General features: G+C 42.4%; 1 protein-coding gene across 1 annotated transcript; it reads right to left on the bottom strand.

Annotated features, from left to right (window-relative positions):
• Window positions 1-47,919: 47,919 nt before the first annotated feature.
• Window positions 47,920-121,026, bottom strand: LOC147459945 (5'-AMP-activated protein kinase-like protein). Its single transcript, XM_086511105.1, has 10 exons — window positions 120,687-121,026; window positions 119,984-120,112; window positions 119,402-119,790; window positions 119,157-119,313; window positions 118,930-119,047; window positions 118,797-118,850; window positions 50,316-50,435; window positions 50,032-50,156; window positions 48,499-48,550; window positions 47,920-48,375 (listed from the first exon to the last, which is right to left on the bottom strand). Exons 1-10 carry the CDS (start codon window positions 120,872-120,874, stop codon window positions 48,277-48,279), a joined length of 1,431 nt encoding a protein of 476 aa, XP_086367231.1. The 5' UTR covers window positions 120,875-121,026; the 3' UTR covers window positions 47,920-48,276.
• Window positions 121,027-144,179: the final 23,153 nt, after the last annotated feature.

Below are 144,179 nucleotides of genomic sequence, written 5' to 3'. Positions count from 1 at the left end.
GCTTCATTGTTAGTATCCACATCCTCCGAATCATAGGCTTTTGAGAAGATCACCTTGCCGTGCGGATTGTGTATCACCACACCTCCACCTGCTTTCTGTACCATCCTCCTATACACACCATCAAACCACATGGTAAAAGCTCCCACAAAGTCTGGCTCTTCTCTAGCTTCATCTCATACCACTCTTGGATAAATTTGCAAATCTACGGCCTTGCTAACCAAAATATCCACCAAATGGTATCGACTCGTATGGTCAATTTTGAATTCAAACTCAAATGCATATAGCTCTATCACCCACTTCATGATCCGCTTCCATGGCTTCAAGTGTAGCACTACCTCCGGAAATAAATTGTTGGCCGTCAACACATAAAACTTTTGCATTATGAGATACACCTTGAACTTCTTGCAGGAAAAACCTAAGGCCATGACCCACTACTCGACTTTGATGTAGGTCGCCTCTCCAAAACTTATCACCCTACTTCCAAAATAAATAGGTTTACAGCTCCTTCCACCTTCTGCAATAGTACTGCCCCAATAGCCATTGTGCCTACTGTCATAGAAACATAAAATCCATCTTCTCAGATGGACACACCGTAGGCAGTTGACACAAGATTTCCTTCACCCTATCAAAATATTCTTGAGCTTCTTCATCCTACTCAAAGCCATGCACCTGCTAGCCTTCTTTTGAAGGGGGTATACATACATACTGCAACATCATCCAAAAGAAATGCAACAAATACTTTAGCTTATATACAAAGGAGGCCAAGCCTTGTGCACTAGAGGGAGGATCCACCAAGACTAGTGCCTTGACCTTCTCCGAATCTACCTTAATTATGCTTTGTGACACCACATGCCCTAGAAACTGCGCTTGAGGTTGTGCTAGCTTGCACTTCTTAGGGTTCAATTGATCTCCTTCTTTGTCAAGTCTTTAAAAACATAGCCGCAGCTTTGGCAGATGATCTACCCTTCAATTATAGCACCCAATGTCATCCACAAAAACCCTAATGAACCTGTCCAAGTAGGGACCAAACACCCCATTCATCCAGTCTTGGAAGGTGACATAGGCATTTACCAAACCAAATGTCATCCTGTGATAGGTAAATCATCCCCATGGAGCGATAAATAGCATCTTCAATTGGTCTTTAAGAGCAATACCTATCTGAAAGTACCCTAAAAATCCATCCATAATAGAGTACCTCTCATGACCTACCACTTGATTTAAGATTTCATCTTGAAACGGCAATGGGTAGTGGTTTCTCTTGGTTGCCTCATCCAATGGCTTGTAGTCGACATACACCTGTCATTTCCCAATCTTCTTGGGGTGATAACCACCAGAGAAACCCACTCCGACTCCTTCGCGGGGTATGTGATACCTACATCTAAAAATTGGTTAATCTCCTTCCAAAAATCCTCCTTTGAATCTCCCCTAACCTCCTTAGCTTCTGTGCCTTTGGTTTGCACCCTTCTTTGAAGAATATCTTGCACTTTGCACCCTTTGCTCCTCGTAGATCCTCGTACTTTGTTGCAAATAGATTTGGAAAAGAGGAACACAGCTCAACATAGCCTTCTCTCTCTTGCTTGGTCAAATCTTTGCTTATCATAGTGGCTACCGCCTCTGCACCTATTCCTTGAACCTGTGGTTGCACCTCTCCTTTTTGCATGGGAGCCTTTAACAATGATGCCAAAAAAATCGGCATCTATCTTTAACATGTCATCCTTGCTTCCCTCTTCCTCCATATCCAGGTAGCCCTCATCATAGGCTGTCTTGGTCTCGTACTCATAGCTTGTCGTATCATCTTCATCTTTTGCCTCCACAGGGTGGAAATGGATCTCTTTGGTATTCAAATCAAGAACGGCCTGTCTCCCTCTCTCTTTGTCAGGCAAGGTGAACACCTTGCTCTCCCAATCCTGCTTAGCACCTATTTCAAGCAACCATGGCTTACCTAAGATGATTGGATAAGCATTATCACCTACTTTCATCACGAAGAAATTGATTAGGCACTCAATGCCCATCACCTTCACTCTTATGTCTTGAGCCAGGCCCAAACACCTGGCTTTGGCATGGTTAGCCATTCTCATGCATACATTTTATTTAGCTACTACTTTGACACATTTTTCCTTCATAGCAACCTCCATCATGATGCAAACCGGTGTTCCACTGTCTATATAGGCCTGAACTTGCATCCTCTTTTCAATGACCGCATCATCTAGAGGAAGGACATCCGCTGGACTACCCACTCTCAATGCCATGTTTTGCAATGTATGCACATTTCTCTTAGCCTTTGGCAGACTCATGCTAACGCTCGTAGACCATTGTCTTTACAGCTTGGGATTCAAAGCCAACAACTGACCAAAGGTAATGTTAGCCTTTTAATTTTGAACATCACTTACCAGGTCGTATTTGGGGTAGTTGCACCCTAGCTGAAAGTATGCTTGCTTGATTTTGCAACGCCTCCTCTTCTTGCTAGTTTTCGGTTGCTCCTTGCCTTCGTACACTTTCTCTTTACCTTTGCGGCCCTAGTTCCTGCTCAATTTCTATCTCCCTTTCCATCCTTGCTCTTTTGTTGGTCAAAAGCTCAACATCCTGCTTATCCACTCCAATGATGTTCACCCTAGGGAATTCCACCATCCGGAGGATCCAGATGTACTTGATTCTCAACTATGTGCTCTCTCGGTCCATTGAATTGTTCTTGGTCTCTACCTCTACGAAACAATGGATAAATACCACCTCTTTCTCTTGGTGGATGAGGGAAATCCGGTGCATAGTATCCTTCTTCACCGTAATTGTAACACCGGCTAGGTAGTGGCCTTACCCTGCCCCTTTCTCCTCTTGATTGTCCTCTATCCATCACACTTAGCCGCAATTCTTGAATTTGTTCATACAAATTGTGAACGGTTTGCAGCCTATTTTGTGGCACAACAGCTACACCTTGGTTTGCATGTTCTCCTCATGAACATCATCCCTCAGACTCTGAGGTTGAATATGCACTATCGCTTCATAGCCCAACATGCCCTATTCAATCTTTTTTTTTATCTTCTTGATCTTCTCTTTTGCAATGGCCATTGCACCATTGTAGGCTTTTGGGCTTTCAAAATCCACTTTATTCCTCACTTTAGGATGTAGGCATGCCATGAATTTATCTTATGTGAAGTAGGCACCATTGGCCAATTGCATGGCACCCGCTAACTCTGTCCAACACACTTCAAAACAATCCAAAAACAAACTAAATTCTTCACTTACATCCTATTTGAACGCCTTTAGCTTGGAGTCCATCTCGACTGGGGACGTCTCTTTGCAGAAATTATGTAGGAAATGTGCCCTTAGAGCCGGCCAAGCATGCCTCGGCTCACCTTCCAAAGATTCGTACCTTACCTTTGCTTTACCATGCATCACTAAAGGAAATTTTTGCATCTTGCTATCATTGTTTGGCATACGCAATGAAATCATATACAGCTCAAAGTCTGCAATCCACTCGCCGGGATTCTCTTCACCTGTAAAAATCGGTCCATAGATTTGAGACGCCATGCCGGCCAGTACCAAAAATTGCTTCTCTGCACCTAACTAGGAGCAATCAGTGTGGTCCTCCGTGGGAGCACCGGATGATGGACAAAGGGAATGGGGAACACACCCAACACACAAACAACTACCCCTATATAGCTCAAGGTATTCACAACACCCATGTCCTCTCAAAAACACCTTCAAAAAAAAACAATTTGCACTAGCAGGGCCTTGCCTGCACTCCAGCCAATGCACCTACCGCTAACAACATCACCCACCCACATGCACTCACCACTGCAATTGATCTCAACCCTCTCAACACACATGACTCCTCTTACTCACTCTCTCTACACTCACACAAACGTCGCCGGTTTGGGGGCATATGTCCTCACTATCGACATCGGATGACATGAACCAGATCAAGAGAAAGAGAAAAGGGGAAGGGAAAATCAACACTTGATAGGGGAAAAGTGGGCTTGACCTTGCTTCAAAAGATTGATTAAGACCTTCGAAACACCATGGCCATGACTACCCCAAAGGAAAAGAACATGGTTCCACTCCACAGGCACAATCCTCTGTGTAGGGAGCTCCCAAAAAAACGTCACTACTAGACAAACACTTCCCTCAATTCAAAACCACCAACCGAGTATTATACTACCATCATCCTTCGCCACTCACCCCTACAATGAAGCACCTTGGAAAATCTTTCCAACTCTTTTACTTCCAAGCCGCTACATAGCTCTCCACCATCTGGTGCAACTTTGGCAACTTCCCTCATGCAACTTCGACCACCAACTACATAAATCTCTTCTTGTTCTTTTCCTCCTCCCCAAGCCAAAAGGGAAAAAAACCCTCGTTCAAAGATAGTGACCCCTTTTTTCCTTTTTGAGATAGATCTATAAGCACATGTCTATATCCTAACCCTTGTTCCCGTTTATTCTCCCACATTAAATGATCAATTTAATATGAGAAAATATTTTGGGTTGGTTAGATCTTAGATTTTATGATAGTGGTTGAAGCCACACAAGGGAAGTCGTCGGAGTTGCACCCGATGGTGGAGAGCTGCGCAACAGCTTGGAAGTGAAATAGATGGAAAGGTTTTCCAAGGTGCTTACTTGCAAGGGCGAGTGCAGAAGGATGATGGTAGTCGAAGAGTCGGTTGGTGGTTCTAGATTGAGGGAAGTGTTTGTTCAATAGTGACGTTTTTTTTGGGAGCTCCCTACACAGAGGATTGCACCTGTGGAGTGGAACCATGTTTTTCTATTTTGGGTAGTCATGGCCATGGTGTTTCAAAGGTTGTAATCAATATTTTGAATCAAGATCAAGCCCACTTTTCCCCTATCGAGTTTTAATTTCTCCTTCCCCTTTTCTCTTTCTCTCGCTATGGTTCATGAAGTGCGGTGTCGGTAGTGAGGAAGTATGCACCCCCGAATTGAGACGTCTGTGTGAGTGCAAAGAGAGTGATTAAGAGTATTTGTGTGTGTTGAGAGGTTCGAGATCACCCACAGTGGTGTGTGCATGTGGGTGGGTGATCTTGTTAGCGGTAGGTGCATTGGGTGGAGTGCAGGCGAGGTCTTGCTAGTGCAAACTATTTTTTTTAAAGGTGTTTTTGAGAGGAGGGGGGTGTTGTGAATACCCTGAGCTATATAGGGATTTTTTTTTGTGTGTTTGGTGTGTCCCCCATTCCCCCTCTCCAATGGCACAAGATCCTGAGCCTAAGTATAAGGAAAGATTTGTTGCTAAAGGCTTCAAGCATAAGAAAGGCATAGATTTGACGAGTTTTTTTCTCTAGGAGTCAAGATGACTACACTATAATATTGTGTGCTTTGATTTAGTAGCCATTGAGGACATGGAATTGGTCCAAATGGACGTGAAGATGGGGCTTCTTCACGGGGATCCTGAAGAAGATGTCTACATGAAGCAGCCAGAAGGTTTGAGACCAAGCCTAAAAAGCAACAAGGGCAACATTGGTGTGTAGGCTAAAGAAATATCCGTATGGTCTAAAGCAAGGTTCAAGACAGTGGTACATCAAGTTTGACAAGTACATTCAATCCAAGGTTTAAGGAGCCAAGAGGATCACTACTTGTACACAAGGAGGTTAAATGATGGTTCCCTTATCATTTTGATCTTGTACGTGGATGATATGCTAATAGTTGGGAAATCCAAAGATGAGATTGCACTTTCAAGGAATGCCTTCAGCAAGCAGTTTTCCATGACGGATTTGGGTTGATGCACATCATTTTCTTGGTATGTGTATCAAGAGAGATCATAAGCAATGAATTCTTGAACTGACATAGGAAGAGTATATTCACAAAGTCTTGCCATGTTTTTAACATTCAAGGGGGGAAAGCATTGAGTACCCCAATGACTGCATATTTAAAACTTAGCAAGAATGGTTGCCCCAAATTGGATGCTGAAAAGGCAAAGATGGCAAAAGGTGTCATATCTTTTGGCAGTTGGCATTCTTATGTTCGCCATGGTTAGCACACGACCAGATACAGCATATGCAGTGCGAATGGTCAGCATCACGTATATGGAAAAATCTAGGAAGAAATAATTAGGAAGTAGTGAAACATATCTTGAGATACATCAAGGATTCGGCCAACAAGTGCTTGCACTTTGGAAACAGTGATGCACCCATGGTTGGATACACTGATTCGGATTATGCGGGTTGTGTGGACACTAGGAGATCCACATCTAGCTACATTTTCTTGTTTGTTGGAATGACAGTCTCTTGGAGGTCATGTCTCCAAAATTTCCCTTCTAAGTATGTTGCAGTTTCTAATGCTAGCAAGGAAGCTGTATGGTTATCTCGTCTAGTGGGAGACCTTGGTATACACCAGATTCCAGTGTTACATTGTGATAGCCAAAGTGTGATTATGTTAGCAAAGAACCTTGTGTTTCATTCCAAGTCAAAACACATCAAGGTCAGGTATCATGTGATACGGGATATTTTGGCTAGCAAGCGCATTGACTTAGCCAAAGTTCACACGGATGACAACCCTACAGATGCTCTTATGAATTAGGGTTGCAATAAAATACACACACAACTTGGAGAAGACAAAGGAACCTCAAGGCACACAACAGAGAGTGTATTACTTAGTGTGCAATGGAAAGATATATAACCCTAGAGTAATGGGTGTATATACAATGCATGGGGGGAACATCCTAGTGAGGCAAAAATGCCTCGGCGGTCCTAAGTGTGTTCACACACATCACTACCACATGTATATGGTAACAAACCCTCGTTGGGAGTGATGCAGTGAACGAGAGCTAGCACATAGAGTATAGGGAAGTGTCATGCCCTGAGGACATGATCAGTCCACAAAGGGGAGTAAGCCCAAAGATTTGCAAAAAGCTTTGATCTTCTCACAAGACAATGCCTTTGTGAAAATATTTGCAAGGTTGTCCTGTGTTGGCACATAAGCCAAGCTTATCTCTCCTATTGAGAGCCTCTCCCTAGCATAGTGGTAATGCACCTCAATGTGCTTTGTGCGAGCATGAAAAACTAGGTTCCTTTCAATTGCAATGCGCTCTGACTATCAGTATATAGTGTTGGCAGTGCCTTTTCCAACACCAAAATCAAACATAAGGCATTTGAGCCATACACACTCAATTGTAGTTGTGAAGATTGCCTTGTACTCAATCTCACAACTAGAACTGGCCACAGTAGATTGCTTCTTGCTCAACCATGAGATACATGAACTATCAAGCATGAAACAAAAACCAATGGTGGACACTCGCGTGTCAAAACAACTAGCCCAATCTAAGTCTAAAAAAGCATGTAAATCTAGCGAAAATGATCCCCCCTTGCTTTCAGCACTAACCAACAAAAGTACATTTGACAGCCTTATCATCCAATTTTCTGCGTTGCGTTTGTGGAACCAAAGCATATTCCAAATAGCCAAAAACATGCGTGTGCTCAATAGCAGGCTTTCTATCATGCCATGTTTCATATGGATTCATAGACTGCAAAGATTTTGTAGGACACCTATTAAGTACATAAGCGGCATATATGATGGTCTCAAGCCAAAACAAATGCGGCAAAGCTTGACTTTGGACCATACATTGTGCCATTTCCGTAAGTGACCTATTTTTCCTCTCAGCAACACCATTTTTTTGAGGTGTATACAACACTCTACATTGGCGTTTTATCCCACAACCATCCAAAAATTCATTAAATTCATGAGACATATAATCCCCACCTCGATCGGAACGGAGGTTGCCCATAGCACATTTTGAGACATTTTCAGTCATAGCCAAAAAATTTCTTGAAGCACAAATAAACACTTTGTACTTCTCTTTAAGCGGATAAACCCATTCATGTCTGGAGTAATCATCATGAAATTCACCAAGTAAATGTAATTGCCCAAGGGCGGGGTTTGCATGGGCCACAAACATCACTATGCACAAGTCTCAACCTGCATATAGCCCTAATTGAACCATCCTTGGAAACTTTGAATGTTGCATCTTACCAACATACAACCTTCTAAAACATATTTGATAGGTTCTTCAAGAGGCAGCAAAGAAGAAACCATATCAGATTTTTGCAAACATAGAAAACTGGCAAAATTTAGATGCCAAAACGTGCATGCCAAAGTTTTGCATCTGAAATAGCCTTCGATCCACAACATCGTTTGAAAAATTATGGCCAAACTTGTCATACAGAGTGAGCTTATACAGCCCACAGCATAAAATGCCAAATGTACTACCAATTTCATTACCAAAACTGAGATCATGTATTGTACATCTGTCATGCACAAATTTGACTACAAGACCAAGTCTAGCAAGTGCAGATACAGACAAAGGATTCTTCTTGATCCCAAGTACATACAATGCATCAAGAAGTGTAAAAGAACTTCAATTTGCAGTATTAAGCACAATATTTTCAACTCCCTTAACCAGATAAGAGGCATTGTTGCCACAAGTGACTAGATTTCCATGAGGGACATCCTTAAGAGAGGTAAGCAAGTTACGATGAGAGGTAATGTGATTTGTAGCACCACCGTCAAAGTACCACATATGAGCATCTGCAGCAATTGGCATACATGCATCATGGACACAAGGATCATAAGTGCATTGAAGACCCATTCCGCATCAACATCAGCATCACAATCTCCTCTCACAAAATACTCAACAATAGCTACAAATGTAGGGAACTAGCCTCTTTCTTCTTTGCCTCTTTTGCCTTCATTTGGGACACTGCTTGATCAAGTAATCAATTAGTTGTACAATAATGGCAATGCATCTTCTTTTTTCCCTTTTCATCAAAATTTCCAGAAGATTTGTTGCCAGCAGACGCATTAGGAATAGGTGATTTACCACTCGTAGAAGAACCATGAGAAGTGGCTACATTGCTTTTACCACCTTTTCTTTGAGAGGCAATAAAGGCATGTTCAAATGCACATTGTTTATCCCTGTTTCTTCTAAAAAGTAACTCTTGCAACAACAATGTGCATAATGCATCAAACTTGACAACTTCTAGATTTCTTTGGGTCATAAGTCTCCACGTACTGGCAAAAGTCTGATAAGAATCTAGCAAAGCATCAAGAACAATCTGCACAATGAGCAATGAAATTTTAGCCTCATTGCCACTTGCATAAAGACCAATCAGAATATCCCAAGCCTATTTTTCACATTTTGTTGAAACGAACATGAGTAATAGTGTGCTTCACAGACAACGCAATCAAAGCATGAGCTTGTTCGTCTTTTACATCCTAATGAGCTTGCTCAATCGTAGTCAAAATAGCTCTAGCATCAGCAATCTTGCCACCAAAACCTGCAACGTCCTCAACATCACCTACATCCTCAGAACCAGGACATACATCAATGCCCTACATAATATTTGAAACGCCCTTTGACACAAGGAGATCTATCCTCAACAGAGCAAACATCTTGAACACATGTGTGTTGTTGTCAGCCATGGAAAATGTTGCACCTGATGTGAAAAACTACACAAAAAGAGGACAAACAAAGAGGGAACAACACGTGCTATATAACAAAAACTGTAAAAAAATTTAAGGGACCTGTTATGCAAAAACTGACACTCACAAAAATTTTGCACAAAAGGACAAAATAACCTGCGTAGTACTATTTGTAGTAGAAAATGGAGGCGAAACGAGCCCGAATCAAAAATCTGCGCAAACCAAGCATGAAATTCGTATGTTGTGCCATGTCAAGACATGTGAATGTGTTTCATGAAAGTCCATACAATCTACCATGTCAACATGCCAGCGCGTTTTTTGATTGTTCGTACAATAATGCTCCACAGAGAGCTAGCATAAAGAAAGAAATAGACTCATTTTAGGGCCTTTTAGCTTTGGTGAGAGAATGCTGCTTAGCGTAAAGGAAGAAGGCTAATGTTACGTAGAAAAGCCTTTTTTCTCATTTTTGAAAATATCCATGAAAACCATTTTACTGAAATTTTCATTGTCACCAGAAAAGTAAGGCGCTTGATAGTGACATCTTGCACAAGCGTCGAGTGCCCTTTTATGACCCGTTGTTGCCATCTCGCACAAACATCAATCACCTTTTTATGAGATACTCGCAATTCAAATTTGAATGGGTCGTACTTGATAGCGATTGATAGGTACTATTTAAGACTATGAAAGGGGTCAGAACTAAGCAAATAGAGACCTCTAAGGGGTCTCTGAGGCCTCTATTTACTTGGTTCTAACATCATGAGACCCTAGGCTTCAAAAGATTGTATCTTGAGCTAGAGACATCAAATTTCAGTGTTTTAAAGTGATATCCTAATGTTTTTGGACACTTTGGATGCATCCATGGTGTTCTTTTTTTATTTTGAAACATCTCTTATGTGTTTTCTTTCATCGCACATCACATCACTCATTAAGATTCGTGGACATGGATTTTTGTGCATACTTAAGTTGGGCTCTCAAAAAGATTCTGTACGAACATGCATTAAGTTATCAAGCAATCTTTTACGTATGTACTATGAGAAATAGAATTTCAAAAAATTACTTTTGTATTTTTCAGGATTACCTTTGTCTATGATGAGTAGGAATTTCTTACATACCAAAATTGAGTCCAAGTTTCACCTAATGTGATACTTCTAAGAGAGCAGAGTCCAACAGCTAGGCAGTAGGGAAATCTACACGTGTATCTCATGCCCCTGAATGTTTTCAGCTAGGGTTAGACTGTTTGTTGGTCACTTACTACGGAACCTACCTGCTCTACCAAGAGGCTATTGAGATGGAAGACAGTGTGAAGTGGAACCAGGTATCACTCAATTACGGCAAATGAAACCTGGGAACTGACACTGTTTCTAGAGGGAAAATGGGTGTACAAGAAGAAGTACACGGAATAAGATCTCGAGCCTAAGTATAAGGCTAGATTGGTTGCTAAGGGTTTCGAGCAAAAGAAAGGCATGGACTCCGATGAGATTTTTTCTCCACTGGTTAAGATGACTATATTGCGTCTTGTGCTTGGGCTAGTAACCACTGAGGAGATGGAACTTGTCCAAATGGACGTGAAGATGACTTTCCTTCATGAGGACCTTGATGAGGATGTCTACATGCAACGGCTAGAGGGTTTTGAAGTCAAACATGAAAAGCCTAGAAGGATAGAATTGGTATGTGAATTGTGTAAGGCATTGTCCCGGGGGATTCACTCTATATGAAAAATAGGATGCCATCTGCGAGTGGACAACTTTGATAAAAACCCCTATATACTACAAATATTAGGAAATATGGTCCCCCTTTCTACGCTTATATGACAATCAATGAAAAAAACTATCATACCCCTATCTTACATACAAAATATACGTCTCACATGATCTAACTGAGTAATTATTGTATAGCATAGTGATTGGCAATGTACTAAGAAACCACTTTTGTTGATAACTAGATGTACGCTCAATGTGTCTTAGTTTGACTTTTTGCCTAATCAATCTGCACTTTGGATACTCATCCAAATTTGACCTTTCTAAATCTGGTGTAAATCAAACCTTGACCTGCTCCAAATTAGCCCTTATCCATGACCGGCTTGATACAAAATTTGATGTGTGACCTGAAAAAAACTTCCCCTAAATTCATCGAGTTCTATTGCACACTGGTGACCAATCGTTATATGTAATCGACCGGGTTAGGTTCCCCTCCCCCCACCCCCCCCCCCCCCCCCCCCCCCCCCCCCCCCCCTTTTTAATCTTTGGAGATAATTTATCGGGGGCCTGTCCCTAACTTATACGCTTATGTAACTTGTAAAAAACCCCCCCTCCCCTGCACTTACATGGTGCGATAAGTTTCCATGGTGAATCCCTTGAGGGCATTGTATGGCCTAAAACAAGGCTTCAGGTAGCGGTACCGGATGTTTGACAAGTACATGCACTCCGATGGTTATGAAGGGATCCTAGAAGATCACTGCTTCTATACCAAGAAGTTGAATGATGGTTCACTTATCATCTTGATAATCTATGTTGATGATAGGCTCATTGCTGATGAGATTTCCATCTTGAAGAAGTCACTTAGCAACGTAATTTTTTATGAAGTATTTCGAAGATGCAAGCCACTTTCTTGGTATGCGTATCAAGAGGGATAGAAAACGTAGAATAGAGGCGAGGCATAGATTTTTCACTTCATGGGAGGCTGGTTTGCATGGATTAAAGTTAACTATTTGGGGACATGAGCTTTTGGATTTTGAGTTTTTTTTTGATGACTCAACCATGTTTCTAGAGGTCTGGGATGCCAATTTTCATAGGTGTGAAGGGGATTCGGGGAGCACACCACAGACGGGGAGTGAGAGAGAGAAGGAGACAAACACGATGTGGGTGGGGAGACTCAAAGAGTGAGCAGCCCCCTATACACTTATGCTATGTATAAGGTATACAAGTCAGTGGGCGCCCAGACTCTGGACGGTCGGGCAGGGCACAGACGCCTATACCCCAACAACCTCCCACTTAAAGGCGACTGTGCCTTTAAGCAAGGGAACCTAGTCTAAAGACTACAAAAGGCGAGAGAGAAAACCGCTCTCAACCGATACCACTGGCTGGCTATGATCGTGTGCATCCGGCTGTCTGCTCCCGTGTAAGTCCATACACCACCAGACATACCGCACACGTACTGCAAGCATGTACGCAATACCTGCATATCTCCCTCGTGCACTATGCCATCATCAGTCAACAAATGACTGACAACCCCAACTGCAAATGCTCCCACTACAACTGCGATATCCGGTCTCAAGATCAGCATCTCATACATGATACCACCGAATGCCGATGCAATGCTAGCGGGCCCTGCTAGCTCTACGGAGCATGCATCAACATATATATCCCTGGCAATAGGCATCTCTGATTGACATGGCGTGTCAGCCACATGCATCTCCTGACTGTCCACAAAAGACGCATCAACCTGTCGTGCAACCTCATAGCACACCAGCTGCTCTAGGTGTCTGCTGGAAGACATATCCTGCACAACTATATCCCCATGCTCACTGTCGAGCATAGAAAGGAATGACTGCATAATCGTTGACATCTCAGCCTCCTCTACAATCATCCACTGTAAACATGACCACTCAATCTGCTGTGACTCACTAGAGCTCTCATGCTCTAACTCCGTATGCATAGACTCTTGCACAACGTCCTCCTGTCGTGACTCACTAGAGCAAGACCGCTCTACCTGTCTATCCTGCATAGAAGTATCTTGCACAACTGACCCTCTGCTTTGCTCAGTCACTAGCAAAGCATGCATGTCCGACTCTATCACCTCTCTGTGTGACTGCTCAAGTCGTGCCCCAACTGTGTGCACAACGAGCTCACTACTCTGCACTCCATGCAAAGTACCATGCAACCCACAAGCAAAAGAGACTCGCCTGCTCTCTCGCTCTCTACCTGGCTGCGTGATCACAGAGACAACACCGTCTCTCGCGTGATCCACATGCAATGGGTAACCTGTACCACTCCTGGCACCTCTCGCAATCACTAGCGAACCCAAATGCATCACAAAATCTCGCTCTCGTAGCAAAATCTGACATCCACTATCCCGTAACTGTCTGACCGAGATCAAATCCCGTCTCAGATCTGGCACATAACGCACATGACGTAGGGTAAATCTCATACCACTGGGCAAGGACAAACATATGTCTCCTGCACCCTCAATGTCATACACAAAACCATCATCCATGTGCACACAACCAAGTCTCCCACTAGAAAACATGCTAAATCACTCACGATGCGACGTGACATGGAAAGTAGCATCTGAATCTAGTAACCAATGTGAAGACAATGTGCAATCTGATATGCAATCCGTAGACATAAGATCGTCTGAAGACAAGCTAGATGTAAATGTGACATCGCCGTCACAAGCCTATACCCCAACAAGGTGTGTATAGGCTCTTGAGGTATTCTATTGTGAATTGGGAGCATTGATTAAGTAGTAGAAGATAGTGGAATTCTATGCTTGATTGGTCACTTGGAGAGGGCTTTAGGTGGAACCCCCAAGGACACCGGTTTGATAATTGGGCTGTCAAATTGGTTAGGATTTGTCACCAAAGTAGCAAATTTCTCCTCTCCTTCTATCCATCCAGAAGAATCTGCTCCATTAGAGTTCAACATGGATTTACTTGTAGAAAAGGTTGTAACTAGGTGCTTTTTGCTATTATGTGGTACATCATCATGTTTTTCTAGATTCTCTTGAGCTCTTGTAGCAGATAGTTGAGAGCTTGATTGTGGGATGCATAGATTTCTTGAGCCAAAGTTTCCTAGCATTCCATTACCTTACCTTCCTCTCATAGAGGGTTGGGATCAGCCCAACATGGCACCATAGAGCTTTCTTTGGGAAGCTCATTGTCAAAGGTCTTGTTTTAGGGGAGGAGCTCTAGAAGAGTTTTTGCTTCACCAAATTCATTCTCGAGTTCCATCGACTAGAGGCCCATGCAGCCCTTTGACTCACTCAATTATTGAAGAGATGCGTAGAGTAGAGTGGCTTGAGTAGGAGATGGAAGGACCATTTTTCTTTGACCTTGCTTTAGTCTTGGGAGTATCTGTGGAGTGGCCTTGAGAAGCACCAACTCACATGCATTGAGGAGAAATTGAGAAAGCTACTTACATGGAACCCTTCCGTCATCACACACGGAGGTCACATGGTTTGTAGTTGACCTCATGTCTCTTGGTGTTCCATGGTAGAGGCTCTAGTCTGTACTTTTGGGGACATACTATAGTTTACATCACTTCTTGAGGAGGTTTTGGTCCATCAATTATAAGACATAAGGGGGATGCAAAGCATGTGTTGGGAAATTGTAAAGGCTATATCATCATTGTGGTATACCCTTCTTGAGCTGGAGGTTCCCTGTTGGAGGGGGTTTTCACTCAACTAGAGGTACTCATTATAGTGAGGGCTCCCCATATCTAGGTTTCTTCGTGTTGTTTGAAGTTTAGAGAGAGGGATACCTCCATAGATTCAACACTAAGGCACCAAAGGGTGTTGAGTGCTTCTTTCACTCGACTAGAGGTACTCATTGCAATTTGGGCTTGGTCAGATGTAGGGCTCTTCATTTTCTTTGAGGTTTAGAGAGAGGGCTACCTCCACAAAGTCAGTACTAAGGCACCAGAGGTGGCCATGTGCTACTTTTAGTAGATTTAAATTGTGGGCATCAGTGGGAGGACTTGTGTGATAACCGCCAGCTCTTGAGTCAGGACACTGACGACTATGGGTGTTGGGAAATTGCCCCTTGATGCAAGTGCAATAGGACTCAAGAGAGTGGTTTTGGTGGGATTCTTTTACTCTAGCCTATCACACAAGGACTCCTTTTTTCTAGTATATAGAATGGCTAGGATCACATATTGGTAGTGTGGAGACGCATTCATCCTGCTGCAATGGACCATTGACAAGAGGAGGGTCTCATGACTAACTACTTGTGAAATTTTTGGGGGTGCGTGTGGGATAGTAAACAATTGAGGAGAGTCACTATGTTCCAATGGCTAGTTTTCCTTTAGGCTACTATAGTTGGGAGTTGTTCGGTGCATAGCAATCACTCTACTAAATGTATCGCATGTGACCATACACTTGAGACACAGTGCCACTGTCTATGGGATTGCCCCATAGCATAGCACATTTGGCTTTTCATACTTCAATTGATGCATGCACTTTCATACGCAGAACACTTTATTTTTCAAGGTGGCTTCATTTAAGGATGATTGTGATTTAGGAGGGTCGGCCTGGACTCCAACCGCTAGCTGATACACTCACACGCCCAACACTTTGCTTTTCAAGGTGGCTTCATTTAAGGATGATTGTGATTTAGGAGGGTCGGCCTAGACTCCAACCTGCCATAGAGCTTGTACCTGAAGACTGGAGGAGACATAGAGAGTGTTGTTGGGAGCTCATCTAGAGCCTAACACTTTGGTTCATCTAGAGATCCTGATGCTTCCGCATCTTTGAGGCTCGACCCATCCCACCGCAGAGGCTATACAAGACATCACACTCAGGGATAGTTTGAGAGGCTTCAAGGCAACTCTGACCGCATGCAAGAGTGCCATGAGGCTTTCTTGTGCGACTTTGGTGACAAGGGCCTTTTTTCACCATAGCTCATGGGGCACCTAGATGGATGGCACTATTGCCCACCAATGTGGTTTTTTTCTCGTCTCATATCTTGATTTAGCCATCATTGTACATATCTTGTTTTTCATTAGAGTCTCCCCACCTTTTGATGTTGTCCTCTTTAGTATAATATGAATTCTGTTGGGCAATTTTTTTCACTAATGAAAGGATCTTTATATTGCCAAAAAAAAAATGTTGATGGGGGATCTATGCTATTGATTTAAGGCCAACCCTCAGGTTTTTAGTTTCCCCAAAATTCCAAAACCACCAAGAGATCAACTAGTAGATGAAGCATGGATGGTCAAGTGAGAGTTCCAAAGTTTTTTGTGCAAATGTTTTTCTAATTCTTAAAGGTGATGCAAATGCTAATAGCTAGCTTTGATGATGTCAAGCATTAGGAAAAATATGAACCCTCTAGGGGCCCTTTGGGATTAAGGTTAATTAGAGGCTAGCCAATAGGAAGAGGATGGTGGACACACTCTATACCCTCAAAAAATAGGGAGACAAGGTAACCTTACACCTCTTTATGGCATCTTACCTAGTGAGAAGGTAAGGGAGGTGGCTAGGGGAAGGCGGCGGGGGGGGGGGGGGGGGGGACCACTTTGACCTTTTTTCCCCCACTTTTTGGTCCGGATATAAAAATACACTAAAAAATTCAAATTTTCAAAAAAATTCAAATTTCAAGTTTTCTCTCTTTAAAAGGTCCCCAAAACTTATTTCATGGTAAAAAAAGTATTTTTGACCTCGAAAAGTCAAAAACGTGCACTAAAAAATACGAAAAATTTATTTTTTTCAAAAAAGTTCAAAACATCATTTTCCACTCTCCAAAGTCTTTCCAAACCTATTCTATAGCTAAAAAGTGATTTTCTCTCTCTACAAACTCTTTTTTAAGCTCTCCATTGCTGCAACAACCACATGCACCCCCTATAGTCTAACACTATCTCTCTGCTTTCTCCCATCTCCATTGTAGCACCAAGCAAGCTCCTCCCCCATCTCTTCCCTTGGCCACCACATAGTTTCACACCAAGGTAGCTCCTCTTCCTTCTCTCACCTCCATTAGACCATGAAACAAGATTCTACTCGTTCTAATTTTATTCACTCACAATACATGGAAACCTCTACTCTCGAAGATGGAAAAAATATGAGCTCACATGACTTGAATACCACAACAATAGGAGGTGTGAATAGTGTGTGGGCTTTGCAAGGGTTCATCTCCAACATAAAGATAAAATGGTAAGAAAACTACCCTTGTAGCTTGTATTCAGAGCTTAACATCATCTCCATCTTTAAGTTTATCATGCTGGATAGAATAAACCTCTTTATGGCTTTCAATGTTTAGGCTTCATACCTCATAACACTGAGTGGTGCTATTTTGTTGATGGTTTTGGTGCGCCATCTATAGTTGTGTAGCATGTGATTGAGTCTCACAATGCAAGTAAGTTGTGTTATCTATGGAGAGTCATCAAAGATTTTTCTTATAATTTATTCTTTGTATAGTTGTCATTAGATTATCATTTTCTACTTTATAACTTTGTGCTCACATAATCTGTTGTTTACTTACAGAGTCAACTTCTTTTTAGAGGACATGAGCAAGCAACCATGTGCAAAGATGGAAATTACTCTATTTTTGTTCCATGAGGAACCTTTCACTATGATGTTAAAGGATTTTGATAAGAATAGTAGAATTTTTTTATAGAATCTTGAACCAATAGGTACTCTCTAGGAGCTCTTAGAAAATCCATCCATATAGTACTACTATCTTCCCTAGTGTCATAGACACACAAATACTCAAGTGTATATGAATCTCTAGATGAGGAAGACAAATACTTGTAAGAGAAGCCTAATAACAACAACATTGTCTCCGTTTGTAATTATTTTCATGAGGCTCTATAAATGCAATAAAAATGTGTTTTTTTGTTAAATGGTGTCGCATTGAGTGAGAGTATTTAATTTAGATTACTAGAGTTTCATACAGATTTGAGAATTATTGTTGAACTTTTTGTTTTTTTTTATTTGCCTGTAAGATGTTTCAAGTCTCAAGTCTTAATCAAAAATTCAAGCAATATTTTGATTTGAGTTTAATCATTAATGGTTATTCTTATTAAAGTGGATCATAACCTTTGTCAAGATGTCCTCATTTGGGGATGTTGAATATATATCATTAACAACGTTTCATAAGTTGAGAAAGCTAAATTCTTGCTTTCCAACATGTTTTGTTTCCATACTATGCCTATGCCAAGCTTGACTTAGAGAAATGACAACTTGAGATGAAGGTGTCGATGTATAAGGGTCACTTATTATTGACTCATGTTTCATCATACATATATTGTAAAGCCTTTGAGTTTCTACCTTTTTGAGTAGTATTGACAAGTTTTTGGTATCAAATCTTCTTAAATATCCCTATTCATGAGCTATTGGTAGCTATTTCTTTGGTATTGCTAAAGATGATACCAATAGCTATTACCTTGTGAACTTAACTGTTAAATTGTGGATTTGATTTTTATTATGTAGCTCATTTGGATAGAGAAAGTGTAACATAAATTATAGATACATGCATTGTTAATATAGAAGATATGTACCAATCGAGCCTATGTAAACTGCTAATCAAGAAACCTTTGGTTGGATACGATAACAATAGGGGTCACATGTGGTTTCAAATACCAAAGAAATGGCTTAACCAAAACATTCCTAAGAACACGAGGTGGACACGAGGAAGTAAAAATTGGCTCCTTGTTTGGTCAATTTCTAGTGTGAATGCTTAGTGCATAGGATTTGTGAGGCCTTTGACCTGGGGAGTTCACTAAAGTATATGTAACATAGCACACGTGTTCAACATAAGGGATTTTGTATTCTTGTAAAGTTACAGAAACATGTGTAGATAAGGTCTATAAGGGGTACTTTTAATCCATTCTGGTGAACGCACATGATATAGGAAAATTTTACATAGTGAATGTTCCAGACCTTTGAACACATAAAAAAAGGGACCAGGGGGGGTGCTCTGATTATATCAAACGCTACACCTCTATCTCATGGCCATGCACTAAAAAAGCCCCTATTTGCATTATAAGACCCCAAGGGGGGAGCTTTGCTCTACGTACATCTAGCTTACATCCTTTTCTCATACTTATACACAATCGTGTTACAAAATTTTCCATCTAAAGGCTCCCAGTGCTCTCAACAAGAGTGGCCACAAGGGCGCGCAAAATGGCCATCCAAAAGTCCCGGATGGCCATTTCGCGCGTCCTTGCGGCCACTTTTTTTTTTTTTTTTTTTTTGAACTTGTAGACTTTGATGCAAAAAATATATATATCTTACTCGGATTCTCCAGAAAACAACATGCAAGTTGGCAATCTCTTAAAAAATAATGTAAAACAAAAATTTCTTACTTTTTCCTTAATCTGCGGGCTCCAACGAGCGTTAAAACCATGGAATCTGAAAATACTCAAAGAACCAATGTTTTTTATTGTGTTAAGGACTGTATTTCCTCCATACAAAACTTTCCCAAAATCTTGCTCTAACACCTTCAAAATCTTGCTCTAACACCTTCAAAAGCCCAAGGGGTGAGCTCTTGCTCTCTGTACATCTAACTTACAGTCTTATCTCATACTTATACACAATAATTTTGCAAATTTTTGCCATGTAAAAGCTTCCAGGGCCCTCAACAAGAGTGGCCACAAGGGTGCACAAAATGGCCATCCAAAAGTCCTGGATGGCCATTTCGCGTGCCCTTGTGGCCACACTTCTTTTTTTTTTTTTAATTAGTGTTGAACTTGTAGACTTTGATGCAAAAAAAAACATATCTTGCTCAGATTCTCCAAAAAACAACATGCAAGTTGGCAATCTTTAAAAAATAATGTAAAACAGACATTTCTTACTTTTTCCTTAATCTATGGCTCCAACGAGCATTAAAACCATGGAATCTGAAAATACTCAAAGAACCAATGTTTTTATTGTGTTAAGGACAGTATTTCCTACGTACAAAACTTTCCTAAAATCCCATCCTAACACCTTCAAAAGTGGCTTCCAAGGAGTGCCCTCGGTCAAAATTTGAAACTAAAGGAAAATAATCAGAATGAACTCCTAAACTATGTACAAACTTTAAAATAACCAAAATTTCTTTCAAAAAAAGTTATTACTAAAAATTTGAAAATAGACTTCCCACGACGATAGAAATCAAAGGGTTTAAGGAGAGATGTGGCATCGAGGGTTATTCCGTCAAGATCTCTTCTACTTATCATGTCTTCTCATGTACAATCTTACCAAACAAAAACAAATTTACACTTTAAATGACTACAAATCTTATTTAACTTATCAAACAATCTAAAATATGGTAGACCTAGAGTGCTCTTACACATTAACAAACAAAAAAGTCCAAATTTTTTCTCATTAACTTTGATAAACATACATTGTGAACAACTTCCAAGGAGTAGTGCGGTCATAGTTCTTACATCCATTCCATGATATGGCATGGTATGGGGTGACCTATCACATAAAAATATCTTTGATAGGAGTGCCCTCATGTTAGGAAAGGGTGTGTTGCTGCTGATGAAAAGATGTTGCATTATCCTACTAGGGATCTCTCCATGTTAGCATAATGATTTTTGGTGTAGTGGGAGCCACATTGTCGTTGAGGAGAGCTTTGTGCCACCGTAAAAGCTTCATGTTATGCCAATTCCTTGAGCCATTCTTGCAAACAACACCACTCGACTAGCATAGTAAGAGGTCACCTTTTAACAAAAACATGTATGAATTCAACATTTGCAAGCTGTATAATAAAGACACTTGTTAAGTATAAGTTGTACAAATTTGTAAGTATTTCCATCCAACTGGGAATAAACAATCCTAAAATATACATTATGATGAGATTACCCACCTCAAATAAACATGGATTTGAAGCACCTACCTGCAAAATGTAATAAAGAAGACTGTTTTAGAGGAAAAGTGGTGACACTTGGTCTCTCTAACCTGCAACCTTTCACTATTTGTGCACAAAAGCAACCTTTGTGCCAAGCACTACAAAACAAGTAGAGGCAACACCTTATACTTCAAAGTTTATGATAAGAAGAACAACACCAAAAGAAAGAAGTATATTGTTACCTTGCACAAAGGAGTGTTTTATTCAAATATGTGATGGTATTGGCAAGATATTGAAGAACCGTCAACATTCATCTCACCGACGGTACGACGTTCTTGGAATGACCTCTGCTCACCCTCAAGTGGTGCCTTTGGTGCAGATGACACGGACAAGAAACATGTATGCATACAATCTCTGATGTCTATGAGCACCATGGCAGTTGTTGCGTGAGGAAGCAAAAGATGAAAAGAGAGACGGGGGAGGGAGAGGGAGAAACATGGTCCAGGAGAGAAGGAGGCAGTGGGGGAGAGGGAGAGAGAGGGGAGGAGAAGGAGAGAAGGGGACAGGGAGGGAGAGGGAGGAGAGAAGGGGGCAGTGGGGGAGAGGGGAGAGAGAGGGGAGGAGAAGGGGAGAAGGGAGCAGGGAGGGAGAAAGGAGGGAGGAGGAAGAGAGAACAAAGGTTTTTTTTTTGGCTTTTTTTTTTTGGAAAAATTGGACTTTTAGTGCTTGTAGGTTTTAAAAAAGGTCAAAAAATGATTTTTTGATATGTATATATGTTGGGGGAAGTTTTAAGTAAAAAAGAAGTAAAATAATTTTTTTGAAAAAAAGTCAAATTTTGGCTTTTAGTGACCCACGTTTTTGCTGATGTGGCCACACCTCTTTACTCCCTTCACTTTCAAAAATCTAGAGAGAGAAGGTGACCTCTTAAGTCCACATCCTATATGTGTCTTAAAAAAAGGCTAGAAAAGCCTACTCAAAACTAGCTTCTTGAATGCCCTTGTCCCCTTAACCCTACACAACATTAGCCTTAATCCTTAAAAATTAGGATTCCTTACAAAGCCCATGCAAGGTCCATATTTTTCCTAATGGATATGCCACTTTTTACTACACAGGCTCAATTAGGGCAATTTAGGCAGTGGATGGGATATTGATGAATGTTGGATGATAGAGTCTTGCATGGTTACTTTGCAAGATGTATGTACATACTAGTATGCTATCTAGAAGCACTTGAGGAGACAGTTGAAACAAGACTTATAATTATGTTAGGAGTGGTATACGCTTCTAGACGTACTATTCTAATACAAAAGTACATTGAGTTTTGGCGGCTAACAGAAGCCGCCCAATTTTATAGAGCATGGTACACAAGAACTAACTACAAGAACAAAGAAACCCAATGTTCCATTTCTAACTCTCATGAGGACACGCTTGAAGAGGTTCAAGCTTTGGACTAAGCAATGAAGGAGTAAAAAGAGCAAGTCTCAAGCATGCAGCAAGACAAAGTTTGCTAGTTTGCAAATATTGGATGGATAAGCAGACTACTTTGATCTCCTTAGGTACCATATCAATGAGTACATTAAAAAGGAAGAGTGGGAGTTGTGGCTTACAATGTATAGGTGCTATTTATGGCCTTTTACAATGTGCTTTTTTGCACAACATTCCCTATCAAATGCATGTGCATGCTCCCTATCAAATGCATGTGTGTGCATGAGTGTGTGTGTTGTGTGTGTGTGTGTGTGTGTGTGTGTGTGTGTGTGTGTGTGTGTGTGTGTGTGTTAGTTCTCTACATATATTACCCACAGACGAACATACATATGTTCAAAGACCAAGGTACCCAGATAAATACAAGGTTTATTATACAAAACAAACTTTAGACATCATGATTTTGTATAAATGAATATAATCAGGTTGGTACAAGTCACTATCCAAATGTAGAAATTCTTTTACAAACTGTAAACCAGCAGCCATTCCTCCAAACCATAAAGCAACCAAAAAGCTAAACCAAAGAGAGTAGCCCTCACCTGCACCCATAGAACAACATAACATTCTGTTAGCATTGGCTCTGTATGCAAGTGATGTATGGGCATCCTAGTTGTTATCCATGTCACAAAATTTCAACTTTTCTTTGCAAATAAACTTTATCATCAAAAAATGAATTTTAACAAGACTTTGGTATTCAGTTACAACTTCATAACGAGCTTCATCAGTTTACAAACTGCCAATGATTTTCTTTTAAGTATCTTTATAATTTATCTCCTTATTCTTGCAGATTTGATTCAATATGCTCTATGGCTCGACCATGCCTTGTTCTTTGCCGCAAATGATGCTATATATTCATCCCTAGTTGCCTTAAGCTTTTTTGAGATTTATGCTCTCTTGATCGGATCAACTATAGTACTCATCCGACCAGTCATCCTATATTTTGGTAAAACCTGATAACAGTAGATAAATTACTTTATAAGACTAACACACTTTTGCAAATTTGTTTTTTATATATGAAACCCTGACACCCTGACAATTTTTGCCATAATTTTGAGCGACCTCCTACGACCTCCCACAATTTTTTAGATATGAAACCCTGACAATTTTTGCCATAATTTTGAGCGACCTCCTACGCCCTCAAGTGGTTGGGTGGACTTCATAAACACCAAAGTACAGCTACCATGATTAAACCTGAAGTAATATGTACATGGTATTGTAACATGTTGGGTCAAAAAGTTTAACAAAAACCTATTTAATGAGATTCTATTTTCCACTAGCTGGTCTAGCTCCTATCCATGTCCCAGACATGATGTTATGTAGAAAAAACCAAAAACTATGAAAGCCCTAGGAGTGTTAGTAATCGAAAACAGGAAGAAGTCCAGCAAAGAAGTCCAGTCAAGAGACTATCAGCATCAACAAGACAGTATTCCAATTCATGTGGTAATCAAACATCAACAACCATGATGCTCTGATGCTCAGCTATAACTGCTAAACCCAAGACATTTCTACTAATTTCCAAGTAATACCGAACAGTAGCCCCATATCCACAACTTTACCAGTTTCGGTCTAGTAACTAGGCACGATAGCTTTTAAATCTATCTTAAGGGGTATAGTAAGACTAGTCTATCAGAGTCTGTTTATGAAAGGCCAAGAGTTTTATCCTTGAGAAGGGCCGGAGGTCGAGCTTATGTAAAGCTTAAAATGAATCCCAAAAAGGCCAGTACCAAAAATTGTCCAGCATGCAAACAGCAACAACCAAGAATGTAATATCTTGAGCTAGATCTGGTTATTAATTCACCTCACATTGTAATCCTATTTCAGTACATAACAAGCAACGGTTTAGAAAGCCAGGTACAGTTAACCTTTTAGGCCTAGTCCAATGATCCGAATGAAACCGCCTGTTTAGTAAGAAGTCTAGACTACAGAGTCTACTAAAATTTGCATTAGTATGAAGCAAACAAGAATAAATCCATTATCCATGCTATATCAATTTGCATTAGTATGAAGCAAACAAGAATAAACCCATTATCCATGCTATATCAATGAACATCCCTTGAGTTTGATATCCAAAGTTGAGCTGATATAAACCCTAAATTCAGCAATGAGCCTGCACACACATATATAACCATCAAGTACATCTCTCCTTATCTGTAACCCTATTTCAGTACCATAACAAGCTATGGTCTAGAAAGCTAGGTTTAGTAACCTTTCAGACCTAGTCCAATGAGCCAAATGAAACTGCCTGGTTAGTAATAAGTTTAGACTATGGAGTCTATTGAAACCTACACTAGTATGAATTAACACAAAAATATCCATAATCCATGCTTAATGAGCATCCCATCCAAAGTCAAGCTAATATACACTCTAAAACTCAACAATGAGCCTGCACAAACATTACCAGTAAGTAAATCTCTCCTTATCTCAATTTCTCACCCAGCACATACCTGGTTATACTTAAGTCGGCAAAGGCTAGTATAATGTCACGACATTAGTACTAAATGAGTATAGAGTAAACCAATGTCATCAGTTGGACTGGACTAGCTTCCAAAGTAAACCAGCAAATGAAAGCTATCAAAGCAACCGGTCAGCATAGCAAGTATACCATAACAGCCTGGATTGTTAATCAACATATATACTACCACTTTCAAGATTGCATACCTTCGGATATAACTCAATTAATCTACCCAAGGACGGCCTCTATCCGTGGTCGAGAATTCTACAGCCTCAATTCACGTCAATGAAAAAGTAAGGTCAGGGGTTACACAGTTATGAGGGCTTATCACTTCCCGCTTAAGATGAATAACCAATCTCCGACACCAACTACCAAGTCAGTTTTCTCATGTTTTCCAAATACAGTACACTAATTAGGACGACATGCATAACGACCAGGTTATACTGAATGCTTATGCAATATGCATCTTTAGCATGTTGTCATCATTCTATTTTTACTGGTTATTGTCAACCAGCTATATTCAATAGCAGTGAAAATAGTTCTTCTCATTACCATACAAGTTTAGAGGGATACCACATGCATACCATTTCCTTTTCCTATTACATACATAGCAACTTGAAAATGGGTTTCATAGTACCAAGATTTTTTCCACTCATTATTAATCAAGCAAAGGAATTCCACCTGAGAAGAAGCTACACACAAAGAATACAAAGGTATATACAAGCCAGCTAAGTGAGGAGACCCTCACCTTTATAGTGTTGTTGTAGAGCCGTCCAAATTTACATAGGCCAAACTTAGCTTCCAGCCGATCATCCACATCCTTGCATTCGGGGGAGGTGGATTGCCATGAATGGCCATGTGCCTTGCTAGCTTCTCTCTTCCACAGATGCACAGATTCCCAATTTTGTCGGCTGAGTAGGCGCACTACAGAGCTCCACCTAAACCCCTTTATTTGATCTCAGTTTTCCTCATTTAGTAATGCACACTAAGTGAAAATTACTTTAAAAGGATTTTTTAATCTTAGTTACACACGAAGCAGGAAATATTCCCAGCCAAGGAAAATTAATTTCCCTATTTTAAGTCATTTGTGTGTGTGTGTGTGTGTGTGTGTGTGTGTGTGTGTGTGAGAGAGAGAGAGAGAGAGAGAGAGAGAGAGAGAGAGGAGTACATATCCGCATGCATATAAGAAGAACAACAACAACAATGATGATGATAGCAACAAGGAGGAGGAGGAGGTTAGCATAGGAGGAGCAATCACAAGAGACGTCATAGATCTATCGATCATGTCTTAGAGGGGGGGGGGGGGGGGGGGGGGGTATAAAAGAATTGAGGAGGAGGAGGTTAAAATAGGAGGAGCAATCACAAGAGACTTCAGAGATCTATTGATCATGTCTTGGAAGAGAGAAAGGGGGGGGGGGGGGGGGCATAAAAGAATTTGGTATGTTTGATTGAAGTGTTCAACAATTTATGAACGAGGGTTAGGATATAGACATGTGCTTATATATCTATCTCAATATGGGGCCAATGGTAAAGGGGCCCAAATCAGAGATGGTCTGTCAAAGAGCAAGGCTAACCAATGGACCATAAATACCTTAGGTTTAGCTTCATTGAAGACCTCCAATAACTAGTGTTAAAAGTACTTTGACCTTAGGTAAGCTAGCGATGTACTTAAGGTGGTAACCCAGCCCAAGCTTGAGGTGCTTGTCATGCCTGATGACTGAGATGCTTGAGATGCTTGAAGTGCTTGATGATTGAGATTCTTGAGGTGCTTGCCATGCTTGAGATGCTAGGGTTGTACTTGAGACAGGAACCAAGCTCAAGCTTGAGTGGATTAAAGTCTCTGCTTGTGGTGAGAATTGGGCCCAAGGTTGAGGGGCTTGAGGTGGCACAAAAGTCAAAGAAAATCCCTGGAGGGGGTGAGCCATGCAAGAAGGGGGGTGGTTGCTTGACCACTCTCTCTCTCCCAAGGGCACCCTTGCCCAAGAGGCAAGTAGGACACATGTCAAGCCTCTAGCTAGGTTACCCTCATGGTGTGCCTCAAGCCTATTGGTTGGCCTTCCAAGGGGTCCAATGATAATTTAGTGGATTTAATTAATTGTTTTAGCATTTATCAAGACCTCTCTATCAAAGAGTAAACGAGGACACTTGTCCCAAGTGAACCTTGTTGCTTGGTATGGCTCTTGCTTTTGATTGGCTAGGCCTAGAGGGGTCCACTGAGATCTAGCATGAGCTACAAGGGGGGGTCGGCCAAAGCATGCTAGGGGGTTTCTTGAGGGGTATACTGTCCCACAGTTACCACACACACACACACACACACACACACACTCACATTGTGTATTGTGAAAAGTTGTAAGTAGAGAGGTTGAGAGCCTACACCAACACTCTTGGCTTTGGAATGCAAATCCAACCAAGAGCTATGCTTCAATGCTTAAGTTTGCCATCTTCTCCATCTTCATTACTATGCTATTATGTATGCTACCAAGAAGAGTGATGATAACTAAGGAACTAGTTGTTTCTCCTATGAAATGTTTCTTCTTCCTCTTCCCTACCCTCATTTGCTGCTAGCTCTCTCCACCTTTGAAGGTGTTTGAGGTCTTGGGACTAAGGCTTGGGATAGTTAATGCTTTCCACAAATTTGATGATATGCTCATGATGCATGAATCTTTCCATCTTCATTGCATCACCTAGGTCACAAGGAACACAAAGATTGTATTGTAACAAGTCTCCCTTGATGGGAGAAACTATAATACAAATGCCTATTGGAGGGGGGACCAGCTCAACATAAATCTGGTCCTCAATTGTTGCCATGTTCTCTAAACTCTCTCTCTTGCAAAAGTATTTTTCATGCCAAGTTAACTACATGCTATGTTTAAGTTGCTACTTCACCCGCTATGCTCTCAAAGTAATTCCATAAAAGTACTTCTCTAATTTTCACTACTCTCAAAGTTAATAGGCCAATTCCATTACATTGGTATCAGAGAATTTGGTTTTAGAGAGGTCCTTAAGTAGCCTATAAATGGTTGATTTTGTTAATTATACTAGGGTAAGTGGAACTGGGATCTATTATCGATTTTGTTGAGCCCACTATGTGGGATATGGTGCACACCTTGGGAGCTTTGGACTTAATAATGGGGTCTTTTTAGACTTGCCTACGCCTTTACCATTATTGAGCCATAAGAAATCCAAAAGGAGTTATCCCTCGGCAACTCTTCAATATTATACCCACTCCACTACTCTCTATAATTAACCACTTCGAGCCGTGAGTGTAGATACTTAAGTGCCGACTTTCAAAGGCAATAAAAGGGCAAGAAAGAGGTCACCCTCTTCTCCTTCTTCTTCACCTTCCTCCTCTTTCGACGAAAGCTATGGCTATTCTCCCAGAGAATACAAGAGGGAGGACATCGCAAAACATACCTGCATGGTGAAGGTCACAAAAGCTCAAGAAGTTCAAAGCTAGAAGAGTATCTCTTTTCTCTCCTATGATGGCACCTTTGGTACCCACCGACAAAGTATTGACCTTCATCTAGCAATTTGATGCGGACTTTGGAGATGAGAGCTTCACAGAGTCCTCCAAGCTACACCATGTAGCTATGCATTTCCAAAAATCGGCTCGTCAATGGTGGGCTAGCCTTCATGGCAATGGAGAATCCCCAAAGACATGGAAAACTCTACGAGTTTCCATCACGAAGCAATTCCTTACAAGTGATGCAAAGGACAAAGTGCTCATTGAATGGCGCAGCTTGAAGCTTCTCTCTCATGATTTTATCCACAAACATGTAGACAAGTTTTGGGATTTACATCTCAAGGCTACTGTCTTTCAAACGATAGACTTCGCCGAGCAAAACCAACATTTCTGTGCGGGATTACGTGAAGAGATGGCCGAATAGTAATCCATCACACCATGGTTGCTTCACTGCATCAATTTCCAACAAGGGTCTATGGAATGTCAAACCCTTGGAAAACAAAGACAAAAATGATTCAAAGGAGAAAACCAATGCCCAAAATTCTTCCCAAGGAACTTCTTGTCAAAAAGACTATTAAGTCACACCAAATGGAAACTCTCTTCATATCTTAGATTTTGAAACACCATGGATTACCAACATCCATCGTGTCAGAGATCCTAGAATGACCATTTTTTTTGGAAAATTCTCTTTGAAAATCTAAGAATAAGATTGAATTTCTCTTCAGCCTATCACACACAAACAGATGGCCAAAGTGAGATAGCCAATCTTACAATACTTGATCTACTAAAGACTTATGTTATAGAAGTAGATTGACACTCACAATGGGAAAAGTACTTACCTCTTGTATAGTATGCCTACAATAATATTATACATACTTCTACAGAAAAGCACCTTTTGAAATCATTGAGGGAAGACCTAAAAGTCCGTTGCTACTTAAAGTACATGGGAAGATCTTTGTTTCCGATGAGTATAACAGTGAGCTACAAGAATCCTTTCAAAATATTAAGGAGGCTATATCCATCTCTCAACAAAGGCAAAAAGTTGCTACTGACAAGCACAGAAAAGCCTTAACATTCAAAGAAAACAATTTGGCCTTACTCAAGTTTCCCACGGCTCGATTGAGGCAAAGTACAGGGAAAAATCCCACGGGCCATCAAAAGTATTATGCTAAGCGAGCAAAAAAATACTATGGTCCTTTCCAAATCTTCAAGCCCATTAATGATATGTCTTATCAACTTAAGTTGCCCAATAATTGTCTCATACACAATGCTTTTCATGAGAGCCTACTTAAGCCCTACAAAGGAGAGCCACCAAGTGAACCAATTATTGAAGACCCTCCCAAAGGTGAAGACCAAGAAGAGGTGCTACAACCCAAAGCTATCCTTCAGCATGAAGACAAGGTACTACAACATGGTGAGATTATCCCACGGTATCTTATTAAGTTCAAAAATTATCCTTTTGAAGATGCTAGATGGATACAAGGAATATAGCTTAAGGATAGTATGAACCTTGTCAATGCTTACAATGCTACATTAGAATTAAAATGCAAATGTACAAATTTCTTTTAAATGACCAATGTTTTTGTCTTATAAGACTAATTCTCTTTTTGTGGTGCACAAATTTAAATAGTATGCATACTTAGAATCATGTTTGCGATGACGACGTCTTTCAAACACCAAGTAGAATTTATCACTCTACTTTGGGAGAAAAAAATGGACTAAGGAGTAGGCATGCTTGCGACAGCTATGTCTCCCAAGCACCAAATAGATTAGTCATCCATCTTGGAAAGATGTTGTAGTGTAAAAAGGGATCCTCTACACACTATGTAAGATTGACTAATGACTAAGGCTTTATCTCTTTTACCTCATAGTCGAGGACGACTATGATTTCAAGAGAGAAGTAATGTCATAAAAGCTAATGTCTAACCAACCCCAAATTATTTTTTCATATTAAATTGATCATTTAATGTGGGAGAATAAACACGAACAAGGGTTAGGATATAGACATGTGCTAATAGATCTGTCTCAATATGGGCCAATGGTAAAGGGGCCCAAATTAGATATGGTCTATCAAAGAGACAGGTTAACCAATGGAGCATAAATACCTTAGGGTTATCTTCATTGACGACCTCCAATAATTAGTGTTAAAAGGCCTTTGACCTTAGGTAAGCTAGGGTTGTGCTTGAGGTGGTAACCCAGCCCAAGATTAAGGTGCTTGTCATGCGCCTGATGACTGAGATGCTTGAGATGCTTGAAGTGCTTAATGATTGAGATGCTTGAGGTGCTTGCCATGCTTGATATGCTAGGGTTGTACTTGAGGCGGGAAACAAGCTCAAGCTTAAGGGGCTTAAAGTCTGTGCTTGTGGTGAGAATTGGGCCCAATGTTGAGGGGCTTGAGGTGGCACAAAAGTCAAAGAAGATACCTACAAGGAGGGGGCGAGCCATGCAAGAAGGGGTGGTGGTTTCTTGACCACTCTCTCTCCCAAAGGGCACCCCTTGTCCAAGAGGCAAGTAGGACACATGTCAAGCCCCTAGCTAGGTTACCCTCATGGTGTGCCTAAAGCCTATTGGTTGGCCTTCCAAGGGGTCCAATGATAATTTAGTGGATTTAATTCATTTTTTTAGCATTTATCAAGCCCTCTCTATCAAAGGGGAAAGGGGGACACTTGTCCCAAGGCTACCCTTGTTGCTTGGTATGACTCTTTCTTTTGATTGGCTAGGCCTGGAGGGGTCCAATGAGCTTCAAGCATGAGCTACAAGGGGGGGTTGACCAAAGCATGCTAGGGGATTTCTTGAATGGTATACTCTCCCACACTTACCACACACACACACTCATTGTGTATTGTGAAAAGTGCAAGAGCTCCCTCTCCTTCTCCAAGCAAGTAGAGAAGTTAAGAGCCTACACCAACACTCTTGGCTATGGAATGCAAATCCAACCAAGAGCTATGCTTCAATGCTTAAGCTTGTCATCTTCTCCATATGCATTACTATGCTATCATGTATTCTAGCAAGAAGAGTGATTATAAGTGAGGACTTGTTCTTTCTCCTATGAAATGTTTCTTCTTTCTCTTCCCTACCCTCATTCCATGCTAGCTCTCTCCACCTTCGAAGGTGTTTGAGGTGTTGGGACTGCGGCTTGGGATAGTTAATTCTTTACACAAATTTTATGTTATACTCATGATACATGAATCTTTTCATCTTCACTGCATCACCTAGGTCACAAGGAACACAAAGATTGTATTGTAACAAGTCTCTTTTGAGGGGAGAAACTATAATACAAATGCCTATTGGAGGGGGGACTGGCTCCACATAAATCTGGTCCTAAACTCTCTCTCTTGCAAAGGTATTTTTCATGCCAAGTTAACTAAATGCTATGTTTAAGTTGCTACCATCAAATAAGTTCACCCGCTATGCTCTCAAAGTAATTCCATAAAAGTAATTCTCTAATTTCCGCTACTCTCAAAGTTAATAGGCCAATTCCATTACATTGGTATCAGAGTATTTGGTTTCTCTTTTCTTGCTTAAGAAGAGAGGTCCTTAAGTAGCCTATAAATGGTTGATTTTTTTAATTATATTAGGGTAAGTGGGAGTAGGATCTATTATCATTTTTGTTGAGTTCACTATGTGGGATATGGTGCACACCTCAGGAGCTTTGGACTTAATAATGGGGTCTTTTCATACTTGCCTACACCTTTACCATTGTTGAGCCATAAGAAGTCCAAAAGGAGCTAGCCCTCAGCAACTCTACAATAATAGACCCACTCCACTACTCTCTGATTAACCACTTTGAGCTGTGGGTGCAGATACTTAAGTTCTGACTTTCAAAGGCTAAGAGGAGTGGCAACTAATGTTTTGAATTTCCAAAGCATACACTGAGTAAGTATACAAATTTTGTTAACATGACTGACAATAAGCAAGAGAGTAGAATGAACATTGATAGCTTTGATTTTGCACATGAAGGTGCTAATGATGATGCCCCCATGTTTGTCAATTATCTTGTTACTAGGTTGGAGCAAGCTATGGGCAACCCTAGTTTGCAAGCCAAAGTTACTCAACAGCTTTGCGCTTATGGGATTTTTCTTCCTGTCCAAGAGGACAGAGAGCTTATGAGGCCTCTTGAAGAGACCCCCAAAAGAATACTCTCTCCCATACAAAAGGATGAATCCAAAGAGCAAGAAAGCAATGAAACTTTAAGTTCCTCTAAAGATATTGCTCCACATAGACGGAGGTCTAAACGATTTCCAATTCCTCCCAAGAGGAAAAGATCAACACACGTCCTTCTCCTTGTCACTCCAAAAGGTAAGAGAGGAAACAAAGAAAGAAAAGGGCAAGAAAGTGGTCACCCTCTTCTCCTTATTTTTCACCTTCCTCCTCTTCCGATGAAATCTTTGGCTATTCTCCTAGAGAATACAAGAGGGGAGGACATCACAAAACATACCCTACATGGCGAAGGTCACAAAAGCTCAAGAAGTTCAAAGAGGGAGGAAAGAGTATCTCTTTTCTCACCTATGATGGCACCTTTGGTGCCACCGACAAAGTATTGGCCTTCATCCAGCAATTTGATGCGGCCTTTAGAGACAAGAGCTTCACAGAGTCCCCCAAGCTACACCATGTAGCTATGCATTTCCAAAAATCAGCTCGTCAATGGTGGGCTAGCCTTCGTGGCAATTGAGAATCCCCAAAGACATGGAAAACTCTACGAGTTTCCATCACGAAGCAATTCCTTACAAGTGATGCAAAGGACAAAGTGCTGACCGAATGGGGCAGCTTGAAGCTTCTCCCTCATGATTCTATCCACAAATATGTAGACAAGTTTTGGGATTTATATCTCAAGGCCATTGTCTTTCAAAAGATAGACTTCGCCGAGCAAAACCAACAATCTTGTGTGGGATTACGTGAAGAGATGGCCGAATACGTCAACTCTCAACGGCCTTGTTTGTTCTATCACCAAAGTAATCCATCACACCATGGTTTCTTCATATATCAATTTCCAACAAGGGGCTAGACAGTATGTCAAACCCTTGGAAAACAAAGACAAAAATGATGCAAAGGAGAAAACCAATGCCCAAAATTATTCCCAAGGCACTTTCAACAACAACAACAACAATAGGTCCAAGGAGAAGGGAGTTTACAAAGGCAAAAATACACTCTCTCCTAAAGAGCTTGAAGATTTTTGCAAAGACCATAAGTGTTTTAAGTGTGGGGAGCAAGGACATGGCTATCATTCTTGCCCCAAGAAAAACGCTCACAATGGGACTCCTAGGGCTTCCACCATCGAAGCTCCAAAAGAGGATGCTCATTGCAAAGGATCATCTCTCTCCTATGCTTGGGGAAAGGTAAGGTAGCATGATTCCTTCATCTTGTTTGACCCTCGCTCTACTCACAACTTCATATCAACAGATTTGGCCACAAGGGATATCAAGCCTCCGTTACTCCCTTGACTGGGAAGTTGAGGCTTTTTCATATATCCTCTCCAACATGAGGATGCTATCCTAGGGGTGCCATGGTTTGATTGCATGGCTGCCAATATGAAGTTTCTTGAAAGGAGAATCTACTTCACCTCTACATGGGAAAGAACGTGTATATAGAGGCTAATGAGTGTGGTTGTACTATACCACTTGTAAATCCTCCTGCTTTTGATAAATCAATGAAGATCTTTGTTTCTGCGTACATGATTTTTTTCAAAGAGTTTCTAAAAGATCCTAATCTTTCTTCAAATGTAAATGGTAGGAATCAAGAAGATTTACGCTTGTCTAATTTTCTGAAAGGATTCCAAGATGTGTTTATCGATGATATCCCTATGGACTTACCTCCAAAACAAGGAGATGATGACCATCACATTGAGCTCCTTCCAGGAAGCTCACCACCTAACAAGCCTCCTTATCAAGTTTCTCAAGCTCAACAAGAGGATATCATGAGGCAAGTACAAGGATTGGTTGACAAAGGGATGGTGAGACCTAGATCCTCTCCCCTTTGTTCTCCAGTCCTCTTAGTGCAAAAGAAAGATGGTACATACCGTATGTATGTGGACTATCGAGCACTAAACTCTATCACTATCAAAAGCAAATTTCCCGTGCCTCAGGTAGAAGATCTATTTGATAAGCTACAAGGCTCCACCTAGTTCAGTAGGATTGACCTTAAAAGTGGCTATCATCAAATAAGGATAGCGGATGAAGATATCTTAAAGACAACGTTTCGCACAACGTCTGGTTTTTATGAATATCTAGTCATGCCTTTTGGCTTGATCAATGCACTTTCCATGTTCAATCGATAAATGGAGAAAATATTTAGACCCTATCGCAAATTCACTGGAGTGTTCTTTGATGATATCATCATCATCCACTCCAAGTCCTTGGAGGAACATAAGCAACATCTCCAAGTGTCTTTTCAAGCATTGAGGGAGAACAAGCTTTTTCTCAACCAAAAGAAAAGCCAATTTTTCCTCTAAGAGATTCAATACTTAGGTCATATTATCTCATGGTATCCGTATGGATCCATCAAAGTTAGAGGTAATAAAAGCATGGTCTAATCCAAGGAATCTACATGAGCTAAGAAGCTTTATTGGTATGTGTGCATACTATAGACACTTCATAGCAAAATTCTCTCAAATAGCAGGACCATTACATGACTAAACAAAGAAGAACGTTAAGTATTTATGGACTGCTAAGGAGCAAAATGCTTTTGAAAAAGAGCAGCTTACCTCCCAACCAATCATCATGCTTCGGGATCTCTTAAAGCCATTTGAGGTCCAATGTGATGCTTGTGGTGAAAGCCTTGGAGCAGTTTTGCTTCAAGAAGGGCATGCCATATCATATGAGAGCCGAAGGCTCAATACCAATGAATGTGTCTTAGACATTTATGAGAAACAGCTTCAAGTTGTTCTACATGTCCTAGACACATGGAAGCATTATTTATTGGGGACTCCATTTATGTTACAAACCGCCCACCAAAGTCTCAAGTACTTCATGACGCAAACCAAGATTTCCAACAAACAAATGAGGTGGGCAAAAAATATTTGGCAATTTAATTTCCATATTTCTCACATTGCTAGTAAGTACTATCAAGTGGCCGATGCACTTTCACAACGACCAAAAGTTAATGCGGTGTCTATAGCTACTCACAATGATCTATCATCAACAATGATAGATGAGTATGCTACTGACCCTGACTTTAGAGACATAATGTCAGCCCTTGATTTGGGAAAAAAAGAGAAACCATTCACCTTGCAGGATGGTTCTTTTCTCCATGGAAATACGCTATGTGTTACCCACTCCCTTCCTAAGAAAGTCATGTATGAATCCCATGCTCCTGGCTATGCGGGGCATAGAGGCATTCAACCTACTCTTAGGGAGTAGAAACGTCCTTCTATTGGCCTACCATGAAAGTGGACATACAAGAGTATGTTTCAAAATGTGTAGTATGCCAAAAGACCTAATATGATAGAGGGAAGCAACCTGGATTACTCCAGCCATTGTCTATCCCAAATATACCATGGGAGAGTATATCCATGGATTTTATCTTTGGATTACCCAAGTCTATCCATGGGAGTACGCGAATATGGACAATAGTCAACAAGTTTAGCAAGCAAGAACACTTTATTCATGTCAAAAAGACTATTAAGCCACACCAAATGGCAACTCTCTTCATATCACAGATTTTTAAACACCATGGATTACCAACATCCATTGTGTCAGATAGAGATCCTAGAATGACCAGAATTTTTGGAAAGGTCTCTTTGACAATCTAAGAACAAGATTGAATTTCTCTTTGGCCTATCACCCACAAACGGATGGCCAAAGTGAGATAGCCAATCTTACGATACTCGATCTACTAAAGACTTATGTTACAGAAGTAGATCAATGCTCACAATGGGAAAAGTAACCAAGTGAACCAATTTTTGAAGACCCTCCCAAAGGTGAAGACCAAGAAGAGGTGCTACAATCCAAAGCTATCCTTCGGCATGAAGACAAGGTACTACAACATGGTGAGATTATCCCACGGTATCTTATTAAGTTCAAAAATTATCCTTTTGAAGATGCTAGATGGATGCAAGGAATACATCTTAAGGATATTATGAACCTTATCAATGCTTACAATGCTACATTAGAGTAAGAAAATGTACAAATTTCTCTTAAATGACCAATGTTTTTGTCTTATAAGACTAATTCTCTTTTTGTTGTGCACAAATTTAAATAGTATGCATGCTTAGAATCATGTTTGTGATGATGATGTCTCTCAAACACCAAGTAGAATTTGTTACTCTACTTTGGGAGAATGAAATGGACTAAGGAGTAGACATGCTTGCGGCAGCTGTGTCTCCCAAGCACCAAATAGATTAGTCATCCATCTTGGAAAGATGTCGTAGGGTAAAAAGGGATCCTCTACCCGCTATGTAAGATTGATTAATGACTAAGGCTTTATCTCTTCTACCTCATAGTCGAGGACGACTATGATTTCAAGAGAGAGGTAATGTCATAAAAGCTAATATCTAACCAACCCAGATGATTTTCTCATATTAAATTGATCATTTAATGTGGGAGAATAAATGTGAACAAGGGTTAGGATATAGACATGTGCTAATAGATCTATCTCAATACGGGGCCAATGGTAAAAGGTCCCAAATGAGAGATGGTCTATCAAAGACAAAGGCTAACCAATGGAGCCGAAATACCTTAGGGTTAGCTTCATTGAAGACCTCCAATAGTTAGAGTTAAAATTCCTTTGACCTTCGGTAATAAGCTAGGGTTGTGCTAGAGGTGGGAACCCCGTCCCAAGCTTGAGGTGCTTGTCATGCCTGATGACTGAGATGCTTGAGATGATTGAAGTGCTTGATGATTGAGATGCTTGAGGTGCTTCCTATGCTTGAGATGCTAGGGTTGTACTTGAGGTGGGAACCAAGCTCAAGCTTGAGGGGATTAAAGTATGTACTTGTGGTGAGAATTGGGCCCAAGGTTGAGGGGCTTGAGGTGGCACAAAAGTCAAAACAAATCCCTACAAGGAACGGGCGAGCCATGCAAGAAGGGGGGGTGGTTTCTTGACCACTCTCTCCCCCAAAGGGCACCCCTTGCCCAAGAGGTAAGTAGGACACATGTCAAGCCCCTAGCTAGGTTACCCTCATGGTGTGCCTAAAGCCTATTGGCTGGCCTTCCAAGGGGTCCAATGATAATTTAGTGGATTTAATTGATTTTTTTAGCATTTATCAAGCCTTATCTATCGAAGGGGGAAGGGGGACACTTGTCCCAAGGCTGCCCTTGCTGCTTGGTATGACTCTTGCTTTTGATTGGCTAGGCTTGGAGGGGTCCAATGAGCCTCAAGCATGAGCTACAAGGGGGGGTTGACCAAAGAATGCTAGGGGGTTGCTTGAGGGGTAAACTCTCCCACACTTACCACACACACTCTCATTGTGTATTGTGCAAAGTGCAAGAGATCCCTCTCCTTCTCCAAGCAAGTAGAGAAGTTAAGAGCCTACGCCAACACTCTTGGTTATGGAATGCAAATCCAACCAAGAGCTATGCTTCAATTCTTAAGCTTGCCGTCTTCTCCATCTTCATTACTATGCTATTATGTATGCTATCAGGAAGAGTGATGATAAGTGAGGAACTAGTTCTTTCCCCTATGAAATGTTTCTTCTTCCTCTTCCCTACCCTCATTCGCTACTAGCTCTCTCCACCTTCGAGGTGTTTGAGGTCTTGGGACTGAGGCTTGAGATAGTTAATTCTTTCCACAAAGTTTATGTTATGCTCGTGATGCATGAAGCTTTCCATCTTCATTGCATCACCTAGGTCACAAGGAACACAAAGATTGTATTGTAACAAGTCTCTCTTGATGGGAGAAACTATAATACAAATGCCTATTGGAGGGGGACCAGCTCCACATAAATCCGGTCCTCAACTTTTGTCATGTTCTCTAAACTCCCGCTCTTGCAAAAGTATTTTTCATGCCAAGTTAACTAAATGCTATGTTTAAGTTTCTACCATCAATTAAGTTCACCCGCTATTCTCTCAAAGTAATTTCATAAAAGTACTGAACTCTAATTTTCTCTACTCTCAAATTTAATAGGCCAATTCCATTACAAGGGCATAGCCCATCTTTGAGAAATTTTTAGAGGATGCGACGTGAGGGCTTTTCTACAAATATAATCACTTTTCCGTGAATCTTGGAATCTTATGGAATTACCCAAAAAGCTTGTACAAGCAAGGATCTATATGGTGAGATTCTTAATTGAAAATAATTTTGGAAAAAGATTCAATACAATCTTACATTGGGTTCTCATGTTATTTTGGTAGCAAAGCAATAGGGTAAAACCCCCAGTTTAAAGACGTCTAAGCTGGCTCTTAGCGCTTTTTTCACTCGCTTCTCGTTTTCATGATCTAGATGGTGCAAAATGTAGTTGGAGCGAAGGTCAACCTGCAACAAAAGCGATGGTTGCAATGACGCCTCTCACAGGTTGTACGGCATGCTCTGACGAAATTGTTGGTAAAAAATTGGGGGCCAGTAGCGAGACGAAAAGAGGGGGATTTAAAGACAAAGATGCCAATGGAAATGGAGACACGCCGTGGCCAATGAATGCCTTGCGTACAGCCCCGTACCATCCCAACTTCGAAGCTTGATTGTCCTAGAAGTGGAGCATTGCATATTTATTTTTCAGGGGTTGCCCATCTCAAAAAAAGGGGCCATCCCATTATTGGCCCTTATAACCTAGTGTAAGCGACACAATCAAACATCTAACATTGACACTCATAACAAAAAAATAAGCCTTTGGGGCTTTCTAAAAAATCTCACTTCCAACACTAGAAGCCCAAAACCAAATCCTAACCATAGGAGTACCTTGCACTTACAAAAAAGAGGGTGCAACTTATCATAAGTATAATTAGGGATCACAACTTATTACTTAGGCACACTTGACCTAACGCTCATGTATGTGGTGTGTTTGATCACTTATTCTATTCTCACATGAGTATAGAAAAGTGACTGGTGTGTTTGATCACTTATTCTATTCTCACATGAGTATATAAAACTCTTAGAATTTTATCACTTAGCACAAGCAAGAGGAGGATAGACCAACTAAGTAACAGGTTACATGTAAGAATTTATCTTATCAAAAGAGAGGTGGCCTTTGCAAGATGATGTAATAAAAGGTTAAAATCACTACCTTAGTGTCGACCCTTTCCCTCTTGTTCTCTCTATGTCCTTGTTTATCTTTTTGGCAATCTTACCTTTGCACAAGAACACATGCATACATCACCACATTGGATTACAAGAGGAAAACTCATACTAAGCAAACACAATAGTGAATGTATACTCAAATTGTGATGCACATATAAGAATAAAAGTTTCTTCATGAGCTCCCTATCAAGGATGATGTCTCTTGGACTATACTTATTGCACAATCTATGCAACATGCATAGGGAAAATAAGCTCTTGGTATTTTGATCAAATGCATGTGTAGAAACTTTTGAAAAAAATATTAGGGTAATAAACAATAATTACCCTAAGAACGTTTACATAACCATGCCAAATCTATTTATATACACAAAACATTGCAATTTTAAGCATTCACTTGGCAAGAAGACTTTCCATTCCAAGCTATCATTCTTGTTTGGCAAAGGTTCTCTATTTTAAGCATTCACTTAGCTAGGACACTTGCCACTCTAAGAAACCATTTCTTGCTTGACAAGCTATTTTTAGAGTACCATCTGGTTAACCGATACTCAAAAACTAAAGAGTCTTAAGAGGAACACGACCAAAGGGTTTGGCAAACATTTTTTTCCAAACAATAAATTTTTGCAATATATTATTTCCTCCTTGTTAGATACACAAAGTGTTTCTAAGGTTTGAGCCATATTTTCCATCTATGTTTCTATTTATTAGTATCCTATTCTAGCTTGAGGGTCCCACATGCAAATGAATACATACTTTGAACTGCATACCTAATCATGTGCATCCTACATAGTTACAATTTACTCAAGAGAAATTACTTGATTACTTAGACTTCAAGATCAATTGCACATTGGGTACAACATGTTTTTAGTGCCATCTTGCTAGAGACACTGATTTACTATACTTTGACAATATGGTTAGAGACATGTGCAACAAAAGATTAATTTCAATGTTAGAACAGTAAGAAGATTATTGTAATTATAAAATGACATAACTTAAGGTTATCTTATTCTATAGGTGTGCTTTTTTTCTTTATGGTCCCCATCAATATAAGGTCTTAATTTTCTAATTATCAATCCTATGTTTTTTTATTAATATATATTAAAAGTATGAGTTATACAATAATAAATAAACAAAATAATTAATTAACAAATTTCCTAATTATCACTCATTAATATAATAGAGATCTATCTCTTTTAATATTTTGGTAGTTCTTAGGATCAATCTACTATTATAACTATTTTTATCTTAGTTTTGGCCAAAAACCAACTTATTTTACTACAATTAGATTTTAAATGAAGTCATATGGGTATTTAGATTTAAATGGATTCATATGGGTATCTAGTAGTTTTCCTCAACCCTCATCAATAAAGAACTATAACCGATAACTATCTCATTATTTTTAAAGTATTTTTTAATCATTATATTTAATATTTATATTATTTGACAAAATTGAGAGAAATATTTAGTGGATACTCTCAATTATGGGAATAAACTAGCATAATTTTGCACTTATAATCATCTCTTGCTAGCCTTGAACAAGTGGCTTTGTTGATTTTGCATTGTAAGTGAGGCCTCCTATATAGGCAACTTTGGCTTGGATACTTTACGTGTGGGATAGGTGCCCCTTACTCTCCTCCTCTAGAGGCCCTTTATGCATCACACACACACACACACACACACACACGCACACACGCAGCATCCCCTCTTCTAGCTTAGACAATTTCCTTAGGGTTTAGTGAGGCCTCCTATATAGGCTATTGTCTTGGATACTTTACATGTGGGATAAGTGCCCCTTATTCTCCTCCTCTAGAGGCCCTTTAGGTATCATATACTTGCTTCAACACCCCCCCCCCCCCCCCCCCCCCCCCCCGACAAATTCCCTTAGGGTGTAGGTTTACAAATAGTGTATCCCTCTAAGCTTCAATTGTGTCCGCTAGATACACATTTACACTTGCACTCGAGGAACGCTAACCTTTTCGATTACTAAATTGGGAGGGTTTTTTTTGGGTTGAATTGTGGTTATAAATTTGTTGAAATCATGCATTCATATCCTTCCTTTCTAAGCATGGCCCTTGGTTTGTTGATTGCAACTTGACAATGACTCTTTGCTTTGATGTCCTCACTCTCGGCTTTTAGCCACAAGAGAGTTTTGGGACTTTGTTTTTCGGTTTTGTGCTTGTGTGCATGTGGGGTGTATACATATCATGAGGGACATATATAAAGATGGCATGCTAATTTGTGATTGGGTGGTCTTACCAGCGTACTCTTTGCTTTGATGTCCTCACTCTCAACTTTTATCCATGAGAGATTTTTGGGACTTTGTTTTTGGGTTTTGTACTTGTGTGCATGTGGGGTATATGCCAGTGTCTGGAATCCATGATGAATTCTATAATAGATCCACCTCTTCATGGATTATAAACATACATGTCAAATTTAGATAACAATTTTCTACCTCTTGTACATTTGATACATGATGGCAAAACAAGAGGGTATTCACTTGAGTGTTTTTTGGAAGTAGCCTTTTTGTGCTTTAAGAAAGGACTTCACTCATGTGAATGCTAAAATACAAGCCTTATCATCAATGAATTAAAGAAACATTATCTACTCAGCATTGGCAATTGGATGGGGAGGTACCACACCCAATCAAGGGTGCAAAAAATTGTTGTAAGAAATCAGTTCAAATTGCACAAAGGGAGCTAGCCTGCCCTAGCCTCTTCCACAGTTGATCATTAACACAGTAGGCATATTTGTACAATTGCCACCATGGCATCAATGGAAAAAATGGTTAAACTGCAGAATCTTTGTGTCTGGGGTTGAGTGATCAAGCATTGCTTTTCTCTTCACATTAAAAAGAGAGAGGAAACCTTGCATTTTTTTGTTATGAGGTCACCCATGGAGTGGTAGGTCCAAAAGAGCTTGCTTCTTATTTGGAGAAATGAAAGCATGCCACAATGACTCCACATCCCTTTGCATTTCTCTTGGGTAGGCAGTATAAACATTTCTTTACCATGCTGCAAATGGTAGAGGATATTTGTAGGGGAGGTTGTGTGTGTGTGTGTGCTTCTCAAGTACTCTTGTAACATCAACAAGCAGTGGGATCAGTTTTGATAATGTTGTTGAGGTTTTTCTATGGAAACCAATTATGGTTACGTTGATGGGGAGCTCTAAGTGGTGGTATTGAGAGCACGCTTTGATGCAGACATGTCAATGTAGACGTTGAGCTTTGCTAGTTATCTTCACCAGTGGATGTTGTAGACATACTAAAATAGTTGTTGATGATGTTTTCCACATAACAAATAGAAGAATGATTGTTTGTTTCTTGATGGGTTGAGCACAGCCAAGAATCTTTGGCTCAATTGGCCAGCTGTGCAAGGTGAAGCAAGTAGATGGAGTTGGTAAAGATTTGGCACAGTGGTGATTATATGAAATTGAGAGCCTTCCTAGGCTCCGATACCACATGTAAACTATGGAGCCTCAAAGATCGTACTACTAACCATGATGCATAAAATATGTAAAGGCAAAAATACAAAATTCTTACTTGAGAACCAAGAACTTAATAGTCTTGAACAAATCTCCTCATTGATTTTGCATTGATAATGAGGCTTAGTAGGCCATGGGCTTGGATACTTTACATGTGGGATATATTACCCTTGTTCTCCTCCTCTAGATGGTTTTTCCTTCAGGCATCATACACTTGCTTCAACAATCCCCAGGATATTTCATAAATGAAGTGGTGATATCATTCAACTATGGAAGTGTTCAGCATGCTCACTAAAGTAGCACATCTAATTTTTGTCAAGCTGAATTTTGCAGCTTTGGATATTGCTCATGGCAGTCTATGACATGCTCATTAAAGTAGCAAATCTAATGTTAGTCAAGACAAATATTATAGGTTTGGATATTTCTCACATTCTCATTAAGGTGATTTTTAAAACCCCCGTGTTACCTAAAAGGATTTTCACCACAATCACAATGAAAGATTCACTTCAATATTTTGGATGTCACTTTATGAAGCCATTGGAACCCAATTATGTTTCAAGATTTCTTATTATCCTCAAACAATTGACTGAACGGAGAGGAAAACTCAAGTTATCATGGATATCCTTAGAGCTTAATGTAATAGGGAGGCCCTTAAATGGTTTTAGCATCTTTCTTTTATATACTATGTCTACAATTTCTCTACATAGATATATTGGAATGATACCTTTCAATGCTCTCTATAGTAAAGAATGCCTATCACCATTGACTCTCATACCTTTTGATGCTCTCTATAGTAAAGAATGCCCATCTCCCATCGAATCTCTATAGCAAAGAATAACATCCTTGCTTCCTACAGAAAAGTAGCTTTTTTGAATATCATTAAGGGTCTAAGCATAGTGTGGATGTCCCGATGCAAGACTATTTAGGAATGGCATTCCTTAGGGTGGAGTCCCTTTTGGAGATAAGGCTACAACAAACAAAAGTATGAAGATATAGTGCCACTCAAGTAGCAAAAGATCCGCATAGCTACCTTCCAATGCGTAGACCCTTGGCTCTACATAAATTTTCTCACCTACGAGATTGCATATTGAACATCTAGCCTCATAGTGCATGCATAAATCAGGCAACCAATAGTGTGCCGATAGAGTGACATCAAAGTCGTATGCCGCATCATGAAGACTACGTGGAGCTTACTTTAAACCCTACAAAGCTCTCTTAAGCCTACACTCCTTGTTTTCCTTCCCTTCTTGAAAAAAACCATGAGGTTGAAATATATACACTTCCTCATGCAAATCACGTTCCAAAATACAATCTTTATGTCTAATTGATGTATATTCCAACCATTATGATCTGTCAATGCGCAAATGCTACACAGTGGTAGTGATGCGACAACCTAGAGGAAGACAATGCCCCAGTGGTCCTAAGTGTATTCACACACATCATGAGCATAATATGGTAACAATCCTTATGTATAACTTGTTTCTTTAGTAAAGAAATTTATCTTGAAAAGAGCAAGTCAGATGCTTAGCTTCATGCTTTAAAGGTATCGTATCTACATGTAAGATACTTGCAAGCGGTTGATACTCTATAACCTTGGAGGCGGATTTTTAAGACTTGTTCAAAATACGGTTACAAGCCTACTAAAATTGCACTTAGAAAAGATTTACATTTAAAGATGTCAACTTTACTACATATCCTTACATGGTCCAAGTCAGATATCAAAAGCATATTCTTCCATTAATTTTATATATCTTTGTTGTTGTGCATTGATGGTGAGTTGAGTGAAGATCCATTTTAGGCTCTTGTGATCAATTACCACCTGAAATTAGTGTCTATGGAGATAATATCTATATAGCTTGAAAGCATGGGGGATTGTTAACACTTCCAAGTCATGGGTGGCATAGATAACCTCATGAACTCAAAGCTTGCATGAGGCATAAGACACAGCTCTCCCTTCTTGACTTAAAGCTTTCCTAAAGCAAGATCTCTTGCATCCATTATTTCTTCAAACTCTTTGGTGAAGTCTAGAAGCTTGAGGATGGTCAAAAATAAGATACTACTCAAGTTGCTTACAACAAGCTTTATGGTATTCTTGTGATAGTAACTTAGTCTCTTTCTTTAAAAGATCTATTAAAGGTGCAATTTTGAGAGCATAATCCATACAAAAATCGTATACCACTCTAGAATACCTATAAAACCTTTGACTTCACTTTGCCAAGTAGGTTTAGAGCATTCCACAATGTCTTTAATCTTCTTTGGATCAGTCTCCTTCAAGTGAAATGATGAATCTAAGGTAACTAATTTTGGGGTAAGAAGACGTACTTACTTCTTTTTACATAGAGCTTATGCTAATGCAGAAGTTCTAGTACTTTTTCCATACAACCTGCATGATCTTCTTTTAACTTACCGTATTTCAAGATATCATCAAAGAGTAGTAACACAAAATCATCCAAGAAGGCCCTAAACATATCTTACTTCAGACAATTGCAAGCTACAAGAGCATCAGTGAGTCCAAAATCCATTACAATGAACTTATATGACCATAACAAGTATTGAAGGTTGTTTTAAGTCTATCTCTTGAATTTGGGTTCGGTGATAAATAGACTGAAGATCAATCTTTCTAAACATTTTGGCTGCAAATTAGCCCATCATGTATCTCATCAATACAGGGAATTGGATACTTGTTCTTTACAATCACTTGACTAAGATCTTGATAATCGATGCAATGTCAAATTTCTTCCTTGTAAGAGAAGAGGTGCACCCCAAAGAGAAGTGCTTGGATATATGAATCCTCGCTCATTAAGTTGTCCAAGATGCTCCTTCAGCTCTATAGCTTTTGGGAGTGACATTTTGTATGGTGTTTTGAGACTCGCTCATGGAGTGAAATAGACTTGAAGTCATGATCCACTTCCCTAAGCGGAGGGAGCTCAAAAATCTCTTTAGAAGAAAAATGTAAGAATTCTTCTAGCGACAATAGTTTCAAGTTAGAAAATGACTCTTCAACCTTATGAAATCTGACTATTTTTCCTTTGCAAAGGCCTTCCAAACTATAGGTGGCTTTTGGCTAATTGAGCTTTTGATAGACCATTCTTTCCTAGAATGGTGACTTCTTGCCCTTATTTATTTTTAATGAAGGAAAGGTTTCCTAGAGCATACTAGATGTGAGCATGATAACTAACGCCAATCCATCCCAATAATTGCATCACAAGTCCTTACCAAGGGAGTTAAAAGTGCTACAAAAGTAGAGTGACCATCTAATTCAAAGTTATGCTTCCCATGGAGAACTATGATATCTTTCAACTAATTTTACTATATCTATTCACATGATGTTGGTAGAGTTTTAGCATTCTTAAACACTTGGGTGACGAGAGAGAGAGAGAGAGAGAGAGAGAGAGAGCAACACAATTTTATTCACAATTGCGAGCACTACTACTTGCATAATTGAATAATTGAGAGCACTACTACTTGCATAATTGAATAATGTTTTAGTGAAGGATTAGTTGAAAGACAGTTGCTTCTTCATCATGCTTGAGATGTAAGAATGTTACGTCCTTATTGAAATATTTGAGCATTAATAAGTGATTGGAGGGCTTCTTGATATATTACCTTAGCACATAATATATCTAAAAGAAAATTACAAATTGCGTGCACACAAAAGATGAAGACCTGTGATGCATAAGGAAGAGATCCCTTGCTTCATAAAAGAAGCTCTTGCAACTTGTAGTGGAGAGGCATCAAGCTTGTGGCATTGTGGAGTTCACACCTTTTCCTTTAGAAACTAGATTTATAATCGAACAATCTAGGGTTTAAGAAGATGAAGAACCATGATGCACAAGGAAGAGATCCTTACTTCATAAAAAAGCTCCTACAACTTGTAATGAGAGGCATCAACCTTGTGGCATTGTGGAGTTTGCACCTTTTCTTTTAAAAACTAGATATATAATTGAACAATCTAGTGTTTAACGATACTTACAATGGGCGGATCAATGGTCAACTTCCATAACTAGGTTGTGAAATTTGGTAAGACATTTAAGTGATATTTTTATGAATATGGCTTTCTTCTCAATGGAGAATTCTTCTCTAATCGAGTAGTCACAATTAATATGAAGCTTTGAATTAAAATATCGACAAAATTCACCACGCAATATTTATAAAAGCCATCAAGTCTTAATACCTATGAGCAAGTGAGGGTGCACTATGAGCAACTTTACAGCATAATTCCAATGGAGATCTTTCATTACTGACCTCCAAATATTTGCCGCATTTCAGACATCAGCATGTAGGTCTTGAGGGTTTGAACACATTCGTCAATGTATATTCGAGTTTGAAAGTCACACATGTTTACATGTTCAATGATCATTTGAAGATAATGCTCATCTGAAAGGTTGTGTAAAGTCTACAATTGCCTTTTCTAACAGCTCATCTGAAAGGTTTGTGTAAAGCCTACAATTGCCTTTTCTAACAGCTTTTTGAATTTGTCTTCTACCGTTCATATCATCAAATATATGTAACCTATGTAGGAATTGTATAGCTGCAGAATATATAAAACTCTAGAAAGTCTCTACAGCATATAATTTGTGCAATTACTAGTCATCCAAGAGTTTGAACTCTTGCTCTTTAAAGCTTGCCTCACCCATTCTTCCAATTAGAGTGGACAGACAGATGCGGATGTTTAATAGTCTCAATTTATCCATCTGCCATGGAGCCTCACTACTGAAACTGATCATGATTCATAAGTACATACAAAATGAATGACAAATCCAATGGAGCTGGACATGCACAGGCCAATGCTTGAGAAGATTCAATGTTTTCCACCATACACAATTCCTTTCAGTGATTTTTCCAGGAGGTTTTTTTTTTTGAAGAGTTAATCTTCACTACTACACTCATTTCTCCAAATCTAGGCAGGATTTTTTCTGTTCCTCTTGCTCTTAAACCGGCATTTTTGAATCTATAAGGGCACAATTGTAAGCTGAGATGCAACCAACCTTGAACAGAGTCTAGCTTTTCGAAAAATAGGCTACATACACCACCAACATTTTGATAAAATATGTGCTCTAGATGGCATGTATATTCGTAGAGATGTTCGATATCAAGAAGAACGATCACGCTTCAGACTGCTCTCATAAAAGCTTAATTACTGCACTGCACAAATATTTAAGTCCTACCACGATGTCCTCATTGTCCTCTGTAAAGAGCTATTACTATATCATGCTGTAGTTATGGGTGCATCACCGAGAGTCATCCATGTATAAGGTGTCCAGCACAGAAGAAGAAAAATACTGGAACTCTCTCACAACCCTTTCATCCTGCACATCAAAGATAATTTGCTTTATCAAGGTTCTACTCGCAAGATGTTATTGTGGTGTGAATTCCTCGTCATTATCTCCCTTCTTTGGTCGATCTGCCAGACTCCATCTATGATAAACTTGATCTGTAAACACCCAGATGAACGCAAGTCACAGGTCCATTTTCCACATAGAGGGGCAGCAGACACAACCAGGCTTAAGAAAAGAAACTTTGGATCTCCACAAGCGCCCTTAAATCGTTGGCTTACCTCATAAACCCCCGGATACAGCCAAAGCTCAGTTCCCCACATCATTGGTCCCCTGCCATGAGGACAAGGCAGATAACAATATTTAAAAGGCACATGGCCAATAGAAGTACTTTATAAACTAAATGTGCACGACCAGAGTCTCACTAGACTTTAGACGGGACTGGTAGTAAAAACGATTTAACTTTTGTGCGGTTGCACTTCTCAATTTCAGCTTCCTTGAATCTAGAAACTCTTAATACCAATCAGATAGTGTGATTGTGAAATAGCTTATTTAACTCGCTTAGCGAGAAAAAACAATTCTCTCTTCTGCCATTTCCCTCTACAGATAGGTCTTGGCCTACGTGCTGCTAAAAATTTGCACCACCATAAGCAGCAGACATTTTATGTGAGCTATGCTCAGGAGACGGAGATTAATTCTTTCGAGTAGAGAACGTGCAAGCAATGCGGATTCAACGGCAATGATGCTAAACTCTACTCACTGGTCGCTGTAGGCATGATAATACAGGGAGCATGCCTCATTTTTCCTCAATGTAACCCTTTCCTTGTTGCTGCACTTAACACAGGAGAGTACCCTACCTTCAAAATTTTTTACACCAGTAAAAGAAACCACAATGAAGCTTCAAAGACTGTCGAACCCGTATGCTGTTAAGTGTCCAAACAGATAAGAAAAACAGGCTCTTTTTGACGAGAAATGAAGAAGTTTCTTAACCCCCCACGCCCCCCTTGCTTGCTTCCTTGCTTCCCCATCTCCCCTTCCTGATGCTCCTTTCCCTAGTCCTTAGGACAAGAAAGTCCTTTTCCTGATTTCTGTTCCTATTCTCTTACATTAAGTTACTCCGTGTATACCAGCACTTTGATTGTCAAACCTTCCGATGTCACCTACTTCAAAAAAGCTCCCCAAGTATCAATACATTCCTTTCAATTCTGGCCCCAAATACTTCAGCACCTTTTTTTGTTCTCTTCTGAATTAAGTCTACCAATTTGTGTTATTAATACTCCAGCTTTTGCTATTTGTCCACATCAAGGACCACACTCCACACGTGTTCTACAGGCCCCTCCCCCGTTTAAAGGTGTGTCACATATTCAAACACACTTTCTTCCATGATAAGTTCAACATTATTCTCCTCAAATTGGTAACAGCTCCTGCTAGGCCCTGCTTGTTGTGTATAGCATTCACAAAAGGTGCAGTCTCAATTCCCCTGAACCAGCAATTCTAATCATGAAACGACAATAATGAGCCAGCCAGACTTCACAGCATTTATCTTGCTTGTACTCAGAGGCGCTTCAACGTCCTACCATGCAGGCTTGGGGCAATTCACATTTAATGCTCATGCTCAAGACTTGACACCCTACTACAAGTAGTCAACAAGCATGCACATTCTATATAAGCAAGTACAACGATCTACTATGCATGCTAGGGGATACTCATTTGAAGTCAAATCTAAGAACCATAAAAACATGAGCTCTGTACTTGCAAATAACAAAGATGATGTCAAACGTCATGCATACTCCACAACCTTTCTATAATCCTACCTTGATCCGTCAGGTTTGCTAATCTCTGATGTTGGATCTGATTCCATCAAGATGAAATACTTCCACCCATTAAAGCTGCCTGCTAATTCTACCCTTTCACCTTCTCCCCAATATTCAACGTGAACCTGTGCAAGGGCAAAAATTATCAAAAAAGGAGCCTCAAAACTTACATCAATCAATATTGACCAATGGACAATACGTGAATGAAATATGCAAGAAAGAAACAAGGTGAGGATGGGAACAAATAACATATGCTAAAAGTTGAGAAAAGCTTAGGGTCAGACTCGTTTCAAGTTTGCCAAAGCTAGGTCTGCAGACTTCAGACGAATATCTTTTTCCAGGACCAATTGCTTCGCTTGTGCCACTTCTGCTGTCGCCTTTGCTTGAATTAGAGCTAGCTGGGCCTGATAAACAAAAATTATTTTTTTATGTGATTGTATTAACAAACGACTCACCAAAATCTGTACTAAAATCTACAAAGGCTAGCAAAATGTGAAATGGCATGTGCTTCAAGCTCTAAGGTTAAATCAAATTAAAACCTCTAGCATCCTAAGATGGATCATCAGAGGTGCCTGCACAAGCAGCAAAATGATACGTGCCCATCAAAGTACACGTAATGAAAAGCAAGGACTCCATGATCAAGAACAAACAGCTCGTGCGCCGTAGCTAATATGTACTCTCCTAGACTTTCGGCTTTGGTTGGCACAGGAATATGGATATATTGCATCATGTTGGCATGTACACTATGTGCACATTCATTTGTTTTTCTTCATGTAGTCAAGATAACTAATGTTAAGTTAAACACGTTAGCTATAATAAAACATGTGGAGAGTTCAGAGTTACGGAATCCTAGTCTCGCTAGAGCTGAGTGCAAAAGCTACATTGACAATAACACTCTGTATTTGACACTTCCATTAGCAGCTAGCTCTCAGGATAGCAGCATGTTTTCAAGGACAGTATGCCAAAAGACCTGATTACGCAACTCATTCATTAGGGGAATAAACCTCTTCTCCTACTCACCCATGAAAATCTCACGTGTGCTATGATTTATCAATTCTAATCGCACATTATGAGTGTCACAAGTTGGTGACGTGGCAAGGCCCCATGGGGGTTAGAGCCACTAAAGAAGACCAATGTGTGGACAATTGGCCTAGTTAAAGTGCTGACGTGGTATCCTATACGGACCCACCGGCAATCGCGAAAGGTTGATGACGTGACAAACCATATGGTAGAACCCTAAAAACGTGGAAGGATGATGACGTGGCAGTGTACGGGTTTCTGCAAATTGCTGGCCTGCTTTTTGAGCGCCAGTTTTTGGATCATGTTACTTCTCGGGATGAAAGTTTTTCATAGCTGTGCTTTTCAAGGCCAAGGGCCTTCAAATATGTAAAGGCGGGTCTCCTTCTAGTTCCATATTGCAGGAAGCAGAAGAATACCCAACACTTGTAACCTGAAATACCGAAAGGGGTGCTAGGGTTTTGGGGCCAGTGCACTCTTGGAGTGGAACTCCGCCACTCCGTGTCTCTCGAGTGGATTTTTGTTTCTCTCCCCCTCTCAGTAAAATTGTTTTGAAGTGCTAAAAGTATGATCATGTTTATTCTTTCAGTTGGCGGTGTGGTGGTGCCCTTCTAATACAGTGGTATCAAAGCTTTAGGCATCTCCTTTTCTGAAATCACACTTATCCCTTCCCAAACAGATGGGACAAGATGGCACTTCTTGCTTTACAGAGTATCTGCAGTTCCTCCTCGACGAACTCCGCAACATATTCTCGTGGCAGCCTAAGCACAATGTTCCAATTCTGTAGAGATTTCATTAGTTTTTGAACTACATGTTGCCACCGTAGTTACGCGGAATGGGAAATCGGAACGGGGAATGGCAACATGCATGAAATGCCATTCCCTGTTTCGGATACTTGCGTCTGTACGGAACGGGACTTCGGAACGGGAAATTGGGATGGGAACGGGGAACGGGAACCTGAAAATGGCCATTCCCTGTAACTATGGTTGCTACCTCTATTGCCTCAAGTTTTTCATCCTTCGGCACCACAAAGTGCAAGGGCCCCCTCTCAACAGCCTACACAGTCCTCTATTCCAATCGGGAGAGTTTTCAGGAACATGGTGCAACCATCTGACTCTTACCCGATGCAACCGCCATTGCCATCACCTCCCTTATTAAGGCCACCTGGATATAGCAATTGAAATCCATATGCCTATCCCTATTATCCGCATCCTGGACTTGCACTACAGCATCCCAAGGACCTCAAAGATGGTGAATCTACAATCAAATTTTTCACCTTTTCGGACCATGGTCAAGGACTCCAACAATGACCCACCTCTTGGCAGAGAGAGAGAGAGAGAGAGAGAGAGAGAGAGAGAGGCCTCAAGACTGCCGGTGTGGCTGCCCCCTAGAGAAATGGGGATCTCTGCTCTCCTACGCCTGCACACGAGGAAGAGTGTCTGCCTCTAACTACGATGCCCACAGAATCGGCTGCCGTGAGGGGAAATCCGGAAGGAGTAGAAATGCTGCCCATCGCCAAGAACCTGCACCTCAGCCACTTACATCTGCCTATAAAACGCAGATCTGCCGCCCACCAAAAATGCTAGGGGAAGGAGCTGCAAAATGCAAATCTACCCCCTAAATGGCTGGCACAGAAACGCAGATCAAAGTCCTAGGGCTGCCCACTAGGGGCGCCCTGCTGGACCTGGGCTGTGCAGACATACTACCTCTGTGTACGCCACCCCCTGCATATACATCTCCTAACAGGCTGGTCGGCCAAATATCCAGCTGCCCGCGACCTAGGAAAAAGAGAATAAGAGGGCCAGATAGGCCATAGGAGACCAGAGATCAACTAGAAAAAAATATCCCAAGTCTCTAGGAGACTAGATAGCCACAGAATGAACCAAAACCCGAGCTAAACAAGCCGGGTACAGCCAGAAAACAGCCCTCGCTCCCTAACACCTGTCCCAGGGAGAAACTGGGACCGACTATATGAATCCAGAGACATGCCTGACCTCTTTCACCACCTCTCAGCTCCTGGAAAGGAAGATGGACAAGGAAGCTGGAGTGTCATGTGACACATCCAACCCTATGTGTACGTGCACAAGCTACAGCATGACCAGGGTTCAGTTCAATCAAGTCAGTCTAGAATAGGAAGTGATCTGGCACCTTTGTGAGTCTGTTCGCAGACTGTGCATGTCCAGACACTTAGAGTAGATACATATCCTCTGGTTGCACACAGCACGATCATCAGCATTACCATCAGAATCCATCAGGAGCATTCTCCAATGCATTAAACCTATTTTCTCTATTTTTGACATTTTTCACTTATTATTTTTAAGTGACTTTTGTTGGGAACTAGGTAGAGCAGTTTTGCTAAGTTTGTATACATAGAAACCTAGCGCTAGCACTTTCTGGCGAAAGAGGCAACAGGAGCACTTGCTCAACAGGCACCTTCTCAACAAGACCCCACAAGACAGCAGGCCTAGCGTTTTCTGCATCAGCATTGACCTAGCGTTTTGCTCCCAGATCAGCCAGCGTTTTTGCATTGCAGCAGCCTCGTGACAGTACGACCTCAAATCAGCCCTAGCGTTAGCAGATTCCCCCGCAGATAACAAAATTCAGCCCTAGCGTTTTTGGAGCAGCAAGACATTCAGCGTTTTGCAATTCCATCGTGACGAGATCAACAAGTAGACCAGCGTTTTCAGTTTGCAGCAGTCAAGCAACGCAGTAGAACCCACAATTCTCGCAGATCTCACCTCCCCGCAGCAGATCCTCGCCGCATGGTGAGATTCATCAAGGTTTACAGTTTCAGCCCGGTAAACGCAGATTTCAGCATCTGCTTTTTCACCACGTCGTCGTTTGCATCGTCGTCATCAACATCATCACCGACATAAGAGTCACAATTCAGCAGATAAAGATTTGCAGATTTCAGCCATTAGCATTTTCTGATTTCAGCCCGTCTTGTCCTCGTTCTCAACGTCATCAACATCGCTAGCAAGTCCAAAACATTGTAGAGATTTGTGCAATCAATAGTAGACCGCTCTCGCCATAGAGAGTGTGGCCTTCGGAGGAGGGTTTGACAACATTCTGGTGTCATATTCTTCTCTCTCTATCTCTCAGTCTCAGCCTCTTCATTCACAGAGTTTATCCACTTTGTTTGTGTCCATGGCACTCTCTCACTAAAGGAACGGAAGGCTCTCCCTTCCATAAGGAAAAGGAACCTTGAGCACAATTCGGAGCACTCATCTTGAGCAAAGTTCAACATTCACTTCCGCTGCACCTTACTCTCACAAAGTGATGACGTGGTTGCACAGTGTACAAAGGCCATCTATGAAAAAGCTGACGTGGCTGTAGCAGGCGGACAGCTTGCTGACGTGGCAAGTCCGAGCATTTGCTGATGTGGCAGCCGCAAATCACAGCGCAATTTCGCATAATCATTGAGCTCCAAATAACACCATCCTAAGAAATAAAATCCTCAAACCATAAAGTTCACTGCTTTTGGCATACTTATCTGCCATCTACGATACTCCACAGCACTACACTAAAAAACGATAATTCTTTCATCAAAAAACCTCAAAAAGTTTCGTTTTGTGTTTTTTCTCCCAATGAACACAGGGCGTCACGACAACGGCCGTCTATATTGTCCTGCCACGTCAGTAATTCTGCCATGTCATCTGTCTGGCCGTTGTGTGTGTCCGAGTAGCACTGCCACGTCATCAATTTGTGACACGCAGCTTTGCAATGATGGGGTAACACACACTCAGTGACCAGGACATGCCAAACCTGCCTCTGCTACATCTATTCAGCTTTGATGCCCAATTTGACAGCCAACGAGATAAAATTTGCTTTAGCACTTCGATCAAAGAAAATAAGTGTTGTCTGATCCCTAACTTTACCCCACGCTCTGCATAATTCATTAGCATCTGAGCTTGGCTTATCACCCACCATGTCTGCCACTAAACCTACCGTGGGTTTGGGCTTTTTCCCTTTCTTGTCCTCTTTGTCCTTTGAGTCAACTGTGACACAACTTTGCAATGATGGGGTAGCACACACTGAGTGACCAGGACATGCCAAACCTACCTCTGCTATGTGCCCCATCTCTTCAGCTTTGATACCCAATTTGACAGCCAACTCTGGTGAGATAAAGTTTGCTTTAGCACCTTGATCAAAGAAAATAAGTGTTGTCTGATCCCTAACTTTACCCCACGCTCTGCATGATTCATTAGCATCTGAACTTGGCTTATCACTCACCATGTATGGCACTAAACTTGCCATGGGTTTGGGCTTCTTCCCTTTCTTGTCCTCTTTGTCCTTCGAGTCAACTGGCCTCTTTCTCTGTGGACATTCTGTAGCAAAATGACCAAGTTGCTCGCATATGAAGCATTTGTTCTCAGCCATCAAAACCTTCCTCTCTTCGAATGACTTGCGTACCAAAGGCTTCCTTTTCTGTTTCTTAGCATGTGCTCCATACATCTCGGCTGAGTCCTTAGCTTTCCCTGCTCTTTATGACCCCTAGGACGCTTCAAGAGTCGCTTTCGCAAAGGACTTCTTTGCTGAATTTTTCTTGGGCTGGCTCCCTTTCAAGCTGCCCGGAAACCCATTGCCCTCTCCCTTCAACAAGGCAAGATGAGTGTTGGCAACTTCCATAAGCTGAGTGAGGGTAGCCACTCTATTCTTTGTACAGTAATCTCGAAGCCCTTTAGGCAGTCCACAACAATACTTCTCAATCTGCTCTATCAGCGGCACAAACCTGTAGGAAGTTACTAAGAGCAACCCTTTACAAAACCTCCGATTGTACTCATGTAGGCTCTTGCAAGTAGCCGTAGTAAGTTGGTGCCAATCCATCATGACATCGGCTTCAAATTCATTAGACATGCCATGCAGATGCAAACATTTGCTTGAAGTATACCCATGTGGCGGGTGCCTGTCCTTGCATCAACAATGTCGTCCACCTTGTAAGGCGCATTGCCTTTCAAGAAAGTGGAAGCTTTCCTAACCTTGGAGGCCTCTGTAAAATTCCCCCCTACGTAAGCCGTATCAAACTGCTGGAGGAAAGTAAGAGCCTTTGCCTTATCCTCAAAGCCGCTGAAAGTATCAAAGTTTACAGCTGCACCACCTTCTTTGTAGGCTTTTGGCTTTTCCAGTGCTCCCAAATTGTCGTAGGGAATTGTCTGCAACATGGGCACTGTAATAGGGATCATCGGCGCCCCTTGGCCATAAACATTTTGCGTCAGAGGTGCCATATCTGGCTGCTGTCCAGAAAAACCAGCCATGCCAAAATGAGCCTGTGGCATCCCAAACTGGCCCTGGTTGCTCTGCAAACCTTGCTACATGCCAATGTTATCATACATGGGGTTTGGCATCATGCCTTGCATACCCCAAACACTGTTCTTGGCATATACTATTGGTTTCCAGGCGCATAACCAGCCATACTTTGGAACACTGATCCACCCTCGAAATACCAAGGATATACCGTGGGTGGTGGAAAAACGTTATGCGTAGCCTGAATTGACTCCCTGCCCATCTAATCCAGCATTTGGGCTCTGAAAGGTGGCTAGCTGAACTGGTATAGCCCGGGAAATAGGCGTCCTAGCCACTTGTTCATGGACGGAAGGAATTTTTCATGGAGCCCCAACTGACTCCGCAACATGCGAGTGCTCCTTACCCTGCTGAGACGCATTAGGAACCTGGGCTTGAGCCTCAACGAGCTGGCTAAGTTGCCTTGCCTGCTTTGACATTGGTGGCGCCTACGGTGTGAGCGGGATGAAAACACACTCACCGCCTCTATAACGACCCGACACACACTCTTGGGAAGATACAAACACACACTATGGGGCACCACTCGACTTACACAACACACCTGGCCGAGACAGGGAACACACCTCTGGAGTGAGAGGAGAGAGACTATCCACTTGCCCACTCCACACAGACACACACACACACACACACAAAAACTCAGCTCAAAAGAGGAGAACTTCTGATGTTTAGATACAAATGAGCTTGGGCCAACACCAATGGGGCAAACAGCTCACACACTCTGGGTAAAAGATACCAGATACAATCACAAATTGGAGAAGAAGCTTCACTCACCGAAGAAGATTACACAGAAAAACAGCAGAAAAAGAGTGAGGAATTTGGCAAAATGGACAGCGCCATCGCGTCCGGAACGGCCCAAAACCCCAGTCTACAATGTCAAAGTGCTCAAATCCGACCTCGGATGAGCAGTTTACGGCCAAAACAGGCTCCAAAATGAGCAAAAACACAGCTGCGGCTGTTCCTCCTCTCTTCTCCACGTTTTTTCTGGTCTTCTCTCTGTTTTTTCAGTTCCCACACTTAGATTTATTAGTTGGGCATCCTTGGCCTTTTAGATGACCTCAAACGGACCCCGAACAGGCCAAAAACTGACCTCGCAGTGCATAGTTGTCACCTTTTTGCATCATTCGCACACCTGGCACTCAGCTTTTTTCCAATAATGCATCTCGCCACCACGTGAAGTGGCCCCAAAAAGTGGTCCTAATGATGACCTTTATGCATAAATCTCACCAGAAAACACCCACGTTGTGTCCGTCCTCATCCGCGTGCAAATATTGACCTCGTTCGCCCTCCTGACGCCACTAGATGCCATCTGACGCACCTGCTGACCTCACGTCGTCGGCCCGCGGATAGCTTCCTCGAGAAGTTTTACGCGCTACCAACTCCTCCTTATTGTAGAAAAACACAATGGTACTAGTAACGATGAAAATCGATGCACTATGTACATGGTGTCCTACCTGTACACATGTGGGCCCCACATAACCACCTGGCTCTGGAAAATGGACAATACTTTATTTGATGCACCATGCATGGGTATGTACATATGCGCAATCCCTTGCTCCAAAAAACTCCTGACATAATTTGCCCATCCCCTAGCCTGCTAGATCATTCATGATCAGCAGCAGCAAAGAGAGATATGAGACTCGCCGCATCACAAGTCTCCTCATCCTTCACCAACATTTCTTGCTCCACCGACAACTCATCTTGCTCCACCATCATCAATCTAGTATGATACAATTTAAGACGCAATCCATTTACCCTTGACTTATGTAAAATCCCATCCAGGTTAGCCAACTGATATGTACCATTTGGAAAACACTCTACTACCTTGAAAGGGCCTTCCCACTTAATTTGAAACTTCTTTTGGAAGGTGTTGTCCAGCTTACTGTTGTAGCGCAAAACCAAGTCATGTTTCTTGATACCCTTACTTTTGACCTTTTCATTTATCTTTGCCAAAGCCTTATCCTGCATCTGCCCATAATGCTCCAATGCGCTCATCCTATCCAATTGGACCTCTTGTAACTGCAAGAGCCTCTCTTTGAATGCATCACTAGGCGACCCAAGCAACTTCTCTAACATCTTGACCGCAGGCAACTCTACCTCCACAGGCAATAGTGCTTCCTTTCCATACACCAAATGAAATGGAGTAAACCCTGTACCTGTCTTCACTGAAGTACGGTAAGCCCATAATGCACTAGGCAATTCCAAATCCCAATTCTTTCCTTGGTGCTCTGTCACTTTAGAAAGAATTTGTACCAACTCACCATTGAATCTTTCATTTAAGCCATTACACTGCGGGTAATAAGGAGTGGTATGCTGGTGCCTAATCTTCATCTTTGTGCATAAGAAGTCTAGCAGTTTAGCTCTAAATCCTGGCCCCTTATCTGAAAGTAGCTCTAATGGCACCCCAAACTTGCAACATATTTCATCATACACAAATTTTGCCACATCCTTTGCAGTGATCTGTTTTACTGCTATAGCCTCTGCCCATCTAGAGAGATAGTCCACTGCCGTCAAGATATAGCTTTTGCCCCTGCTTGTGATAGGTAACGGGCCTATTGCATCAATCCCCCACTTTTCAAACACATCAAACGCCATAATGGTTTTTCGTAGCTCTGGCTCCAACACTCTCTTCCCAAATGCTTGACATCTATTGCAAGACCTACACCAATGGTGAACATCCTTGTGCAAACTAGGCCATACATACCCCTCTTGCAAAATCTTATGCAAGGTGATCTTTAGAGCAAAATGGCCACCACATGCGCCTTCATGATTCTCTTCCAACACTCTGTAAAGCTCCTCCCGCCAAGGTACACGTCTCAACACGAGATCAGCCCCTTTCATGTATAAGACATCACCAATCAATTTGTACCTGTATGCTCTACGCACAAAGCCATACTTCTTAGACTTCTGAATCTCCTTTGGAATGATTCCTGTTAGCAAAAACTCCTCTTCTTGAGCCAAACTTTCCCGGCCATGATAAAGAGGTAAATTGGTCCTCAACACGAATAGCTCCCCAATCATGCCTTGAGCTGCTTCATGTGCCTCTCCATTTAGAGCACGTTCAATGTGTTTGATGCTCCATGCTTCGAACTTTTTTAACAGGCCTTTAATTCTGAAGCACATTTCCTTCAATGAGGTGTTCTTGCTCTTCCACACACCCAGCACTTGCTTCACCACTAACAAGGCATCACCTTTTATGCTCAACCTTCGAACCCCATGCTTCAAACAAATGTGTAATCCGGCTTCCAATGTAGCATATTCAGCCTCATTGTTACTATGCGCATCCAATTTGAACCCTCTCGTGCATACTAGCTTCCCCTCTGGATCATAAAGTGCTATACCCCCTGAAGCTGCATCGTGGCTCTTTCTGTATGAACCATCAAAGAACAACACATGTGCATTGCTGATCTGTGGCACTTCTTCAACTACCTTTCTCACCACCTCTTCCTTAACAATAAGGGGATTCTCCTTGTAGGTCAACAAATCAGCTAGGGTAGCCCTTGTACTATCTTCCACTAGAAAAGAGAACTCAAACTCTTGCAGCTCAATTACCCATTTCTTCACCACATTTGACATGTTAATACCATTAATTAACTGTGGCAAAAAGGCATAACTCGTCAAGAAAACAAAAGGCCGTGGTAGCAAGTAATGACGAAATCGTCGACAAGCAAATATTACACTGGCCATCACTAGCTCTACTTCCGATAACTTTCTCTCCGCCACCAACTTCACTCTGCTTGCACAATACACTGGCCTCATATAATGGCTGCCCTTCCCCTTTTGCAATAGCATGGCTCCAATGGCATCATCCCCTACTGATGGATTTACATAAAAAACTTTCTCCCAATCAGGAGCCTGCATGGCTGACAAACCCCCTAACACCTCTTTCACCTCTTGAAACACTTCTTCACACTTGTCATCCCATTGCAATGGATCATGCTTTGCCACTTGCTGTAATGGATAAAGAAGCTGCGAAGACAATGGAATAAACCGTGCCATGTACTTCACTTTGTGTATAAAGGTTGCCAATTGCTTCGTACTCGTAGGTGATGGAAGAAGAATAATAGACTTAACCTTGTCTCGATCAGCCTCAATGCCATTTTCTGACACCATATGGCCCAATAACTTCACCCTTGGCTGTGCTAGATGACATTTCTTTGGATTTAGTTGTCCTCCACATTCATCATATCGAGCCAATACCATCTGTAGCTTCTTATGGTGATCAGCCCTACTGCTATAGACACAGAAGTCATCCATAAAAGCTTTAACACAACTACCAATGAATGGTTCCAACACCCAATTTGCTCTCTCTTGATAGAAGGAAGGTCCATTTGACAACCCAAATGGCAATACTGTGTAGCAATAGCAGCCCCATGGCGTAATAAAAGTTGTCTTTGTGCGGTCTTTAAGAGCAATCTTCAATTGAAAATAGCCTGAAAAACCATCACACACACTGTACCTCTCATAACCTGCCACTGAATCCAAGATTTGATCGATGAATGGAAGAGGATATGGGTTCTTCTTAGTGGCTGCGTTTAAGGGTTTAAAATCCACACAAATTCTCCACTTCCCATCCTACTTTGGACTGACTACAACTGGACTCACCCATTCTGTGGTCTCCACTGGAACTATGAACCCTGCCTTCAGTAACTTGTCCACCTCTACCCGCAAGGCTTCCATTTGCTCTTGACCCATCCTTCTTAGCCTTTGCCGCACTGGCTTAGCACCTTCTTTCAGCTCTATATGCATCTCTTCACCCTTGAACCCTCTGCTCTCTTCATATGAAGTAATGAACAAATCAGGAAAACTAGCCAGCATATGCAAAAATATATCCTTTTCCATAGCTGAGAGGTCTCCACTAATCATTTGCGTCATTAATTCCTGCTTCTTTGACAACTCAACCTTGGTTTGCATCAGCCCTTCAATCACTTCATAAGGCCCTTCACTTTCATCTTCAACTTCATTCGCAAATGCGACTAAACCACACTCCTGGATTTCTTTGTCCATCAAAAGAAATGCAACATCAGCATCCTCATCACTGCTGGTAGTGCTATCACTGTCCTCATCTGTCACCGTGGAAGAGTCTTCATCACTAGACTCCTCCTCATCTTCATAAAGCTCCTCTAATCGTTTCCTTGTGTCCATATTATAAAGCTTCTTGGTACCTGTCTTTCCATAGAGGCTAATCGTACCATGTCGCCAATCTTGAATAGCTCCCACTGCACGTAACCATGGTCTTCCCAGTATAATAGGATATGCTCCTAACCCTGCTGGCATCACATGAAAATCAACCACTGCCTTTGCATCATATGCCTCCACTTCTAAGCTCTTTACAACACCCAAGCATTTTACTTTTTGATGGTTTGCCAATCTGATTCGAAACCCTGACACCCCAGCCACTGTGAGACCCATCTTCTCAACGCATGAGTGTGTTATGACGCATATTTGGGCTCCGCCATCCACATAACCTTGTCCCAAATTTTTCCTTTTATGCCACACATCTACTATTGGACAAATGTCTGGTAGCTCGTCCATTGCCAACACCTTTACTGAACCTCTCTCTGGCTCTTTCTCCATTGGGTTAACCATCCTCTTCCACTGTCGCTTTAGCTTAGGCACCATCTCTATAAGCTGCCCAAAAGTAACATCTGCCTTCCTGCTCGTCAGATCCTCCCTCAAGTCATAGCTTAATTGCCCATCCCCTAGTGGAAAATCTGAAACATGAAACTTTCGACGAGCTCTCCTTTTCCTCTTGGCCTTGACATCCTCGCCTTCATGACTCTTTCCTTTCTTCTTACTAGGACCTGGGGCACTTCTTCCTTCCTTTTCCTCTGTGGTCCTCTTCCCAATAGGCATCACTAATGTATCCTCTAGCTTTGATGCCTTCTCCAAGGTGACTACACTTAGCACTTTTGTCTTTCCCTTTTCCTCCTGGGTCAGTCCACTGGTTCCTTCGTCTCCCTTAATTTCGATGCCATAATCATTTGATCTAGTTAGCACCTGTCTTGGCAATGGATACATGTCTCCCCCCATCCTTGGTGGCTTATCACATTGCGGGCTGATGTGACCCAACTCTCCACAATTATAACATGTGGGCGTCTGCCTCCAAAACCTACTATTACTTTGTCCAGCACCATTCCTAGGTCTTTCTTCACCTCCTGGCTGATTTGCAAACCGCCCTCGACCTCCATTATTTCCCACTTGACCTAGCATGTTTAGGCTGAGATTCTTCATCAGATCAACCACTTGCCTCATGTCTTGCCTTAGGCCATCATCTTGCACTGCTGTAGTGACCACTGCTGGCATAACCTGAGTAGTAACAAGAACCACTGGTTCATGATGAACCCCTGACATGCGCCCTTGTAAAGACTCTATAGGCTGAAATTCAGACCTCATTGGCAAAGAATCCACCCCTAACTGGCTCATTTTCCTCAGCTTCCACTCTTTGTTCCTTGCTACCTCTAGTGCATCTTCATATGTCCTAGGCTTCTTTAGCTCCACTCTCCAACGTATATTCTCCCAAAGACCAGCTAAGAACCTGTCCTTTTTCATCATGTCAGGCGGGGGTACCTGTGGTGCTAAAGCCTTGCACATTCGCTCCCATGCCAATGAAAACTTACGTATGTACGCATCTACTGGCTCACCTTCCTTCTGCACCAAAGCCTGTACTTCTTGCCACACCTTGTCAGGATCTTCTATCTTCACAAACTCCACTTCCAACCCTGCTCGTAGATTGTCCCAACTCAACCTTACAGGTGGATCAGCCACACGCAACTCCTCTTCAAATGCTTTAGACCAAACTCGTGCATCACTCTTCAAACAAATTTGGAGAAGACGTAACATCTGCGCAGGGTCATGAATCTGGTTGCTAATGCAGGCAATCTCCATCTTTTCCAAAAATTCTTCCACATCTTCATCACTTCTTCCATGAAACTCGGGATAAGAGAAAGCCATGGCTACCCAAATTATGATGCTTTGAGAACCCCTTTGAACACACGTGCAAGAACCCAAAACTTTTGACTACCCAATCCCCAGAAACTTCAATGGAGCTCAACTTTAGATAAGGACAAACACATGCACATCAAATGAGTTTTCATAGTTGATCATCGGAATTACAACAGGCAAAGGACATTCCAAGATCTCTCGTAACCTTCTTGGCCCAAACATAAAGACTATACGCTGCTGGAAAAAGATCTTCCTGGACACATGAACATTAATCTGAATCCTTTGAGTTAAATGAAAAGGAGTGAAATGAGGGCCATTTTGATCATCCATTAAAGCCAACCATGAAGCTCCTAAGGAAGCACACCTGTCTTATCCTCTGATTTTGCCAAAATTTCAGCAACATAACAGCATAAAATGGCTCAAAAGACCAAAAGACCAGCCATCATAACTTGGAAAAATTTTGACAGAGTTTCCCCAGAAGTAGAGCAATGAGAACCCAAAATATAGACTGTATCTGTATGCATAAACTGCCAACAATAGAACCCGAGCATCAAAATAGGACTCACTAGTACATAGCCTATGGCGAGGTCACAAAAAGGGTGCTCCAGCTACCTGTATCACCGAAAGGATCTCTACATTTGAGAATCCCCCAGCTCAATAAAAACCTCACGCTATCGACCCTCACACGAAGGCTAATGCAAATCGCGTATAGTCAAGTCTCAGAAATGACAATCTTCCAGACCAAGTCTCAGAAATGGCTGGGACTGCCAAATACAACCAAGTATGGCTCCACAAATGCGTACAATGGCAGTTTCCACAAGTAACGTACAATCCAACTGACAATGCGCTCAAATAGGCGCCAAGTGATGCATTCCCACAACAACTGTAAGTGACATCACTGCTAGTATATCACTGTACTCCAGCTACCTGTACCTGTGTGAATCACCTGTACCTGTACCTGTACCTGTCCCTGTAACCTGTAACCTGTAATCTGCAACCTGTAACCTGTAATCCCGAAGCTCGAAGCTCGAAGCTCCAAGCAGAAGGTACTCGAAGAAGATCCTCCGTGGGGGCGCCAAAAGAATGTGAGCGGGATAAAAAAAACTCACTCAGCGCCTCTATAACGACCCGACACACACTCTTGGGAAGATACACACACACACTATGGGGCACCACTCGGCTTACACAACACACCTGGCCGAGACAGGGAACACACCTCTGGAGTGAGAGGAGAGAGACTATCCACTTGCCCACTCCACACAGACACACACACACACACAAAAACTCAGCTCAAAAGAGGAGAACTTCTGATGTTTAGATACAAATGAGCTTGGGCCAACACCAATGGGGCAAACAGCTCACACAATATGGGTAAAAGATACCAGATACAATCACAAATTGGAGAAGAAGCTTCACTCATCGAAGAAGATTACACAGAAAAACAGCACAAAAAGAGTGAGGAATTTGGCAAAATGGACAGGGCCATCGCGTCCGGAACGGCCTAAAACCCCAGTCTACAATGTCAAAGTGCTCAAATCCGACCTCGGATGAGCAGTTTACGGCCAAAACAGGCTCCAAAATGAGCAAAAACACAGCTGCGGCTGTTCCTCCTCTCTTCTCCACGTTTTTTCTGGTCTTCTCTCTGTTTTTTCAGTTCCCACACTTAGATTTATTAGTTGGGCATCCTTGGCCTTTTAGATGACCTCAAACGGACCCCGAACAGGCCAAAAACTGACCTCGCAGTGCATAGTTGTCACCTTTTTGCATCATTCGCACACCTGGCACTCAGCTTTTTTCCAATAATGCATCTCGCCACCACGTGAAGTGGCCCCAAAAAGTGGTCCTAATGATGACCTTTATGCATAAATCTCACCAGAAAACACCCACGTTGTGTCCGTCCTCATCCGCGTGCAAATATTGACCTCGTTCGCCCTCCTGACGCCACTAGATGCCATCTGACGCACCTGCTGACCTCACGTCGTCGGCCCGCGGATAGCTTCCTCGAGAAGTTTTACGCGCTACCAACTCCTCCTTATTGTAGAAAAACACAATGGTACTAGTAACGATGAAAATCGATGCACTATGTACATGGTGTCCTACCTGTACACATGTGGGCCCCACATAACCACCTGGCTCTGGAAAATGGACAATACTTTATTTGATGCACCATGCATGGGTATGTACATATGCGCAATCCCTTGCTCCAAAAAACTCCTGACAACGGAAACTCCATAAACCTGGGATTCTGCACCAATCGAGTGAACACATTCACATCAGCAACCAATTGTGTCCTGAACGCATCGTCTTCAAGTTGCCCAGTCATAATCATAAACCCTTTACCTGGTGGACCATTCACATCAGCAAAGGGTACAGATAGTGGTGGCCTTGAACTCTCACCAACCTCAAACATTGGAGAAGGAACAACCTATCAATCCTGTGAAGAGGATCCCTCTTCCTTGACGTCGTTTGTCCTGTCAACCATAGTGTAATTCCAAGTTCCTGTGCTCTATGTCTTTGCCGCAAACCAACCAAGGCTCACTCTTTAAAGAAAAAATGATTTGGTCCCGGCAACGGAACCATGAAACCGACCCGTAGGGCGGTAGACTTTAGCTTTCACCCGATCTTTACTTAAACTTTACGATACAAAGAAACTTCTCAGGTAAACCTATGATTGGAACTTAACACTTCAGACGAACACAGCCTTGGCAGCTAGAGTGCTTCCAAGCAGACAACGACATCCTGGAGGCCCCAAAGACTGGCGCCCCTTTCAGTATTTCTTTATTCTTTTTGCAAGAAAACGATCCGAACACTTTCACCTAACTCTCACCAAGCTGTCCAAACCTGTCCATGGCTGTAATTGCAGGTTTTTGACCCAATTTCGCGAACATAATGGCGCAAAAAACCCTGTAGGTCAAAAGTACACGTCAAGGACACTTTCCCTTGCGGTTTGGAAGCTTTCCAATGAGAGGTCAATTTCAGCATTCTGTAATTCCCTGTTTTGCCACTATCAAGTGCCCAAAGCCCTGTTTAGGCATCCCACGGCTTTCCCGAGGCTCCCCTGACGATGTCCTGCAATTCAGGTGCGAAACCCTAAACCTGCAGCAAAACACAGCAGGCTATAATTTTCTGTTTTGGATCATTTTGAGCTGAGCGAACATCCAGGCGTGTCTTAGACGCTCCCGCACACAATGGGACAGTTCCCCTTGAAACAGACGAGTTTCCACGCAAGAAAACTCTCTGTTTTCGCGATTCTTCGCGATGGAATTGTGCATACCTGTGGGGGATTAGCAATTAGCTAATCCTATACCTGTTCAGAAGGCTCTTGCATTGGCAAACGCGCATAAAACCCTCAAAACTGTACATGGTCAACTAAGAAGCCCAACTACTGGGGCATTACCATATGTGCCAAAAGGGAGAGAGAGATGCGCGGATCACTAGTGTACCACACACGGTGTCTTCCATAGCAAATCATCGCGCTACATGAGACAAGGGAGAAGACAAGCTTTCGATTAAAGCTATGAAGCCTGTTCCCACTACTCACCACACACTGTAAAGCACAATGCACAAAAATCAGCCTTTACCCTCAACTTTGGACGGCCCCTCTTGGATAAGGCTTCTGGAAACTGTGTGTTGGCCTACATGCACGTCCCCGATTGCCATGTGTCCATTTGACTCCCTTTGGTTTAATTTCCTAGTACCATATGTGCCAAAAGGGAGAGAGAGATGCGCGGATCACCGGCGTACCACGCACGGTTGTCTTCCATAGCAAATCATCGCGCTACATGAGACAAGGGAGAAGACAAGCTTTCCATTAAAGCTATGAAGCCTGTTCCCACTACTCACCCACACACTGTAAAGCACAATGCACAAAAATCAGCCTTCACCCTCAACTTTGGGCACCCCCTCTTGGATAAGGCTTCTGGAAACTGTGTGTTGGCCTACATGCACGTCCCCGATTGCCATGTGTCCATTTGACTCCCTTTGGTTTAATTTCCTAGTACCCACCAGCTTATAAAGTGTATCGTGGGGCCTAAATGACTTTGAACTGAGCCTAGACACGCTTTTACTGCTCAGACTTCAGTGCTGACTAGCCCGACCATCTCGTGGCGTCCGGCCATTTGTGACTTCAAAAAGAGGGTCCCAAAAATTAAGGGAAAGAAACTAGCAACTAAGGTTAGTGGTTGACACAGCCTCGTGACACTTAGCCTCTCACATCCAAGCATCCACCGCAAGATCCCATCAGCATCTCAACATCTAGCTCGAGAGATCTTTGATTCTTTAGTTCCCAAGGCATAAATATTGTCACAACAACGAATTTAGGAAAGAAGAAATACAAGGAACTCGAGAAAGGAATCGAAAACCACCAAAATTAAACGAAACACACCCTCTAAAGCAGACATGACCCACACCCACGCACGCACCCGTACACAAATGTACACGCACACACCCACCCAAAAGTCGGTTTATAGAGCACAAGGAAAACAAAGCTTGTGTAAACCAAACTCTACACACCGGACACACACGCGTGCACACAAAACAAGAGTAGGATGTAGCAAGCTGAAAAAAACCAACAAAGCAAACAAAAAGGCAAACAAAACCCGCCCAATAACAGCATACCAAATGACCACCAGGTTGAGTAACTTCTGCACCACCAAGAAGACCAAGAGACACGACTCTATGTCAGGGCTTGCAAGTATAAATTGCACTGCACATCAGAGGTGCTCGACGCAACCTACTACTCTCAAGAGCTGAGCAGCAGACACGAGCACGCATTGCGTTGCAAAAGCTAACCAGCAAGGCCGAAAACACCTAGGGGTAGCTGGCAACAGGTGGTCAAAGACAGAGGCAATAGAGATTGAAGACGACAGAACTTGGAATAGACTGGGGGGAGGTTGAAACACCAACGACTAGGGGTACTGCTAGCTGCAAGGTAAGGGAAGAGGAAGCATGTCACGAGACTGTGACGACCATTATATATATTTGTTGGTGTCTTTCCCTTGATTTTTATTTCATTTTTGGCATCCTCTTGTTGAAATCACAAATGCATGGACATTGTGTGGCAAGTGTAAAACGGCTGTCAACGTTGGCCGAGAGTTTCACCCGCAAGAGTCGCCAATCAGCTTGGGCCGATCAACATTGGAATTTGACTAGTAAAGAAGTAGCTAGGCCCAGTTAAAGTCATTTAGGCCCCTTGGCAAGACTTTATAAGATGGTGGGTACTAGGAATTAAACCAAAAGGAGCAAACTGCACACATGGCTGTAGGAGAGCAACCTGTAAGTCAACTCAACTTCCAGAAGAGCTCATCCCAAGAGGGAGCGCCCAAAAATGAGGTTGTAGGCTGATTTTTATCATTGTGAACACAATGTGTGTGTGAGTAGTGGATGCATGTGATCGCAGCTTTAATGGAGAGCTTGCCTTCTCCCTTGTCTCATGCAACGCCATGATTTGCTCTCACGCATCTCTCTCCCCCCTTTGCACATATGGTAATGCCCCTCTAGTTGGGCTTCTCACATATACAATTCTGGAGTTTTATGCGCGTTTGCCAAGGCAAGAGCCCTTCTATATAGGAATCGGATTAGATAATTGCTAATCCCCTTCAGGTACGCACAGTTCCATCGCAAAGAAATGCAAAAACGAAGAGTTTTCTCGCGTGGAAACATGTCCGATTTATAGAAAAACTATCCCATTGTGTGTGGGAGCTTCTGAGACACGCATAGATGTGTTTGCTCCGCTCAAAATGATGTGAAACAGGGAATTATAACCTGCTGTGTCTTTTTGCAGGTTTAGGGTTTTGCACCTAAATTGCAAGGTAACGCCAGTGAAGCCTCAGAAAAGCCTAGGATGCTTGTACGGGACAATTTAGAGAGATTTCCCGAGAGGAATCTCCTCTAATTCAAAGGGCAAGTAACCCTACAGGTGTGAGAGCTCAAGGGCTACCCATAGGAGTGCTTGGCACGGGAATCACAGCGCAAAACAGAGAATTACAGCTTGCTGTAATTTTTTGCAGGTTTAGGGCTTTGGCCAATTTTGATGCCTACAATCCTAGGAGCTTCGGGGAAGCTAGGGAATCACCAAATAGGTGTTTTGGCGCAAATTAGAAGCCAAAAAACAAAGCTTTCAGCTTGCTATAATTTCTCGCCACGTTTTGTAAAGTGCTATAAAGTGCGTGGAAAGTCACTCTTTACTTGGGATTTTGTCCATGGAGACTTCTATTGTGGTTATGTTGCCAAAGTCGAGTTAGAGTAGGGGAATTTCAGCCCGATAAAAGTGGGACAGCTAGTAGAAGTTTTCAGGTTTTTCTCAAGTGTAATAAGAATAAAACACCGAAAGGGGAGCCAGCCTTTGGGGCCAACACGGTGTCACTGTCTGCTTGGAAGCACTCTAGCTGCCAAGCCGTGGTTTGTTTGAAGTGTTAAACTCAAGTCACACGCTTATTCGTGAAGTTCCTCTATGTTGTAAAGTCCAAGGAAATTTTTTCAAGAGAAGATTCGGGTGAAAGCTAAAGTCTACTGCCCTACGGGCCAGTTTCATGTTTCAGTCGCCGGGATAGAATAACTTTTTCCTTAAAGAGTGAGCCTTGGTTGGTTTTCGATGAAGACACGGAGCACAAGAACTTGGAATTACACTATGGCTGACAGGACGAATGACGCCAAGGAAAAGGGTTCCTCCTCACAGGACAGACAGGCTATTCCTCCTCCAGTGTTCGAGCGTGGCAAAAGTTCATGGCCACCCCCATCTCAACCTTTTGTTGATGTGAATGCTCCACGAGTTCAAGGATTTATGGGGCAACTAGAAGTGGATGTGTCCAGGACGCGGTTGGTTGTTGTTGTGAATGTGTTTTCTCGGTTGGTGCAGAATCCTAGATTTATGGAATATTTGCAAGCACCACCAGTGTCACAGCAAACAAGGAAACTTTCTCATGCAGGAGAGCGTTGAGGGTCACGCCCAGGTCCCTTATGCGTCTTAGCAAGGCAAGGAGCACTCACATGTTGTGGAGTCAGTTGGGGCTCCAAGACAAATTTCTTATGTCCACGAATAGGTGGCTAGAACGCTAGTTCCACAAGCTACACTAGTTCAGAAAGCCACCTTTCGGAGTCAAAATGTTGGTTTAAATGGACTGGAAACTGATTTCCAGGCTATGCGTCAGGTTTTTCCACCACCCACGGGACATCCTAGGTATTTCGGGGGTGGATCTGTGTTTCAAAGCATGGCTGGTTATGCGCCTGGAAACTAGCAGTACATGCCAGGAACAGTCTTTGGGGGTATGCAAGGCATGATATCAAAACCCATGTATGGTAATATTAGCATGCAGCAAGGATTTCAATGTAATCAAGGCCAGTTTCAAGTGTCGCAGGCCACTTTTGGTATGGCTGGTTTTTTTGACCAGCAGGCAAATATGGCACGAGGGAACCAAAATGTCAATGGCCAAGGGGCAGAGATGATCCCCACCACTGTACCCATGTTGCAGACAATTCCCTATGATAATCTAGGAGTGCTGGAAAAGCCAAAACCATACGAAGAAGGTGGTGCAACTGTGAAGTTTGATACTTTCAACAGCTTTGAGGATAAGACGAAGGTTCTTACTTTCCTCCAACAGTTTGGTAGACCTTATGCAGGAGGGAATTTTACAGAAAACTCCAAGGTCAGGAAAGCTACCACTTTCTTGAAAGCAAATGCGCATTCATGGTGGACGACATTGTTGATGCAAGGATAGGCACCCGCCACATACTTCAAGCAAATGTTTGCATCTGCATGGCTGTCAAATGAATTTGAAGCTGACGTCGTGACGTATTGGCACCAACTTACTACGGCTACTTGAAAGAGCCTAGAGGAATATAATCGGAGGTTCTGTAAAGCGTTGCTCTCAGTAACCTCCTACAGGTTTGTGCCACTTATAGAGCATATTGAGAAGTATTGTTGTGGGCTGCCTAAAGGGCTTCGAGACTACTGTACAAAGAATCAAGTGGCCACCCTTACTTAGCTTATGGAAGTTGCCAACACTAGTCAAGCCTTGTTGAAGGGAGAGGACAGTGGGTTTCAAGGCAACATGAAAGGGGGTCAGCAAAAGAAGAATTCAGTAAAGAGGTCCTTTGCAAAAGCAACTCCTGAAGCTTCTCAGGGTCAAGAAATGCAGAGAAGGCTAAAGACTCAGTCGAGTTTTCTAAAGGACGGGCCAAAAGAAAGAAGAGAGAAAAGTTGCAAGACGTTATTTGGTGAAGTTCAAAAGCTATCCACCTATGGATGCAAAGTGGATAGAAGAAAGTGAACTGATAGTGTCACCAAATGTATTGCACCTCTACCTTGCTTTAGGTTTACAACTCCGACTCAGATCACTTCACTAGAGCAAAGGTTGAAGGGCTTGGCACGTGCTCAAAAGAGGAGCAATGATAGAGCTAGCACTTCACATGTACAAAAGGATTTGTCACAAACTAGTGACCTGGCAGCCAGCACATACACACACACACACCCTTTCTCAAGCCAGCTCCCGGAAATGGCAGAGACCTGCTACCGTGGCACTGTCGTACGAAACCCCGCAAATTGCGGCGCAAAAAGCGGGTGTTGACGTGGCAGGCTATACAAAAAATTCCTATGCAGTTTTGGCAGCTTTTTACGTGGGCTGAATTCTATGCAATACTTGAGAGAGGGAGCCTTTGAGTAATTGCTTTATTATTTGAAAAGGCTTGAGAGCTTTTGATTTACAGTTTTTGGGGCTCTGCTTTTAGCAACCCTTGTAACTCTTTATAAGTGTAGTTGGGCTCCCACTTCTCAGAGCATCTAGACGCAGAGTCTGAGAGTGAGACCCAACCACTCTTGTGTACTTTGTGCAGTGGATTAATATAAAAAGAAATACCGAAAGGGGCACCAATCTTTGGGGCTAATATCTCTAGGCACGAAACTCGGCTGGACCATGTCGAATCACTTGTGAATTGGGAATTGTTTTGAAGTGAATTCCTGTTGTGTCGCGGTACAATCTTGAGTGTCCAAGTCTGTTACAGTGGTATCAGAGCGCGGCCGATTTCTCTTCTACCGGGAAATCCAATCCTTTTTACGCGGCACTTATGGATTCAGACAGAGATCAGTCGACTTCTTCTACATCCGGAGATGCGGGAAGAGATCACAAAGAAGATTCACGCGAGTACGGCCCACCTCGGCCTACTCAGGCGGAGCTTGAAGGGATGGAGCGTCGACGGTTGATTGACGATGCAACAAAGATGATGCTAAATTTTGCGAAGGACCCAAAATTTGCAAAATTTATGGCCTAGACCTCCTTCGACGAGGTGCATTCACAGTGGCAGCAAACCACAGAACCACCCCTCAAACCAGCACTCAAAAAACCTCCTACTCCAAGGATGTTTACAGAGCAAGAATTAGAAGAGGTGGTTGATACACAGATTTCTCAACTTTTTGACACGCAGAACAAAGCCGAAAAGCACGACAAAGAGCAGAAGAAAGGCACTGAGGGTTATTTGGGTCGTCAGTCTACATTTGCCTCAGAAAGAAAGCAGAAGAAGCATGTGCGATTTGAAGGAGTACCCAGTTCTCCTTCTTCTTCCTCTTATGACAGTTCTTCTAGCTCCTCTGACTCAAGCGAAGAAGACAGAAAAGGGAAAAAGCGAAGCAAAAAGCAAAGCTTCGAAAAGGGCAAGAAAAAGGCAAAGAAGTCTAAATCTCGCCCAATTTGTTGACAGTTCTACACAGGACTCATCTTCGGATAGTTCGAACTCTGACACAACAGCTTTTATGCAACGAAGAAGAATTTTTATAAAGCCAACCAGTGTGACTTTCTGGAGGATAAAAGCAAGAAAGTCCGAGAGTTTAAAGAAGGTGGACAGTCAATTAAATTTAACACGTTTTCTGGATATCAAGATGCTTTGAAGGCTTTGGCCTTCAAACAGCAGTTTGACATAGCTTTCTCTGGAGGGCGTTACACATAGCACTCCAAGATTCAGAGGGCTACCTCTTACTTCAAGGGAAATGCTCGAACTTGGTGGTCCACGCTTTCTATTGAACAAGACAGCGCCAGTTAAATGGCTGAAATTTAAAAGGCTTTTTATTTCTTCTTGGTTCACTCGGGAGTACGAACGCGACATACGAACTGCTTGGAACCATCTTCGGATGACCAAGAAGGATACATTGGACGCATATTGCAAGAGATTCTGGAGCTCTTTTCTACTAGCCTCTTCATTTAAGAAGATCTCGTTCAAAGAACAGATTGAGCGGTTTACCTTGGGACTTCCTACAGAGATCCGAGATCACTGCTTAGAGAAAAAGTCAGATTCCATTCAGGAACTGATGAGTCATGCGAAACATGGTTTTGCCATTCATTCAGGCAGTTTGACCTACCCCACATATGAAATCAGGAAGCATAGGACCGAACAGACTTCCAACAATGAAAGTAGAAAGAGGAAGAGCAACCCAAAAAAGAAAGAAAAAAGGATGCACGACCCAAGCTCACTCTTCGAGAGAGAGCTCTCTACATCAAAGAGGGGAAGTGCTTTGGATGCGGGGGAAACGGGACACATCTCCACGAAGTGCCCTAAAAAGGCACCGAAAGAGCAGAACAACAAGGATGAAGACAGGCCTGAAGGTTCGAAAGCAACTGAGGGACGTGGACGAAAAGGCAAGATGAAAGCAGGACTGGTTCCAGATTGCATGGGTATTGACCCAAGCACGATAGACAAGAGTACAGAACTTTGCCAAGCTTGGGGCAAAGTGAAAGACCAAGAAGCCCTGATTTTCTTTGATGGAGGAGCCAAGGCTAACTTCATTTCGTCTGAATTGGCGGCGCGGCTCGAGATCACACCCGATCGAATGGGACCACTAGAAGAGGCAGCTTTAGTGGCACCCGGCAGGGACATAGCCATTACACCTGTCATTGGCAAACTTCGGTTGCATTGTCACGGGTATTTGGGGCACGAGGACTTCTACATAACGCCCTTGGAAGGTTGTGATGTTCTCCTGGGAATTCCCTGGTACCACAAGACAATTGTACTTGATGTGAAACTTAAGGGCAAAACAATTGTACTTGATGTGAAACTTAAGGGTGAGTTTGTCCCTATTGTATCGGCTTCAACCGTTTCAAAATTAATGAAATCCAGTCTGTTTGTTTACTCGATCTTTTTGAGAGAGTTGAATGATGAGAATAGGACAAATATATCTGAACTTGATAAAGAACGCCAAGATTTTCTCCACACTCATGCCGATTGCTTTTCAGAGGGCTTGCCAGGCGAGTTACCACCAGCTCGCCCTGAGGATCATACCATTGATCTGATACCTGGAAGCACACCAACGAATCGGCCACCTTACCGTGTGAGCCGAGCCCAGAACGAAGAAATTATGTACCAAGTCAAAGACCTCTTGGAAAAGGGTCTTGTCCAGCCTAGTACTTCACCGTATTGCTCTCCAATGTTGTTGGTTTTGAAGAGAGACGGATCTTGGAGAATGTGCATCGATTATAGAGCTCTCAACAAAATCACCATCAAGAACAGATTTCCGATTCCTAGGATCAATGATATTCTTGACCGACTACAGGGATCCTCGTGTTAGAGAAGGATCGACTTGAAGAGCGGATATCATCATATCCGAATTGCGCCGGGAGATGTCTACAAGACAGCTTTTCGAACAACTTTTGGGTTATTTGAGTTTTTGGTGATGCCTTTCGGCCTAACCAATCCTCTTGAGACATTTAACCGGATGATGGACAAGATTTTCGAGAGAACAGACTATTTGTTGGCACTTTCTTTAACGACATCATTGTTTTCTCCAAGGATGAGACAGAACATAGAGAACATCTGCTATAGGTCTTTCACGCATTACGAGATCACAAGTTGGTCATTACTGCGAAGAAAAGTGAATTTTTCCTACCCGAGAAACACTTTTTGGGACATATTGTCTCAGCAACAGGAGTGCAAATGGACCCAGCCAAGGTAGAGACTATCCGTGATTGGCCCGATTTGAAGAATGTTCATGAAGTTAGAAGCTTCTTGGGCTTGTGTTCGTACTACAGGCGGTTCATTAGAAAGTTTGCAGAGGTTGCTCATATCTTGACACAGAAACGAGTCCCTTTCTCGTGGGGACCCACAGAGGTGACTTCCTTTCAGACATTGAAAGAGAAATTGACTACATGACCAGTTTTGACTTTGCAGGACTTGCAGAAGTCATTTGAAGTATAATGTGATGCTTGTCGTCGTAGTCTGGGTGCTATCTTAATGCAAGAAGGCCATGTCATTGCCTACGAAAGCCGATTGTTTTCAAGGCTGGAATTGAAAGCACAGATTTATGAGAAAGAGCTTTTGGCGGTTATCCATGCTCTTACTCAGTGGCGACATTACCTACTCGAAGCGGATTTTACTGTCTTCACAGCCCATCAGAGTTTACGCTACTTCTTGTCACAGAAGCAGCTTCGGAAAAGCAAATGCAGTGGACGAACATCTTGTCACAGTTTCACTTCCAGATTATCCATGTGCAAGGACAGAAGAATTTTGTGGCGGATGCTTTGTCCCGGAAGCCGTTGGTTTTGGCTATTTCCGCGATCATAGGAGCTTCGAGCATATGGTCGATCAATATGCCACAGATACAGATTTTGCAAATATTTTCACTAGGATACGGAATGGGGAGATAGTAGCGGGATATTCCATTTGGGATGGCTACTTAAGGAGAAAAACCATGTTGTGTGTTACACAGCCGTTGAAGGAAAAGGTTTTAGCCGAATGACACTGTCCACCTTTTACCGGTCACCGCGGCATAGCTACCACCTTGAAAGGTGTGGAGAGATACTTCTTTTGGCCGGGACTCAAGAAGGATGTGGACACTTTTGTACGCAGTTTTTTGGTATGCCAAAAGGTCAAGTTTGACAGGCATAAAGCACAGGGATTGTTACAGCCTTTACCCATACCCACCCGCCCCTGGGAAAGTATTGCAATGGATTTCATTTTTGATCTCCCGAGAACACACAGTGGTCACGATGGTATCTGGACTGTTATTGACAAATTTAGCAAGCAAGCTAATTTCATTCCAGTGAAGAAAACAGTTAACTGGATCACTTAGCGAGACTGTTTGTGGCCAAGATCTTCAAATTACATGGCATGCCTAAGATGATTGTCTCCAACAGGTACTCCAAATTAGCGAGTTTGTTTCGGAAGGCTATTTGAAAGAACATTGGCACGCGGTTGCAGTTCTCGTCCTCATTCCACCCGCAAACTAACGAGCAATCACAGATTGCTAATTCAGTGGTACTAGATTTATTGAAGTCTTACATCTCGGATCTAAAGACTCAATGGGAAAAGTATTTACCTTTGGTGGAATTTGCCTACAATAACACGATACACTGTTCGACGGGGAAGGCGCTATTTGAGATTATTGAAGGTGCTACAAAGGTTCCACCCTTCCTGAGCACGAAAGATAAGATTTTGAAGCCGATGAGTACACGTGACTTGGACACGGCTTTTGCCAAGGTCCGCAAGGCTTTGCAAAAATCTCAAGAAAGACAGAAAAAGGCAGCAGATCGCCATCGTCGCGATTTGACATTGAAGGAGAACGATTGGGTGCTCTTACGTTTTGAGAAGGCACGCCTGAGAAAGAAAAAGGGAAAGGAGAGGCTTTTTCCAAAGCTTAGTATGTGATACTACGGACCTTTCCAGATTTCTGAAAAGAAAAATGATGTCTCCTTTAGACTAAAGCTGCTCGATACTTGGAGAATTCACAATGTTTTTCATGTGAGTCTCTTGAAGTCTTTTAAAGGCGATGTGCCTGAAGATGGGGAGCTTAATGAGCAACCCGAAGTGGAAGAAAACGAGGAGATCCTTGTTCCATATCAGATATTGGCACATAAAGACAGAAAGATTAAGGGTAAAGTGATAAGGCGGTTCTTGGTTAAATTCAAGAACTATCCTGCATTGGATGCGAAGTGGATGGAGGAGGAGGACCTAGCAGATACTCCTCAGATTGTAAATCTTTACCTTGAAGCATTTGGATTAGCATAGTCTATTCTAAATGGAACCCCGAACTCAGTTTGGGCGGAATCTAGTGCAGCGGGTATGCACAAGAGGGGAGTCGCTCCACTCCTTTGTCAACAGATTGCCTCAATTTTTGATACTAAAGTCACTGATGTCTCCTTGAGTTTTAGGGATACTGTGAGCTGACAGTATTCTGTTGTATGACTTTATGAATTGGAATTCCCGATAATATGATATTAATTTGTTCTTGACTTGTTTAAGTGCAGGAACTATAGAAGGAATGACTGCAGCATTTTGGTCTGAACGATCTCGATAGACATGGTTGCAATAAGGATTAGTCAATCGGACATCTGTGAGGTCACGTGTAACAGACTTGGACACTCCAAGTCAAGAATCAACCACGACAGCACCAAATAACCACTTCAAAACAATTCACAGATCACAATAGATTTGCACTGGCCCGGCGGAGTTCCGTGCCTAAAGATATTGGCCCCAAAGACTGGCGCCCCTTTCGGTATTTCTTTTTATATTAATCAATCATCAAAGTACAAGAGAGCGGTTAGGGTTTCACTCTCAGACTCTACGTCCAGATGCTCTGAGAAGTGAGGCCCTCACCACTAATTTAAAGGTTACAAGGGATGCCCAAAAGCAGAGCCCCAAAAGCTTTTAAAATCAAAAGCATCAGTTCTCTCTCTCTCTTAGAGAGTCTTTTCTCTTTTTTTTATAAAAAAAAAGCAAAAGCAAAATTCGCGTCGCTCATCATTTTCCATTAAAATAAATAAATAAATAATCCGCCTCCGCGATTTCTGGAAATTAGGGTTTCTGGCAGAAATTAGGGTTTCTGTTGTCCGCCACGTCATCACTTTGTGACATACCCCCCTCTTGAAAGCATTGTAATCGACCGCGATTACGCCTGCAAAACCGACAAAAGCCATAAACCGTCTTAGCAGACACTGACTGTTAGTACCTACGTACTAGGAACACACATCTAGCACATGTACAAAATCGACAGTCACATCACACGACATCACAGGACATCACCAGACATCACATGACATTCAACATTCATTCGGATCTTAGACCATGATTTATCGGCAATGTAGCTAGCAATCACATCTAGGTCCAATCGGGACCTCATCGATGTCCGATTGACTAACCCCTATTGCAACCATGTCTATTCGAGATCAAGTAGACCAAAATGCTGCAGTCATTTCGTCTACCAGATCTTGCACTCACAAGAAGTCAAGAACAAATCAGTATCATAATCAGGAATTCCATTTCATAAAGTCATCCAACAGAATCCTGTCACCTCTCAGTATCCCTGAAGCTCAAAGAGACATCAGTGACTTTAGTATCAAAATCGAGGCATCTGTTGACAAAGGAGTGGAGTGACTCCCCTCTTGTGCATCCCACTGCACCAGATCTCCGGCCAAGCTGAATTCTGGGCTCCGTTTGGAGTAGACTATGCTAAACCAAAACATCGAGGTAAAGTTTCACAATCCGAGGAGTATCTGCTAGGTCCTCCTCCTCCATCCACTTCGCATCAAATGCAGGAAAGTTCTTAAACTTAACCAAGAACCGCCTTCGGACTTTACCTTTCTTCGTATCATTATGTGCCAAAATCTGTTCAGGAACAAGGATCTCCTCGTTTTCTTCCACTTTGGGTTGCTCATTAGGCTCCCCATCATCAGGCACATCACCCTTAACAGGTTTCAAGAGACTCACATGCAATGCATTGTGAATCCTCCAAGTATCTGGCAGTTTCAATCGGAAGGAGACATCATTTATCTTGTCAGTAATCTGGAAAGGTCCGTAGTATCACATACTAAGCTTTGGAAAAAGCCTCTCCTTTCCCTTCTTCTTTCTTAGGCGTGCCTTCTCAAAAGTAAGAGCACCCAATCATCCTCCTTCAGTTTCAAGTCGCGACGATGGCGATCCGCTGCCTTTTTCTGTCGTTCTTGAGACTTCTGTAAAGTCTCGCGAACCTTGGCAAAAGCCGTATCCAAATCTCGCGAATATTCATCCGCTTCAAATTTCTAATCTTTCGTGCTCAGGAAGGATGGAACCTTCGCAGCAGTTTCAACAATCTCTCATGGCGTCTTCCCCGTCGAAGAGTGTATCGTGTTATTGTAGGCAAATTCCACAAAAGGTAAGTTCTTTTCCCATTGAGTCTTCTGATGCGAGATACAAGACTTCAATAAATCTGAAATCACTGAATTGGCAATCTCAGATTGCCCGTCAGTCTGCAAGTGGAACGATGACGAGAACTGCAACCGCGTGCCAATGTTCTCCCAAATTGCCTTCCAAAACAAACTCATAAATCTGGGGTCTTTGTCGGAGACAATCGTCTCAGGCGTGCCATGTAATCGGAAAATCATCGTGATCATTCTGTATTCTCGGGAGATCAAAAAAATGAAATCCATTTCAATATTTTCCCAGGGGCGGGTGGGTATGGGTAAAGGCTGTAACAATCCCTGTGCCTTATGCCTGTCAAACTTGACCTTCTGGCATACCAAGCAACTGCGCACAAACTCTTCCATATCCTTCTTCAGTCTCCGCCAAAAGAAATCTCTCTCTACCCCTTTCATGGTGGTAGCAATGCCGCGGTGACCCGTAAAAGGTGGACAGTGGCAATCAGTCATAACCTTTTCCCTCAACGGCTGTGTAACGCACAACATAGTCTTTTTCAACAAGTAGCCTTCCCGAAGAGAGTATCCAGCTACTGTCTCCCCATCCCGTATCCGTGTGAAAATATCTGCAAAATCTGTATCTGTGGCACACTGATCGACCATATCCTCGAAGCTCCTATGATGTATCGCGGAAATAGCCAGAACCAACGGTTTCCGAGACAAAGCATCTGCCACCACATTCTTCTGTCCCTGCACATGGACAATTTGGAAGTGGAACTGTGACAAGATGTTCACCCACCGCATCTGCTTTTCCGAAAGCTGCTTCTGTGACAAGAAGTAGCGCAAACTCTGATGGTTTGTAAAGACAGTAAAATCCGCTCCAAGTAGGTAATGCCGCACTGAGTAAGAGCGTGGATAACCGCCAAAAGCTCTTTTCCATAGATCTGTGCTGTCATCTCCGGCCTAGAGAACAAACGGCTCTCGTAAGCTATGACATGGCCTTCTTGCATCAAGACCGCACCCAGACTACGACCACAAGCATCGCAAAATACTTCAAATGACTTCTGCAAGTCCGGCAAAGTCAAATCTGGTCCTGTAGTGAATTTCTCTTTCAATGTCTAAAAGGCAGTCACCTCTGTGGGTCCCCACGAAAAAGGTACTCCTTTCTGTGTCAAGGTATGCAAAGGGGAAGCAACCTCTGCAAACTTTCGTATGAACCGCCTGTAGTACGAACACAGTCCCAAGAAGCTTCTAACTTCATGGACATTCCTCAAATCGGGCCAATCACGGATAGTCTCTATTTTGGCCGGGTCCATTTGCACTCCTGCTGCTGACACAATGTGTCCCAAAAAATGTATCTCTGGTAGGAAAAATTCACTTTTCTGAGCATTTAAAGACTTGAAGCAGATGATCTCTTTGTTCTGCCTCATTCTTGGAGAAAACAATGATGTCGTCAAAGAAAGTGCCAACAAATAGCCTGTACTCTCGAAAAATCCTATCCATCATCCGGTTAAATGTCGCAGGAGCATTGGTTAAGCCAAAAGGCATCACCAAAAACTCAAATAACCCAAAAGTCGTCCGAAAAGCTGTCTTGTAGACATCTCCTGGCGCTATCCTGATCTGATGATATCCACTCTTCAAGTCAATCCTGCTAAAGCACGAGGATCCCTGTAACCTGTCGAGTATATCATCGATCCTAGGAATCGGAAATCTGTTCTTGATGGTGATTTCGTTGAGAGTGCTATAATCGATGCACATTCTCCAAGATTCGTCTTTCTTCAAAACCAACAACATTGGAGAGCAATACGGTGAAGTACTAGGCTGGACAAGACCCTTTTCCAAGAGGTCTTTCACTGAGTTCATAATCTTTTCATTCTGTACTCGGCTCACACGATAAGGTGGCCGATTCGGTGGCGTGCTTCCAGATATCAGATCAATGGTATGATCTTCAGGCCCTCTCAAAAGCAATCGGCATGAGCGTGGAGAAAAAAAAAAAAAAAATCTTGGCGTTCTTTTCTTCAGGTCAAAACATATTCAACTTTTATCCATCGTTCAGTTCTCCCAAAAGAATGAGTGAGAAAACTGAAGTTCATCAAGTACAATCTCTAAGCCCTTCATTTATCAAAGTCGCTTTCTCGGCCCGGTAGTCAACCACGGCGTAGTTCTTGTGGTACCAAGGGATCCCGAGTAGAACGTCACTCGCGTGCCCTGAACACCCCTGTCATTGCAAACGAAGTTTGCCAATGCTCGGTGTAATGGCAACATCCCATCCGGGTGCCAGTCGAACTACCTCCGCCTGTGGCGTCAGTCTGTCGGGCGTAGTTCCAAATCGAGCCGCCAATTCCAAGTGAAAAGAAGTTGGCCTTGGCTCCTTCAAAAGAGCTTCCTGATCCTTCACTTTGCCCCGAAAGTGGCAAAGTTTGTACTTTCATTCATTAGATTCGGTGCAGGTCCCACGCCATGTGGTACCAGTTCTGCTTTTCTATCTGCCTTTTCTGCCACATTCCTCAGCTGCTCTCGAACTCTCAGACCTGTAGTCGTTTTTATCATGCTGTTCTTTCTGTGCCGTAATAGGGCACTTCGCAGAAATATGTCCATGTTCCCCGCATCCAAAGCACCTCCCCTCTCTGATGAAGCGAGCTCTCTCCTCAGGAGTAAGCTTGGGTCGTGCATCCTTTTTTTTTTTTTCTGGGTTGCTCTTTTTCATTCTACTTTCATTCCCAGAAGTCTGTTCGGCTCGTTGTGTCATGGCCTCATCTGTGGGGTAGGTCAAACTGCCAAAGTGAATTGCAAAGCCCCGCTTCGCATGACTCATCAACTCCTGAATAGAAGCTGACTTCTGTTCCAAGCAGTGGTCTCGGATCTTTGTAGGTAGACCCAAGGTAAACCGCTCAATCTGTTCTCTGAACGAGATCTTCTTGAATGAAGAGGCGGGTAGAAAAGAGCTCCAGAATCTTTCACAATAAGAATTCATTGTATCGCTCTTGGTCATCCGGAGATGGTTCCAAGCAGCTCCTATATCTCGCTCAAACTCTTGAGTCAACCAAGAAGAAATAAAAAGCCTCTTGAATTTCAGCCATGTAACTGGCACAGTGTTGCTTAATAGAAGCGTGGACCACCAAGTACGAGCATTCCCCTTAAAGTAAGAGGCAGCTCTCCGAATCTTGGAGTGCTCTGAATAGCGTCCTCCCGCGAAAGCAATGTCAAACTGCTGTATAAAAGACAAAGCCTTCGAAGCATCTGAGTATCCTGAAAAGTATCAAACTTGATCGAGTGGCCACCTTCCTTAAACTCTCGGACTTTCTTGCTTTTATCTTCGAGAAAGTCATACTGGTTGGCTTTGTAAAAATTCTTCTTGTTCGCATAAAACTTTCCGTCATCGGAACCTGAGCTGTCTGCAGACGAGTCCTCAGTAGAACTGTGAGTCTCTGGGCGAGATTTAGCCTTCTTTGCCTTTCTCTTGCCCTTTCCAAAGCGTTGCTTCTTGCTTCGCTTTTTACCTTTTCTGTCTTCTTCGCACGAATCAGAGGAGCTAGAAGAACTGTAAGAAGAAGAAGAAGAAGAAGAACTGGGTAGGTCTTCAAACTTGACGCGCTTCTTCAATTTCTTTGCCTTGTCAAATGTCGACCGACGACCTAAATATCCCGAGAAGTCAATGCCTTTCTTCTGCTTTTTGCCGTGCTTTTTGGCTTTCTTTTGCGTGTCAAAGCTGAGCAATCCGTACATCAACCACGTTCTCCAGTTCCTTCTCCGTATATTTCTTGGAGGCAGAAGGTTTCTTGAGAGCGGGTTTCGGGAGTGGTGTTGTGGTTCTCTGCCACTCCATCTGTACCTCTTCCAAAGAGGTCTGGTTCATATATTTTGCCATCTTCAGGTCCTTGGCAAAATTGAGCATCATCATTGTTGCATCGCTGATCAACTGGCGACGCTCTATCTCTCGCCGCTCCGCCTAAGTAGGCCAAGGCGGGCCATACTCTCTGCCTGAATCTTCGTTGTGATCCCAACCCGCATCTCCAGATGCAGAGGGAGTCGACTGATCATTGCCTGAAGCCATAGGTGCCGCGGAAAAAAAAATTCGGGGATCGGATTTCCCGTAGAAGAGAAATCGGCCGTGCTCTGATACCACTGTAACAGACTTGGACACTCCAAGTCAAGAATTAACCACGACAGCACCAAATAACCACTTCAAAACAATTCACAGATCACAATAGATTTGCACTGGCCCGGCGGAGTTCCGTGCCTAGAGATATTGGCCCCAAAGACTGGCGCCCCTTTCGGTATTTCTTTTTATATTAATCAATCATCAAAGTACACGAGAGCGGTTAGGGTTTCACTCTCAGACTCTGCATCCAGATGCTCTGAGAAGTGAGGCCCTCACCACTAATTTAAAGGTTACAAGGGATGCCCAAAAGCTTTTAAAATCAAAAGCATCAGTTCTCTCTCTCTCTTAGAGAGTCTTTTCTCTTTTTTTTATAAAAAAAAGCAAAAGCAAAATTCGCGTCGCTCATCATTTTCCATTAAAAAAATAAATAAATAAATAAATAAATAATCCGCCTCCGCGATTTCCGGAAATTAGGGTTTCTGGCAGAAATTAGGGTTTCTGCTGTCCGCCACGTCATCACTTTGTGACATCACTAGTGGATCTAGATGCGATTGCTAAATACATTGTTGATAAATCATGGTCTGAGATAATTACAATGCTTTCAAGAGGAGGGTATGTCAAACTAGTGACCTGGCAGCCAGCACATACACCCTTTCTCTGGCCAGCTCCCAAAAATGGAGGAGACCTGCTGACATGGCACTGCCGTACGGATCCCCGCAAATTGCGGCGCAAAAAGCGAGTGCTGACGTGACAGGCTGTACAGAAAATTTCTACACATTTTTTGGCAACTTTTTACGTGGGCTGAATTCTACACAATACTTGAGAGAGAGAGAGCTTTTGAGTAATTGCTTTATTATTTAAAAAGGCTTGAGAGCTTTTGATTTACAGCTTTTGGGGCTCTGCTTTTAGCAACCCTTGTAACTCTTTATAAGTGTAGTTGGGCTCCCACTTCTCAGAGCATCTGGACGCAAAGTCTGAGAGTGAGACCCAACCACTCCTGTGTACTTTGTGTAACAGATTAATATATAAAGAAATACCGAAAGAGACGCCAGTCTTTGGGGCCAATATCTCTAGGCACGGAACTCTGTCAGGCCATGTTGAATCAATTGTGAAATGTAAACTGTTTTGAAGTGAATTCCTTTTGTGTCGCGGTAGAATCTGGACTTGGAGTGTCCAAGTCTGTACAGGATTCAGTTCAATAGAAGTGTACATGGGATGATAAAAGGGTGCTAATCACGCTAAATCATATGTGGCATGTATAGGATGCATGCAATCGAGGACGTTTACGCTTTCAAGAGGGGGGTATGTCCCGAGACTGTGACAACCATTATATATTTGTTGGTTTCTTTCCCTTGATTTTTATTTGATGTTTGGGATCCTCCTGTTGAAATCACAAATGCCTGGACATTGTGCAGCGAGTGCGAAACGGCCATCAGCCGTTGGCTGAGATTTTCTCCCGCAGGAGTCAAGGCTGTAACAAACTTGGACACCCCAAGTCTAGATTCTGTCGCGACACGAGAGAGAATCACTTAAAATACTTCACGATTTTAAAATCACAGTTCAATTTGGTCGACACGGCCCGGCGTAGTTCCGTGCCCAGAGAGATTGGCCCCAAAAACTGGCACCCCTTTTGATATTTCTTTTATATTAATCTTTGAGCAAAGTACAACTCCCGAAGGGTCCTCTGCTCTCACACTCTGCGTCTAGATGCCCATGAAGAGAGAGGCCCTAAGGGCTCTTTTATTCTTACAAGGGATGCCAAAAGCAGAGCCCCCAAAAGCAAATAATCCCTTAAAGCAATTTGTCCAAAAGAAATTGATCCCAAAAATCTGCCCAACAAAAAGCATCAACTCAATTTGCGAAAATTCGTACAACAGCCACATCAGCATGTAAGCGCGATATGCGGAGATCCATACTGTTGTCCGTACTGTTTTCTGCCACGTCATCATTGTTGTCCTTACTGTTTCTACCACGTCAACACCTATCCGTACTGGAGTGCCACGTCAGCATCTGTGTGTGTTTGTATGAGGACCTACCACGTCACCAGTTTGTGACATACCCCCCTCTTGAAAGAACTATAATCGCCCTCGCTTACGCCTGCAAAACAGACAGAGGCCATAAACTCTCTTAGTAGACACTAACTGTTAGTATCGACGCACTAGACACGAGACATCTAGCACATGTACAAAGATGACAGTCACATTACTGCACATGACAAATCACATTCAAAAATCATTCCAAATCTCAGACAATGACTGCTAGCAACGTATTTAGTAACCACATTTAGATCCACTCCGGACCTCACCGATGTCGGGTTAACTAATCCCATATTGCCATCATGTCCATAGAGATTTTTTTTCGACTCAAGCACTGTCGTGTGCAAGTAGTCATTCGCCTCTACACTGTCGTATGCGAGAAATCTTTCACCTCGAGCATTGTCGTGTGCGAGAATCTGTCGCCTCAAGCACTGTCGTGTGCCAGAAATCTTTTCCAGGGATCTCAATCCATCACTAAGTTCATACCGAACAGAGTGGTCTAGTCATTCATTCCATTGAATCGGTCGTGATTCATGATTCGTTATCAAGTTCATTCGGGAGCTGTCACTGCTCCAAAATCATCATCATCTCATTCTTATTCATGTTATCTGTTCACAAACAGCAGGTTCCATTAGTTTCCTTCAAAATTCAAGATACTTATCGTTGTCAGGTTCATTCTAGAGCTGTCATTGCTCCGAATTCGTTATCCACATCATCCATTATCATCGATTTGACATGTTATCTGCACACATCTAGCAAGTTCTTCCAGAGAACATTAATCTCATACGTAAATCAAACTCATGTTCGAAAATTCCTATTTCAAAATTCTTCATTCACTCACTTAGTTCATACTAAACACAGTGTTTCAATCGTCTAGTCGTCTCATCCATCCAAAAGTCTTGATGCACCTAGATCCCTGTGTAGCCATCTCATCCCGCAGGAACTCTTGATACGCTCACCACAACATCTAGTCATCTCATTCATATGGGAATCTTGACGTACAGGAATCATTCAACATGCGTCATCATTCATTCATTCAAATTTATCATTCTTATCTCGAATCGAAAGGATATCTGATTCATTCCTGAGCTGTTTCGCTCTCGATCTCACCATCTGACAGGCAAGGACGGCTCACCTCATTGCAAAAGAGTGGATGTCCAGCTCCATGCTTCCCAGTGCGAGTTCCTCGCTCCTATTTCCGGTTATCTGCTCACAAACAACTAGATTCTTAGCACATCAATATCTCTTTCAGTGTCCTTTTCAGTATTTGGTTCATCTTTTGGTCAACAGTTATGTTCCAACTCTTCCTACGAGTATTCCGCTTTTCTGCACTTTTGTCCTTTCAGCTTTTGTCTTGTCCTCAGAGGGGAATCAATGGCCTCATGCCATCTCGAGTGAATCTCATCAATAGGGTAATCCTTCAAGTGTTTTCGCAAATCTCGGGTCTCTGGAGTACTTCATCAATCTTTTCATACCCATGTCAACCTGTAGTGGACACTTCTATTCTACTCTGGCAAACTTTATTAAAAAAATTGCCCAAATCTTCATTCTTTTCTTCAGTTCGCACGCCTGATTTCAACTGGGAGGTTATATCTCTGTCAGATTCTCCACGAGAACCCATGTGTAATCTGGGATTCTTAATGGCTTTATGCCCTGTAAGACAGAGCGATAAAGACAAGAGCGCGCCCGATGCGCGATGTATGAAGGGTGGGCACTGGGAGTGGCTAATAAGTCCGGGGTTGGGACCCGAAGATACCTCAAATAACAATTTCCAAGAGTGCCATGTCTGCAATTTGATAAGACCGATACGCTTGATGCTCTGATACCACTGTAACAAACTTGGACACCCCAAGTCTCGATTCTGTCACGACACGAGAGAGAATCGCTTAAAATGCTTCACAACTTTAAAATCACAGTTCAATTTGGTCGACATGGCCCAGCGTAGTTCCGTGCCCAGAGAAATTGGCCCCAAAAACTGGCGCCCCTTTCGATATTTCTTTTATATTAATCTTTGAGCAAAGTACAACTCCCGAAGGGTCCTCTGCTCTCAGACTCCACGTCTAGATGCCCTAAAGAGAGAGGCCCCGAGGGCTCGTTTATTCTTACAAGGGATGCCAAAAGTAGAGCCCCCAAAAGCAATTAAACTCAAAAGCGAATAATCCCTTAAAGCAATTTGTCCAAAAGCAACTGATCCCAAAAATCTACCCAACAAAAAGCATCAGTGCAATTTGCGAAAATCCGTACAACAGCCACGTCAGCATGTCAACGCGATATGCGGAGATCCGTACTGTTGTCTGTACTGCTTTCTGCCACGTCAGCGCTGTTGTTCGTACTGTTTCTGCCACGTCAGCATGTGTGTGTGTGTGTGTGTGTTTGTCCGGGACCTGCCACCTCAACAGTTTGTGACAAAGGCTAGATATCCACGAGATGGTTGGGTCAATCAGCACTGGAATCTGACTAGTAAAGAAGTGGCTAGGCTTAGTTAAAGTCATTTAGGCCTCTCGGCAAGACTTTATAAGTTGGTGGGTACTAGGAATTAAACCAAAAGGAGCAAACTGGACACATGGGTAGGAGAGTGTCACGAGGACGTGGCAACTGTTTAACTATGTCACGAGGACGTGGCAACTGCTAACCTTAGTTGTTGGTTTCTTTCCAATGAATTTTGTTTTATTTTTGAGACCCTATTTTTGAAGTTACAAATGGTCGGACATTGTATGGCCAATGTGAACGGTGAATTCGTATAGTAAGAGGATGTCTAGGCTCGGTTCAAGATCATGTAGGTCCCCCTGTTGCACTTAGCAAGTTGGTGGATACTAAGAAGTGAACTCAATAAAGGCATAAAGTCAAGGTGGGTCACCAAAGGAAAGTACCCGACAGTTGGGCCACATTGCATTTTTGGATGCGGTCCCAATGGGGATAGATGGTCAGAAGACCGGTCGGAAGCATCTCCTAAAAATTAGGGAACTACTATTTTGGGCCATGAAATTTGTTCACATCATTACCTCCGGAATGACAAGGGAAACATTTTAGAACTCTGTTGCACAATCGATTGGGTAACCAGTCAGGAGATTTTTAAGCAACAAGCATGAAACGGGAAATGGCCTGTAAATGTGCCAAGTGCCACTCTTTGGTGGACTTTCCTCATGCAAGAGAAGGTAGCGCTCCATTTCTACTAGAGAGGGCTTCATTTGCAGCCTGCCACACGTTAAGAGCTATTGATTGCAAGCTTTCCCTCTCATGTACAATGTGGTGCAAGAAGTCATGTCATGTACACCTCATACTGCTCTCTCTCTTCCCTACGTGCAGTAATGTGATGCCCCACAAGAGGGCTCTTCATTTGACTCATGTACAGCTGTGTGGTTACATGCGTTTTTGTTGAGGCAAGAGCCTTTCTGAGCAGGAACAGGAGTAGCTAACTGCTACTCCAAAAGCAGGCATCGGTGAGGGTGATAACCTCACCATACATGTGCGATTTCAGCGCTGGTTATGCGCTGTATTTTGACTGTTTTCCAGCCATACAGACGCCAGAACCATTGGGAATAGTGCCCCACTAATAGAGGACAGTTCGGGGACTGTTTAAGGCTGAAAACAGGGCAAAAACCAGTAAATAAAGCAAGCTGAATTTACTGTTTTTGGGCAGAAGTCAGAGGGTTTATGCCAGTGGAAGTGAGTTCCAGCAAGGGAATTGATTTCGGGCAAGTTTTGGGACTGTTATGCTACCGAAATTTTGCCAGAACAGGAGGTATCTAGTCAGATACAAGCAAAGAATTCCAAGAACTCTTCTTGTAAATACCCTCTTAAAGAATAAAGAAATACCAAAAGGGGCGCCAATTTTGGGGCCTACAAGTTGTCGTCGTCTGCTCAGGGCATTCTAGCTTCAGAGCCGTGTGTGCTTAAGTGCTAACTCCCATCGCAGGCTACCTTTGTAAAGTGCTCTGTGTGTGTGTCTAAGTAAAGAATTTCTGGTGAAAGCCAAAGCCTACCGCCCCACGGGCCGGTTTCAAGGTTCCGTTGCTGGGACATCAATCACTTTTTCCTGAAGAAGTGAGCCTCCGTTGTTTTGGGTAAAGACACAGAGTACAAGAATGCGGAATTACACTATGGCCGACAAAGGGAAGGGCATTATGGAAGAGGGCTCCTCTTCCAAGGACAGACAGGAAATTCCTATGGTGTTCAAGATTGGCGAGAGCTCACGGCCACGTCAGTCTGTACCTCCTGTTGATGTGAATGTCTCTCCAATACAGGGCTTTATGACTGGGCAAGTCAAGGATGATTCGTTCAGTACTCAGCTAGTTGCCGCGGTGAATGTGTTTTCGCAACTGATACAGAACCCACGGTTTATGGAGTTCTTGCAAGCGCCACCAGTGCCACAACATAATAGGCAACCTACACCACGAATAGAGCTTGTTGAGGCTCAAGCCCATGCGTCTCAACAGGATAGGGAACACTCGCATGTTGCAGAGTCAGTGGCTCCAAAACAGGTTCCTCCCGTCCTTGAACAGGTGACTAGGACGCCTATTCCACAGGTTATGCCAGTTCAGCCTACCACCTTTCTCAGCCCGCATGCTGTCTTGAATGGACAGGGAACTATATATACCTTCATAAGTTCAGAATAGTCTGAACTCACGAATTATAAGAGGGAATAAAGCACTCATAAAACTATAAACGCAAGGGAAACAAGAAAAGAAAAGGGAAAAAAAACAAACAAACAAACAAACAAACTAAATCACTTTGTTTGCTACGAAACAAAACTAGATAAAACAAAACATTATTAACTTAAAAATGTTTTTAGAAAAGGCATGTGTAAAATAAGTTGACACAACTTACTTGGCTTATAAATAAGTACTCAGCTTTAAGCAAAAAAAAAAAAAGATAAGACATCTTAAAAACTTAACTCCTAGAAATCAAACTTCACACAACAACTTCTAACGGAACACATTCTTAAGTCCTCAGGTAAGCTAAATACGAAATCGAAAAATGAATAATACTACAAACCTACGAAGAGCAAAGAACCAAACTTGACAATATGTGATCTCAACTTCGCTGCTTGTCGAAACAGGAAGAATAAGATTATCACCTTTATCATGCATAGCTTGGACAACAGCTATGACATCCCTACTCACGTCGTCAGTGCCTTGGTAAGTTTTGTGAACTTAACTGTACAACAAATAGTCATTGTTGTGCCTTTTTAGACCTTGAGATTTTTCAGACTCCCTTGGGATTAGAAGTAGATATCTATGATAAGCGCCTTGAACCAGAATATGCCAATCTAAAAATCATCCGTATGCCTCACATTTCTTCAAATATTTCTCTTTTAGCTGAGTATGGTGTCATTTGCTCTCAACTAGTTAGATTTTCTCGTCTTTGTTCTACTAACTCTACTTTTGTTGTTCAATCTTGCCATCTTATTTCTTTACTAGTTGAAAAAGGATACTCATTCAAAAGAATCATGAAAAACGTTCGTTCATTTTTGCATCGTAGTAAGTTTATTTTTAATGTTTATGTTCAAGATAATCAATAGTAAATTCAATAAAAGTGGGGAGCTAAAAAACACACTTATTGTTTGACTTAATAACACCTTATGTTGTTGTTTTGATCTTTAGTGCTTCCAGTATTTTTACTATAGCTTGACAAATGCTAGCCTTTATCATGGCTGAGTATGCCCATCACCTCCGGAGGGTGATAGAAACTCAGCTCGTTGGTTTTGTAGGGAACTGGTTACCAGGCAATGCATCCAGTTTTTCCACCACCCACAGTACATCCTGGGTATTTCGGGGGTGGATTTGTGTTCCAGAGTATGGCTGGTTATGTGCCTAGAAGTCAACCATACATGCCAGGAACAGTGTTTGGGGGTATGCAAGGCATGATGCCAAACCCCATGTATGGTAGCATCGGCATGCAACAAGGTTTTCAGAGCATCCAGGGCCAGTTTGGGATGCCACAGGCTCATTTTGGCATGGCTGGTTTTTCTGGACAGCAGCCAGATATGGCACCTCTGACGCAAAATGTTAATGGCCAAGATGTGCCGATGATGCCTACTACAGTGCCCATGTTGCAAACTATTCCTTATGACGATTTGGGAAAGTCATACTGGTTGGCTTTATAAAAATTCTTCTTGTTCGCATAAAACTTTCCGTCGTCCGAGTCTGAACTGCTGTCTGTAGATGAGTCCTCTGTAGAACTGTCAGTCACTGGGCGAGATTTAGACTTCTTTGCCTTTTTCTTGCCCTTTCCGAAGCGTTGTTTCTTGCTTCGCTTTTTGCCTTTTCTATCTTCTTCGCTCGAATCTGAAGAGCTAGAAGAACTGTCAGAAAAAGATGAAGAAGAATTGGGTACTTCTTCAAGTCGAACACGCTTCTTCTATTTCTTTGCTTTGTCAAATGTCGACTGACGACCCAAATAACCCGGGAAGTCAGTGCCTTTCTTTTGCTTTTTGCCGTGCTTTTTAGCTTTATTCTACGCGTCAAAAAGCTGAGCAATCCGTGCATCAACCACCTCTTCTAATTCCTTCTCTCAATATTGCTTGTGAGCAGAAGGTTTCTTGAGAGCAGGTTTTGGGGGGGGGGGGTGTTGTGTTTTCTGCCACTGCTCGTGCACTTCCTGAAAAGAAGTCTCGCTCATATATTTTGCCAATTTCGGGTCCTTCGCAAAACTGAGCATCATCTTTGTTGCATCGCCGATCAATTGACGACGCTTCATCTCCCTTTGCTCCGCCTGAGTAGGCCGAGACGGGCCATACTCTATCGGAATCTTCGTTGTGATCCCTGCCCGCATCTCCGCATGCAGAGGGAGTCAACTGATCCTTGCGTGAAGCCATAGGTACCGCGGAAAAAAAATTTGGGAATCGGATTTCCCGTAGAAGAGAAATTGGCCGTGCTCTGATACCACTCTAACAGACTTGGACACTCCAAGTCAAGAATCAATCATGACAGCACCAAATAACCACTTCAAAACAGTTCACAATTTACAATAGATTTGCACTGGCCCGGCGGAGTTCCCTCACTAGAGATATTGGCCCCAAAGACTGGCACCCCTTTCGGTATTTCTTTATGTATTATCAATGTTCAAAGTACAATAGAGCGGTTAGGGTTTCACTCTCAGACTCTGCGTCCACATGCTCTGCAGAGTGTGTGCCCAAACGGACTTATTTAAAGTTTACCAAAAGCAGAGCCCCAAAAGCTTCAAAATAAAAGCAACTCCTTTTTCTCTCACAAGCTCTCTCTCTCTAAGCTTTTAATAACATAAAAGCAGTGGAATTCTCTCCCTCTCTCATGCTCAATTTGAGTAGACAAAATTAAAGCAAAATATACCGCAAATTCAGCCAACGCAATTTTCGGGACTGCCGTACGATGCCACGTCAGCATCCAAGCGCATTATCCGAGAATATCAACTGCTGCTTTTTAGGGTTAGGGTTAGGGTTAGTGTTTAGGACAGGTTTTAGGGTTAGGGTTAGGGTTAGGTTTTCTAGCAAATTTTACGGTTTGCAAGTTTTAGGGTTAGGGTTTGCAGAATTAGGGTTTTCAACAACAGTCATGGTTTCGGCTCCCAGGCAGACACGTCATCACTTTGTGACAGCCCACCAAATAGACCTCCCTACACGCTTAGTGCGGCGCAGCAGAAAGAGATTATGGGCCAGGTTAAGAAGTCATTAGAGAAGGGGCTGATTCAGCCTAGTTCTTCACCCTTTTGCTCCCCAGTGTTCCTAGTGCAGAAAAAGGATGGCTCATGGCGATGGTGTATTGATTACCGTGTGTTGAATAAGAATACCATCAAGAATAGGTTTCCTATTCCTAGAATTGATGATATTCTCGATCGTTTAGAGGGTGCTGCAAATTTCAGCAGGATAGACCTTAAGAATGGGTACCATCAGATTCGTTCAAGGCCAGAGGATGTGCACAAGACTACGTTTAGAACGACATTCGGTCTTTATGAGTTTCTAGTGATGCCGTTTGGGCTAACAAATGCTCCTGCCACGTTCGACAGAATGATGGGCCAGATTTTCCGCTCGCATCAACAGTTTGTTGGAACGTTCTTCGATGACATGATAGTCTATTCGAAGAATGAAGAGAAGCATAAGCGTCACTTAACCATTGTGTTCGAAGAGCTGCGCAGTCACAGGCTACTTGTCAATCCTAAGAAAAGTGAATTCTTCCTGGAAGAGATCCACTTTCTCGGCCACATAGTCTCAAAGGATGGTGTCAGAATGGATCTCGCAAAGGTCAAAGCTATAAAGACATGGCCATACTTGAAGACTGTGCACGATGTCAGAAGCTTCTTGGGATTGTGTTCCTACTATAGAAGGTTTATCAAGAATTTTGCAGAGATAGCATCACCTCTTCACGCTTTGCAAAAGAAAGAGGTCACTTTCAGATGGACCCAAAAAGAGATTTCAGCTTTTAGTCTCCTAAAGGAAAAGTTGACTTCAGATCCAGTAATTGTTTTGCCAGATCTGAGAAAGTCATATGTGGTCCAGTGTGACGTGTGGTAGTAGCATCGGTGCAGTGCTAATGCAAGATGGACGGGTAGTAGCTTATGAAAACCGAATTTTGCAAGGGCCAGAGAGGACTATGCAAGTCTATGAGAAAGAGCTCCTAGTCGTCATTCATGCGCTTTCTGGCTGGAAGCACTACCTCTTAGGTGCTGATTTGTTGTCCAAACAAATCATCAGACCTTGCGATACTTCTTGACACAGTCAAAGTTATCCGAAAAGCATTGCGATGGGCAAACATTCTTTCTATGTTCCACTTCCAGATTATGCACTCCTCAGAGATGATTTTATTCTAATGCATGGCAGACTTTGTGTCACTAGGACATTGCGACATAAGGTCATGGAAGAGAGTCATGTCCCACCGTATGCAGGGCATCGTGGTATTGATGCAACAGTTAAAGCGGTAGAGACATTCTTCTATTGGCCTACCTTGAGGAGAGATGTGGATGCCTTTGTGCGAGCATGCATGATTTGCCAAAAGGTCAAGTTTGACAGGCAAACAGCACCAGGGCTATTACAACCACTGCCGATTCCGGATAAGCCATGGGAAAGCATTTCTATGGACTTTATCTTTGATCTTCCAAGAACGCCAATAGGGAATGATGGTATATAGACCAGTATCTGCAGATTTAGCAAGCAGGCCCATTTTATCCCTGTCAGAAAGAAGATAAAATCTTATCAGATGGCACGCTTGTTCATGTACAATGTGTTTAAGTACCATGGTATGCCACAAATGATTGTCAGTAATCGTGATCCTCGCATGACAAGTTTGTTTTGGAGAGGATTGTTTGAGAACATGGACACTACGCTCAAGTTCTCGTCTTTGTTTCATCCACAAACTGATGGACAGTCAAAAGAGGCTAATTCTATTGTCTTAGATCTGCTGAAATGCTATGTGTCAGATAACAAGGGCAAGTGGGAACAGTATTTGCCTATGCTTGAGTATGCGTATAACAATATGGTGCATTTGTCGACTAGTAAGGCACCTTTTGAGATTGTTGAAGGCGACAAAAAGGTTCCTCCCAATTTGCATACAAAGAACAAGTTCTTTGAGGCTTGTTCTTTGAGGCAGATCGATATGTTGAGAACATGGATGAAATGTATAAGAAAATTAAGTTGCCTTGGAGAAGACTCGAGCAAAGCAGAAAAAGGCTGCTAATCGTCACCGTCGTGAATTGTTGTTATCACCTGGTAATTGGGTTTTGTTAAGGTTCGAGAAGGCAAGGTTGAAGAAGATGAAGGGCAAGGAACGGCTTTTTCCTAAGCTCAGCATGCGTTACTAAAGGCCTTTTCAAGTGCTTGACAAGATCAGCGACGTGGCTTACAAGCTGAAAGATTCATAATGCGTTTCACGTGAGTCTTCTAAGACCCTTCGTGGGTGATGTGCCAGAAGATATGCCAGATGAGGATCAGCCAGAAGTTGAGGAACTTGATGAGATCCTGGTACCTGAGCAAGTTTTGGCACATAAGGACAGAAAAGTTAAAGGACAGGTTGCAAGACGCTACTTGGTGAAGTTAGAGAACTATTCGCCTATGGATGCAAAGTGGATGGAAGAGCATGAACTGCCAAAGTCACCAAAGGTATTGCAGCTTTACCTTGAAGCCTTTGGGTTACAACCTACTTATGCCCCAACCCAACATGTGCAAAGGAGGGGTAATGATAGGGCTAGCACATCAAATGTACATATGAATTCAGTGTAATATATAGAAATGACAAAAGTATGGTCTCATTAAGTCATTTGTATCTATGTGCTATGACTTTTCTTGCGGATACATGCGATGATAAAAGGGTCCTAACAACACAAGATCATCAGTGGCATGTATTTATGGCATGCAATCGAGGACGTTTGCGATTTCAAGAGGGGAGTATGTCACAAGGACGTGACAATTGTTAACTATGTCACAAGGACATAGCAACTGCTAACCTTAGTTCTTGGTTTCTTTCCAATGATTTTTGTTTTATTTTTGAGATCCTCTTTTTGAAGTTGCAAATGGTCGGACATTGTATGGCCAATGTGAATGGTAGTTTCACCCGCAGATGGGAAGTTGGTCGGCACTGGAATTCGTATAGTAAGAGGAAGCCTAGGCTCAATTCAAGATCATGTAGGTCCCCCTGTCGCACTTAGCAAGTTGGTGGATACTAGGAAGTGAACTCAATAAAGGCATAAAGCCAAGGTGGGTCACCAAAGGAAAGTACCCGACAATTAGGCCACATTGCATTTTTGGATGCGGTCCCAATGGGGATAGATGGTCAGAAGACCAATGGGAGCCCAACAGAAGCATCTCCTAAAAATTAGGAAACTACTATTTTGGGCCATGAAATCTGTTCGCGTCATTACCTTCTAAATGACAAGGAGAACATTTTAGAACTCTGTTGCAAAGTCAACTGGCCAACCAATCGGGAGATTTTTAAGCAGCAAGCACGAAACGGGAAATGGCATGTAAATGTGCCAAGTGGCACTCGCTCGTGGACTTTCCTCATGCAAGAGAAGGTACCACTCCATTTCTACTAGAGAGGGCTTCATTTGCAGCCTGTAACAAGTTAAGAGCTATTGGCTGCAAGCTTTCCCTCTCATGTACACTGTGGTGCAAGAAGTCATGTCTTGCACACCTCACATTGCTCTCTCTCTTCCCTACGTGCAATAATGTGATGCCCCACAAGAGGGCTCTTCATTTGACTCATGTACAACTATGTGGTTACATGCGTTTTTGCTGAGGCAAGAGCCTCTCTCAGCAAGAACAAGAATAGCTAACTGCTACTCCAAAAGCAGGCATCGGTGAGGGTGATAACCTCACCGTACAGGTGCGATTTCAACGCTGGCTATGCACTGTAATTTGATTTTTTTTCAGCCATACACACGCCAGAACCATTGGGAACAATGCCCCACTGAGAGGACAATTGGGGAATGTTCAGGACTAAAAACAGGGCAAAAGCCAGTAAATACAGCGAGCTGAATTTACTCTTTTTGGGCAGAAATCAGAGGGTTTGTGCCAATGGAAGTGAGTTTCAGTAGGAGAATTGGTTTTGGGCAAGTTTTGGGGCTGTTATTCTGCCGAAATTTTGCCAGAACAGGTGATATCTAGCTGAATACAGGCAAAGAATTCCCAGGACTCTTCTTTGTAAATACTGATGACCGCGCGACGATGTGTGCAAGTGAAAGAGCACGCGAGGACGTGCAGTGTGTGTGCAGAGGGGAGGCGAAGAGCAGCACGAGAGGAAGCGCTAGCAGAAGAAAAGGGAGAGCGAGAGAGCTCACGTTTTTGGGGAAAACTCAATAAGTGAGTTTTTTGTTTTCCCACTTTTATTATAAGTGACCTTTTAAAAATGTGTCCAGGTTCAATATGAACCTGGACAAAGTATAAAAATGTACAAAAAAGGGTTATTTAGGCCTTTAACCCAACAACCTTCCACTTAAAGGCATAAATAGCGCCTTTAAGCTACGTGACTCCCACCATCTCTATGCATAGATGATGATGTGCTTTGGGTAAGCACTTAGTGAGAGCATCTGCTGGATTTTGTGATATATGGACCTTAATCAATGTAATAAGGTCATCCACAAGCACTTCTCGTATGAAGTGATACCGCACATCAATATGCTTTGTGCGTGCATGAAACATGGCGTTCTTTGCCAGACATATAGCACTCTGGCTATCACAACCAAGCATAGGTGCCTTGGCAGGCAAGCCAAACTCACTGCATAGGCGTGCTAACCAAATAGCTTCTTTGGAAGCCTCAGTGGCTGAAATATATTCAGCCTCTGTAGTAGACAATGCAACAATCTTTTGCAATCTAGAACACCATGAAACAGCACCTCCCGCAAGAGTAAATACATATCCACTTGGAGATTTTCGTGTATCCACATCACCAGCCATGTCAGAGTCACAAAATCCCTTCAACTCCATTGGTCCTTTACCATAGCAAAGGCATTTGTTTTTAGTCCCTTTCAAGTACCTCATAATGGACTTCACTGCATCCCAATGCAACCTGCCTGGATTAGCCATAAACCGGCTCACGACTCCCACTGCATGGGCTATGTCACGCCTAGTAGCAACCATAGCATACATAAGTGAACCACAAGCTGAAGCATAAGGCACACTTTGCATGTCATTGGCATCTTCCTTTGACTTGGGACAATCATCCTTGGAGATTTTAACATATGGCTGTAATGGCACACCAAGAGGCTTTGCTTCAGCCATGTTAAATCTGTCCAGCACCTTTTCAATGTACTTTTCTTGCGACAAATACGATAGGCGCTTGTCTCTTTACCGTGTAACACGCACTCCAAGTATATGTTCAGCTGCCCCAAGGTCTTTCATTGAAAACGCAGATTTCAGCTGCCCTTTAAGAACATCAACAGTGCTTCTTTTCTTTGCAGCTATCAACATATCGTTTACATAGAGCACAAGAATGATAGGGCTGCCATCCTCATCACATTTGGTATACAAACAATGGTCTGCATGGCTTCTTTTGTAACCATGTTTAAGCATGAAGCAATCAAACTTCTTGTACCACTGTCTACATGATTGTTTCAGCCCATACAAGCTTCTATTGAGCATACATACCAAATGTTCCTTGCCAGGGATAACAAAACCCTTGGGTTGCTTCATGTAAAGCTCTTCTTCCACATCACCATGCAAGAAAGCGGTATGTACATCCATTTGGTGCATTTCCAAATCAAGAGCAACCACAATGGCAAGCAATACACGCAAAGTGGTCATCTTCACAACAGGAGAGAACACTTCCTGAAAGTCTATGCCCTTGGTTTGAACATATCCCTTTGCCACAAGCCTTGCCTTATACTTGGGTTTTGCATCAACAATCTTGATTTTATACACCCATTTGTTAGGAATAGCCTTTCTTCCTTTGGGCAATTCAACCAAATCCCAAGTATGATTAGCAGGCAAAGCTTTAATCTCTTCCTGCATAGAAAGCTCCCACTTGTCGCTGTGCTCACATGTCTTTGCCTCTTTATACGTAAGAGGCTCTCCCTCATCTATCAACATAATGTAATGCAAAGAGGGGTCATATCGACTCACGGGCCGTCTTTGACGAGTAGACCGCCTCACCCAATGATCCACATTATCCGACAATGGGTTTACATCGGGTGACACTACAAAATCATCAACAATGGGCTGTTGTACATCACTTTCAGCACCATTTTCAACATTGTTTCTTGGATGCAAATGCCCTACAGGAGCCTCAATTTGCTGTCCAACATCATCTCGCTCAAACACCACTGGATAATCTACATTTTCAACCATTTGTGGTGCATCCTAAGGATCAAAAATAGGCCTAACAGGTGGCTGGTCATGCTGAAATTTCACCCTTTTATGGTATGCTTTGAGGCACAATTGTTTTGAAGCAGCCTTGCCTCATTAAAAACAACATCCCGGCTGCGCACAACCCTTTTGAACTGAGGTAACCAAATCCTGTAACCCATTTCGCCTTCTTCACCATATCCCATGAAGAGGCCTTTAATGGACTTCGCATCTAGTTTACTCCTCAATTCCGGTCTTACATGCACAAAAGCTTCGCAACCAAAAATGCGTAAGTGATCATATGAAGCACGCTTGCCAGACCAAACCTCTTCAGGGATGTCACCTTTCAAAGACATGTGAGGGGATCGACTGCATATATGCACTGCAGTTTTCAAAGCTTCTCCCCAAAATCCATGAGAGAGATTAGCTGTGGACAGCATACATCTCACCCTCTCACAAAGTGTCCTATTGAATCTTTCAGCCACACCATTAGAAGAGGGGTTGTATGGCACAGTAAGCTCCCTCTTAATGCCCAAATTTTCACAAAACTTGTTAAATTCAGCACTTGTGTACTCCCCCCCATTGTCTGTACGCAAGCATTTTAGCTTTCTACCAGTTTGGGTGGTCACAAATGCATGAAATCTCTTAAACGCAGCAAAGGCTTCATCCTTAGACTTAAGCAAATAAACCCAAATTTTCCTAGAATGATCATCAACAAAGGAGACAAAATAACATGCACCACCCATAGACTTAGTAGGCATGCTACATACATCAGAATGTACAAGATCAAGCACACAAGATTTACGAGAGACACCAGAGTAATAAGAACGCTTTACTTGCTTGCCATATTCACATTCATTACAAAAGTCAAGCTTTGTGCCTTTAGCATCAAGCTTGTTCAAAGTACAAAGCTTAGAAAGACCCTTTTGGCTCATATGGCCAAGCCTCTTCTGCCACAACTCCATGTGAGAGTTGATTTCAACCAATGCAATAAACTTGCCCAACACGGCCTTTCCATGCATGCAATAAAGTGTCCCTTTCTTTGTGCCTTTTACAATCAGCCTTGAGCCTTTAGTCATTGTCCATGACCCTCTCTCAAACAAGATGCTGTAACCATGCATATCCATCTGACCAACAGAAAGCAGACTCTTCTTGATTCCTGACACATATCGAACATCATGCAAGACAAGCTCATTTGTACCATCTATAAAGAGATGCACAGTGCCAATACCCTCAATGGAACATGCATGATTGTTTCCAAGGTATACATGGCAACGCTTGCCTGCATCAAAAGTAGAGAAACACTCCTTGATAGGAGTCACATGAAATGAAGCATCGGAATCAACAATCCAAGTCTGGGACAATGCATCATTGACAGTCAACAAAGCATCAATAAGATCACTCTTGGTGATCTGCATGTCCTGTGAATGAACATTTAGAGAGGCATCAAAGTCATAAGCATCATCATCTGACAAAGTGGCACACAAGATGTCCTCTACATCTGACAGCTGACACTAGAAGCCACATTGGCCTTCTCTTTGTCCTTTGAGCTATCCTGTGCATCTGCCTTGACTCCCTTCTTCTCTTTCTTTTTGTCTCCACTATTCTTTTTCCTTTCTAACTCAGCTTTATAGTACCTACAATCGGGTTTCTTGTGACCCTTCCTGCCACATTGATAGCAAGTCACATCACCCTTGCCTTTGCTTGCATTTCCCCTTTCTTTACTCTTACTCTTACTCCTTTGTGCATAAGCATTCTTCTTTTCTGTCCTGCCTCTAACCACGTTGGCAAAGCTACCTCCCTCTCCACTTGCTTTCCTCCTGATTTCTTCATTCAAGATAGAACCCCTAACACCATCAAAGGTCAAATTGGGGTTTTTGGACAACAAAACCACCAAAGTTTCCCATGACTCAGGTAAGGTCATAAGCAAGAAGATAGCTTTCAACTTATCATCAAAAGGGGGCAAGCCAGAATCCCGTAACTGCGACAAAGTACCTGCGAACAATGACAAGTGCTCTGTCGCGCTCTTGGACTCATCTAGTTGCATGCCAACAAGTTTTCGCATCAAGTGCACCTGGTTAACAGGCATTGTATTTTCATACATTCCCTTTAACTTCTCCCACACATCAAAAGCAGTCTTGAGACCTTTCACATCAATGACGGTCTCATCTGTCATGGCCATTTTAATGTATAAAACGGCTTTCCTGTTCATGCTAACCCATGCTTCATCTATCATATTCTGTGGCTTCACCTGTTCAAGTGCCCCTTCGCAATCCTTAAGAAATAGGATTCCATAAATCCTGTCTTTCCAAAGATAAAAACCTGTACCATCAAACCTTCTCATCTCGAAGAGGTTCTTCACATCCGAAGAAGATGAGGCCATAGTTGCACGAAATAAGAGGGATAATACACTGAATTTTTTGGGCAAAATGCGCAAAAATCGGAGTATAGCCTCACAGAGATCTACACTACAGCTCCAAATAGTCACAGGAGCAATTTAGGGCAAAATAGGACGATTTGGGCACAAAATTCAATTTCTGAAATTTATGCGCAGAAAATTTCAACGAGCGAATTTATGCTCGAAAAGAACAAATTTAGTTGTTTCTAGCCTCAAAAGACATATATAAGGCTAATACACAGCCTTTAGAAGCATGTAAGCGCAAAAGCACCAATTTGTAGCATCAAAATTGTTGCATGAAATTGAGCCACAAATGGCCATACATCGACAAAATTTTTCAAATGTGCGTAGATTGCATCAATTTGCACTTTCCCGAATGTAATCGCACCATAAAAACACTTGCAAAAACCTGCGTAAATCTGAAATTTGCTTAAAACACCTGTTTTAGGGCTTGTTTTTCGGTAATTTCAGGGTTTTCGGGTAGCGGGGATTTAGCAAAAGTATTCCCACACCTTAATACATCATTTGCAAAACCTGTATTTTCGTTGTCATAACCCGTAATTTCCTGTTTTTAACCTAATTTCAGCCTGTTTTAGGTCAATTTGGGTTGTCGGGAGCTCTCTGGTGACGAAACTGCAAAATCTCGCGATAAAATTGACCTTCTTGGCTGAAATTCAGCGTTTGCAGGTTTGGGGGCAAACCCTAATCAGGCTCTGATACCAATTGATGAGCGCGCGACGGTGTGTGCAAGTGAAAGAGCACGCGAGGAAGTGCAGTGTGTGCAGAGAGGGGAGGCGAAGAGCAGCAGGAGAGGAAGCGCTAGGAGAAGAAGAGGGAGACAGAGAGAGAGCTCACGTTTTTGGGGAAAACTCAATAAGTGAGTTTTGGGTTTTCCCACATTTATTATAAGTGACCTTTAAAAAATGTGTCCAGGTTCAAGTATAAAAATGTACAAAAAGGGGTTATTTAGACCTTTAACCCAACAAATACCCTCTTAAAGAATAAAGAAATACTAAAAGGGGCGCCAACTTTGGGGCCTAAAGGTTATCGAGGTCTGCTCGGGGCATTCTAGCTTTCAAGCCGTGTGTGTGCTTAAGTGTTAATTCCCGTCGCAAGTTACCTTTGTAAAGTACTCTGTATATGCGTCTAAAGTAAAGAATTTCTGGTGAAAACCAAAGCCTACGCCCTACGGGCCGGTTTCAGAGAGAAACCTGCTAGTCAACTCAACCTCCAAAAGAGCTCATCCCAAGAGGGAGCGCCCAAAAATGAGACTGGAGGCTGATTTTAATCATTGTGAACACAATGTGTGCGAGTAGTGGGTGCACGTGATCGCAGCTTTCATGGAAAGCTTGCCTTCTTCCTTATCTCATGCAGCACGATGATTTGCTCTCACAAATCTCTCCCCCCCCTTTGCATATATGATAATGCCCCTCTGGTGGGCTTCTCAAATGACCATGTACATATCTGGGGTTTTATGTGTGTTTGCTAAGGCAAGAGCCTTCTGTATAGGAACCGGATTAGCTAATTGCTAATCCCCTTCAGGTACGCACAGTTCCATCGCAAAGAAATGCAAAAACAAAGAGTTTTCTCACATGAAAACTTGTCCAACTTACAGGGGAATTGTCCAATTGCATGTGGGAGCTTCTAAGACGCGCGTAGACGTGTTTGCTCCACTCAAAATGATGAGAAACAGGGAATTACAGCCTGCTGTGTCTTTTTGCAAGTTTAGGGTTTTGCACCTAAATTGCAAGGCAATGCCAAGGGAGCCTCGGGAAAGCCTTGGGTGCTTGTGCAGGACAATTTAGAGAGATTTCCTGCAAGGAATATTGTCTAATTGAAAGGGCAAGTAACCCTACAGGTGTGAGAGCTCAAGGGCTACCCATAGGAGTGATCAACACGCAGATCGAAGCGCAAAACAGAGAATTGCACTTGCTGTATTTTGCTACGTTTAGGGTTTTGGCCAGTTTTGATGCCTACACGTGATCAAAGACTGAGATTTCAACGTGCTGTAATTTCTCGCCATGTAAGGTGCAGCGGAATGAATGTTGTTCTTTCTCAAGATGAGTGCTCCATAATGTGCTCAAGGTTCCTTTTTGTTCTTATGGAAGGGAGAGCCTTCCGTCTTTAATGAGAGAGTGCAATGATCACGAACAAAGTGAGTGGACACTGCACGTGCAAGTGTATGAGACTGAGAGATAGAGAGAGAAGAGAGATACGACACCAGAGACGTAAAACCCTCCTCTGAAGGCCCCACTCTCGTTGGCGAGAGTGGTCTACGATTGATTGCACAAACTGGTACAAAGTGTATGCATGAAACTGATGCAATTCTAGGCTAGGTCGATGTCGACGACGGAGATGGCGAGGCCGACTCTATGGCTGAAATCTGCTACTCTTTATCTGCTGTCCAAAAACGCTGCTGGTTGAATTCTACTATCGTTGAAAACGCTATGAAAAACGCTGATTTTGCTGGTCTTTAGGGCTGAAATCTGCGGCTACTGTGGGCTGAAAAAGGCTGAAATTGACCTGCTGAAATATCGCTGAGGGCTGAAAACTGTAGCGCTTCTTGCTGGGCTGCTTCTTGCTAGGATGAAAAACGCTAGGCTTTGTTGAAGTTTCAAGTGGAAACGCTATGTCAAATGATTGCCATGCGGTGACGATTGCTGAAAACACCAACTGGGAGAAGGCTAGGCAATGATGGACCAAAAATGCTAGGCTTGGTTGAGGGAATCTCCTACAAGGGGTTCTTGCTTGAGAAGTTGCCTGTTGAGCGGTAGAGCTCCTACTGCCTCTTCTGCCAATTAGTGCTAGTCTAGGTTTGCATATATACAGACTTACTCAATTTGCCCTACCTACTTTCCAACAAAAGTCACTTAAAAATAATAAGTGAAAAATCTCAAAATTAAGGAAAATAGGCTAAATGCACTCGAAAATTCCCCTGAAGGATTCTGATGGATTCTGATGGGAATGCTTATGATCATGTTGTGTGCAACCAGAGGAGAAGCATCTACACTAAGTGTCTGGACATGCACGGTCTACGAATAGACTCACAAAAGTGCCAGATCACTTCTAAATCTACACAAACTGGACTGACTGAACCCTTGTCGTGCGGTAGCTTGTCCACGGACACATAGGGTTGGATGTGTCATGTGACATCCCCTCCTTTTTAAAGTGAGGTGCTGGTACCGAGCTGCATGGCTTCCTTGTAGTCTGCCAACAACTCTGGATAATCCTTGAAAAACTCTTCGTCGACCCACAACGCTTCGTGGGTTCCTCGATCCTTGAACTTCAAAACGTATTGTCTCACTTGCTTCTTCGAACCATGTCGAAACCGATGCAACAACACCTGCTCCGGCTCCATGACTTCAGCTTCATCGATGATCGACGGTTCTTCTTTGTCACGTGACACATCCAACCCTATGTCCGTGGACAAGCTACACCATAACAGGGTTTCCATCAAGTCCAGTCAAGGCTACATTAACAGTGATCTGGCACTTTTGTCGTGACACATCCAACCCTCTCTGTCCGTGGACAAGCTACACCATAACAGGATTTCCGTCAAGTCCAGTCAAGTCTAGATTAGCAGTGATCTGGCACTTTTGTGAGTCTATTCGTAGACCGTGCATGTCCAGTCACTTAGTGTAGATGCATATCCTCTGGTTGCACACAGCATGATCATCAGTATTCCCTTCAAAATCCATCACATTCAGTTAGGTTAATTTTCCAATGCATTTAGTCTATTTTCCCTATTTTTGGTATTTTCACTTATTATTTTTAAGGGACTTTCCAACAAAAGTAGGTAGGGCAATTTTGCTAAGTTAATATATAAGCAAACCCAAGTTAGCACTTTCTGGTAGAAGAGGCAACAGAAGCTCCCGCTCAACAGGCACCTTCTCAGCAAGAACCCATCAAAACCTTGGCGTTTCCAGCTTTCCCAAGATCGCCACAGCACCACATCCTTAGCGGTTGCATCAACATGCACTAACGCCAGCAACAGACCCTCAAGGACCAGCGTTTTTACTAACGCTCAACCAACAGCCCAGCGTTTTTGGTTTTCAGCCTTAGCGACAGCAGAAAAGCGGCGTTTTTCAGCAGTCTCATAGCAAGACATCCATCCCTAGTTGGATCCAGAAGGTCCCCCATTTTAAGCCATAAAAACGCAGCCAAAACAGTCATTTTCAGCCACCGAAACAGTCCCGAATTTCAGCAGTTAGAAGACCACAAATTTCAACCCTAAAGTCGTCGTCATCGGCATAGTCCAAGTTGCATCAGTCCATTGCATACGCATTGTACCACTTTGTGCAATCAATAAGTAGACCACTCTCGCCGACGAGAGTGGGGCCTTCGGAGGAGGGTTTTACGTCGTCTTTGGTGTCGTATCTCTCTTCTCTCTCTATCTCTCAGTCTCATACACTTGCACGCACATTGTCCATTCACTTTGTTCGTGATCATAGCACTTTCCATTAAGAACGGAAGGCTCTCCCTTCCATAAGAACTAAAAGGAACCTTGAGCACAATTTGGAGCACTCATCTTGAGCAAAGCGCAAACAATCATTCAGCTGCACCTAACATTGGTATCAGAGCTTTGGCAATGTTCTGTATCACTCAAGGAAAGAACCACAAGAATTTTTTTGCTTGTTGAGGTCGCACGAACCCAAGTTCACTTGGGCGTGTCGATTCCTAATCGTGTTTTGTTGAAGAGTGACAAGAATCCCAAGAAAGAAGGGCTTGTCCAGCCTCCCCTTGTGTCTCTTTTCACTCATTGAGAGCGGACCGTGCACTTAGCGGCCAACCAATCGACGTGAGGTGGGAAAAAACAACCTTGGTGTGAGCGCAAGGCCCGCAAGGGGTGCGCCCGCGGAAAAGAGTAGAACTCGGGTGAAGAGAAGATCCTTCTCAAACGGGATTTGCAAGCGAAAGAAAACCTCAAGAATCTCAAGATCCTCAAGAACCCAAGAACCAAGACCCTCAAGAACCGAAGTTCCTCGTGAACTTAAGAACCAAAGATCATAGTGCATTGTCGTCACCCGAAGCGGAATGGATACTTCGCATACAGGTGATGAGCATGAGAGAGGCGGGGAAGATTTTTCCCCACCAAGAGACTTTTTCGACCCTCCCCCTTTTCCATCTACGACAAGGATTGCACTAACTCCTATGGAGGCTTTCGACAAGAGGATGATGGACAGGAAGTTAGAAAGCGAAGAAAGAATCGTAGCCATAGAGCGTAAGTACCAAGAAAGAATGGCAGTCATAGCCCGTGCAAGCGAGCGAGCCCGCTTGGAAGCCAAAATAAGAAAAGCAGAAATGGATCGCAGACACGCAGAAGACAAAGCAGAAAGAAAAGCAATACAAGAACAGAGCGACCAACAAAACAAAGAGTTCTGGCGACTCTATTCTCAAGTTCAGGCACAGATACAAGAGATTTGGGGAAAGGAGACTCTCTCAGTCTCTTCTTCTCCAAAGCATGACACACAGGATTTACATGATGATGTGAAGCATGATGATGATTTGGATGACAAAGATAAGCATGATGATTTGAATGATATTGTGAAGCAAGATGATGATTTGGATGACAAAGATAAGCATGATGATTTGAATGATATTGCTAAGCATGATGATTTGGATGCCAATGATAAGCATGATGATTTGCATGATCAAGATGTGATTTCTCACAAGCATGATGATTTGCATGATCAAGATGTGATTTCTCACAAGTATGATGAGTTGCATGAAGAAGATGTGATTGTTCACAAGGATGATGTGTTAGTGGATGCTTTTTCTAGCGAACCTAACCTCGTTGTAGATTCGATCAATCACAAAGAACCGATCTTGGCTTTCGAGTCAAGGTCCAAAGGACCCCCATAGGACGATTCGATCATTCAAGAAGAAGCAATCTTGGCTCTCGAGCCTAGGTCCAAAAGAACCCTCACAGGAAGTATTATGTGTTCGCATGATTGATAGGCACGCATTGTTCGAGCGTGATCGTTTCATGTATTTTAGTCAGCATCATTATGTGATCCCTTTTCCTACGCATGACATATTGTATGTTGAGCAGGTTTCACTAATGGATGAGCACGAATGTATGCGGATTTTTCATGAAAAGCTGAAAAGTATGCATTCCACGAAGTCACATTCCATGTCCCTCCCTTGGCATGACACAGTTTTCGAACGGGCACATAAAAGTATGAGCACCAAGCATGGGCATTTCCGTTGTGAATTGCCACAGTTGATAGCTCTAGATCATACGAGAAAGATTCGATCTCATTGTTTGCATGTGTTCGATGAACGGGTTGTCACTCCGTCTCTATGTTCATCTACATTGCATACACAGTCTTTAGCGAAGACAAGATTTTTTCCGCTCACTTTACATGGGATAGGTATGTTCATGGTTTTGTGTTGGAAATGATTTCAGGAACTTTCAGCCATGGAGATTCTTAAAGAAGAAAAAGCATGACTCTTGATGAAGTTGAAGCATCGAAAGAGCCCCAGAAGACTTTGTGTCGCTTTCGGCGCGGCCCAAAGAAGAAGGCATTGCAGACCTTTATGAAGTTTAAGTACCGCACGACCCACCCATCACAGTGGGCCGGCGAAGAGTCCCTTCCAAGATTCCGTATGGTATTGGCGATCTCCCTCGACGCCATACAGTTCAGTACCAGTACCTCACTTTGAAAAGGAGGGGATGTCACATGACACATCCAACCCTGTGTGTCCGTGGACAAGCTACACCATAACAGGGTTTTCATCAAGTCCAGTCAAGTCTAGATTAGCAGTGATCTGGCACTTTTGTCGTGACACATCCAACCCTGTGTGTCCGTGGACAAGCTACACCATAACAGGGTTTCCGTCAAGTCCAGTCAAGTCTAGATTAGCAATGATCTGGCACTTTTGTGAGTCTATTCGTAGACCGTGCATGTCTAGTCACTTAGTGTAGATGCATATCCTCTGGTTGCACACAGCATGATCATCAGTATTCCCTTCAGAATCCATCACATTCAATCACGGGAATTTTCCAATGCATTTAGCTTATTTTCCCTATTTTTGGTATTTTCACTTATTATTTTTAAGTGACTTTCCAACAAAAGTAGGTAGGGCAATTTTGCTAAGTTAATATATAAGCAAACCCAAGTTAGCACTTTCTAGCAGAAGAGGCAACAAGAGCTCCCACACAGCAGGCACCTTCTCAGCAAGAACCCATCAGAACCTTGGCGTTTTGGTGTTCCCTCATCGCCCACAACCTCAGCACCCTAGCGTTTTTTGTTCCTAGCAGTTTCCCACCGCATCAAGCACCAAGCCTTGGCGTTTCCAGCTTTCCCAAGATCGCCACAGCACCACATCCTTAGCGGTTGCATCATCATGCACTAACACCAGCAGCAGACCCTCAAGGACCAGCATTTTTACTAACACTCAGCCAACAGCCCAGCGTTTTTGGTTTTCAGCCTTAACGACAGCAAAATAGCGGCGTTTTTCAGCAGTCTCCATAGCAGCACATCCATCCCTAGTTGGATCCAGAAGGTCCCCCATTTTCAGCCATAAAAATGCAGCCAAAACAGTCATTTTCAGCCACCGAAACAGTCCCGAATTTCAACAGTTAGAAGACCACAGATTTCAGCCCTAAAGTCGTCGTCATCACCGTCGTCGTCATCGGCATAGTCCAAGTTGCATCAGTCCATTGCATACGCATTGTACCACTTTGTGCAATCAATAAGTAGACCACTCTCGCCGACGAGAGTGGGGCCTTCGGAGGAGGGTTTTACAACGTCTCTGGTGTCGTATCTCTCTTCTCTCTCTATCTCTCAGTCTCATACACTTGCACGCACATTGTCCATTCACTTTGTTCGTGATCATAGCACTTTCCATTAAGAACGGAAGGCTCTCCCTTCCATAAGAACTAAAAGGAACCTTGAGCACAGTTTGGAGCACTCATCTTGAGCAAAGCGCAAACAATCATTCCGCTGCACCTAACATCCTTCTTCCGAAATGTCCTTTGGAGGTGTTCCCTGAAACACTTTCAACCAAGAAACATGAAAAACGTTGTGCATTGACCATGAGTTAGGCAACTGCAATTTCATTGAAACCTCATTTATCTTTTTAATGACTGGAAATGGACCATACATACGAAAAGACAACTTTGGACACTTCTTTCCAACTTGCTTAAGACGTTGCTTCATAATTCTTAAATACACCCAATCTCCTTCCTTGATCGAAACGTCCTGACGATGCTTATTAGCCTGCCGTGAATAAGATCTTTGAGCCTTGCTTAGCCGAAGGTTCACACTCTCAAAAATCTCATCCAATGATTGACTTTCAGCATTGGCATCAGGCATCTGACTGACTGAGCGAGTCAAAAGTGACTGGAACGGACGGCCAAAAGCTGCCTCATACGGAGTTCGACCAACAGCATAAGAAAAAGAGTCGTTCAAAATAGCCCGAACCAATGGGAGATAGAGCTCCCACTGAGACTGCTGATCATGCACATATGACTTTAAAACATCACAAACCAATTGATTGTAAATTTCTATTTGACCATCTGACTGTGGATAAAAAGCTGATGAAAAATTCACCAAAAATTGGACGTGAACTTAACATCCCTATCTGAAATAATTGATTTTGGCAAACCACAGAGGGGATACCAATGCTTAATGAACAACCGTGCTACATCTTGTGCAGTAATTGTGGCTTTACAAGGAATCAACATGCAAAACTTGCTGAAACGATCAACAATTGTCAAACATTGAGTGTTCCTTGAATACAAACTTGGTGGTAGGTTAGTCAAAAAATCCATAGAAATATCTAGAAAAGGTCCATCGGGAATAGACAGCGGAAGCAAGAGGCCTTGCTGCTTACCCCGAGGAGCTTTTACTTTTTAACATATAGTGCACTGTGTGACATAACCAAACACATCTTTTCGCATTTTAAGCCAATAAAAGAATCTTTCAATTTTTTCCAAAGTGGTGTTCATTCCCCTGTGCCCACCCGTGAGAGAATCATGTGCATCATGCAATATGGTTTGCCTGAGCGAGGGACGTTGACGAAAATACAACAGACCATCACGAATGAGATAGTTGCTTTGCCCTTGGGAAGCAAGAGCCTGCAACCAATGCTTACCAAACTCAGAATCCGCATATTGGTTCTTCATGCTATCAAAAGACCCACCCTGAATAGAAAATGAGGATCTTGACTCAAGAGCCAAAATCTGTCCTTTGCGACTCAACGCATCTGCAACAGGGTTAGCTTTTCCAGACACATACTCAATCAAACCTCCAAATTGCTCAAAAAATTGTGACCACCGTACTTGGCGATCACTCCAATGTGCACTAGGCATAGAATGTAGCCACTTGAGGACTTGATGATCTGTGCGAACTATAAACTCTCTACCATAAAGAAAATGCTTCCAATGCTTAAGAGAGTGTATGACAGACAAAAGTTCTTTATCATAAACTGAATAATTCTTTTCCGCACTATTGAGCTTCCGGCTAAAAAGAGCTACAGAACGACCATGCTGCTGAAGCACAGCACCTATGGCGACATTGCTTGCATCCGTCCATACCTCAAAGGGATCATCCCAAGGTGCAAGGATAAGACACGGTGCTTCTATCACCGCAACCTTGAGAGCTGCAAAAGCCTCAATGATTGCCTCGGGCAAGTCTACGCACTGACAGCGAATCTTTACCCCTTTCAAAACATCAGTCATAGGTGCAGCAATGCGTGCAAAATTCTCTATGTGCGAACTATATGCTTGACATAAACCAAGAAAAGAACGCACATCATACGCAATTTTGGGCAAATCCCAATTACGAACTTGTTCCACCTTCGTGAGATCTAGCTTGACGCCTTCTGCAAAAATGATATAACCCAGATAAGTGACTTCAGTAAGAAAAAATTAAGACTTCTTAGCTGCAATGTACAACTGGCACTCATCCAAACGGGTTAGTACCCTTTCGACATCTCTTTCATGTTGTTCCCATGATGCAGAAAAAATTAGAATATCGTCCAAAAAGATAAACACCGACCATGTCACCGAAACGACCTACCATGAGACGATTAAATGTACCCACGGCACCTGTCAATCCAAAAGGCAAAAAAATATACTCCCATTGCCCTCGCTCGGTGCGAAAAGCGGCCTTGAAAATGTCGGCTTTGAATACCCGTACCTGATGGTATCCACTTTTGAGATCGACCTTGCTGAAAACCTTTGCTCCATTGAGCCTATCGAGGATATACTCAATGCGAGGCATCGGAAACTTGTTCTTGACGGTCATCTTGTTTAATGCCTTGTAATCATTACACAAACGAGACGAACCATCCTTCTTGCGAACAAACAAAATAGGAGCAACAAAAGGACTTACACTAGGACGTATGAATCCTCTAGCCACCAACTATGTGAGTTGTCGCTCTAACTCTTCCTCCTGTGTCTTGTTCAAACGATAGGGAACCTTACTGACAAGCTGTGCCCCCTCCATAAGCTCGATGCGATGGTCCTCCGGCCACTCGGGTGGGAGACGAGGTGGAAGATCATCCTGCAAAAAGAAATGTTTAAACTTCTTAAACAAACCTGAATACTTAGCTAGAGCCTGAATGCTCTGGGAAACTGGAGCAACATAGATGAATGTCGATTGTGCTCCTCGTCGTAATTCACGCTTTACCTGCACATGAGAGATGATAGGCAAGGAATGCAAGCCCTCCTCAGCACGAATGATAAGGGGAAGTCAGTTTTGGCATTTAATGTGAGAGTGTTAGTCTCCCAATCAATGAGAGGGTTATGCTCACGAAACCATCTTATGCCCAAAATCATATCACATCCTAAGAGAGCAGACACAAGAAATTTCTGACGGAAAGCAACTTGTTGAACGGTAAACATCACATCAAGGCACTCTTTCGTGATGAGAGAGAGTCCATACAAAGAGCGAAGCCAGAAACCTCGAGAGGAGATTTCTGACTAACCTCTATGCGGGCTCTCTCAACAAGAGAGGGACTGATCACATCATGCATACTACTTGGATCAAACAATATGATAAAACGCTAACCCTTTACATGACCATAACACTTCATGAGAGACTCATCAATGTGTGTTTCAGAGACATGAGAAGATTCAGCTTGATTCTGTAGGGTGCTTGTGGTTGCTGTGGATGCCTTTGGTTCTTTAGGTGGGTCTTGTCTTAGGACAAGCCTTCTTAATGTGACCCTTGACGTGACATTGATAGCATCTACCTTCCTTAGCATAAATCACTTGTTCTTCAGCCATGATGTATCCTCCTACAATTCCTTGTGCAGCTTTTTCATATGGGGTTAGCTTAGGTTTTGCACATGCTTTAGCTTTACCCTTAGATTCATTGTTAGAGTTCTTTTCCAAGGAATTAGAGGAAGAAGGGCTAGAAGAGTTACCATTCTTACCATTCTGCATGTTCTGAGAATTCTGCATGTTCTGAGAATTCTGAGGGGTTCCTTGAGAAGTCTTGTTTTCCTTAGGCTTTCCCTTGTTCTGCTTCATCTCGTGTGCGAGAGCAATCGCTACAGCCTTGTTGAGATCGATTGGATCAAGTACCTCAACATCATACTTGATATATTCGTCCAATCCATAAAGGAATGCCTCCTTGCGCTCCAAATCTGATTTGCGTAATTGAGTGCCGAGCTACAAAATACGATTAGAGAAAGACGTAACCGGCATACCATTTTGCTTGAGAGCATGCCAATCGTCCTTCAATCGTGCGAGGTACTGAGGTGACATAAACCGCGCCTTGAGCTTGTCTTGGAAATCAACCCAAATGAAGGAAAGGGGCATAAATTCGTCAGCTTCCTCTAGGTGCGCGGTTAACTGTGCCTCTTGCCATGCGTGGTACCAATTGATGGCATCACCAGCAAGGTACATAGCTACCGTCAAAACCTTGCTATTCCCTGTCTTCTTAGTTGTCGCAAAATAAGCATTAACTTAATGCAACCAAGAATGAATAACCGTAGCACCCATCTTACCATCATACTTACTGAAAGTCAACTTCTCTGTGACTAAATTGTTGGAGTCCGCATCGTGGCTTGCGCCACTTGAGGAACTCCCACGATCTTTGGTTGGTTCGGACTTCGAGGCAAGTACTTGTCGAACCAATCCTTGAGTGCGAAGGTCTCTTTGAGCCTCACGCTCGACCTCCAAGGCCTCTCTTTAGCCTCCCGTTCCTCCTTTCTTTGTGCTTTTCTTTCGTTTCGTTCATCGCGCTCGCGTTCTAAAGCAATGCGAGTCGCTTCTTGTTTTATTGCATTTCTTTCATTTCGTTCTTCACGCTCGCGTTCCAAAGCAATGCGAGTCGCTTCTTGTTGTGCCAGCGCAATTCGATTCGCTTCTTGTTGTGCCAACGCAAGGCGAGTCGCTTCGCGATTCGCTTCTTGTTGTTGGGCCATCATGTCCAACATCGACTTGACCATCGCCTCCATGGAAGTTGGTACAACTCGTGGCATAGATGGAGAAGGGGGAGGGTCGGAAAAATCTCTTGGTGGGGATAACTCTTAGTCGCCTCTCTCATGCTCATCACCTGTATGCGAAGTATCCATTCCGCTTCGGGTGATGACCATGCACTATGATCTTTGGTTCTTAAGTTCACGAGGAACTTGAGTTCTTGAGGGTCTTGAGGTTCTTGAGGTTTTTCTTTCACTTGCATTCTATGTTTGAGAAGGATCTTCTCTTCACCCGAGTTCTACTCTTTTCCACAGGCACACCCCTTGGCGGCCTTGCGCTCACACCAAGGTTGCTTTTTTCCACCTCACGTCGATTGGCCGGCCGCTAAGTGCACGGTCCGCTCTCAATGAGTGAAAAGAGGCACAAGGGGAGGCTAGACAAGCCCTTCTTTCTTGGGATTCCTGTCACTCTTCAAAAACACGATTAGGAATCGACACGCCCAAGCGAACTTGGGTTCGTGCGACCGCAACAAGCAAAAAAAAAAAAATCTTGTGATTCTTGTGGTTCTTTCCTTGAGTGATACAGAACACTACCAAAGCTCTGATATCAATGTAAGGTGCAGCGGAATGAATGTTGTTCTTTCTCAAGATGAGTGCTCCATAATGTGCTCAAGGTTCCTTTTTGTTCTTATGGAAGGGAGAGCCTTCCGTCTTTAATGAGAGAGTGCAATGATCACGAACAAAGTGAGTGGACACTGCGCGTGCAAGTGTATGAGACTAAGAGATAGAGAAGAGAGATACGACACCAAAACATTGTAAAACCCTCCTCCGAAGGCCCCACTCTCGCCAACGAGAGTGGTCTACGATTGATTGCACAAACTGGAACAAAGTGTATGCATGAAACTGATGCAAGTCTAAGCTAGGTCGATGTCGACGACGAAGATGGCGAGACCAACTCTACGGCTGAAATCTGCTACTCGTTATGTCACGTGACACATCCAACCCTATGTGTCCGTGGACAAGCTACAGCATGTTCAGGGTTCAATCAGTCTAGTCAGTCTAGATTGGAGGTGATCTGGCACTTTTGTGAGTCTATTCGTAGACCGTGCATGTCCAGTCACTTAGTGTAGATGCATATCCTCTAGTTACACACAGCATGATCATCAGAATTCCCATCAGATTCAGTTAGGAAATTTTCCAGTGCATTTAGCCTATTTTCCCTATTTTTGATATTTTTCACTTATTATTTTTAAGTGACTTCCCAACAAAAGTAGGTAGGGCAATTTTGCTAAGTTTGTATATAAGCAAACCCAAGTTAGCACTAAATGGCAGAAGAGGCAGCAAGAGCACATGCTCAACAGGCACCTTCTCAGCAGAACCCCCAGCAGATCCTTGGCGTTTTGGTTCCTCCATCCTCGCCATAGACACATCAGCCCCAGCGTTTTCTCAGTTGCATCATCGCCATCACCACCAGCTTGTGTAGCGTTTTTGCACACCATCGTCAGCACCAAATCTCTGGCGTTTTTTCCATGGTCGCCATCTCCCCCAAATATCCAACGTTTTCTACTAACGCTAGAGAAGAACAGCAGCGTTTTTGGTATTCAGCCCTTGGCAGTAGAAGACAGCCAAGGTTTTTGGTTTGTAACCAATCTGTAGCAGAGCAGTTCAGCGTTTCCATTTTCAGCCTGTTTTGAAGCCAATACAGCAGCGTTTTCAGCCTTCAGAACGGTAGCAGATTCAGCCCTAGAAGCATTGCAAAAGACCCCCATTTTTAGCCCTCGAAAACGCAGCCAAAACAGTCATTTTCAGCCACCGAAACAGTCCCTAAATTCAGCAGATAGAAGACCACAGATTTCAGCCCTAAAGTCGTCGTCGCCATCACCGTCGTCGTCATCGGCATAGTCCAAGTTGCATCAGTCCATTGCATACGCATTGTACCACTTTGTGCAATCAAAGGTAGACCACTCTCGCCGATGAGAGTGGGGCCTTCGGAGGAGGGTTTTACAAGGTCTCTGCTATCGTATCTCTCTTCTCTCTCTATCTCTCAATCTCATACACTTGCACGCACAATGTCCATTCACTATGTTTGTGATCATAGCACTTCCCATTAAGAACGGAAGGCTCTCCCTTCCATAAGAACTAAAAGGAACCTTGAGCATAGTACGGAGCACTCATCTTGAGCAAAGCGCAAACAATCATTCTGCTGCACCTAACACGTTATCTGCTGTCCAAAAACGCTACTGGCTGATATGGCTGAAAACGCTATGAAAAACGCTGATTTTGCTGGTCTTTAGGGCTGAAAATTTGCGACTACTATGGGCTGAATTGGCTGTGGGAAAAGGCTGAAATTGACCTGCTGAAATATCGCCAAGGCCTGAAAACTGTAGCGCTTCTTGTTGGGATGAAAAACGCTAGGCTTTGTTGAAGCTTCATGTGGAAACGCTATGTCAAATGATTGCCATGCGGTGACGATTGCTGAAAACGCCAACTGGGAGAAGGCTAGGCGATGATGGACCAAAAACGCTAGGCTTGGTTGAGGGAATCGCCTACAAGGGGTTCTTGCTTGAGAAGTTGCCTGTTGAGCGATGGAGCTCCTACTGCCTCTTCTGCCAATTAGTGCTTGTCTAGGTTTGCTTATATACAAACTTACTCAATTTGCCCTACCTACTTTCCAACAAAAGTCACTTAAAAATAATAAGTCAAAAATAGGGAAAATAGGCTAAATGCATTGGAAAATTCCCCTGAAGGATTTTGATGGATTCTGATGGGAATGCTTATGATCATGTTGTGTGCAACCAGAGGATAAGCATCCACACTAAGTGTCTAGACATGCACGGTCTACGAATAGACTCACAAAAGTGCCAAATCACTTCTAAATCTAGACTAACTGGACTGACTGAACCCTTGTCGTGCTGTAGCTTGTCCATGAACACATAGGGTTGGATGTGTCACGTGACATTTTGTAAAGTGCTCTATAGTGCGTGGAAAGTCCCTCTTTACTTGGGATTTTGTCCGTGGAGACTTCTACTGTGGTTATGCTGCCGAGGTCGGGTTAGAGTAGGGGAATTTCAGCCCGATAAAAGTGGGACAGCTAGTAGAAGTTTTACAGGTTTTTCTCCGGTGTAATAAGAATAAAGAATACCAAAAGGGGCGCCAACCTTTGGGGCCAACGCGGTGTCACTGTCTGCTTGGAAGCACTCTAGTTGCCAAGCCGTGGTTTGTTTGAAGTGTTAAATTCAAGTCACACGCTTATTCGTGAAGTTCCTTTGTGTCGTAAAGTCCAAGTAAAGTTTTTCAAGAGAAGATTCAAGTGAAAGCTAAAATCTACCGCCCTACGGGCCTATTTCACAGTAGCCAGAATTAGGACCAGCAGACAGTCAGAATCGGGACCAGCATGGACAAGCTGGGTCGACATGATTACTGGCATGCGCAAAGACATCTTACAGGCAGCAGTGTAGACAGGATGTTGCGTACGCAGAGGGGCTGTTTCGTATGCTGATGGTGTTGTGCAGAGGGCAACAGCGCAAAGGCAAGTCCACCAGGTGCAGCTGCACAGAGATGCTGCTGCACAAATTTAAGTAGTATGCATGCTTAGAATCATGTTTGCGATGACGACGTCTCTCAAACACAGAATAGAATTTGTCACTCTAATTGGGAGAATGAAATGGACTAAAGAGAAGACATGCTTCCGGAAGCTATGTCTCCCAAGCACCAAATGGATTAGTCATCCATCTTGGAAAAATGTAGTAGGGTAAAAAGGGATCCTCTACCCGCTAAAAAAGATTGACTAATGACTAAGTATTTATCTCTTCTACCTCATAGTCGACGAGAACTATGATTTTCAAGAGAGAGGTAATGCCATAAAATCTAATATCTAGCCAACCCAAATGATTTTCTCATATTAAACTGATCATTTAAGGTGGTAGAATAAACAAGAACAAGGGTTAGAATATCGACATGTGCTTACAGATCTATCTCAACACGGGGCCGCAACAACATGAAGGCAGGTCCGCCAAGTGGGTCTGCGCAGAGGGTGACAGGAAGCCATGGCCCGCTGGGTGGGGCTGCGTAGAGGGCAGCAATGTCAGGGTTTAACAAGAGGCTAGATCTGGGACAGATTTGCAAAAATGTGAGGGGATCTGAGATTGCTATTCCTGCGCGATGCCAACAATGCACCTGTGGCAGGTCGCTTTTGAAAACAGGAGGCTGATCTGATGCCTTCCCACAAAATTCAACAATAGAGGAGAGAAGATCTCGCGCCTGCAACACGCTGATGGTGATGGGCCACCGAAAACTCCACCAAACACGTCTCCAATGAGGTGTTTCACAAATAGAGGTAGGTCTGGTAAAACAGGTGTCTGGGGGGTCGACAAGGTTTTCCCCGACAATTCAAAACTGAGGGCTCATGCAAAAGCACAGCAAATAGAACCAAGTTACCATGATAAAAGGTCTCGTTGAAGCCTCCCAACGTGTGTCGTAGGTCTCCACGCAGTCCTCAACCTCCTTGATCTAATACCATGAAGGAATGAATGCGTACCATTTGTTCACATTTTGAAAGCTTGTGCAACCCCGCATCCTTAATAGTTTTGTGATGTTTTCCCAGTCATGAAACTGGCAGATACTTCACAAGTTTGGTCTACCAAATCTTTAGACTATGCAAACCTTTTACAAGTGTGTTAAAGGACCAAGCAAGCACATTATGACTTTGTAAACTGGCATGATGTCTTCGCTTTAACTTGTAAAAGAAAAGATCACGTACCTTTGTTTCCTCCAAATCTCGAGCAACTTCCCTCAGCTCTCTTTCTTTGCTGATCTAAATTTAAAAGTCAATCAACATATTCAGATGGAAATCTACTATCTCGGAACAGCAACACACAAGTTGAGATGCAAACCAGGGCAGACTTTATTTCTTGAAGCTTGAAGTCAGCCTCTGCAGATGACTTCAATCCTTGTGAGCTGCCTAGCATTGATTCAGTAACTTGCTTGCTGAGTTGGCCAGGTGCCATGCCCCTGCACCACAAAAACAACAGCACTACACAGTCAAAACAATAAGCTAGAGCCACCCTTAAAAATAAATAGTCTACGGCACATATTCGGCATCTAGAAAAGTAGTATATACTTTAAAAAAGGCACGAGTTTTGCTCGTAGTAAAGCTGCCTTTTCAGCAGCGATGCCTTCTGTATTCCATTGCCCATTCTGCATGTTTATAATCTCCTCTTCATCACTAGAATCTTCAAAAATCTCATTGTCATCCTCTTCCTCCCCTTCATCAGAATCTGAAATAACAAAGTATAAATGGCTATACCAGCTTACCTTTAAGTACATAGAATGCACAAAGAATCTACAAACAACTCTGTTTGTCACCTGTCAATTGATCAAGATGACCCGTTCTGACAAACTCTGCAGCCTTCCTGCGTAACTCCTCCTCTCCCTGATTCTCAACCAGGCTCCCATTTAACTTAGTGGTAGCCCCTGAAGCAGCTTCAGATTTGGCATTCTCTTGAGTTGTAGAAGCGGTAATGCCGAGATTTGATTCTAAACCTTGGCCAGTATCATCAGGGGTGCCCGGCTTCTTGTGCGACTGCTCCTCATTTGAAGAGATTGAATTTGTGACAGCACTTGAGGTATCATTACCTCTAGCACTATAGATTTCATTGTCCTCTTTTGCAGCAGCTGGTTTGGAATCAGAATTTACTAGAAGTTCTTGAACAGCTTTGTAACCACGTCGCCTTACAACTTTAGCAAGATCGTCTCTGGAAAGTTCAAATATACTAACCTTACTCACACAATCCATGCAATTGGCAGTCTTTATCCAAATTCTAAGGCATAAAGTAAGGTTAAGAGCTATTTGCAAATGGCATTAAAAACTCCATGTAAGTTGCATGTGACATAACAATGCTCAAACAAAACATGAAACTTACAAAGTATCAATGCAGGTGAGCACACCTGCCACGCTTAGAAAGCTCCTTTGTTGATGGAACCTTGTCAAGAGGAAGACCTTGAGATGACAAAAAGAGTTGAAGCTCCTTACAAAGCTGTGTATCTCTCATGGTTGATCTGGCATTCCTTCTGGTCCTGCCACAAACCAACGGATCACCTAGGAGATGAAGTAAGATCCCTCATATCACAAAAGGTTACACGCTCCTAATTGCCAGCCAAAAATTTGTGAACGCACCTTTCATTCACCTTGTGAACCCACTTTTCATTCAATTCTCTGATTCAAATGAGAATCCAAACATGCATTTCGCATACAAAACAATGCATTGTGAGATTGCAACATATATTCTATGCAACTATCCATAAATGTATGTATATGTGTGTATACAGTCTTTATGCATATCGCAAAAACCCTAAAAGAGAAGCTTGGGCTTTGAATGCAGGACGTCATGATAAAAAATTGTAAGGCACGCTTGAAAATGGGCACGTCCTAACTCTTTGGAACCACATGCACAAGATGCTTTAACAACAAACAAGAAAAATTGTGTATACTCAACAGCCACACGTGCTCTATGTTCAGCACGGAATATTCACAGAGTACTGCTAGCAAGTTGCTAAATACCTGCAGAACACGTTTATGACATGTGCCAGAAGCAAAAGCTAGCAATACTGCTATTTTTCTATTCTTTCAATTATCCAGTCAAGGAGATACCTGGCTCTTGACTCAGGTTGAGTGTTTGAGCTAGTGCAGAAAATGGGTAGTAAAGGTGAGCTCGGGTAACGGAGCACAACGCGCCCTCCGATGAACCATTGATGGTGATCTGAAACTGGAGAAGGCAGAATGTCCTTGATCTGCACTGAGTAAGAGCAGATTGATTCCAGCTGAAAGAGTCGCGCCATATCGGCGTGCGTGTTCAGCTAGCTTTGCTGCTTTTTCAAATGGCTACGCTGCCATGGCTGCTCGCTGCTCGCTTGGCTATATAAAGCCCGCTTCTCCCCCTCTAGCCTTAGGCTCGCTCGCTCTCCCCGCTTACCATGCATGGAATCATGATCAAGATAATTACTTTTGGGTGTTTAAGGCTAGAAAAGAATAATTGGGCCTTATTGCCTGATCCAAATATTATAATTATAATGAGGATTAATATGTCGTACCCATTTCAGAAAACGACTTAGTAAGCGGAATCTTTCAAAATCCTGTCGTGACTCGCAGGTGGCAAGAAGGCTTGGAAATCTGTAACGAGCTCAACGACGAGCACCCAAGACGACGCGGGCGGGGGGGCGGGGGAAGGGGGGGGGATCCATGGGGAAGCTGAGAAATGCAGGAAATGCACAACTACGTGCAACGCTGCAAGGGGGGAAGGGGGAGGGGGGATGTTTTTTTTTCTATTTATTTGGCGCACTGAGCATCACACTCGGTAGTCGCTCGCATGGCTTAGGGCAGGAAACTCTACTGTAGGCCGCCTGCGATCAAAACCTGTATTCATCCTAGTCTTTTGCAAAAGGACTTTAAACGAGACAATGATGTAAATATCCTCGTGTGGGAAATGGAATATTCACAACTATTGAATAACTTGAAGAAGTAACCAATAGGTTAGTAGCTTTCTAAAAAAATGCCAACGTGTCATTTTCTTTTAATAGCATGAATGACTTTCTCTTCCATGCTAAGACGATGAGAGGCTTGAAAGGTACAACGCTCACGTATGTTGGGGTATAAAGCCCAATGTGGTCGCCCAGGTAAGTGGGCGGGCCGCCAGGTATGTACACATATTCTTTTGTAAAAACCTAATAAGAACTCACTATGCTCTACACATTACAGTAGAGCGAGTTCACCATATCGTCGTGCTCTTCTTCTCGCACTCTCTCTCGCGTCGCACTTCCGCTCATACTCCTTCAACTGGTATCAGAGCCAGGTTGAGGCTCTGGGCAGCACTGCAGGAGGCTAGAGTCACCAGCTCAGATTGGAGTGAAATTTGACAGGCGAAGACACGGCCCCAAATCCTATGGGAATACCCGAAGGACTTGGTGTTCTCAGAATTTCATTCTAAGGTCATCTCGGTCACCATTCGGCTTCGACAAAGGTCTGCGCAGGCCATTTTCGACTACGTGGTCTCGGCGGGTGCAGATCCGACTCTGCAAATTTGGGGTTTTCGGCCTACGACTGCAGGTGTTGAGGATATCGGCACTCCCAGAGTGTTGATTTGTGGCTGTCTACACATCGAAGGACGGCTCACAGTTCTTGGAGGCGTGTCACATACGACACGGGCGCATCTACACACAGTCTGTAGGCGACATCCACTAGTTCATCAGGTAGCTTGTGTTTGCTGCTTGATATTCCAGATTTCATCCTGACATTGCCGGTACTTCCACATGGGATGTATTGTCAGAGATGATGTATGTCTGTTGAGGGTTTGCTGGCTGTGAGTCACGCAGCAAACAACCGCCGCAGCGGTTACAGCATACAGTGGGAAATTTGTGGATGTATGACTTTGTGGGAAGTCTATGTACTGTCAGATTTACTGCAGCCTTTGTTGAGGGTTGAGTGAGGTTTTATTGAGCTGGGGGATTCTCGAATGTTGAGATCCTTTCGGTGATACAGGTCTTGGAGCGATCCCTCGAGCACCCTTAGATAGGCAGCTAGGATGTATTGACTGTGAGTTAGACAGTTGGGATTGCATCTTTGCTTTACTGCCGTTGAGGCATTATCGCAGTCTGTGCTTACAGGACAGTGACAGGACAGTCAAAGACAGTACATATGCAGGACAGGTCTACCCGCAGCTTACAGTGTCAGAGAGACAGTGTTTTTGAGTTGTTTTTTGGTCTGTTTTTTGAGTACACCAGAGCCATTTTACAAAGGAGACTCTGCCGAAATTTATGCAGAATCTGAAGCTTTCTTGGTTCATTTGACAGGTTGATATTGGTTCAGAGGTCAATTTACAAGGGAAACTCTGCCAAATTTTTCCCAGGAAAGTAAACCACTGTGAAGCGTAGCTATGGCTGGATCACAGGACACTGCTCTTTACAATATCAAGAAGCTGGATGGAACCAATTTCCCATTGTGGAAGAAGCAGATTTGGCACGTGTTGGTACAAAAGAAGCAGATAAAACCTATAAAGCTCAAGGGGATAAAACCAGAAGATATGGACGAAGATGAATGGAGCGAAATGGATGAATTGGCACTTTCTACCATTATGCTGACTTTGGCAGAAAGCGTTTACTTCAATGTAGCAGACGAGATGTCGGCTTATCAAGCATGGTTAAAGCTCAGTGATCTTTATGAGAAGCAGAGTGCAGCTTCACAGGTATACTGGCTTAAGAAGCTTGTTGACTTGAAGATGAAAGAAGGGACACCTATGTCCAATCATTTGAATGAATTCAACACAATCTATAGTCAGTTGTCAGCTCAAGGTGTCAAGTTTGATGAACCTGTTAGAGCTATGTTCTTGTTGATCACATTGCCGGAAAGTTGGGACACTTTTCGCACAGCTTTGAGTAATTCTGCACCTCCAGATGGTTTGAACATAGCAGGTGTAGAAGGAAGTCTGCTTACTGAAGAAACCAATAGAAAGACAATGGACAAAGGCAAAGGAACAGCCTTAGTTGTCAGGGGAAGGACCAAAGAAAAGTACAAAGGTGGAAAGAGGAATCAGTCTCGTAGCAAGTCCCGCAGTGCTAAAGGCAAGAGTGACATAGAATGCTACCATTGTGGCAAGAAGGGTCACATGAAAAGAGACTGCAGAGAATGGAAAGCAGAAAAAGGCAAAGAGAAAGCTGAAGACCATGGTGAGAAGAACAAGTCCTCAGTGAAGATTCAAGAAATAAATGTGACAAACACTGTTGCAGAGGATGACAGTCTAGTGTCAGGAGACATCTACTTCTTGAAGAATACAATGGACTCAACTCTTCTTACAACATCTGATGGAAATGCACTGAGTGACTGGATTATAGACTCAGGGGCATCACTTCATGTGTCTCCAAACAAGGAGTGGTTTACCTCTTATGTGACCACTAAAGATCATGTTCGGCTAGGCAATGGGCAGACATGTGAGATCTTAGGTGTTGGAGATGTTCAATTGAAGTTTCAGAATAGCTCTTCTTTCACGTTGAAGAATGTGAGACATGTTCCCGCAATTACAAAGAGCTTGATCAGCATAGGTTTACTTGATGATGCTGGCTACGTCACCACTTTTGGACAGAACATGTGGAAGATATCCAAGGGTTCTATGACAATAGCACATGGAGTAAAGTCTGGAGGACTTTACATGATTTATGTATCAAATGTCTCTAAAAATGTAATCAATGTAACCGAGCAGCCGAACGTTTCTTTGTGGCATAGCCGGTTAGGACATATGTCCAAGAAGGGAATGGAAATCTTGTCTCGTTCTGGTTATTTGCCTGGATTTTCATTTAATGATTTTGAATTCTGTGAACATTGTCTGTATGGTGAGCAAACACAGCAGCCACATAAGCATAGAAGCAATAGAAGAGATACACAGCTGGCACTTGTTCATAGTGATTTGTGTGGACCTATGCCTAACCTATCTCTAGGGGGAGCTTCTTACTTTATGACATTTATAGATGATTACTCGAGGAAAGTATGGGTTTACTTTCTCAAGCACAAGGATGAAGCGTTTAGTGTTTTCAAAACGTTTGTGACACTTGTGGAGAATCAGAGTGGCAAGAAGCTTAAATGCTTACGCACTGACAATGGTGGAGAGTATGTTTCAAAGGCCTTTTAGGACTTTTGTGAGTCAAAAGATATAAAACGTGAACTTACTGCTCCTTACAATCCTCCTCAAAATGGTGTTGCTGAGAGGATGAATAGGACCATACAAGAGAAGGTCAGAAGTATGTTGTCTAATGCACAGCTGCCAAATGGGTTTTGGGCTGAAGCTGTATCAACAGCTGTTCATCTTGTAAATAGATCTCCTAGCAAGGTTTTGCAGAAGGATTCAGTGCCAGAGATGGTATGGTCAGGCAAGGTGCCCTCATACAAGCATCTCAGAGTCTTTGGCTGTGAGGCATATACTCACGTTCCAAAGGAATTTAGGAACAAACTTGAGCCAAAGAATAGAAAGTGCATCTTTCTAGGCTATGGTAATTCTGGTGAGATGGGGTACAGACTTTGGGATCCCGAATCCAGAAAGGTTGTCCGCAGAAATGATGTTCACTTTAATGAATCCAAATATCATTCTAAACCAGAGAGGGTTGAGGAGATTAGAAGAGTTGTCTTCCAAGAAGATGGACCTGCACGTGCAAGACAAAATGTCAGGGCTCAAGAGGAGCAAGGACAGGATATATTGGAACCACAGGTTGTGGCTGAGCCTGAGCCACCTATTGTGCGTAGATCTGGACGTGTCACGCGACCTCCTGATAGGTTTGTTCCATCTATGAACTATGTCATGTTGACTGATTGCAATGAGCCTTCATGTTCCAAGGGAAGCGGTGCAAATGAAGGACTCCGGGAATTGGCAATTGGCCATGCAGTCAGAGATGACAGCTCTGCATAAAAACCAGACATGGAAGCTAGTTAAATTACCACGGGGCAAAAAGGCTCTACCTTGTAAATGGGTTTACGGGTATAAGATCACCGCTCATGATAGTCAGCCAAAGTACAAAGCAAGGCTTGTTGCCAAGGGCTTTAAGCAAGAACAAGGCATTGACTTTGATGAAGTCTTCTCTCCCATGGTCAAGATGACTACATTGAGATGCTTTCTTGCATTGGTTGCCATATTAGATTTGGTGTTGCACCAAATGGACGTCAAGACAGCGTTCTTGCATGGTGATTTAGATGTGGAAATTTACATGCAGCAACCAGAAGGGTTTGTTGAGAAAGGCAAGGAAGATTGGGTATGCCAGTTGTTAAAGAGTCTTTATGGCTTAAAACAATCACGGAGGGCATGGTACCATAAATTCCACAAGTTTATGCTTTCTCAAGGCTACAAACGTAGTGAGTTCAATCACTGTCTATATACAAAGAAGGCTAAGGATGGCAGTTGGCTGATCCTTATTTTGTATGTGGATGACATGTTGATTGCTAGCAAGCACTTGGAAGAAATTTCAGCTTTGAAGTCAAAGATGGCAAAATCGTTTGACATGAAAGACATGGGTGAGGCAAGTCATATACTTGGTATGCGCATTGAGAGAGACAGATCAAAGAAGTTGATTTGGTTATCTCAAACAGAGTATATTGACAAGGTTTTGCAACATTTCAATATGGAGAAGGGAAAGGCATTGAGTGTTCCATTGCCACCATATGTGAAACTTAGCAAACAAGATTGTCCTGTGTCTGAGGAAGAACAAGCTGAAATGGATAAGATTCCATATGCGTCTGCAGTGGGTAGTTTGATGTATGTAATGATTGCTACTCGCCCAGACATTGCATTTGCAGTGGGAGTAGTAAGTCGATACATGTCAAACCCAGGCAAGAAACATTGGGAGGCAGTGAAAGGAATATTGAGATACCTAAAAGCTACAAAGAGTATGCGTATATGCTATGGGAGTCAGGAGCTAAGTGTAAAGGGTTTTACAGACTCAGATTATGCAGGTGACTTAGACAACCGAAGGTCTACGTCAAGTATGTCTTTACATTGGCTGGTGGAGCAGTATCATGGCGTTCTAGATTACAAGATTGTGTTACTCAGTCTACTACAGAGGCTGAATATGTTGCAGCATCAGAGGCATGCAAAGAATCAATTTGGCTTAATCGACTAGTAACAGATTTGGGAATCAAAGAAGAGATGCCTGTGTTATATTGTGATAGTCAAAGTGCTATACAATTGGCTCGCAATCCAGTTTATCACTCAAAGACAAAGCATGTGGATGTGAAGTATCATTTCATCAGGGAAATGCTCGAGGATAAGCAACTTTAGCTTGTCAAAGTTCACACCACAGAAAATCCTGCTGATCTACTTACAAAAGGACTTCCCTCAGAGAGCTTTGCGCATTTTCGCAAGCAGATAGGTGTAGGGTAGTACATCACTTCTCTACATCTCTTGTATATTAGCTTGTATAGTAGCTTCTCTCACACTTAAAGTACCACATTGGACTTTAAGTGGGAGGTTGTTGGGGTATAAAGCCCAATGTGGTCGCCCAGGTAAGTGGGCGGGCCGCCAGGTATGTACACATATTCTTTTGTAAAAACCTAATAAGAACTCACTATGATCTACACATTACAGTAGAGCGAGTTCACCATATCGTCGTGATCTTCTTCTCGCACTCTCTCTCACGTCGCACTTCCGCTCGTACTCCTTCAACGTAGCCCTGAAAGGATTAATTTTTATGTGTAAAAGAATTATGAAAAGCGACTAAGTATAATCTCAAACCATTTTGGAGGTTCTTAACCAAACATAAATGATGTACCATGACAACACCTCGTCTCCCTTTCACATAAAGTTAGTTCTGACCTAGGAGGGTGGAAAGCAATACATACATGCACATGAGACATCCACATCCATCTTTGAATTTCCATAAATCATATGACATCTCCACATCAACCCAATCATGATGCAAAACAGTCCCACCACATTGATCAACCATATACCATAACTTCACATGTAGGTGCAAAACAAACTTTTTTTCATATTTTTGGATACGTACACAACATGCAAAAGAAAGTGTTTGACCTCATATGAATGCCTCAAGCTTAGCCCTATAACATAGAATAAGACCTTATCACATCACTTCACCCATATGAACTCGTATTAACAACCATGACATGAGAAGAAAGCATTTTATGCAAAACTATCCATACAATTCGAGTTGACCAATAACCATATATCCTTATGGTCATTGAACACATGAAATGATCTCACAAAAAGGCCCCATATAACATATATAAAATCCTCATCAAACTCAAGATCTATATGGTACTCCCCTTGGGTAGCTTCCCTACACGTATAGGTAATCCCATACAAAGAAAGATTAATAATTTGCACTCGTGAAGTGATAATGGTGATCTAAATACATTAATCAAAATCTCTATCACTTTTATTATTTGGTTAAGTGGGTTTCCTCATCCGACAAATGTATATAGTGATTCTCCAACAAGGAGCTTGGAGTAAAAAATGTTAACCAAGTACACTAGGCAACAAGCTGTATTTTGACTATAATTCTTCACTCAGACGAAATTTTCACATGACACGTAAAAGAGAAAACTCTCTCCCTCCAAGTACAATGGACAACAAGCTGTATTTTGACTATAATTCTTCACTTAAAATAAATTTCACATGACACATAGAAGAGAAAATGTTCTACATGATGTGTTTAATCTCTGATTCAAAGGGTTCCACATGGTTCATAATGGTTTAGAAAATACGCCAAAACAATGTCCCTATCGTTTCATGGAAATGGGATCGTGCTAGCTAGGGTGGATAAAAGAGAAACATCATGCACACAATTGAGTGTGTGTAGGTTAGATTATCACTCAAGCGAACTAGGTTCCAAGATAGATTAACTTGGACTCATAAACACGATCTTGAGTAGTTTGCTAACCCATCACAAACTCACCATAAACAAGAGAGATGTAGTGCAAACATAGAATGGATGTATATTCATGAAAGGAGCTTTAAGTATCTCTATAGCCTTGCACCACTACATGTGGGATACTTCCATCTTTTCTCTCCTTGACTCATACTCTAGTGACTCTAGGAATTTGGGCGCCTTTTCACGTCTGCCCAATCGACGTGTGGCCCTTAAAAATGGTCAAATCCCTATAAATAGGATATTACTTTGAGGACTTTTGAATCTATTCCTCCCAAAAGTGCTTTTGAGCATCAAATGCTCCTCTCTCTCTCTCTCTCTCTCTCTCTCTCTCTCTCTCTCTCACACACACACACACACACACACACACACACACACACACACACACGCACGCACGCACGCACGCACACACAACTATGAGCTACTGCAGGGCAAGAATTCCAGAGAGCAAATGGAACCACTAATCAAGTATAATTAATTGGGTTATTAAGTACAAAGCTAGAACCAAATTAAACTAAACAAATGGTCGTCAAATAGCTCTTGATAATGCCTATGCACACACACCTCTAATGCAAAGAGATTTTATGAGGTTGAAGGGATTAATTGGAGATATAAATTATGCAAAAACCATACTAAGTGCACAGATTAATTGAAGGAAGATTATGCAAGCAATCAAAAAACTAAATGCAATTTCCTCCTCACTTAATCACCAAAGGGTAGTGGAGCATTCTCATACCCAAGTGGTAGTTAAGCACTAATTAGAAGGATGAAGAAATACTAATCACACTAATGGAGATGCTGATCACCAACACACAAACGCATAAGAACAAACCTAGCTAGCACACCATAGCTCTTATACCACTTGATGGGAATGGGATTGTGCTAGCTAGGGTGGTTGAAACAGAATCATTGTGCACACAATTGAGTGTGTGTAGGCTAGATTATCACTCAAGCAAATTTAGGTTCCAAGATAGATTAACTTGGACTCATAAACACGATCTTCAGTAGTTTGCTCACCCATCACATGCTCACCATAAACAAGAGAGATGGCATGCAAACATGGAATGGATGTTTATTCATGGAAGGATCTTTAAGTAGCTCTATAGCCTTGCGCCACTACATGTGGGATAATTCCACCTTTTCTCTCCTTGACTCGTACTCTAGTGACTCAGGACAAAGCTCACACCTTACATCGTCTACATTACGTGAAATGAAAGAGTGATTTTTATTCATCGAATCAATCACAAACACACAATATGTATATTTTACTGTACTAAACACGATGAAAAAAACATGAAGCATCCTTGTACATATTCGGCAAGCCCATATATGCCTATGTATATAGAAAAGCAACCACCGAGAGCGTAGTTTCTTGGAAGCAAGAGTAGAGAGAAAGAGGTGATGATCATGGAGTTTGGAGCTTCACAATAGGGTCATGTAACATTTGAAGGAGCATAGCACCCTTGTAGCCTGTCAATGCCTACATGTTGTTGGCCAATTCATGAAGGCATAGAAAACAACACCTATTAGCTATGGAACGTCGCACAAAAGGCGGCCAAACTTCTCTTTCTCCTACCTCTCATCCACCATCCTACAATTGCGAATCTCCAAAATTTTAGTTTGCATGGGATGCACATGACTTCTATTGTGCATGACTGAGTGCGCCCACCCTCCCTACAAAGCGGCCCCAACTATTTTGAGCACTTTCAAATAGCCCATTTTTTATTTTATTTTCCAACACCCACCGATCAAAGCGCCCTTCTCTCTTGCTTCCTCTCATTCATAAAGCGAACACTCTCTCTATCTCTCTAACATATCTTGGCTCCATACCATGCATCTCACCATCTCTCCTCTATCATACATGTTTGTTTCTACAAACACTTTTGTGAAGAAGCCACATTTGTCATACAACTCAACAAAAAGTGATCGAATCATGACTTCCTCTCACCCATGTTAGCACCTTGTGGATGCCACATACCTTCAACCATAGGTGTTTGCATCTGCAAACTCCATGAATGGAGTTCACATGCTTTGAGCAACCCTCCAACCTTGTCAAACCCCATTCCCCACCAGCCATTCACTCTCTCACACACCTGCACGTAGAGGCACACACTGATACATCAGGGCTTCAAGAAACAAGTCCTTGTCAAGGGGTCACCATTTCCTTGGCATTGACCTACTCCAAAAGCCAAAATCCTACCATGGGATCACTAATATGAACATCTTAGTTGCTCTTGGATGAAAATAAAGTTAAATAGGACTCTCACAACGCCTCATCTCCCTTTTCTACTCATGTCAAGTGAACGTTAGTGATGCTTTGAAGATGGCCAACATAGGTGCCTTCTCATCCTTGCATATTTTGGATTACTTAATCACCCTAGCAACCAGAGAAGGAGTCCATATTCAAAGCTAAAACACACTTTATTGATACCAACTTGAAAATATCTCTCATGATCACTCTCAAAAGTCTAACTGACAACCAATCAGTAAGCATGCGCCTTGCCAACAACAACTGTGCATTCAATAGTAGAGCTAGAGAAATGGTGTTTTTGGGAGCAATTCCACACAATCCGGAGGTGGCAGAGAGGCCCATAGGGAGCTACAACACTATCTCACCACTCTTGACATCTAGATCTCTATCATCGGGGTCATTCTTATGTTATGGAATTCCTCTCCTTGTTGTTCATACAAGTGAGCTATTATAAATCATCGTTTTTAGATTGGCTAATTCGAGTATTTAAATTGTCACTTTAAACTGGCTAATCTGGTTATTTCCATGCAACTTTTGTTTTCTTTTCTGACCATGCCTCATAGCATAGTTGACCTTTGTAATTAGTTAGGGCTATTTTGCCTTTTACAACTACAAGTGATGTAGTGGTCCTACCTTAAGGTAATACTTCTTTCTTTTAATTACTTGTCTCACTAAAACAAATAAAAGCTTGGTTCTTGCATTTTTATGTTTTCTAATCTATGGTATCAAGTTAGAATACATGGTTTTTTTTGTCTCGCTAACCTTTCTCCAATTTAGTTTTGACAAGGTTATGGATCACTTTTCATTATGTTCAAGCATTTTCTTTTTTATTTTTATTTCAGTTGTGTTTAGTATAGGCATCAACGTTCCACAATGGATGGCAATACTTTGTGTCTCTAGGTTAGTTGAGTACCAAGCCTTTGTAGTACTATAGTATATGATGGAAAAGCAAGTAACATATTGTCAAAGTTAGGCAGGGAATTAATGCTTGTCTATTTCTCTATAAATCCTCTTAGCATTCTTCATGTTTAGTCCTTTTCAATTCTAAGCCTGTTGGCATGGAAAAATTATTGATGAGCCATTTGCAAATCTCCCTTCTATTTTATTGGGTCACAATTGGGGGATCTAAGTTGCTATTGAAAGAGGATCCATACGTTGAGGGAGAAAAGTTGTGTTAATGACATTAACCATATTCCTTTAACCAGATTAGGAGCCATAGAATATTCCTTACACATTTCTCTATGGTTATTTGTGCACAATTATGTACTTACAATTGCAAACTAATTGTGTTTTTACTACTTTTATTCAAGCTTATGGCATAAACTAGGATTAATTGTGTTGTATTTGTTGCATTTGTCATCTTTTATTATTATTATCTTACTAGCAAACAACCACAACTTCTCACCAATTTTGTAGTATACAAAGTATTCATATACTTAGTGTGTGGAATTAGGGTTGCAGAGAAACGCACACAGCTTGGAGAAGACGAAGGAAGCTCAAGGCACACAATAGAGAGTGTGTTACTTAGTGTGCAATGGAAAGCTAGATAGCCCTAGAGTGATGGGCGTGTATACAATGCTCGGGGAAAAAAACCTCCTAAAGAGGGAAAAAATGCCCCGGTGGTCCTAGTGTGTTCACACACACCACTATCACATATATATGGTAACAAATCCCCCCTGAAGGGATGCTGTGAACGAGAGCTCGCACATGAGTAAAGGGAAGTGCCATGCCCTGAGGACATGATCAGTCCACAAAGGGGAGTAAGCCCAAAGCTTTGCGAAAAGCTTCAAGCTTCTCACGGGACAATGCCTTTGTGAAAAGATCTGCAAGGTTGTCCTGTGTTGGCACATAAGCCAAGTTGATCTCTCTTGCTGAGAGCCTCTCCCTGACATAGTGGTAATGCACCTCAATGTCCTTTGTGCGAGCATGAAAAACTGGGTTCCTTGCAACTGCCAATGCGCTCTGACTGTCAGTGTAGATAGTATTGGCAGTGTCCTGTCCAACACCCAAATCAGCCATAAGGCGTCTGAGCCATACACACTCAACCGTAGCTGTGAAGACTGCCCTGTACTCAGCCTCACAACTCGAAGTGGCCACAGTAGGTTGCTTCTTGCTCAATCATGATATACATGAACTGCCAAGCATGAAACAAAAACCACTTGTGGACACTCGCGTGTCAAAACAACCAACCCAATCTGAGTCCAAAAAAGCATGTAAGTCTAGCGGCAATGATCCCCCCTTGGGATAAAACAAGCCAAGGTGTAAAAGTGCCACTAAGGTAGCGGAAAATCCTCTTGATAGCCTGCCAATGCTTAGACCTTGGGCTATGCATAAATCTGCTGACCTGTGAGACTGCAAATTGAATATCTGGCCTCGTGTTACATACATAAACGAGGTAGTCAACAGGAGTTTGGTAAAGAGTGACATCAGCAGGATCGCCAACATCATGTAGACTCAACTTCAAACCTATTTCCATGGGAGTGGCAATAGGTTTGCAATCCTTGAGTCCAAAATTACATAGCAATGTCTCTATGTAACTTTTCTGACACAAGGCAATACCACCATCACATTGCTTAAACTGTATGCCCAAATAATGATGCAATAACCGTAAATCTTTCATCTTGAAAGTAGCATTCAAATCAGCCTTAAATTCAGCAATATGTCTCTCATTTGTCCAGTGATCAGCAAATCATCTACATAAAGAACCACAATGAGAAGTACATTACCCTCACGCTTTACATACAATGTGCTTTCTGTTGGAATGTTACGAAAGCCTTGTCTGACCAAATGAGTGTCAACTTTCTCATACCAAGCACGAGGAGATTTCTTCAACCCATACAAAGCCTTGTTACATTTGCACACTTTGTCCTCTTGTCCTTTCTTGACAAAACCGCGAGGTTGCGTTACATAAACTTCCTCAAATATGTCACCATTCAAGAAAGCAGTAACAATGTCTGATCGATGTACATCCCAACCAAAATGAGCTACCAATACACATAGAAAACGCACAGTAGTCATACGACAAGTGGGAGCAAAGGTCTCTTCATAATCTATGCCTTTTTGTTGTGCATAATCCTTTGCAACAAGTCGAGCCTTATGGCGATCGATCTCACCATCGGGCTTGCGTTTCAACTTGTAAAGCCACTTCGTACCAATGGCCTTTTTGCCACGAGGCAAATCACATTAAGTCCATGTGTCATTTTCTATAAGTGCATCATATTCTGATTGCATGGCAGCCATCCAATTTTCTGAATTCTGTGCTTCATCAAAAGACAGAGGCTCCTCAACATCATGTAAGCTAGACATAGCCAAAGCATAACAATCTGAACGAGTACGACTAGACAAAGGTGCATCCAACTTACTGTCACGCAAAGTGTGCACCAGCCATTTTGGCATACCTCTAGCCTGCTCATTTTCATCCCTTTCCTCATCAAGTACATCATGTACATCTGCATCAGTAATAGGCTGATCTGTAACAATTTCAGAAACCCCCATAGGCTGTACATTTGCCTCATTGGAACTTACATTCGTATTTCCACCAGCAAAAAGAGGCAACAAAGTGCCATAAATGTCTTGTGAGCTTACATTACTATCTCTAGTACACGACAGCAAGGGCTGAACAGAATCTTCGACAAACACTACATCCTATGAAACCAGAATACGTTTTGTTTGCGGATGATACAACCTGTAACCTTTGCTTTCAGCACTATAACCAACAAAAATACATTTGACAGCCTTATCATCCAATTTTTTGCGCTGTGTTTGTGGCACCAAAGCATATGCCAAACATCCAAAAACACGCTTGTGCTCAAGAGAAGGCTTTCTATCATGCCATGCTTCATATGGAGTAATAGACTGCAAAGATTTCGTAGGACACTTGTTTAGTACATAAGTGGCACACATGATGGCTCAAGCCAAAAAGAATGCGGCAAAGCTTGACTTTTGACCATACATCGTGCCATTTCCGTAAGTGACCTATTTTTCCTCTCAGCAACACCATTTTGCTGAGGTGTATAAGGCACTGTACGTTGGTGTTTTATCCCACGACTAGCCAGAAATGCATTGAATTCATGAAACATATACTCCCCCCCTTGATCGGAACGGAGGGTGCCCATAGTACATTTCGAGACATTTCAGCCATAGGCAGAAATTATTTGAAGCACATAAAAACTTTGGACTTCACTTTAAGCGGAAATACTCATGCATGCCTGGAGTAATCATCAATAAAAGTAACGAAGTAAAGGTAACTGCCCAAGGACGGAGTTTGCATGGGCCCACAAACATCACTATGCACAAGCTGCAACCTACATGTGGCTCGAACTGAACTATCCTCTAGAAACTTAGAATGCTGCATCTTACCCAAAATACAGCCTTCACCAACATGTTTGACAAGTGCTTCAAGAGGCGGCAAAGAAGCAACCATATCATATTTCTGCAAACGCAGCAAACTGGCAAAATTCATATGACCAAAACGTGCATGCCAAAGTTTTGCATCCGAAATAGCCCTTGAATCTGCAACAACATTTGCAAAATTTTGTCCACACTTGTCATACAAAGTGAGCTTATATAGCCCATGGCACAAAAGGCCAGATGCAACAATTTCATCACCAAAACTGAGATCGTGAACTGTACATCTGTCATCCACAAATTTGACTACAAGTCCAAGTCTAGCAAGTGTGGATACAGACAAGAGATTCTTCTTGATCCCCAGGTACATAAAGGGCATCAAAAAGTGTGAAAGAACTGCCATTTGCAGTAGCAAGCACAATCTTTTCAACTCCTTGAACCGGATAAGAGGCATTGTTGGCACAAGTGACTGAATTCCCAGGTGGGACAGACTCAAGAGAGGTGAACAATTCACGATGTGAGGTAATGTGCTTTGTAGCACCACTGTCGAAATACCACACATCTGAATCTGCATCAACTGACAAGCATGCATCATGGACAACAGGATTGTAAGTGCACTCTGCGCTAAAAGCCCATTTTGCATCAACAACAGCATTACAGTCTCCTTTTATAGAAGACTCAATAATGGCTGCATTTGTAGTGGAACCTTCATTTGGAGTGGAACCACCCTCTTTCTTCTTAGCCTCTTTGGCCTTCAACTTAGGACACTGCTTGATCAAGTGATCATTAGCTTTACAATAATGGCAACGCATCTTCTTTTTGCCCTTATCACCAGAATTTCCAGACGAATTGCTGCCAGCAAAAGCATCAGGAACCAAAGTTTTTCCACTCGCAGCAGAACCATAAGAAGTGGCTACATTGATGTTACCACCCTTTCTTTGAGAAGCAATAAAAGCCTGTTCAACTGCACGCTGCCTAGTCCTGTTTTTTCTGGAAAGTGAATCTTGCAACAACAATGTGCATAATGCATCAAACTTGACAACTTCAGGATTTCCTTGGGTCATCAGTCTCCAAGTACTAGCAAAAGTCTGGTAGGAATCTGGTAGGGCATCATGAACAGTCTGCACAAGGGAACTGTCTGAAATGACTTCACCTATAGAAATAAGTTGCTCATTGATATCCTTGACACTAGCAAGGAAAGTGTCCATATCATCTTCCTCATGCATAATCTTCGACTTGAACTCTTTACGCAACACAGCAAGTTTAGCCTCATTGCGACTTGCATAAAGACCAGCCAATATATCCCAAGCATGTTTTGCAAATTTTGCTGAACGGATGTGAGGAACAATGGTGTGCTTCACAGACAACACAATCAATGCATGAGCCTGCGCATCCTTTACATCCCAACGAGCTTGTTCTCCTGTAGGCAAAACAACTCTAATAGCAGCAATCCTTGCAGCAAGACCTGCAACATCCTCAACATCGCCTACATCCTCGGAACCAGGACGTACATCAATGCCTTGCACAATATTCGAGACGCTCTTTGACACAAGAACATGTTGCATCATATAAGCCCACATAGGGTAATTGTCCCCATCCAACCTGTCCTCAGCAGCAAGCATCTTGAACACATTTGTGTTGTTGTCAGCCATGGTAAATGCTGCACCTGATGTGAAAATTGCCCGAAAATAGGAGAAACGGAGCGGGAACAACACGTGCTATATAGCACAAACCGGAGAAGACTATAAGGCACCTGCACTGACAGATATTCTGCACGAAATGACGAAATTGCCCGTGCAGACCTGCCTATAGTGGAAACGGAGGCCGAAATGCGCCGGAATAAAAAATCTGAGCAAACCGAGCTCTACAAGCACGCTCGAAATATTTGTCGACGTGCGAACACTCGCCAAACCTCACTGTAATTGGAGAAACTGAGCAGGCGTGTGCTGGAGCAACTGGCGACTAAACCTGGGAGGACGTAACCTGCTCTGATACCAATTGTTGGAATTAGGGTTGCAGAGAAACGCACACAGCTTGGAGAAGAATAAGGAAGCTCAAGGCACACAATAGAGAGTGTGTTACTTAGTGTGCAATGGAAAGATAGATAGCCCTAGAGTGATGGGCGTATGTACAATGCTCGGGGGAAAACACCTCCTAAAGAGGGAAAAAATGCCCCGGCGGTCCTAGTGTGTTCACACACATCACTACCACATGTATATGGTAACAAATTCAGACTTAAATCCTTGGTTGAATCTAACAAGAAATTGTCTTTAGAGCCTTGTCTTTGAGATATACATTTGCAGGAAAAGCAAAACAGAGTATTTAACGCAACTTGAATTCATCATCAAAACTTGTAAATTTTTACCTACTCAAACTTGCTCAAACGATGCATATTCAAAGAGCTCTAAACATGAGGAACTATACCAAGCCTCTAGGTGTGATTTTTGTTATAACGGAGGTCAAATATGACCTATGGGACCAAAGTTACATGTGATGTAGTATGTGTATGGCTGATGAGTGACTCTTGATGCTCCAAAATTGTGGTGATGAGAGTTGCAAAGGAGAGCCCACACTGTGGCTAGGAGAGGAAAGTGTGTAGGTCTAACTCATGGCTAAAAATGTGAGAGAAGCAAGCTCGGATGTGACCAAAAGCTGAGCACTCTAGTAGTATGTGCATACTCACACTCTCGAACTTGCAGCGAGCATAATGTGCATAGTTGATTTGACTCTTCTCCATTGCCCCAACGCCCTGTCTCGCATCGAAGGAAATGGGAGCTAAGCCGAATGGCTGTGATAGTGTGTATCATTGACAAGGGGATAGGCTCAATCATGTAAGAGTGAGTACCGTTTCCTCTTTCAACGAAGAACATGGTTTTGTAGTTGGGAGCTATATGGGTGGTGTAATGTATAAAGCGTGACCCATCGGATTTTTCCCAAGCCGTAATACATTGGCATTATAGAAAATCTTCATTCACTTGGGAGTCAATTGAAGCATCATGTAGCAAGTGTAATGCAACCCATCTCGCAAACCACTTCTTTATGTCTTGCATCCGTCCCGTGCTCAAGATCTTGCTTTTATGCGCCTTTTGAACTTTTTTGCTTGCTTCCCATGTAATTGTAGGAAGTCAATGTGAGGGGTTTTGATGCAGCTTTATCATGTACTCAACAACCCTTTCCATGCCCATAACCTCAATTGGAAGAGATCCTGACTCAAGAAGTAGGAGCATATATGGTGTTTGTGTCTTAACTTGGAGAAAGTTTCTAAGAAACGCTTTTGGACATCCTCAAAATTTTTTCCAAGTAGACTTTGAGATGCTCCTGCCCCACACTTCAACTCCATAAAGAAGAACCGATGTCACCAATGCATCAAAAAGATACTTCTTGAGAACCCAACACTTGATGTTTCTCGCATTACGCATGTTCTCAAATGCATAACATGATCTCTTTCTTGCTTCCAAACGACGCATAGCACATTCATGCCATTTGTGATTGGACGGAATCTCAAGGCCAAGGTACTTAAAGCTCTCAACAACTTCAAGTGTCTCGTTGTTGTACACAATGCATGGATTCTCCTTATGGTTGGTTTTCACAAGCATAACCTTTGTTTTGGATTCATTCACAATCAACCCATTATGCAAGCAAAAGTTCTCAAGGACAACCATAATCTTTTGTGCATCTTCTAAAGTGTGTGCTAGAAGCACTACATCATCCACATACAACAAAAGCATGATTACCACACTGCAAATTAGTGACCTCTTCAATGCCTTCTTGTTGCATAAAGTCAAGTACCATTTTTTCCAATCTGATCAATGCATAGACCAAAGAGAGTTGGTGACAACGGACATCCTTGTTTAACCCCAATAGTGCCTTTCAAAAATTTCTAAAATTTCTCTTCCCATGCACAATTGACAAATCACCTTCTCATAGATTTGAGAAACCGCAAGCATAAACTCACTTGGCACTTGGAGTTCTTTCATCCTTCTCCACAAATTGTTACGTGGAATCATATCAAAGGCTTTCTTAAAGTCCACAAAACAACAATAAAATCTCTTGCCTTTCAATCGACTTTCCTCCATGAGAACACAAAGAGTGACAAGATGAGCAATGGTGCTATGGCATCGACGAAGACCTGCTTATCCTTTTGCAGGCTTGTCATTCTCTTCAACCCAATCACTCAATTTCATCTCCATTATGCACCCAAATAACTTTTCCATAAGAGACCCAATCATTATAGTCCGGTAGTTGTTTACATTCTGTACATCTCCTCCTTTATACAAAGGCTTAACCCAATTAGTACTCCAATCATAAGGCAAAGCATGTTGAAGTGCGAGGTTGAACATATCATACATCCACGCATTGGTAAAATCTCCCGTCCATTTAATCATCTCCGGCTTGATACCTTGAAGATCTCGCGCTTTGCGAGTGGCCAACTTTTCAAGCCCACCGCATACATCCTCAATAGTAAAAGAAGATGGCATACATGGGAATGAACCATAAAATGTCATTTTTCTAATATTTGCTTGCTCATATAATTACCTACAATGTGTGTACATATCCACAAAACTCAAGTTACCAAAATTCTCAACCCGCTTGCCCCTCAAGTTTCTCCAAAATCTTCCACATGCATGTGTCTTTTCTTGGACTTGAAAAGTTGTTGCTTTACTTCCCATCTTCTTCTCTTCTTTTGAATCAATGCCTTGTATGTATGCAAAGAACTTTGATAGTTGTCTTTGTCTATAGTTGCATCAAGATTTATCAAGGACTTTCGAGAATCTTGACATTCTTTATCAAACCACCTTTTGCGTGATCTATCTTTGTTGATACCATGGAGATGCTCTATGGCAAAGCATTCTTCGGCACAAGAACAAATAACTTTTCTTGAAATCTTCCTATTTAGTTTCCAATGGTGCGTCATATTGAAGCTTTGTCATCCATAACTTTTGCTCTACCATTTCAATTTACATTGGTGCCCATTTGAAATCCATACATAGTGATAATTTCTCTTCCCTTTGGATGAGATTATCATGCTTAGTTGCTTCTCCACATGAAAGGTCAATACATAAGGTCCAATGGTCCGATTCCGAAGTCCATTGGCCAAACATAAAACTCTTTATGCGATACATGATAGCTTTGGAGAGTAGCATATAGTCAATCACACTGTCCCCATTATGTTTCCTACATGTAAATCCATTGGTTCCACTCCACAAAGATACACCATTGGCAATGAGCATACCCGTGCTATTACACATGTGTAAAATTAACTTTTCATAGTGATCCGGCTCTTTCTCATCCATTGAAGTACGATCATACAAGTGAACTTCCTCCAACTCCCTTGAAAGGTATGGCATATCAAATTGTTGAGTATCATGTTGCAATGTTTTTGTACGAGCATTCATATCCCCAAATACAATAACATCACCTTCGCCTTTGAAATAAGCAATGTCCTCTTCTCAAAAAATGGATGATCTTATGCATAAAAGGCGGAATCATGATGAGGAACGGGTGCTCTTTTTGGTGTCATAAATTTCAGCCATACATAACGTTTGTACTTGTCATCTTTCACAATCGATACAAAATCTTCCAATTCTTTCTTAACCATACATGCTACCCCTCCTTGCCCTCTTTGTTGCTTGAGATTCTTTGACCACATCAATGAATGTACATTGTAATCCTCCAAGCCGTTAATCCTTTATGTATCATGCTCCCAAGTTTCAACAAGAAGTACAACATCGACTTTGCTTGTTAGTTCATCAATGCCAACCCCCGCATTCCATGGGTATCCATTACAATTCCAAAAACATATTTTCAATCGAACCTCAGTCTTATAGGTTACACATCCCTATTTGCTCAAGGGATGCATATTGTTGTTTAATAGTGCGATATTCCTCCTTGTTTTTCTTATTCTTTTCCTCATATGCCTTGCGACACATATTTTGTTGCTTAATAGTGCAAAATTCATATACAAAGCATTTTGTATCCCTCAAATAGATCCAATTATTATCAAGGATAATCTTTCGTTTGGTCTCATCCGGCATGGTGCATACAATTGGCCATTCTCCCGAGCGAAGAGCTCCTTGCTTCCCTACTCTATGTGCTCCATAGACCATAACTCCGGACATGCCAAAGTGGGTTTTGAAGAAATTTTTGATAATAATGGCAAGAGAAGGAGGAGTCTTTAACTTCTCTTCGTGAATTCCACGAATAACAATATTCTTGGAACGTTGCTCCTCCCGTTCCTTCAACTCCTCCACATCCACATTCTCAACATTCTTTGGTTGAACCATAGCTTGCATGAATGAGGATTTAGGAGCCACATTGTTACCACATACATCAGCCCAAGACTTGTTTGTGCATACATTTTTCATGGCGCATACATCCCGGCTCATGGTGTCAAATTTCTCCTCTTTCAATACACGATCATGCTCTACTTTGCTCATGCGCTCCTTCAAGGCATTCAAGTCCACAAGAGCGCGTTTACATTCCTTGACTTCCTCATTAAGTTGCATCAAACGTGTTGTTGCATCTCAAGTGTCTCTTGAGATTCTCATTCTCAACCATAAGTACCCTTAGTGTGCCATTCTCCATTGCAAGTGCCCGTAAGTCTTCCCCTTGTTTGTTTACGGTCTCCTGCAACCATACCAAGTATGCCATGATCATGGTTTCCGATGTCGTTAGTTGGGTGGTTGTGTTGCTATCTCCACACTTAGGAGATTTTGGATCATTTTCCACAATGATTATGGACCTTGTTGAAGAAGAAGAACCCTTCCAATTTTCGGAAGACGTTGTATGTAAAATAAGAGATGAGAGAACTTTCTTGAACCTGTTCACTTCAGAAATGTTGCTACAGAAATGCCTTCCATAACTCTGAAATTTTTTGTCTTTACATCAATGCGTAGAGGGCGTCGTGCTCTTCGATTGAGGTTGAGAGAGAGAGAGAGAGAGAGAGAGAGAGAGAGAGAGAGAGAGAGAGAGAGAGAGAGAGAGGATGCATATGTTTTTTTATGTAATCATCTCTCCCTCTGCTCTCTCTTTATCTCTCTCTCTCTCTCTCTCCACCCATCTCTTCATCTCCCCCTCTCTCCTAGCGTCACCTCTCCCTCTCTTCTTTGTCTCTCTACCTCACTTCCTATTTCTTACCCCCCCCCCCCCCCCCCCCTCTTCCATCTGTCTCTTTCTCTCCCTCTATCTCCTTGCATGAGAGAGAGAGAGAGAGAGGGATGGAGATAGAGAGAGGGAGAGAGACATAGAGGGTGCATTTTTTTATAGAGTAATTATTTCTCCCTCTCCTCTCGCTCGCTCTCTTGCATTAGAGAGAGAGAGAGAGAGAGAGAGAGAGAGAGAGAGAGAGAGAGAGAGAGAGAGAGAGAGAGAGGAAAAGAAAGAGGGAGAGATAGATCTTTAGAGAGAGTTAGTGTCCGCTATTTTTTTTGTGCTTTTAAAGTTATTTTTGAAGAGGATTGAAATGCCCCTGCAAGGAAAGCTGGTGTTGAAGCTTTTGTTTAGTTCATTTACAAAGGAGAAGTAGTGGGACAAGGACAAATTATGAATACATCGAACTTAGCCCACTTGCATGAAAGGAAGTTGCCATAGGCGGGTTGCTATTTTGTCTCTTGCATTGAAGTATACGATGGCAAAGACGCTTCCCTTCCCCATGTCCCGTTATGGACATGGAGATAAACACCTTAAAAAGGGCAGAGAAAAGCCTCATTGCATGACCAAAAGACGATTTGGTAAGGATTTTCAATCTTTTTTTTGAGAAATATTTTAATTTAATTTGGCACAGAAGCATTTGAGATAAGAAAATTCAATCAAATGATTCATAGCAAATTTCAAAGACGACAAGGAGAGAAGATAAACTCTCATATGTGTCTACAACATCTACTGTTTCAGCTCCCTAGAACATGCGTTTCAGTAGTGTATCGATTCCACCCATTGCACCTAAATCTGCACTCACAAAGGCTACAAGAGGAAAGACAAAGGTGCATGAGGGTATCTCCTATAAGGTTGTTGTAGACGTGAACGATTCTAAAGAGGAAATCAACGACAGAGAGATGGAAGTATAAATGTCGGCGAGGGATACTATGGGTGGTAACTTTCCAATAAATGAAGATGTTATGCTATGTTGTCAAAACATTTACAAAACATAAAGGTATTTATTTTTGGATTATATTAATGAGATACTTATAGTAAAGTATGATTTATGACATTATCCCCAAAACATTTAGGAGGAGCACGAGTCTCCAGTGCCACAGGTTCCACTATGTTGACTGACAAAGTGGGAGAAAGCAAGGTAGGTGAATTGGGACCCCAAACAATTAAAACACTTGGGCAACACATTCTTGGTAAAAGGGTATTATGAGTTGAAGGGGTCTTTCATTTGTTTATTGGATGGACCGGGACATCCATCTATCGATGTTGATGAAAAAATCATACACAATTGGGATCCTTTGTGGCAAGAATTGAATGATGAGTTTGAAGCAGACATTAAGGATACTTGTTGGGCTGAATTGTCTAAGAAAATACTATACACGTGAGATGGACACCACATTAAGGATACTTGTTAGGCTGAATTGTCTACACGTGAGATGGACACCACATTAAGGATACTTGATGGTCTGAATTGTCTGGGAAAATACTATACACGTGAGATGGAAACCACATATTGGTTGCTTGGATGGGGGTCTTGAAAGATAGTAGGTTTTTTTATTTTGTAAGATATTGTGAGTAGAAAGGGAGGTAGATGCTTTCCTCTGATAGTTTGTGTGTTTTTTTTTAAATTTTAGGTGTCGCTTACAAGAGATATTAATATGCACCCTAAAGTTTGAGTCAAGCTAGTAACAATGGACTCATCAAATGAGGTAGTTATGCTACTTGCATAGTGATGCATATAAAAAAGTATGTTACACTTTCTTTCTTTGTTTATGTATTATTTGCAGCTAAGGAAGTAATATATGACTTTGCATATGATATCCGCATAATTACATATTAAATGACACAGGTTTTATGGCCATGTCTTACACAGACATGCTATGGATGGTGCGCGCAATGGGACTGTCTTTTAGAGAAGTTGTCATGGCTAAGCTGCCATGTAGTTGGATGTAGGCTAGACACAAGAGTTGGAAAAAAGGC

The sequence above is a fragment of the Adiantum capillus-veneris genome, chromosome 4, assembly GCF_014529385.1.
Source record: "Adiantum capillus-veneris isolate H3 chromosome 4, ASM1452938v2, whole genome shotgun sequence".
Taxonomy (NCBI): Eukaryota; Viridiplantae; Streptophyta; class Polypodiopsida; order Polypodiales; family Pteridaceae; genus Adiantum; species Adiantum capillus-veneris.
This window is presented reverse-complemented; position numbering and strand designations above follow the sequence as displayed.

Excerpts from the sequence above, each read along its gene's own strand:
- LOC147459945 (XM_086511105.1), bottom strand. The coding sequence starts at position 120,874 with ATGGCGCGACTCTTTCAGCTGGAATCAATCTGCTCTTACTCAGTGCAG. Across the intron at positions 119,314-119,401 it reads TCATCTTGATCAATTGACAG|ATTCTGATGAAGGGGAGGAA; the intron begins GTGACAAACAGA and ends TTGTTATTTCAG. Across the intron at positions 48,551-50,031 it reads AGCAAACCTGACGGATCAAG|GGGACCAATGATGTGGGGAA; the intron begins GTAGGATTATAG and ends TCCTCATGGCAG.